At 45.8% G+C, this 125,397-nt stretch overlaps 1 protein-coding gene across 2 annotated transcripts; it reads left to right on the plus strand.

The window, feature by feature from the left end:
- The first annotated feature begins 20,570 nt into the window (after positions 1-20,570).
- Positions 20,571-120,234, plus strand: SYT17 (synaptotagmin 17). Of its 2 annotated transcripts, none has more exons than XM_023189721.1 (8): positions 20,571-20,589; positions 24,671-24,688; positions 25,340-25,488; positions 32,469-32,617; positions 35,592-36,211; positions 73,945-74,065; positions 75,601-75,756; positions 119,992-120,234. In XM_023189721.1, exons 1-8 carry the CDS (start codon positions 20,575-20,577, stop codon positions 120,186-120,188), a joined length of 1,425 nt encoding a protein of 474 aa, XP_023045489.1. In that variant the 5' UTR covers positions 20,571-20,574; the 3' UTR covers positions 120,189-120,234. The 2 variants fall into 2 exon arrangements, with proteins under 2 accessions (XP_023045489.1, XP_023045490.1); XM_023189722.1 differs by lacking the exon at positions 20,571-20,589 and adding an exon at positions 24,265-24,512 and having other exon boundaries at positions 119,992-120,219.
- The last annotated feature ends 5,163 nt before the right edge of the window (positions 120,235-125,397 follow it).

Genomic DNA, 125,397 nt, shown 5'->3' on the forward strand with positions numbered 1-125,397 from the left:
AGTGGATTTCAGAGGGGTGAGTGAAACAGGCAGAAAGTTCAAGCGCAGAGGCCCAGGGCTGGGAGCTTATCTGGTGCTCAAGGAACAGCAAGGAGGCTGGTGTGGCTGAAATGGAATGAGGGGATGGATGGTAGTAAACATGAGAACAAAGAGGTAGATGATGGAGGGCCAGGTTATGTGGAATCTTTTTGACTTTTACTTTAGCTGAGATGGAAATTTACTGGAGGGCTTTAAGTAGAGGAATAACATAGTATGACTTATGTTTCTACAGCTCATGTGGGCTTCTGGTTGAGAATAGAGTATCAGGTAGGAGTTGGTGATGGAGAAAATAGAGAGTCCAGTTAGGAAGTTACTGAAATAATCCAGGGGAGAGATTATGGGACCTCAACATCTCTCATGGGACCTCATGGGAAATGATGATAAATTGTCAGATTCTGGGTATATTTGGAATGTAAAGAGGACAAGATTTAACAGGGTTTTTCTGATTGGGTGTAAGGTACAAGAGAATCTGTATCTATATTTTTATATCTATATCTCAAGGATGGTTCCAAGGGTTCTGACTTGAGCAACTTGGAGAGGGAAGACAGAGGAAGAAGCAGGTTTAGGGGATTAAGGAACAGGTCAGAAATTTGGTCTTGGAATACAAAACTTGTTATGCTTCTTAGATAGGGGTTGGAATTTTTTTTTTTTTTTTCCTGTAAAGGGCCAGATAGCAAATATTTTGGGCTTTGCATGCCATACAGTCTCTGTCACAACTCAACCCTGCCACTGCTGCATGAAAACTCCCATAGAAAACTTGTGTTCCAATAAAACTGTATTTACAAAAACAGGTGGGAAACTGTGTTTAACCATAATTTGAAAACCTCCTTTCTTAAACATGCCGTTGGAGAAGAAGCAGCAGGTTATATATGGTGTCCTGGAGTTCAGAGAAGGCATCCGGGCTGGGAACACATTTTGGAGATTTGTGTAGATAGGCCGAAGGAAAAATGAGAAGTGGAAAGGCAGAGAACCAGCTTCATGGTTTGAGCTCCTGAGTCCAGATCCATCAGAAACTCAGATACATCAGTAAATCACGTAGATTCTAGCTGGGCAGCTACATGTCCAGCCATAACTCTATTTCCATAGGAGAAAGGAAGATGGACTTCGCATTTTCTACTAGATTACAAGGCTCTAAAAGGCAGACAGTTGGTCAAAGCAGAAGGAGAGAAAGAGAGAACAGCTTGTTGATGTTGGTGTTGGCATGACTAATGGGTGCCCTCAATCATGATAGGCCCCAGATCATCACATGAGACCTGATCATTCAGAGGAAGGGGAACTATATGGCAGAGTGGGTACCACATGCTAGACACTATGCCAGGAGCTTCCAGCTCTTTCATTTCATCTGCATCTCCAACCACCTGGGATGTCATATGTCCCAGGAAAGCAGATTACATGCCCATTTACTGATGAAGAAACCAAGGCACAGAAAACTGGTGAGCAACGTAGTCCCTATTTGAACTGAGGTCTCTGTGACTCCACATTATTTCAACTGTATCCCACCTGCCTTGGGACAGGGTCTATCTGCCTTCTGGTCCTTTTCATGTTCCCTGTGGAAGTGGGTTGAGCCCTCAGGTGTGTGCAGGGGTAAAAGCATCTATTCTAGATCCTTGCTACTCAATCTGTGGTCTGTGGACTAGCAGCATCAGCATCACATACAGCTTGTAAGCAATGCAGAAACTCCTAGCAATCCCATCGCTGGGTATATATACCCGAAGGAAAATAAATCATTCTACCGAAAAGGCACTCATATGTTCATTTCAGCACTGTTTACAGTAGCAAAGACAGGGAATCAACTCACTGCCCATCAATGGTGGATTGAAAAAGAAAATGTAGTACATATACACCAGAGAATACTATGCAGCCACAAAAAGAATAAAATAACATCCTCTGCAGCAATAAGGATGCAGCTGGGGGCCATTATCCTAAGTGAATTAATGCAGAAACAGAAAACCAAACACAGAGTGTTCTTACTTATAAGTGGAAGCTAAACATGGGGTACACATGGACATAAATATGGGAACAATAAGCACTGGTGACCCCAGAAGGGAGGAGAAGGAAGGGGGGCAGGGGTTGAAAAACAACCTCTTGGGTTCTGTGTTCACTATCTGGGCAATGGGATCATTATAAGCCTGAACATCAGCATCACACAATATACCCATGTGACAAAACTGCACATGTACACTCGAGCCTAAATTTGGAAAAAAAAAAAAGTTTTTAAAAATGCAGAATCTCAGGCCATGATCCAGACTTATTGACTCTTTCACAAGATTCCCTGAGTAAAACGCACAGTAAATTTGAAAGCTTCATGGTTCTCACACTTCAGCCAGCATTAGAATCACCTGGAGAATTTCTTGGCCCCTAGAGGCTCTGATTCAGTTCATATAAGAAGGACCTGGGATTCGCATTTCTGGCAAGGTCCCAGGCGATGCCAATGCTGCTGGTCCAGGGACCATGCTTTGAGAACCACTGGTCAACAGAGTGCCAGGTGCCAGGGATCTGGGCTGAGCAAGACAAAATCCCTGTCTCAAAGTTGCTCACAGCCTTGCGCCCTCCTCCCTGCCTCTAAAGGGAACACCACATCAGATCCAATGCTTCTTCCCTTTCCATAAGTCCCAGGAAAGTGGATTTTATATGCCGCCTCTTGTAACCACATCAGTGCTACCAATGCTTATGCCTACCCTGAAGCTCTCTTCGATTTCTGCAGGTAAATCCTACCTTTGTTCTTCCTAGCAGCGGCAGAGAGAGGGAACAGGTGGTCACCAGCTTCCTGCTAATAACCCTTCACATGTTTGCAGCCCATTATTAAGTCACCCTCACATTTTCCTTCTCGAAGATTACATAATTAGCTACCCTTTTCTGAATCATGGGGTGGAGAGGGTTTGGCTGACTGTAGCTACCAGCCTCAGACAGGAACATCTGTAATGGAAATTCTTGAACCAATGTGGAGGCTGGAGGTAGGATGGGGCAGGGGCTTCAGGGGGTTTCAAAGGCGAGACCATCAGACTCCTTCCCCTAAGCAAGATCCTTAGGAGTGATATCAGCAGACAGCATGCAAGATGAAGAGATGTTTGGTAGGAGGCAGGGACCGGCTGGAAGTCAAGCGTCACGGGTGAGTCAAACATCTTCAGGGCTTTATGGGCACCATAAGGCCCATCCTCCCGCTCTGTGCAATCTCCCATCCTGACCTGTTTGAGCCAATGGAACATCCCTTGGGATAGGGGGCCAGGGGTGTAGCCTGGCTGGTGGTGGGCATCGTCCTAGGTAGGAAGTGTGTGAACATCACCAAAATGATGTCCCAGCATGCTAAGGTCAAGTTCAAAATTTAGACCACCTGCATCATCATTTCTAGGGAAGCTCGTCAGGAAATGCAAATCCCCAAACCTCACTTCTAACTCTACTGCATCACAATCTCTGGGTGAGGAGTCTGAAAATAAGGGGTTTCAGGATACAGCACAGCTCCCAACTTTCTGTGCACAGTCAAGTTTGATGAATGGCTATCCTTCTATCTCATGTATTGTTCTGTTTTCTCAACCTTTTCTTTTTTTTTTTTTTTTTTACAGGGTCTCACTCTGTTACCCAAGCTGGAGTGCAGTGGCGCAATCTCGGCTCACTGCAGCCTCAATCTCCCAGGCTCAAGCAATCCTCCCACCTCAGCCTCCCAAGTTGCTGGGCAAACAGGTGCACACCACCACACCCAGCTAATTTTGTGTTTTTTGTAGAGACGGAATTTCATTATGTTGCTCAGGCCGGTCTCAAACTTCTGAGCTCAAGTGATCTATCTGCCTCAGCTTCCCAAAATGCTGGAATTACAGGTGTGAGCCACGAACAAAAAAAAGAAAATTGTTCAGAGTAAATAAAGCACCTAGTATAATGACTAGTAATAATAAAACCTGTCTGTGTGATGTGTTTATGTTAAAAATAAAAAAATAGTACTAGCTAGCATTTATTGAGTAAATAAATGGTGGCAGGTGCTGTGCTGAGGGATAAATCTAGATTGGCCCACTAAATCCTCACTTCCACTAAATGGTGGCTGTTAGTATCCTGTTCACTGAGGAGGAAGCTGAGCCACACAGAAAAGCATGTCCAAGGTCACACAGCTAGTAAGTGGCAGGCTGACTCCAAAGTCCAGGATTTTAACTTCCATGCTATCTCTTCTTTCTCCCTAACACTCGATCTTCTCTTCCAACTACAAAATAAAAAAAAAAAAAGAGGGGGCCAGGTATATCGGCTTATGCCTGTAATACCAACACTTTGGGAGAGTGAGGTAGGAGAATCGCTTGAGCCCAGGAGTTTGAGACCAGCCTGGGCAACATAGCAAGACCTCATCTCTGCAAAAAAAAATTAAAAAATTAGCCAGGCATGATGGCGTGTGCTTGTAGTCTGAGCTACTTGAGAGACTGATATGGGAGGATCACTTGAGCCCTGGAAATCAAGGCTATAGTGAGTTGTGGTTGTACCACTGTGCTCCAGCCTGGGTGACAGAGTGAGACCCTGTCTTGAAAAGAAAAGAAAATGAAAAGAAATAAAAATAAACTTATGCTTTTAAGTGGAAGAAACAGAGAACTACTACTCCTGAACTACATGTTAGTGTTTGAAGTATATTTTTCTCCTTTGCTTTATCTCTCACCAGCCTGGCAGGGGAGTATACCCATTCTGCAGATGAGGAAAACTGAGGCTCGCAGAGGTGAAGTGACTTACTTGAGGTCACACAGCTATCACGTAAGCAAGACTGGACTAGAAGTCAGATCTCTTTTTTGTTGTTGTTGTTGTTGTTGAGACAGCGTCTTGCTCTATCACCAGGCTAGAGTGCAGCGGCACAATCTTGGCTCACTGCAACCTCCGCCTCCCAGGTTCAAGTGATTCCCCTGCTTCAGCCTCCTGAGTAGCTAGGACTACAAGTGCACACCACCACACCGGGCTAATGTTTTGTATTTTGGTAGAGACGGGATTTTACCATGTTGGCCAGGATGGTCTCGATCTGCTAACCTCATGATCCGCTTACCTCGGCCTCCCAAAGTGCTGGGATTACAGGCATGAACCACCATGCCTGGCCCAAGTCAGATCTCTTGCTGTCAAACCACACAGCCGGTGGGGAGGATGAAGATGAAAGGAGTCTGACTTCCACATGGGGTTACTTGGTTATGTCCGCTCTTGGGATCATAGTTAACAAGAGGTTGCCATTCCTATTTCAGACTAAGCTATTTAATTAGCCTGGGGCCCTCTTACTTCCCTAGCATTCAAAAACACTGCCTGGGGTTACAGGTATAGCTAAAATAGGATCTGAATAGCATGTTTGAGAAGCTGTGTAATTAAAACTGACTTAGGAGACAAGTGCCATCAGCCTGTATGGCAGAAATAGAAAGTCACCTAACCAGAATCTGTGTTGTTCATATGGATGCCAGGGGCTGCTTTTGCAGTTCTGGTGCTTTTAAATTATAGTAGGTATTTTCAGGACTGTAGTTTGCTTTGGCACCTCTAACTACCTATCTAAGGATCCTGAAGAGAAGACCATTATTATGTGCATGTGTCTGCCATCCAGGACTGGGTGGGTGGGTGTTCAAGGGAAGAAGGTGAAAAGCCTGGTTCTTTTTAGAAGCTGGAAATAAAAATGAGCCCCTGGGTGCCTTCAGGAAGTGACTGAAGCCTCATTCCCTGTTCATCAGCTCTGAATGTCATTCTGTGTTAAGAGGGGCTGAATTCCAGAACCATCTAATCTGCCCATTGCACATCTCCGCCAGAGTGCTCCAATGTGACCTTATCGTGGCCATGTTTTTTGTTTTTTTGTTTTTTCTTTTTGTCTCCCAGCAGCTGTTCTTAGAGAACCAACTCCTTCCCTCTCTGCAGCCCTTGTGAGATCACAGCTCATGGGGCTCACATATCCCTCGTCACCTAGTCACTTAGTCCAGGCTGACTGAAGCAGAGTACAGGGTCCTCTGGACAACAGTAGGCATGAGAAGTATGGCCAGAAGTTTTCCATTAGATTTGGTATAAAAATCTCTTTTCTTGCCGGGCACAGTGGTTCTTGCCTGTAATCCCAGTGCTTCGGGAGGCTAAGGTGGAAGGATTGCTTGAGGCCAGGGGTTTGAGACCAGCCTGAGCAAGAAAGCGAGACTCCATGACTACAAAATAAAAATTTTAAATCAGCCAGGTGTGGTGGTATGCACCTATAATCCCAGCTACCTGGGAGGCTGAGGCGGGAGGATTGCCTGAGCCCAGGAGTTGGAGGCAGCAGTGAGCCATGATTGCATCACTGCACTCTAGCCTGGGCAACAGAATGAGACCCTGTCTCAAAAAAAAAAAAAAAAAAAAAAGTCTCTGGGAAGATCACCTGAGGTCAGGAGTTCGAGACCAGCCTGCCCAACATAGTGAAACCTCATCTGTACTGAAAATACAAAAATTAGCCAGGCATGGTGGTGCATGCCTATAATCCCAGTTACTTGGGGGGTGAAGGCAGGAGAATTGCTTGAACCTGGGAGGCTGAGGTTGCAGTGAGCTGAGATTGTGCCACTGCACTCTAGCCTGGGCAACAGAGCAAGATTCTGTCTCAAAACAACAACAAAAAACAAAAACGAACAAACAAAAAAACTACAGTCTTTTTTTTTTTGGAGCATAAACTGTAAGAATATAAACTTAAGATCACTAGTGGCCATTTTCCTGCCATGTAAAGCAAACCTACTGCAGGAAGAAAAAACCCCCTGATTTTCAGAGAGATGCTGTAAAGAGGTAGGACATATATTTAGAGAGAGAGTGAGCTCTTATGACTTCAGTTGCATCCCTATTTTCAGCCATGCCTGTCCCGACCTGCAGGACAGTCGAACGGACCCTGAAAGGGGGAGTGGGAATGGAGGAGACAAGAAAACACGAGAAATGGAGACAAGACAAATAGCCTGATCAAGTCTCGTTTAATGGTGGCAGTGCAATGCCTTATATAGGCTGGCAGGGGAAGAGGTTGGGCCAGGGCGGTAACGGGGGGCTGGGTTTTCTCAAATTACAATCGCGCATGCGCCATTGATTTTTTTTTCCCGCCGGGGCACGGAATTGCGCCTGCGCTGTAGGCTGCATATCTTCCTGGGTGCGAAAAAGGTTGGCGCGCGCGGGAAAAGTTGTTAATGAAGAACCCGGAAATACGCCATCTTGTCTCTGATGATACGGAGCTTAAGCAACAGAAGCGGCGGCAATTTCCAGGCCTCACGGCTCCGGACAGGTCCCCCTTTTAATTTATATATTATTGGTGGCTAGAAGATTGTCTCTCGGGAACTGCGCCTGTCTTAGGTTGGAGTAACACATCTCTTCACTGGTACCCGTCATGGGATTAGGCAGTAGCTATGACGGCCCTCCTGTCTTAGGTGAGAGATGACACTCTCTTACCCGTCATTGGCTGCCCAGTTCAGCGCACAGGGAAGGTGATTTACGGCAAAGCGTAAGTATGGACCACCGTGATCTTCTTGTTCAAGGCGATGATAATGGACCTGTATGGGTTTGGCTCGGATGGCCTCGATTTGTTGCTTAATGGATGTCATGAGCTTATTGAAGATCACAGGTCCCAAAGAGAGTAAGAGCAATAGGCAAAGCAGGGGGCCCAAGAGTGGCATAAGATAGGGAAGGAGTCCATGGAACCCAGTCCAAAACGGGTTATCAGCCATCTCTTTTCGTCGTCTTTCTAGGTCTTGTAGACGCTTGATCTTATCTCTGACGATTCCGGACTTGTTGGCATAGAAACAGCACTTTTCCTGTAGAGCTAAGCAGATACCTCCCTGTTCGGCAGTTAATAAATCTAGGCCTCTTCTATTTTGGAGCACTACTTCTGCCAGGGAATCTACTTGATCTTGTAGATCTTGTATAGTACTCGAGATGGCCTGCATATCTGAGATCAATTGGCAAGACAATTTGGTGTATTGAGTAACAGAGACCCCTAGGCTTGTAGCCCCAGTTGTTACGGCAGTAGTTATGCCTAATCCTACAAGTAAGGGGATAAATTGAATTGCCCTTTTGACTCTTCCTAAAAAGTGATCTATAACTGGAATAGGTACAGGTTCATCTCCAGGGATAATGTCTATATCTATAAGACACAGCGTCCTGTCCAGTTTACAGGCAAATAGGTATATGCTCTATTATTGCCACATATAAAAACTGAGCTGTTTGGGGCACACAGCGATTGGGAAATATTTGTTGTGATGGAACAATTATTGAATTCAATGATTCCTACATTGATGTCGTAGGTATTATTGAGAAAAGGGGAGTAGATGCAAGGGGAGTTAGAAAATTCTAGGGGCTGCACTTGAAGGGGAGGAATTATGGTGTAGGAAGTATTGGATGTATAGTTTAAGTCATTGCTGGGTATGGCAAGAGGAACGGGATCTCCTAATTGTAAACATAGCCAGCAATCATTAGCTAGACTAGAGTTGGAATTATTGAGCAGATTATGAGTAGCAGTGAGGAGGTCAAAAGTCTGGGCATCAATTTTTTCTTTCCCTCGGATTTTGGGCAGAGCCAAAGGGTGGTAGCGAATTTCTGGATGTAGAGATCTTTGCAATTCTTCAAGTTTTTTGTGCACCATAATTTCCCGGACCCTATCTTGTGGGCCCCCTCCGTCAGAGGTATGGAGAGGGGAATGAGTATTCCAGCAGACAGGCTGGCCTATTGTACCAACGCAGCCAGCCACTTCAAGGTTATGGTTATTTCCTAAAACTGTAGGGACATTACTGGCCCCTATAGTGGGGTTTCTAGTTGTAGCTAAGATAGCAGTATAGTATGTCTTATTGCCAGAGGTGCATTCTTGATAAATGGCGTAGCAGGAGCTGTGCGTAGTAGCCTTAAATGTGTCACGAGGGCAAGTTGTAACGCCCCCTCCGTCAGATATCCTAGGGGTTGACACACACCTCCATTTGAGGGAGTCACTAGGCAGGTATGCTGTGTGAGCGGAGCAGGACACAGTTGAGAGGTACTTATTTGGAGGGGAGGTCACATATCCCCCATAGCAATCACAGGGCTTACCTTGCCGTTGTTGTATATGCATAAGGGCCTCACGTGGATCACTGAAGCCGGCATGAACCTGGAATACTTGGCAAGTCAGCACTAAGGTCCAGAGGGGCCAGTAGTTGAAGTTCATCTCTGCAATAGAAGGAAAGATACTCTCAGGGAGAGAGTTACTCCCTGGATTGGCTATTGTTAGGTACCTGTCTCACCAGTCGCTCTGGCAGCCATCTGGCTGCATCATGGGTTTGGGAAAAAACACAAACTGAGCCTCTTCCCCAGATTAACACTGGGTCTGGACCATGCCATGTGTTGTCTAATGGGTCTTTCCACATAACCATGGCAAATTGTTTTTTTGATTCAGAATGCCAAAACCGATCGGCTGCTGATTTGTTCAGATCATCTAAATTTAAAAAATTCAAAATAAAAAGTGTGTGATTAAGTATGTTTCTAGGGGTGCCCTTAGTAGGGTACCATTCTCCCTTTTTTATTTTTTCAATGGTGGTCTTTAAGGATAGGTGAGCTCTTTCAACTACTCCTTGTCCCTGAGGGTTATAGGGAATTCCAGTAATGTGTTTTATTTGTAATTTAAGACAGAAGTCTTGGAAGGCTTTGGATGTATAGCCAGGACCATTGTCTGTTTTTAGTTGTTTAGGCTTTCCAATTATAGAAAAACAGTGTAGTAGATGAGCTATGACAGGTTTGGTAGCTTCACCTGTTTGTAGGGTGGCCAGTATAAATCCACTAAATATATCTATACATACATGGATATATTTTAAGTTACCGAATTCTGAATAATGAGTGACATCCATTTGCCAGATCATGTTGGGAACTAGTCCTCTTGGATTAATTCCTAAGTGAGGGACTGGTAGGTGTGTTACACAGGTCTGACATTGTTTGACTACTTGTCTTGCTTGTTCTCTAGTTATTTTAAACATTAATCTTAGAGTTCGAGCATTAAGATGATGTAAGGCATGAGTGGCTTGTGCTTGGGTTAGGTTTGTGTTTGTAGTTATGGCTATTGTTTTGGTTGCCATGTCAGCCATTTGGTTGCCCTGGGATAGGGGTCCTGGCAATCCAGAGTGAGCTCTAATATGTCCAAGAAAGAAGGGAGTTGATCTGTCATGTATTAATTGTTGGCATTGTAAAAATAACTTGGCTGTGTCTGACACATGTTTGATTTGTGCTACAGTCTCAAGTAAAGGTATTGAGTGAGCTAAGTATGCACTGTCGGTATAAATATTAAGAGCCTGATCAGGGAAGGCTGACAGAACCGCGATTAGGGCCTGCAATTCTACTACCTGAGCCGAGGTATGACTAGTTTTGAATTTAACAGTGGTGTCAGCAAAAGTGTATGCAGCAGTTCCTGTAGATGACCCATCAGTGAAAACTAGTAAGGCATTGTCTAAAGGTGTTTTACTGATGACATGAGGAAAGACAAAAGCATGTAGCTTACAAAATTGGATAAGCTTATTTGGCGGGTAATGGTTATCTAAGTTACCGGCATAAGAGGCGCAAGCAATTGGCCACGTTTCAGTATTTTGCATTAACCAATGGATTTGTGTCTTAGAATAAGGTTGTATGATTGTAGAGGGTTCAATTCCAAAATATTTTTTGCTATTGTCTCTCCCTAGAATAATTAAATCTGCTATGGCATCATAATAGGGGAGTAATACCTTTTTGGGTGATGAAGGCAAATGGACCCACATAATAGGGTTATTTTGCCAGAATAAACCAGTAGGTGTTAGTGTTGTGTTAAATATTAAAAAGGTTAATGGCTGTGAATAGTCTATGTTAGTAACAAATTGCTCAGCAATGGCCGCCTCTACTTTATTAAGTGATAAAAGAGCTTCTTTTGATAACGACCTAAGGGACTTAGGGTTGGGGTCACCTCTCAGGGTGTCGAATAAGGGTTTTAAGTCTCCCGTGGTGAGTTTTAAGTATGGCTGGAGCCAATTTATGTCTCCAAGGAGCTTTTGGAAATCATTGAGGGTTTGTAACTTATCTTTACGGATAACTGCCTTTTGATTAGTAATTTTAGGTCCATTTATTTGAAAACCTAAATATGTGTAAGGGTCTTGTAGTTGTATTTTTTCTGGAGCTATTTGTAACCCCGCTGTGGTTAGTTTTTGTTTGAGTTGAGCAAAACACTGCAAAACCTGTTCTCCTACTTGTCCTGCTATAAGAATGTCATCCATATAGTGTATAATATACATTTGTTTCCATGTCTCTCTAACTGAGTGTATGGCTGTAGCCACATATTTTTGACACAAGGTGGGACTGTTGGCCATACCTTGAGGTAACACTTTCCATTGGTATCGCTTCGTTGGTTCTCTAAAATTTATAGATGGTAAGCTAAAGGCAAATTGTTTTTGGTCGGTAGGATGAAGGGGAATTGTAAAAAAGCAATCCTTAAGGTCTATGATAATTTTAAAATATCCTTGAGGGATTGCTACCGGAGAGGGTAGTCCGGGCTGTAGAGCACCCATAAGTATCATGGTAGTATTTATTGCTCTTAGATCTTGTAGGAGCCTCCATTTTCCAGATTTCTTTTTTATGACAAATATGGGGGTGTTCCAAGGAGAGTTGCTTTCTGTAATGTGTCCTGCCTCTAATTGTTCCTGCACTAACTGTTGGGCAGCAGCAAGCTTCTCATTCGTTAGTGGCCATTGATCAACCCAAACGGGCTCATCTGACTTCCAAGTGATTGGATCAGCAAATTTTTGGGGTGCAGGCATGTCAACGGCCATGGTTAAAAATTTCCAAGCCCCCTTTTATTCAATTTTCCTATGGCTGGGATTGGCTGTAAAATGCCATCTTCTCTTTTTCCTAACCCTTTCCCAGGGTGGTAGCCCTGAGCCAACATTTGTGCAGTGACTATATCATTTGGACTACACATCGTGACCCTCATTTGGGAGAGAAGATCTCTACCCCAAAGGTTAACAGGCAAATCAGGGATAACAAATGGCTTAATGAGACCGGAATTACTTTCTTGATCTCTCCAGGTGAGATATTTGGAACTTTGTCTAGGGTTATTACTTTGCCCGATTCCTCGTAAATTTGTTAAGGTCTCTGAAGTGGGCCAACTGGCGGGCCAATCTTGTTGTTTAATAATTGTTACATCGGCCCCTGTGTCTATTAGTCCTGTAAATAATTTTCCATCTAGCCATAAGGTGAGAGAGGGTTTTTTTGATTAGTAATGGGCAGTACCCAGTATATGTCTGAGGATCCGAATCCTCCTTCTCCTCTTGAAGGCGATTGAACCTTGTTAGCTGTTTTTAGCAATGGCAACAGGAGCAACTGTGCTATTCTATTTCCTTGAGGAATGGTGATGATGTTGCTAATGGCCTTGGCCATAATTTTGATTTCCCCTGTGTAATCACTATCAATTATTCCTGGAAAGACCTGTAGGCCTTTTATAGTGGCACTGCCTCTTCCTAGGATTAATCCAAACATGTTTGAGGGTAGGGGTACATATACCCCAGTACCTAAGGCTTGGGGTCCCATTTCAGGGGTTAATACTGTGTGGGAGGTGGAACAGAGGTCCAATCCTGCACTTCCTGGGGTTGCTCTGCTAAGTTGTGAAATGGATTATTGTTGGTTGGTATAAAACTGACCGCCCCATAAGCTTGTTTCGGGGCCTGGGGCCGGCCCCTCAATCCGTTTCCCTGCTGAGGTGTTAGGGGATTTCCTTGATTGTCAGTTTTAGATTTACATTCGTTGGCCCAATGTTTTCCTCTTTTACACCTAGGGCAGAGGCCTGGAGCTTTTGCCTCTAAGGTCTTAGCTAGCTCTCCCTTACAATCCCTAGCAAAGTGTCCCATTTTTCCGCACTTGAAGCACCCTTTGCTATTCTTATTTCTACTAGCGAGAAAGTCTTTCAGTTTGTCCACTAAAGGCAGCAGCCATAGCCAAGCCCTGTTGATATGAGGGCCCTATGTCTGAACAGAGTCGGATGTAGCCTGTTAAGTCTGTTTTCTTTCTATAAGGTCTGATTGCTGCCTGACAAGCCGGGTTAGCGTTTTCGTAAGCTAGCTGTTTTACATAATCCACCCCTGCCTCGGCATCTCCAAATATTCTGCTGGCCGTGGTTAAAAGTCTATGTACAAAGTCTGCAAAGGGCTCATCAGGTCCCTGTTTGACCCCCGTGAGCGAGGCTCCTGGATCCCCCTTAACAGGGAGTTTTCTCCAGGCTTTGGTAGCCGCTGCTTGGATTTGAGAAAACAGTCCGGGATCGTACTGCATCTGAGCATCGGTTTCTGTGTAATTACCCAAGCCAGTTAGCATATCAAAATCCCAGCCATTTCCGGCTTTTTGGTTTCTCTTGGCCGTATCTCTACAATTTTCATAAAATTCTGACTTCCAAATCAGATGGTCGCCTCCGGAAAGAACTGCTCTAACTAAGGTATTCCAATCTATGGGAGTGAGCCAATTTTCGGCCACAGATTCGACTATGGCCAGGGTGTACGGGGCAGTAGCTCCGTATTGCGAGACAGCGGTTTTTAGTTCTTTTATTACAGTAAATTCAAACCCATTGTGGTGCCTCCAGGCCTGGCCCTGCGCATCTGTAGTTTCAGTTACTGGAAAAACATCTCGAGGAGAGGAATCCTCCCTATCCCTACTACCAAGCGACCTTCCTTTTGGGACATGCCGTCAGGGTCTCTGAGGGTGAGAGTGTTTCTCTATTCCTTTAGGGTATTGAACGCTCTCACTTCCTGTCCTTAATTTCTGCAATCTAGTGATTAAAGACTGATGTAGTTCTTCGCGCTTTATTTGCTCTTCAAGTTGTGCAATCTTTTCTCTAAGCTCCTCTTTTGGGTCTATTACCGCCATAACTGCGGGGGCAGAAGCCTTAATATAGGGAGGAGGATAAGTAAGAGTTTGTGGCCAGTCAGAATTATGATATTTTGCTGCCCCTTCCTCCAAATTATCCCAGTCTACTTCTGAAGGGTTAAGATTATTTTTACTTTCGTTTTTATTAGTTGTAGGTAAAACTGGCTATTTTCTGGACTTTTCCTTATTTGATGTTTCTATATTTGTTATTGAGGGGGCCCCAGCCTCCTCTTCGTCGCTCTGTAGTGATATCAAGTCTATTTCTTTACTAGGTGTGGGTTTTTCGAGGTCGGTTTGGGAACTGCCTCTTAATATTTCCTCAGTCTGAGCAACTGCTGCCATTACCTCAGGATCTTTTTCTTTTTTATCTATTATATCCTTGATTAAGTTCCAATAAGAAAATGCTGTTACCGGAACCTTCTCTGGTCCAAAAGTACTATAATAATCTTGAAAACAGTCTCCCACCCTACGCCATCTCTTTGTGTCAATGGTCCCCTCTTGCGGAAACCAAGGGCAGGTATCCTTTACAAAATAAAAAAATCTAAACAAATCATTACTTTTAACCTTTACTCCTCGTGTTTTTAAAGCCTCTTTTAACTGTCCTACATAAATCTGATGTTGGCTTAATTCTTGTCCCATAATCAGGCACTGCTACTCACCTCTGGTTCTGACGTGGCAGGCTCCCGTGGTGTCCGGAGGAGTTTTTCTTCCACTTTTAATTTCGGCCGACTTTAGTGCCTTCTTCCTCACTTTTTCCCCGTGTCCAGGCCCCACGTTGGGCACCACGTGTCCCGACCTGCAGGACAGTGGAACGGACCCTGAAAGGGGGAGTGGGAATGGAGGAGACAAGAAAACACGAGAAATGGAGACAAGACAAATAGCCTGATCAAGTCTCGTTTAATGGTGGCAGTGCAATGCCTTATATAGGCTGGCAGGGGAAGAGGTTGGGCCAGGGCGGTAACGGGGGGCTGGGTTTTCTCAAATTACAATCGCGCATACGCCATTAATTGGTATTTTTTTCCCCGGGCACGGAATTGCGCCTGCGCTGTAGGCTGCATATCTTCCTGGGCACGAAAAAGGTTGGCGCGCGCGGGAAAAGTTGTTAATGAAGAACCCGGAAATACACCATCTTGTCTCTGATGATACGGAGCTTAAGCAACAGAAGCTGCGGCAATTTCCGGGCCTCACGGCTCCGGACAATGGCCCACAGGATTTGCCCTTGGACTTTCCAGTTAATGAGCCATAAATTCTTTTCTGTCCAAGTTGGACTGAATTGGACTTCTTCCAGGAACCCTAGATAATACATATCTGAGACTCAACGTATTCAGACACAAACCCCTCCTCCTCCTCCAGCACACCTGAATCTCTCTAGCCTTCCTTGCCTTCCATGACCTCATCACCTCTCACTCTGGTTCTGCCATTGGCTCACTGCCATTATCTTGGTTCAGACTCGCATCATTTCTCACCTAGATTGTTGCAACATCTCCTCGTTGGCCTCCCTGCCTCCAGGCTTGTCTGTTCCATGTCCAAAGACAGCCAGGTAGACAGACAGATAGACATGCACACAGCCCTGCCAAAATCTTTCTGATCACAATCCTCTCTGCTTTTCCATGGGGTAACTTAGGAGGCTGCCTGACATCTGGCATCTGCTACCTGTGGAGCCACACCTGGCACCTGCCTCTCCCCAGATCCCATTCTCACCTCTAAGCTAATGCAGAGGCTACCTTCAGGGCTTTCTTACTACTTTCTGTGTCATGAAACCCTGGCCATTCATCAAAGCCTATAGAACCCTCTCAGAATAATGTTTTTAGAATCATAGAATAGAATATGTAGATTGATAATGAAATTATAATGAACACTGATATACAGTTATCAAAATATTTAAACAAATTTAAACGTGGTCATGTCTTTGCTTCTTTGTTGACACTTTAAATAGACTGATTTAGAGGTGGGCCTAATAACTATTTGTAATTTTCAAGCAGCAAAGAACATAAATGAAATTTCAAGTCATTTGCAACAACTGCAAGTGTAATGAGCTGGACTACACATGATCTTTGTTGGTGACAAAGTCCTGAGTAAGTGCTAAGCTTGTTTTGGTTTGTTGCCTGCATTCATAATGGAAGGAAACACTAAATTTCAGAAGGAGGTTGCCTGCATTCATAATGGAAGGAAACACTAAATTTCAGAAGGAGGCGACGTAACTTTTTTCCTTTCTAAGTTCATGGACCTCCCAAATAAGCACCACTCCCCATCTTTGGTTCTTTGGGATTCAGTTTAATGTCAGCCCCTCTGGGAAACTTTCTGTGATCCTTCATCACACTAGGTTGGGGCCTCTTACCTGTAACCCCACAGTCCCCTGAGCCTCCCTTTATCACACCACAGGTCACATATAATTCCATGCATTTGTCTACCTCCTAGACTGGGGCCTTCTCCATCGAGACCTGTAAAGGTGCCAGCTTTGCAGGCACAGCCTTGATCTGAGTCCAAGTTACATTGAAAAGCTGGACTTCAGGTCCCCGTGAAAGGCAGGGAGAGGCTTGCAAAGCAGTGGGATCCTGGAACTCATCTGACTCCCCTGATGAAGGACTTAAACTGATCATCCATTCTTTCATCTGATGATGGTGAAGTCATGATGAGTTGAGCCTTTATTGCTAACCAGATCTGCATTTGTATCCTGTCCCTGTCTCTTGTCACCTGTTTCCCTTGGGCAACTCACTTTGCTTCTCATCTCAAGACTTCAATTTCCTCACCCATAAACTGGGACCTTGACAGTACCCACCTTGTAAGGATCCAGTAGGGATGAAACAAAAACGAATATGAAGGGCTTAGCACTCAATCATAATAACCACTTGGTTATTGACAGTTGAAAGCGTCCATGTTAGCTGTTGTTGCAGTCCATTTGCTCATTCAACAAGCATTTATCAAACACCTATTTTGCCAGGTGCTTTGCACACATTTGAAGCATTTCGTAGTACCAGAGGCAGGTTCTATCATCCACATTTTAAATAACCTCTTCTTTTGCTGGAGAGGTGCTTAGTATTCTTGGATAGTTTCAGGTCATAAGGGATTAAGGTACTAAAAAATTCTGGGGACGGGGTCATCCCCCTCCTCCAAGACCAGGCATTATTAGGCAGCATGGTGCAGGGGCTAGGGAAAGGAATCAAGTTTAAGTTTGAATCCCAGCTCCTGGAAGCCATACACACCCTGCAGGGCAGACACATCTAACGGCAATAATTGAACTTAGCTTACCCTGCAAATGACACTATGGTTTAAGAAGAATGTGTATTCACAGTTCAGAGCTAAGGAATCCAGGAGTGGCCAACCTGGAGATTCACTCCTTATCTATGAAGGATGTCTGGGTCTCCTGCCTGTCCCTTGGAATGCAGGCTGTACAGGCAATTGAGGCCCTTTGTTTTGGGTTAAAGAGGCAAAACCCTTGGTTAAAGGGTCAAAAGGAAGTTGCCTAGATAGAGGGTGCTAAGCAAAAATGCTATATAAACTCCATGCTTTTTATATAAACAATTGAGGCTCTTTGTTTTGGGTTAAAGGGCCAAAAGGAAGTTGCTAGGTGGAGGGTGCTAAGTGAAAACGCTACATAAACTGCATGCTTTTTATATAAACAATAGAGGTTCTCCTGTCCAGCCAGCTGCCACTGGATTGTCCCTGTACGTGTTTCCCCAATAAACCCTATGTCTCGTTCACTATCTTTAGGTCTCTTTTTTGGCCTCTTGGACATGGTACCATTCCTATAGGAGTTAACCGTGGTCTGGCATGATACGCCTTGGGCAAATGATTTCATTTTTTTTTTTTTTTTTGAGATAGGGTCTTACTGTGTCACCCAGGCTGGAGTACAGTGGTGTGATCTCAGGTTACTATAGCCTCAATCTTCTGGGCTCAAGTGATTCTTCAGCCTCAGTCTCCCAAGTAGCTGGGACTACAGGTGTGAGCCACCAATGCTGGGCTAATTTTGATATTTTGTAAAGAAAATTTTTGTAGGGTTTTACCATGTTGCCAGGCTGGTCTTGAACTCCTGGCCTCAAGTGATCCACCCACTTTGGCCTCCCAAAGTGCTGGGATTACAGGCATGAGCCACCATGCCTGGCCAGCTTCACCTCTTCATGCTTCTTTTTTTCTCACCTAAAGAGTGGGATAGTACTAGTGCCTACCTCATGGTAATCAGAAAATTAAAAGATTGAAATTCATGTAAAGGGCTGAAAACAGTGCCTGCCTGGCACACAGACCTCAAAAAGGGTTAACTTTTTCAGAAAATTAAAAGATTGAAATTCATGTAAAGGGCTGAAAACAGTGCCTGGCACACAGACCTCAAAAAGGGTTAACTTTTTTTTTTTTTTTGAGATGGTGTCTCACTCTGTCACCCAGGCTGGAGTGCAGTGGCACAATCTCAGCTCACTGCAACCACCGCCTCCCAGGTTCAAGCGATTCTCCTAGCCTCAGCCTCTGGAGTAGTTGGGATTACAGGTGCCTGCCACCATGCCTGGCTAATTTTTGTATTTTTAGTAGAGACGGGGTTTCACCATGTTGGCCAGGCTGGTCTCAAACTCCTGACCTCAGGTGAAAAAGGGTTAATTATTTTTACTTACGGGAACACCTAGCAAATTCCTCCAACTCCGTCAAGTGCCCCCAAGGAGCACTCGTCCCAATAGGCATCCTCCTCTGTGAGGCCCACTCCCCATCTGGCATGCCATGCCATCAGTGCTGGAGAAAGATTGTGGATAAATACCACTAAGTGATTAGGAGCGGCCACTTTGGGTTCATTCCTGGACTTGTAGGTTCAAAGGCCAGTGCCCCGGGCTACCAGCTGTCAGGCCTTCGTAGAGGCTTTACCTCTCCGGACTCCAGTCCCTCATAAATTGGAGATAATCATAGCACCTCCCTCAGGAAGCAGAGTGAATAAGGGCAACAAAAACAATTATTCAGTGCCTACTCTGGCTGGACAGAGTGCTAGCTGATAGGAGTGATCAAGGTACTGCAGGTTGAAATGAAATAATGCTTGTGAAGTGTTGAGGCGTGTATGCCTGCAGAATCATAAGCACTCAATATGCGTTACGTGCTATATGCTACAAACTAAATATATCATACTAAAAAATGTATAGGCCTGCTAGATTTTTAGACAAAAAATATATGCATCTGAATATCCATCCTTTGTTTGTTACTTCCATATTCATTTTCTCGTTTATTCCCACAAAACAGCCCTGGAGGATAGGCAGGCTGGAGATTTTCTCCTGCTTTTACTGAGGAAAAAGAGGCACTGGGAGGTTAAAATGAAAAGGCTGATAAGCTGGTGCCCAGCAACAGGAGATGACTGGGCATATTAAAAAGAAATCCGGCCCGCACAGTGGCTCAAGCCCGTAATCCCAGCATTTTGGGAGGCCAAGGCAGGCAGATCACTTGAGGCCAGGAGTTCGAGGCCAGCCTGGCCCATATGGTGAAACCCCTTCTCTACTAAAAATACAAAATCTAGCGGGCGTGGTGACGTGCGCCTGTAGTCCCAGCTATTCGGGAGGCTGAGGCACGAGAATTCCTTGAACCTGGGAGGCACAGGTTGCAGCGAGCCAAGATTACTCCACTGCACTACAGCCTGGGTGACAGAGTGACACTCTGTGTCTAAAATAAAATAAAATAAAATAAAATAAAAAAATAAAATAAGAAATCCAGCGGAGGGCAATATTCCACCTCGAATCTCTGAGTGGAGAGCCAGAGGCCTTGGACTGGGAGGTTTGATGGAGGCCTGTGGGTCCAGGGCGCCCCAGCCAAGAGGTCAGGCAGGAGGGCGGTGGTGGACACGCCCCGGGGCGCACGCTCGCTGGCTGCCGGCAGCCGGTGGGCAGAGGAGCACACGAAGCCGGGCACGACGCTGGGTGGCGCTGCCGGGCCGCCCCGCACTAGACCTGTTGCGTCCAGGGCGCAACTCCGGCTGGTTTAGATTAAAGGGCGCTCGGCTCTCTCCGCGCGCCCCCTGAAGCCCTGGACACAGCGCCTCCGTTTGGGACGCCCTATGCCCACCTTAACTTGAGGCTCCCATCCAAGCAGCCTCTGCGATCCTCACCGCAACCGTGCTAGGCGCGTCAGGTGGGGCGGGAATAAAGTTTTTCCAACCCAGTTTGGGGAGAGGGCTGGATGGGGAGGACCCTCCCTGCTGCAGACTTCATGGCAGGCTGCACTGTGTCCCCTCCGCTCCACGGCTGCCCGGGGGGCCCTGCTTTCGGTAGGTGCCAGCCCCCTTGCCAGCAGGATGGGCTGACCTGTGTACCGCCCCCTCCCACCCCCTTCTCCTTCCCCATCCCCTCCCCCGCCTCCCGCTTGCTGGGGCCCCAGCGTCTCCGGCCCCGCCTGCGCTGGGGTCGCTGCAGTCCCCGCGGCTGCCCCGGGCTCCTTGCCCAGGCGCCCGGGCCTTATTCCAGCCTGGGGAGCGCCTCGGGGGGGGAGCACGGGACAGCGAGGGAGACCGAGGCGGGGGCCCTGGGCAACCGATCTCTCCGAACCGGGGAGGCGGCCCCGATTCCGAGAGCCGGAACGCAGGGAAAGGCAAGGACGGGGCGGCCGGCGGAGGGGCGGGCGGCGCTCATCAGCCACTCCAGTCACGTCTGGGGCCACCGGCTGCTTTTTTCTTCCTTTCCCCCTTTGCTTTCTTCCCCCTCCGCTGTTGGCGAGGGCAAAGTGGCCGTGGCGGCGCCATGCCCGGGCCGGAGTGAGTGCGCGCGGGCGAAAATGGCGTACATCCAGGTAGGGCTGAGGCTGGGGGCAAGGTCCGGGGTGCGGGTAGAGGGTGCTGCGCCCCCTCCGGCTGGGAGCGCGCGGAAGGGAGGGCCCACTGCTAGGCTCCCACAAACTTGCTTCGAGAAAAAGGATGCCCGTGCGCGGGCAACCCTTGCAGCAACAGGGGTGCGCCCCGGAAGGAGAGACTGGGGACCCCCAAACCCTGGGATGGAGGGTCCTATGTGGACTCTGCAACGCGCGCCCTTGCCTCTTGGGGAGGCAATGGGGGGTGGGGCGGACTTTTCTTCCCCCCTGCCCCTCCCTCTCCTTGGCACCCCACCCCAGGGGAGGGGCCGTGGGGAGGGCGGCCCGGGGCGAGCCAGGAGCCCGGCCCGCCAGCTGCCGTTGCCGTGGTGACGGCTCTGGCTAATTGGCCGGCAGACCGAGCCTGAGGCAGCTGTTCCGACCAGGAGGGACAAGGACGTCGTCTCTACCGGGCACTGGGTGCTGAGGGGTGGGGGACACCCGGAGGCCAGAGGCGCGCTGGTGAAGAAAAGGGAGCCTGTTACTTTAGTCCGCTGCATTGGGATCCGGGAGATGTGGACCCTCTTCACCTTGAAGAAACGTCCCCCAAGAATCCTTGGGCTGAAATAATTCTGAAATAATTTCTAAGCAGCCTTTTTTGGGGGGGAGGGGGCGGAGGGGTGGGCCGGGCTTCTTGATGAAAAGACCTTTCTCCTCTGCAAGAAGGGAAGTGACCGCAGGTCAGCGCCAAGGTCAAGCAGGCAGACTCGCAGTGAGACCGGTTGAGTCGCTTGCTTCTGGTGCTGGCGCCTCTGAGCTGGGCAGAGAAGCTTACAGACTTCCACGTCCAGGGTGCATCTTGGCTCACATCTTGTCATCTCAGCCACAGCTGGGGGTGCTGCTGGTCCTCCCATTCCCCTCTGGCTCACGTATCCCCTCATAGTGTCCTCAGACGCTTCAGCCTGCCGGGAACTCTGTGCTGTGTCACCTGGCGGAGCCTCTTCCATTCGTCTCCTGCCTTGGATTCCCTAGATTGGCTTCCCTTTCGTGGAATCGCCAGTTTCCCTTTTCAAGTTCATTGAAGGTCACATTACGGTCCACCCACTGTGTGCTGAATGTTGTCCAGGGGCTCTTCAATAGTCACCCAACAAACACTTGGGCGACCGCCTACTAAGTGCTGGCACTGGGGATGCAGTGATGAAAACAGCACAGTTCCTGCCCCTCTGAGTGCGCAATTTAGTGAGAAATGAACATGTTTACTGGCTCCCCGGGTTCTTAATGGCCGCCTTCAGCAAAGAGAAATTAAGTGACTTGCCCAAGGCCACACAGCCGCTTAGGGGTCAAGGTGGGATCTCAAGGGGGGTCGGTGCGAGATACGTTAAGCATCTCATATGACAATGAGCAGAGATGGTGGTTTTCCTTCTAGAACAAGGTGTTAAACTTTTTTTGTCCTGTGAAGTGCCAGATAGTACTTTTTTTCTCTTGGAGGCTCACATGGTCTCTGTCACAACTATTCCACTCTGACTATAACACCAAAACTGCTATAGACAGTAGTAAATGAGTGGGTGTGGCTGTGTTCCAATAAAACTTTATTTGCAGGCGCCAACATTTGAATTTTGTATACTTTACTTTGCACGAGTCAAGAGGCAGTCATCTTTTTTTTCAACCTTTTAAAAACCTACAAATCATTCTTTGCTCAAGGGCTGTAGCAAAATAGGCTGCGGGGCTGGTTTTGATCTGCAAGCCTTAGTTTGCCAACCTCTGTTTAGAATGCATGGGTTTTCTTTCTTCCTCTTTCTTGCTGGTGTGAATTGGTTCTCTTCCATCGGTGTCAAACATGGGGACCCAGGAGACCCAATGCCAGAAGGACCGCATGCCTGGGAACGTCAGGGCACCTCTTTCATCTTCTTTGGTTTCTCTCTGTTCCTTGACACTCATCTTGCACCTGGGCTTTGAGAAGGCTGGGGAGGCTGTTTTTCAGCAGGGGCATGAGGTGGCCTTGTCTCTGTTCACTTTGGTTTCATAAATGGCCTCTTTTGACCACCAAATGTCTAGGAAATGCTTCCCCATATTCCTAAAATAGTCATGGATTATCATGAAAAAGTATCACTTTATCCTAAACATTCTAAAGCACTTTTTCATGTAAGCCCTATGAGGGTATATTTTGCTGTTTTGTGCTCTGCTGTACCTGCCGGGACAATACCTGGTGCCTACTGGGTACCACTATGTCTTGACAATCACCCAATTATCATCACAGAAAGGGTGCATTTTATTTTTCAACTGGACCGCATGGAAGTATTTGCATAGTCAGTGTCCTGTCCCACCCCAATAGCACCCCTTTGAAGTATAGAGTAGCCTTTCCACTAAAGAAGAGATAACCAAGGCTCAGAGAGGCCCCCTGACTTGCGCAAGTCACATGATCAGTCAATGGTGAGACTAGGACTCTAGTACTTCTTGACTCAGCTCGTTGCGTGGCCCCTCAGCACCTTCGGGTCTTGTTCTGTGTGTGGTTTGAGTTTTGACTTTAGAGATTTTGTGATAAGTGCCTTTGACTATTTCCCAAGCTGTTGTTATTCCCTTACCACTTCGAGGATTTTGATTTTTTCACAAGCCACATACCACCTGTACTATGATGATGATGATGGTGATGATGATTATTTTAGACAGAGTCTCACTCTGTTGCCCAGGCTGGAGTGCAGTGGTGTGATCTCGGCTCACTGCAACCTCTGCTTCCCAGGTTCAAGTGAGTCTCCTGCCTCAGCCTCCCCAGCAGCTGGGATTACAGGTGCCTGCCACCATGCCTGGCTAATTTTTTGTATTTTTAGAAGAGAGGGGGTTTCACCATGTTGGCCAGGCTGGTCTCGAGCTCCCGACCTCAGGTGATCCACCTGACTTGGCCTCCCAAAATACTGTGATTATAGGCATGAGCCACTGTGCCTAGTCCTACCTATGCTATTATTAACTTAATTTTTTTTCTATAAATGGGCTCACTTTTATTTTTACTTTAATGAAATCATATGAAAAGGAAACATTATGTCACTAATATCATAGGAAATCAAAATCATGTGACATGGGCAGAAGGCAACTAGAAGAATAAACGCAATGGGAATAATGCCACATTATTGAATTCTAGGTGGACATGGCTGTCTGCAAGGCTCTGGACAAGACCTACTTTCTTTGTTTAAAAGAAAGGGGATGGGTGAGGGTAGAAATTGGTAAGTGGTAAAAAGATGTTAACATGCAGTGGTACCACATTGAGACTTTCTCCTCCTTGAAGGAGAGTTGGAAAGAAGATAATAACTTTCCCCCTCTTGATACAAAGTTCTAAGTTTGAGTCCCACTCAGTTCACCTCCAGGGCATGCCCGAGGTTGGGGTGCAGGACTTCTAACCCACCTAGTCTACTTGGCCCATTTGGAAAACCATCTTAAAGAGAAGGAGGGAGTCTGTGCCCTGAAAACCCAGGAGACGAAGATGGGGAGGTGGGGTGGGGCCACAACAGGAAGGGAGGCCCCCCTTCCTCAACAGGACCAGATTAGGGCTTCCTTTTTAGTTCCCTCTATTTGTGGGTGGTGATAGGAAACACCCCACCATTACCATTGGAGCAGAATTGGAAGGTAGGGCCTCCGGGAGGGCGGGGGAGCCAAGTAACATCCACTGTGTGCCTGCCTGCATGTTAACTAATCATGTCCTTTTGGGTTGGCTACATGGCTATTTCTGTATAGGAAGGTTTGCTCTTCTCCTGAAGTGTGGCTGTATTGGATAGCATGACTATCTATCCGCCCGCTCTGATTCATAACAGCATACGGTGCAAATCAAATCGAAATGCTAAAGTTTCCCATTTATTTGGTGTTGGTTAACCAGGAGGCTACCAGCAGCCCTGAAAATAGCAACACCTTGTTAGGAAGTCAGCTCCCTTCCCAGGATGGTAAGTGGAAATACTCAGGGCTGGTTTTTTTTTTTTTTTTTTCTTCTGTAAATTTTTTTTTGAGTTGCTGGAATATTGCTAAACTGGTCTTGTCTCTCTTTCTTTAACCCCTTCGTTCCCTTACGCCCTTGGCTTCATCGTGGATCTTAAAAGGGCAGTTGGAACCATTAAACGAGGTGGGTTCATTTGATGATTTGTTTGGTCTGGTTTCTAATCAAGAAATGCCTGACTTTCATTTTGGAGTGTTATGTGGGGCTGTGGGGATATTGAATATTCAACAATAACCTGGTGTTAATACTAGCAGAGTTTCCATTCCTTTCTAACGAAAGGAGATCCCGGTTTTGAAAAGACAACAGTTGACAAGACAAGTTTCCCTCTCCACCCCTACTTATTCTGTTTGATTATCTCTGTCTGTTTCATGTCACCGAGATTATTTTTTAATATTTTTCCCCTGCTTTCAAGAAGACAGAGTAATAATAATTGTGTTTCGAACATATTGTATAGCCTTTACAATGTTGTATAAACCACTCACATGTCAAGAAAGACGTTCACATAAACTACCAAAGAAAATACCTGCAAATGTTTTGCTTGCTACTAATGGCTCCAGCGAGTTGATGTTTGCTATCTTTGTGCCTGCAATTGGTAAATAGAAATGGAAAACATTTTGTTCTAAGTGCTCAGCAGCAAAGCCAGAACTCCTGAATGTCTATTTCTCATCCGAGATCGGCTACTTTTAATTTTGGGTGTTGTTTCTCCTCTTCCTCTTCCCCACCCTGCCCACCACCCCTCTCCCCATACCCCCGGCCCACCTCCCCCAATGGCCTCAGGGTTTTCTTTCTAGACTCTCTGATCTGCTGCTGTGCAGATGGACCTGCCGGCACTGCTGTCAGAAGTGCTACGAGTCCAGCTGTTGCCAGTCAAGTGAGGATGAAGTTGAAATTCTGGGACCTTTCCCTGCTCAGACCCCTCCCTGGCTGTAAGTAAAACTGCTTTGAACTTCTCTGAAATCAATTTCAAGACTTTTCCCTTTTTCTGAGAAAGGGGGTTGGGGGTCTGGGCCACAGGAGGGAGGATGTGGGGGCATGAAAGAGAAGCAGGCTGAGTTTCCATGGACATCTTGGCTGCAGACTGGGGATGTGTTCTGTACACCTCATTTTGCTCGGCAAGCTGGCAAGACCAGCTGGTGGTGGGGTTTTAGTTCACCTAGTGGCACATTGGGCCTTCTGAGATAGGAACTGTGTAATGCTAAGTGTGTAGGCATTTTTAGTCATGTAGAGTGTTGTTCCAAGCAGAAAAGGAGATCTGTGAACCTCTATAGTCTTCAAGGGCTGACCACATTCTGAGGGTTTCCATCCAAGTCCGCGTGACAAGATTCCCCAGCACCCAGCCCAGGGCATGCACATAGTAAAAGCTTGATAAATATCCGTTGCATGGATGGGTAGACGGAATCAACAAACAAGCGCCTTTTTGCTGCTCCGAACAAGAACTTCAGAAACGGGGAAGCAGAAAAGCACCTCCAGGCTCCATCCTGTCCTCCAACGCTGTTTATGTTCTCTCTGGCATCTTTCGTTTTATTTCTAATTCGCTCTCCTCCCGCGCCTGCATACAACATCTCCATCTGCCAGTCGCTCAGATATTTTGGGAACGCAGTTTTGAAGCTTCTCAGCCACGTGCCTGGTCCACCTCTCCGTGACTGAGAGAGGGACATGGTCAGAGAGCCCGGGTACAGTCAAGAAGGTCGGGGCTGGGAAGGATCAAGAAGTCTTCAAGTGAGCTTGTCATGGTTCGGAGAGGGGCCCAGAGAGGGAGAGAGACAGCGGCGGGAACGCACGGCTGGAGCCTGGCAGGGTGGAAGGAGGCAGTGCTGTTTCTGCTCAGTCCTTGGTCTGAGATTCCAAAAGTCTCTGGTGTCCCATCTTTCCCTCCCAAGTTGGGGGCTCATGCCTCAGGCCTCTTTTTCTCTTCTTAGAAGCAAGTATCAAATATTTCCATAGCAAAATGGCTCTGGATCCAGGCTCTGTGATCGCAACTACTATTTCTAGTTCTGTGACCTTGGGCAAATGGTTTGATCTCTCTGTACCTTCATTTCCCATCTGTGAAATGGGATGATAAAAAGAATAGTATTTCTCTCAGAGTTGTTGCCGGGAGTCAATGAATTTGGAATGTGGAAAAGTAGTTAGGAATGCTTGATACTTCGTTGGTGATTATAAATGTAATTCTGGCTGGGCGCAGTGGCTCACGCCTGTAATCCCAGCATTTTGGGAGGCTGAGGCAGGCAGATCACTTGAGCTCAGAAGTTTGAGACCAGCCTGGGCCACATAGTGAGACCCCCTCCCCCACCTCATCTCAACAAAACATCAAAAAATTAGCTGGGTGTGGTGATGTGTGCCTGTGGTCCCAGCTACTCTGGAGGCTGAGGATCGCTTGAGCCTAGGAGGTTGAGGCTGCAGTGAGCTGTGATTGTGCCACTACACTCCAGCCTGGGAAAGAATGAGACCCTATCTCAAAAATAAATAAATAAATAAATAAATAAATAAATAAATAAATAAATAAGATATGCATATAATATGCTTAGCACAGAGTAAAACTTTTATAAGCACTTATTTCTGTCAGTATTAGGTATCAATAGAGATTAATTAAAGTGATATAAACACAGTGTTAAAGAACTCTTCCATTATTCATTATTCATAAGTTGTGGCCTGAATCCTACAGGTGTGTGTAAAGTTGAGATTTTTGGTGAAAGCAACTCATTAATCAAGAGATAATTTGCAGCCGGGTGCCGTGGCTCTTATCGGTAATCCCAGTGCTTTGGGAGGCTGAGGTGGGAGGACTGCTTGAGGTCAGGAGTTTGAGACCAGCCTGCCTGGGCAACACGATGAGACCCTTATCTCTATAAAAATTTTTTAAATTAGCTGGGCATGTTGGTGCCTAGAGTTCCAGTTATTCGGGAGGCTGAGGTAGAAGGATCGCTTGAGCCTGGAAAGTCAGGGCTGCAGTGAGCTATAATCATGCCACTGCATTCCAACTTGAGCAACAGAGCAAGACTTTAAAAAAAAAAAAAAAAAAGGATTCCACTGGTCTATGTAGCAAGAGTTAGTTCAGTCCATCTGATGTCTTTAAAGCTATGCTCAGAAGAATGCCAACTCCTTGTGGGCAGGGATTTTTGCCTGTCTTGTTCACTCAGAAAAAGTTGTTGACTGACACACTATTCTTCAGGCAGAACTTGCATCCTTAAAGTGCCAATCATCAGTTGAAAAGTTAATCTGAGTTCCTTTTGTAATTTTTTCTTAAGTACAGTGTGCCAGGCGCTGTGGCATACACAGGGCTAGATAGGGTCCTATGACCATGCTCAGGGAATTTTCAATCTCATGTAGGAGGTAAGGCAGGTATATAAGTCAGGTTGCCCCCTAGAGTTGTGCATTTACACCCTGCATTCCATATATGACAGTTCTGCATAAGGCCTTGTTATGAAAGAATCAGGAATGATGGCTTCAGGCATAGCTGGATCCAGGAGCAGAAATCATGTCATCAGAGCCTTTCTCTGTTTCTCTCTCTCTCTCTCTCTCTCTCTATTTCTTCTGTATTGGTCTCATTCTTAAGCTTGTTTTCTCCATGTGGCAGGACTAGACTTGCATTCTGTTGCCGTTGCATAAAAAGTGAACAAATAAACAAACAAACAAAACAAAACCAGGAAAGGCTCTCATTAGCCTGGCTTGGGTTATGTACCAATCACTTTCACTTAGAGGAAATGGTGCTAGAATCATGCCAGTCACCTGCCCATCCAGGAAACCAGGGAAATGGTCATTTCCATCTGAAACACATGAACTAAACTACTAGACCAGGGGCTGGCAAACTTTTAAAGGACCAAATAGTAAATATATTAGCTTCATGGGCCATATGGTCTCTGTTGCAGCTACTTATTTCTACCATTGTTGTGCAAAAGCAGCTGTAGACCATAAATGAAGGGGCAGGGCTGTGTTTCATTAACACTTCATTTACAAAATCAGGCAGTGAATTTGGCTTTGTAGTTTGCAGACCCCTGTAATAGACAATTGGGGTGTTGTGACTATAGAGGAGAAAATTGACTAGAGAAGTGGGCAGACACCACAAATGGATACTACATCTAGGAAGAGCTGGGGGAATAGTGGAAAATGAGCCTGCAAGCTCAGGTTGAATTGGGTCTTGAATGCCGGAGTAAGGAATTTGGATTTTCTTTTTTTTTTGAGACGGAGTCTTGCTCTGCCGCCCAGGCTGGAGTGCAGTGGCCGGATCTCAGCTCACTGCAAGCTCCGCCTCCCGGGTTCACGCCATTCTCCTGCCTCAGCCTCCCGAGTAGCTGGGACTACAGGCGCCTGCCTCGTCGCCCGGCTAGTTTTTTTGTATTTTTTAGTAGAGACGGCGTTTCACCGTATTAGCCAGGATGGTCTCGATCTCCTGACCTCGTGATCCACCCGTCTCGGCCTCCCAAAGTGCTGGGATTACAGGCTTGAGCCACCGCGCCCGGCAGGAATTTGGATTTTCTTCTGTACCAGCGGAGACCCCTTAGAGGTATTGAAAATCACAGTCAGGTACCTGTTTGCCCCCTAGATATCCAAAGGTTGAGTGTTACAGATGCACAGCCTAGGTTCTCATGCTGAGTTGGAGGACAGTTGCATTTTGCCTTGACTGCTGCTGACCCTTTGTGTAAGCAGGGGCAAGGGGACTGGGACCCTCTGGGAAGACACTTGTTTTGGTTTTGCCACTAGTAGAGAAGTGGACTGTAACTTTCCCAGCAGGGCCAATACACCACACAACTCCAGGTGGCACCAATTCACATGGTGGCCATCATGAATGGCACCACCTAGGGTTGTGCAGTCTACAGACTGAACAGCTGTGCATGACCTTTGTGCTCCCCAGGATGAATGAGGTCTCTTCTAAACACTGGGCAGTGCTTGACACATTTTTGGCACTCAGCATAATGCAAAATGGAAAGAGAAATCTGTAAAGAGAAGATGGCTACATCATTCAGAAAGCAAATTTATAGCTTTGTATTTTCCCCAGATTTATTTACCAAGTGGGCAGCTGCATGTTAGCAAACAGACAGGAAGTAGAAACGGCAAGTGTATGGGCTTCGCAATGCTGTTCCTACTGCGACATTTGAGCCAAGAACCACGGGACTTGCCTCTGTGGACTGGCACGTGGCAGATGAGCTGGGCCTTTGTGTGTGCTCTGTGTGTGATCTTGAGGGACACAACATTAATTGTCACTTATGCTCATGTCCTGTGGGCCCCCAACTTTTCTTGGCTGGGCTAGTGAAGATTAGGAAAACTGCACAATCTGACTGGTGCCTTTTGAAGCAATGCCAGAAAGACCCTTATTGAAGAGTGAATTAAAGTCAAGTTGGTTGGTTGGTTGTCGAACAAGCACATGTTGAATCCCTACAATGTGCAGAGCTCTTACAGGTCCCACAGACATGCCTCACTTGGCGATTGGGAGTGTGTGCCATTTAGAGTTTAGCATTACTGGCTCAGCTGGGGTTCTGCCTTTTAACAGTGATGCAAATCAGTTATTCATCCTTCCCCCAACCTATATTAGTTTGTTTGGTGTTGTGATAAAGAGATACCCAAGACTGGGTAAGGTTCAAGTGATTCTCATGCCTCAACCTCCCAAGTAGATGGGATTACAGGTGCGTGCCACCATGCCAGGTTAATTTTTGTACTTTTAGTAGAGATGGGGTTTCGCCATGTCGGCCAGGTTGGTCTTGAACCCCTGACCTCAAATGATCCACCCAGCTCAGCCTCCCAAAGTGCTGGGATTACAGGCGTGAGTCATTGCGCCCGGCTCCTGATAATGCTTTTGAAGAACATTAGATCAGTCTCATCTCATGCACAGAATGTGTCTGAAGACTTCACAGCATTCAAAACTTGCATTTTTCAAGACAAGTTTTCCTGTAGGCTTTAATGTCACGTTGTGGGGGATGCAGCCTCAGAAGGCATAAATCTACAGCCATTATGGCTTAGGGGCATGTTATTAGCGGCATCAGTCTCAAAACGATGTCACCAGCTGTTTTTCTACCTCCTTTTCCATCCCTCCAGCATCCTTACCTAGCTTTATGAGTATTGGGGGGGGATCTTAAAGCCCCCCAGTTGTAATAATATCAACTAAGCTGGGCATGGAGGCGTGCAACTATAGTCCCAGCTACTCAGGAGGCTGAGGGCAGGAGGATCACTTTGAGCCTAGGAGTCTGAGTCCAGCCTGGGCAACATAGTGAAATCCTGTTTCTTTTTTTTTTTTCTTTTTTTTTTTTTTTGAGACGGAGTCTCGCTCTGTCGCCCAGGCTGGGGTGCAGTGGCCGGATCTCAGCTCACTGCAAGCTCCGCCTCCCGGGTTTACGCCATTCTCCTGTCTCAGCCTCCCTAGTAACTGGGACTACAGTCGCCTGCCACCTCGCCCGGCTAGTTTTTTGTGTTTTTTAGTAGAGACGGGATTTCACCGTGCACCGTGTTAACCAGGATGGTCTCGATCTCCTGACCTCGTGATCCGCCCGTCTCGGCCTCCCAAAGTGCTGGGATTACAGGCTTGAGCCACCGCACCTGGCCTGAAATCCTGTTTCTTAAACAAACAAAAAAATTCAATGAATTGATCGATTGATCCATCCATAAAAAATGTTTCAAAATGTATTGAGCACCTGTTTACTACACAACCAAGCACTGTTCTAAGCATTTTAGTTATTTATTTTTGAGACAGGGTCTCTTGCTCTGTCACCCAGGCTGGAGTGCATTGGCACAATCATAGCTCACTGCAGCCTCAAACTCCTGGGCTCAAGCGAGCCTCTTGCCTTAGCCTCCCAAGTGACTATGACTACAAACACAAGCCATCATGCCCGGCTAATTTTTAAAATTTTTTTGTAGAAACAGAGTTCTGCCATGTTGCCCAGGCTGGTCTCAAACTTTCGAGCTCAAGTGATCCTCCTGCCTCAGCTTCCCAAAGTGCTGGGATTACAGTTGTGGGCAACCATGCCCAGTCAACTTTTAGTAGAGATGGGGTCCTGCTGTGTTGCCCAGGCTGGTCTCAAACTCCTGGCCTCAAGGGATCCTCCTGCCTTGGCCTCCCAAAATGCTGGGTGTAATGTGTGAGCCACCATGCTCGGCCTCTATGCATTTTATATGTGGTAACTCATTCGGGGTTTACAACCACCATATAATGTGGGTACAGTCAATATTTCCACTTTACAGATGGGGAAATGGAGGTACGGGAGGGGAAAGGGACTTACCCCAGCATCCAGTCAGGGTTCAACCCCAGCGGTTCTCTTAATCACTACCCCGTATCGTCTTCCTTCTCCATCCACCCTTACCCGCTCCTTCCCAATTTCTCAGCAGTTCTTTATTGGGAGCACATTGAGTCATGGCTGCTGCTAATTTATAGCTATTTCTTGACATCAAACTTCTGTTCAGAAATTGTTGATTTTCAGGGCCATTTCTGCCACGCAAAGAACCCTTGAGTGACATTGTTATAGGATATTTTTAAAAGATCTTAAATTATAGACACAGTGACTATTGAAATACCAGGACACTTGTAACCAAAAGCAGAAGTTTGGATGCCTATAAACAAGCAGACGGTTCCCCGCAGATTAGAGATTGACAGGTCTCGGGCTTCACTGAGCCAAAGTGGCGCCCCCACGTGGCGACAGCCTAAGTTTACACAGTTCTCCCCCCAACCCCAGCTTTGAAATTATGCAAGTTCTTGACAGATTGTTCTAAATCGGGAAGTATTTCTTCATATCATTTCACATTTTGTGCAAAAAGCAAGACGTTGTTGAGAGTTTAAGGACACCACACTGTTTCAAATTTGCATTATTCCATGTTGCATAAAATGGGTCTGAGAGCGGTTTCATCGCGGGTCTTAACCCCCAAGGGGCGGAGATGCCAGTCCCTCGGGATTCCTGGACAGCTACTGAGACCTCTTCCCTTCCTATAGGATAGCCAGCCGGAGCAGTGACAAGGATGGTGACTCTGTCCACACGGCCAGCGAAGTCCCGCTGACCCCACGGACCAACTCCCCGGATGGAAGACGCTCGTCCTCAGACACATCCAAGTCCACATACAGCCTGACGCGGAGGATTTCGAGTAAGTATCTCCGCTGTGCCTCTCTGGGGGCCCTGGCTGGCTTTCCCAGACACTCCCATGGAGAGTCATGAAGGGCAGTGTCGTTGCTGGGGGAGGGCGGCGGAGTGGGTTGACAGTCCAGGGCACAGGGTGAGAGAGAGATAATGACGGTGTGACAGAGGAGGGCATCACACCTGATTGCTGATGAGTTTAATCAAAAGCAATCATTTTGATTGATTTTTGCTTTTATTAATTTTAAGTTTGATTGAACTGGCTGCATTGATTAACATTGTCAGTGTATATCATTTCAGATTCTGAAAGATGAGTGTGGCTATATTATATAGAAGGGCTTGTCAATTCTGGTGACTTTGGGAGCTAGGCGGGTTGCATCAGTGGCCAAATGCAGAGGTTACATAGAGATAAACATTGCCTGAGTGCAGTGACAAATGGCAGCTGCCGCTCTGCCTGGAGAGTTACTAGGGCAGGGTGAAGACTTCAGTCAATTGAAAAGTGAATGCCCCATTGAAAGGCGAGCAGGGCGGCTGCTGCTCAGCTTGGCCAATGGTAGCTGTATGGGATTGGGGGCCCAGTATTGTCTGATCTTTGTAAAGAGATATTGGCAATCTGGGTTTTTTTTTTTTTTTTTTATATGCAACATTCTTACTTTCGAGCCTAAACAAAATGTATGTGCAGCCATCAAACTTGGCCACCCAATTTGTCTACTCTGTTGTGTGGCATATGTGTTTGACCAAACAGCATGATTTGGGTGAGGGTGAAAAAGGAAGATAAATACCCAGAGACTCCCAACCTCCTTCTGCTCCACAAAAGTATCTCTTCTCTACGTGAACTGATGTCTGAAATTCACTAAACAGAGGGAAAAGCTTAAAATGCCTGAAACAAGTCCATTCAGGTGGAGATCATTGGTGTCCAACCTTTCCTGGGGGTAGAGGGAAAAGAAAAAAGTAGGAAAAAAAAAAAAAAAAGAGTTCAAGGGCATGAAATAGTGAAACAGAGGGAGCACTGGGTTTCTTTAGGCCTCAGTCTTCCCATCTGTAAAATGAGAGGGCTGATCTAGAACTGTGCTGTCTGGTTTAACAGTCACCAGACACACGTAGCTGTTGAGCACGTAAATGGTGTGAGACTGAATCTTACTGATGTTCTGTGAGTGCAAAATACGTACTGAACTTTCAAGACAGTGAGAAAATAAAAGGCCTGGTGCGGTGACTTGTGCCTATAATCCCAGCACTTTGGGAGACCGAGGTGGGAGGATCACCTGAGGTCAGGAGTTCGAGACCAGGCTGGCCAACATGGTGAAACCCTATCTCTACTAAAAATACAAAATTAGACAGGCATGGTAGCGCATGCCTGTAATCCCAGCTACTTGGGAGGCTGAGGCAGTAGGATCACTTGAACCCGGGAGGCGGAGGTTGCAGTGAGCCGTGATCGCACCACTGCACTCCAGCTCAGGCAACAAAAGTGAAAAGCTGTCTCCAAAAAAAAAAAGAGAGAGAGAGAATTTAAAGTATCTCACTAAAATGTTTTTATATTGGTTCCATGTTGAAATGATTATATATTGGATATAGTGGGTTAAATAAAATAAAATACTAAAATTAATTTTGCAGGCCAGGTGTAGTGGCTCATGCCTGTAATCCCAGCACTTTGGGAGGCCAAGGCAGGCAGATTGCTTGAGGCCAGGAGTTCAAGACCATCCTGGCCAACATGACGAAACCCCATCTCTACTAAAAATGCAAAAATGGGCCAGGTGTGGTCCCAGCCACTTGGGAGGCTGAGGCATGAGAATCACTTGTACCTGGAAGGTGGAGGTTGCAGTGAGCCGAGATCCGCCACTGCACTCCAGGCTGGGCGACAGAGCAAGACACTGTCTCAAAATAAACAAATAAATTACATTAAATTAAAGGCATTTTGCCCTTTTTTTGGCGTGTTTTTAAAGTCATGGCTGCCAGGATATATTAAGTTACATATGTGGCTTGCATTTCTGGCTTGCGTTATCTTTCTATGGACAGTGTGGGCCTAGATGGTTTCTGAGTCTCACGCCCAGCTCTAAACACGGGTGATTTCCATTTAGCACACATCTGTCAGAGTACCGCCCATGCCTCAGGCAAATGTCTCATAAAGACAGCTGTTAGGGCAATTAGCAAGAATGCCATGAGCTCATTGCTAGAAGAGTGGGATGCACAAAGGTTAGAATTATGAACTTGGGATCCATGAACCAGCACTCTGCTGGTTCATGGAAGGGAGAGAGGCAGCCCGTAAGCAATGAGGTTTGAATATGAACCTTGAAGAAGTATAATCATTCCCATTTATTGGTCTGTGCCTACGGGCACATTCCACGCCATGCCCTTTCCATGCCCTGGTTCAGTGAATCTTCATCACATTCTTTGAGGTAGGTGCCATTATTGACTCTGTTTTACTGATGGGAAAACAGAGTCCCAGAGAGTCAAAAGAATATGCCCGGAGTCACATGGCTCATTGTTAATGAGTACACGAGTAGTGAGTAAGTGGCTGAGAGGGAATTCTACCCAGACACTCTGGTCCCAGAGCTCACTTTCTTAAAGTGGAGATATCATAGGATAATGGTTAGAGCCAGATTCTGGGGCCAGCTAGACCAGCCTGACCCCTGACTCCTCCACTTGCAAGTGTGTGACCTTCAGAAAGTTACTTACAGCTTCTGTTTCCTCGTCTATAAAGTGGGGATAATAGTAATTATCTAAGAATTCAAGGGGATGTGAAGATTGTGATTGCACATATGAGATGATGTAATGTACTCAGTCTATTAGAGCAGTGCCTGGCACTTAGCTGCAAGAGTGCCACCATACTGTCTGTCACAGAATCAGTGAGTATTTCAGAGTGTGGAGAAAGATGGCAAGGATCGTTTTGAAGCAGAGTAAATAGTGCAAGAATCTGCTCACCTGCAAAGTTGCCCAGGTGTGCCCTGTATGTGGCTGTCTTCATTGTTATTTCTGGTGGCTCTCAGGTCTTGAGTCCAGACGTCCCAGCTCTCCGCTCATCGATATTAAACCCATCGAGTTTGGCGTTTTCAGCGCCAAGAAGGAGCCCATCCAGCCTTCGGTGCTCAGACGGACCTATACCCCCGACGACTATTTCAGGAAATTCGAACCCCATCTGTACTCCCTCGACTCCAGCAGTGACGACGTGGACTCTCTGACAGACGAGGAGATCCTGTCCAAGTACCAGCTGGGCATGCTGCACTTTAGCACTCAGTACGACCTGCTGCACAACCACCTCACCGTGCGTGTGATCGAGGCCAGAGACCTGCCACCTCCCATCTCCCATGACGGCTCGCGTCAGGACATGGCACACTCCAACCCCTACGTCAAGATCTGTCTCCTGCCAGATCAGAAGAACTCAAAGCAGACCGGGGTCAAACGCAAGACCCAGAAACCCGTGTTTGAGGAGCGCTACACCTTTGAGATCCCCTTTCTGGAGGCCCAGAGGAGGACCCTGCTCCTGACCGTGGTGGATTTTGATAAGTTCTCCCGCCACTGTGTCATTGGGAAAGTTTCCGTGCCTTTGTGTGAAGTTGACCTGGTCAAGGGCGGGCACTGGTGGAAGGCGCTGATTCCCAGTTCTCAGGTAAGGGATGGGTTTGTGGTATTTCCCCCGGGAGCTTTTTAAAAAAATGATTGTTTTTATTTTATTTTACTGTTTAAAAGGCTTTTTTGGATTTTTAAAACTTTTTATTTTGAAATAATTTTTGACTCACAAGAGGTTGCAAAAATAGCAGAGAGTTCCTGTGTCCTCTTGATCCAGCGTGATAGCGTCTTACACAACCAGGAAATAGACACTGGTAACCAACCTAGAGCTTACTCAGATTTCACTAGTTTTTATATACATCACTCCTGTGTGTGTCTTTCTGTGAAAATTTATCACATGTATAGATTCATGTAACCACCACCACTCTGGAAGCCTTTTTTAAATGATTGATGCTGAGTTATTTAATAAGGAGAATGATTGCACAGGGTATAAAGCTATCAATCATTTTGACTTTCAGAAATTGATTTGGGAGGAAAAAGTGAAGGCTGGAAAACAGGATGATGCATGGATGTTTTTCAGCCCAACTGTTAGATTGGCTTCCTTCCTCCTGTCCAGCCCAGGGAAATGTGGTTGGCTGCTCGGGAAGCCACCCACGGACCAGGCTGTGTCTCCAGTCGGCTGTTGGGCATTCCTGCGTGTTAGAGGATAACCGTCTACTCATTGTGGGTAGAAGGATGTGGGGAGCCCAAGGAAAGGAAAAGATCCAGCCACTCCTTCCTCCCTCCCTTCCCACTTCTCTCTTCGCTCCCTTCCTCCCTTCCTTCCCCGCTTCCCTCTTCCCTCCCTTTTCCCCTCCCTCACCTCCTTCCTTCCTCCCCTCCTCCTGTCTTCCCTTCCTTCTCTCCCTGTCCTGTGGGATGGCTGGTGTAGGAACAGGGACGGGAGATGGAGAAACAAGGGAGGGGGCTTTGGCTACCATGAGGTCAATAAGAGTTGCCTTCCAGGCCAGGCGCAGTGGCTCATGCCTGTAATCCCAGCACTTTGGGAGGCTGAGGCAGGAGAATCACTTGAGTCCAGGCATGTGAGACCAGCTGGGCAACACAATGAGATCCCGTCTCTACAAAAAAAAAATGTAAAAATTAGCTAGGCATGGTGGTGCACATCTGTAATTCCAGCTACTTGGGAGGCTGAGGCAGGAGGATCTCTTGAGCCCAGAGTTCGAGGCTGCAGTGAGCTATGATCGAGCCAGTGCACTCACTCCAGCTCACTCCAGGCTGGGTGACAGAGCAAGACCCTGTCTCTAAAAAAAAAAAAAGATTGCCTTTCCATGGGGAGCCATTTGGTGACACGCAGAGAAAATGGCCTTGGGTCTAATCTGCAACCTTCCTCCCACTGCCTAACTGTTGCTAGGCCCCTCTGCTCCCTCACTTCAGGTGAAATGGAGGTAGCAATACCACCTTGCAGCGAGGGCCTGGCGGGTGGTGAGCTCTCCACAGTGGCAGCCCCAGTTGTCAGGAGAGGACGACTTCTATTGTGAACCCATTCAGGGTGAGCCTGTAATGCATCGTCTTCCAGTGCACTAAGCGGTAATCACACCTGGTGAATATCTAATTGGGCAGACAAGAGGCGGGGAGTGTTCCGGTTCACTCCTGATGCTGAGCCTTCTTGTGGCAGAGGAGCTGGCGTCTCCTGAGCTGAGTTAATCTCGGGGCTGCCGTCTCCCTTCCATCTGAAGAGGGACAGCCAGGCCTGTTTTATGTCACTGCGGGAGCAGGTTTCTCCCAGGCAAGGGCTGGCTCCTCACCCTTGATAAAGCTGCAGGCTGTGCTTTAGTTTCATGGGGACCTTTGGGTGCCTCTAAGAATTAAAAGTATTCATGTGTATAGGGCTGAGTGCCATGGCTCACACCTGTAATCCCAGCACTTTGGGAGGTTGAGGTGGGAGGATGGCTTGAGCCCAAGAGTTCGAGACTAGCCTGAGAAACATAGTGACACCTTATTTCTACAAAACATTAAAAAAAAAATAGCCAGGCATGGTGGCATGTGCCTATAGTCCCAGCTACTCGGGAGGCTGAGGCAGGAGGATTTCTTGAGCCCAGGAGTTTGAGGCTGCAGTGAGCTACGATTGCGCCAATGCACTCCAGCCTGGGCAATAGAGTGAGGCCTTGTCTCTAAAAATATAAAATACCAAAAGTGTGTATAAAGTTGAAATATTGCAGGCAGGTCAACTGCTCTAACTGCTTATCTGATTTACACTCTGGTCTGTCACACTCGGGCTTCCAGCCTTGCTGGTGCTATTATCAGCCAAGTAGTGGCTGTTAATGCCTTTAATTGTGGATTTGACTCTTAAATCCTGGCTGTAAATGCCTTCTGTCTCTCATTCCTGATGATGATGAGTGTTTTCTTAGTACTGTTCAAAATAGTTTTTGGAAGCGTCATCTGGACCCTTAAGATATTTGTTTTCCTTCTCTTCTCCCCTCTTTATTATTCTTTGTTTTTTTCTTCTCTGATCTGCTCATTTCTTCATTCTGTTTTTCTTGAGATCCTATTATGTGCCCGGCATTTCTAGTTGGATTAATAAAAATGAATCCCATACCATTCCTAGCAGCAGGAAACTTCCAATCTAGTGGGAAAGAGAGTTTGGTAAACAGCAAGCCATAATGCAGTGTGCTGCACGCAGTAATAAATGGGCAATCAGCACGCATTTTGATTTTTTAAAATTATTTTGTTTTATTATTTATTTATTTATTTATTTATTTTGAGACGGAATCTCGCTCTGTCCCCCAGGCTGAAGTGCAGTGGCGCGATCTCGGCTTACTGCAAACTCTGCCTCCCCGGTTCACGCCATTCTCCTGCCCCAGCCTCCTGAGTAGCTGGGACTAAGGTGCCTGCCACAGCGCCCGGCTAATTTTTTGTATTTTTAGTAGAGACGGGGTTTCACCGTGGTCTCGATCTTCTGACCTTGTGATCCACCTCCTCGGCCTCCCAAAGTGCTGGGATTACAGGTGTGAGCCACCGCACCCGGCCTTTTTTTTTTTTTTTTTTGAGACAGAGTCTCGCTCTGTCGCCCAGGCTGGAGTTCAGTGGCCGGAGCTCAGCTCACTGCAAGCTCCGCCTCCTGGGTTCAAGCTATTCTCCTGCCTCAGCCTCCCAAGTAGCTGGGACTACAGGTGTCTGCCACCACGCCCAGCTAATTTTTTGTGTTTTTAGTAGAAACGGGGTTTCACTGTGTTAGCCAGGATGATCTGGCCGTCTGGGCCTCCCAAAGTGCTGGGATTACAGGCTTAAGCCACCGTGCCCGTCCCTGGCCTATTTTTTATTTTTAGAAACAGAGTCTGGCTCAGTGGCCCAGGCTGGAGTGCAGTGGAGCAATCACAGCTCACTGCAGCCCCAAACTCCTGGACTCAAGAGATCCTCCCACCTCAGCCTCCTGAGTAACTAGGACTACAATTGTATGCCACTGTACCTGGTTAGTTTTTTTTAAAATATATTTTGCAGAGATGGGGATTTCTCTGTGTTGCCTAGGCTGGTCTCCAACTCCTGGTCTCAAGCGATCCTCCCACCTCGGCCTCCTAAAGTTTGCTGGGGTTATCAGCATGAGCTACTGAGCCCTGCCAAGACTCATTTTGTTAAGAATGATCAAAATTGGCCTTGAAAATGGACACCATATTGAAGACTGAGGTACCATCTCTCAGTAATTCCAATATGGTAGGTCTTGACTGTTGGAGTGGATCAGGATGTATTTGCTCACATTTGGGGAGCAAATGTATTTCAGGCAGAAGTTTTAAATGATGAAATCCACTAGGAAGGTCATGCTATATGGGTATTTCACTTTGAATACCAGACTCATACTAGCGAGGCAAGAAACACACAAAGAAAGGCACTGGAGACTCTTGACAGGAAAGAATATGCTCCTATTGCCCAGCTAATGCTTACTCTGGAATTTATGCTCTTTGAGTAGAAAAGCCGGTTGTCTTACGTGCTGCCAGCAATCATACGAAAAAAAGCTCATCACTGATGATTAGAGAAATGCAAATCAACACCACAATGAGATACCATCTCACACCAGTCAGAATGGCTACTATTAAAAGGTCCAAAATAACAGATGTTGGTGAGGTTGTGGAGAAAAAGGAATGCTTATACATTGTTGGTGGGAGTGTAAATTAGTTCAGCCATTGTGGAAGACAGTGTGTTGATTCCTCAAAGACCTAAAGACAGAAATACCTTTCGACCCAGCAATCCCATTACTGGGCATATACCAAAGGAATATAAGTTGTTCTATTATAAGAACACACACATGCGTTATGTTCATTGCAGCCCTATTCACAATAGCAAAGGCATGGAATTGACCTAAATGTCCATCAGTGATAGACTGGATAAAGAAAATGTGGTACATATGTACCATGGAATACTACGCAGTCATGAAAAAGAACAAGATCATGTCCTTTGCAAGAACATGGATGGAGCTGGAGGCCACTCTCCTCAGCAAACTAACATAGGAATGGAAAACCAAATACTCTGTGTTCTCACTTATAAGTGGGAGCTAAATGCTGAGAACACATGAACACAGAGAGAGGAACAATACACACTGGAGCCTTTTGGAGGGTGGGGGGTGGGAGGAGGGAGAGGATCAGGAAAAACAACTAATGGGTACTAGACTTAATACCTGGGTGATAAAATAATCTATACAACAAACCCCCATGACACAAAATTACCTGGGTAACAAACCTGCGCTTGTACTCCTGAACTTAAAATAAAAGTTAAAAAAAAAATTAAGTTCTGCAAAAAAGAAAGAAAGAAAGAAAAAAAAAAAAAACAAGCTGGTTGTCTTTGGCTGGGTTCCCTAGAAGCAGAGCTGGAGACGGGGATTTGGATGTAGATTTGTTGCCAGGGCTGCCGTAACAGAGCACTACAAATTGAGTGGCTTAAAGCAACAAAAATGTATTGTCTCACAGGCCTGGAGGCAAGGAGTCTCAGACCAAGGCATTAGCAGAGTCATGTTCCCTCTGAAACCTGGAGGGGAAGCTCTCCTTGCTCCTTCCTCGCTTCTGGTGGTTGCAGGCAGTCCTTGGAATTCCTTGGCTGGAGCTGCATTGCTCTGATCCCTGCTCCACCACCACATGGCCATTTTTGCCCTGTGTATGTCTGTGTCTCTTCTTCTTCTTCTTCTTTTTTTTTTTGAGACGGTGTCTTGCTCTGTCACCCAGGCTGGAGTGCAGTGGCATGATCTCGGCTCACTGCAAGCTCTACCTCCCAGGTTCACGCCATTCTCCTGCCTCAGCCTCCCGAGTAGCTGGGACTACAGATGCCGGCCACCACGCCCGGCTAATTTTTTGTGTTTTTAGTAGAGACGGGGTTTCACCATGTTAGCCAGGATGGTCTCAATCTCCTGACCTCGTGATCCGCCCGCCTCGGCCTCCCAAAGTGCTGGGATTACAGGCATGAGCCATGTCTCTTCTCTTCTTATAAGGCCACCGGACACCAGTCATACTGAATTAGGACCCACCTGACTCCAGTGTGACCTCATCTTAATTTAAATAATGACATATACAATGAACCAATTTCCAAATAAGGTTCCATTCTGAGATACTGGGGGTTAGGACCTCAACCTGTCTTTTTTTTTTTTTTGAAACAGGGTTTTGCTTTGTCATCTAGGCTGGAGTGCAGTAGTGTAATCATGGCTGAATGCAGCCTTGAACTCCTGGGCTTAAGCAGTCCTCCTACCACAGCCGTTCAAGTGGCTGAAACCGTGTGGTACCACAAGTGTACACCAATACACTCAGATAATTTTTTAGTTTTTGCAGAGATGGAGTCTCATTATTTTGTCCAGGTTGGTCTCAAACCCCTGGGTTCAAGCGATCCTCCTGCCTCGGCCCCTCAGGTGCTGGGATTAAAGACGTGAGCCAGTATAGCTGGCCTGACTGCTGATTTTTGTTAGAAGCTAACATCTGCCTTCACCAAATTGGTTGGTTGGTCAGTGGAATGGGAAGGAGAGGAGGCAGTTGTGTAATGGTGTATAAGACAAAACTATTCAATTTCTTATTTTCAGCCTACTCTAATGGTGTGTGGAGTTGGGCTAACGCTTAGTGTCTAGTTAAACTTTCTTCTTGGAAAACCCATATGGAAGATGAATGGGTGGCTTGTGGGGCCAGCATATAGGCACTTCCTGGTTCAGGGCAGAACATCCCATCTGTCTTGCAATGTCCCATCTGACTGCATCTTTGATCTTAGCATTCAGGAAACTGGCAGCTAATGGAGCTATGGCATTTTGGGGTCTCAGGGATAAGGTTGGCTGGAAGATAATGAATATAAGACCATACAGTGAGTAGGACGAGGGGATTGACATAGACATGAAATTACACTGGCTATTTAGAGAAATTCTGCGCATTAGAATGGATTGAAAGCCATTGAAATCTGTGTAGGCTCAGCTCTTTTAAAAAACTATTAGCCAACATGGTGAAACCCTGTCTCTACTAAAAATACAAAAAATTAGCCAGGTATGGTGGCAGGCACCTGTAATTCCAGCTACTTGGGAGACTGAGGCAGGAGAATTGCTTGAACGCAGGAGGTGGAGGTAGCAGTGAGCTGAGATCACACCATTGTACTCTGGCTTGGGCAACAAGAGTGAAACTCCGTCTCGAAATTAAAAAAAAAAATTATTAGTTTTAATTGTGGAAAAATACACACGCCATGAAATTTACCATCTTAACCATTTTTGCCTTCACATTATTGTGCGACCATCACCACCATCCATCTCTCCAGAACTCTTGCAAAACTGAAACCCTACACCCATTAATCAATAACTCCCCATCTCCATCTCTTCCCCAGCCCCTGACAACCATCGTTCTACTTTCTATGAATTTGACAATTCTAAGTACCTCATATAAGTAGAGTCATAGATTATTTTTCTTGTGGCTGGCTTGTTTCACTCAGGATAATGTCTTCAAGGTTCATCTGTGTCATAGCATGAGTCAGAATTTCCTTCCTTTTTAAGGCTGAGCTGAATAATATTCCAGTGTGTGTGTGTGTGTGTGTGTGTGTGTCATATTTTGTCTGTTCATTCATCCATTAATGGACACGTGGGTTGCCTCCACCGTTTGGCTATTATAAATAATACTGCTATGAACATGGGTGTACAGATGGCTTTTTGACCAACTGTGTGTGTGTGTGTTTTTAAGCTGTAAAAATATCCACGATGTAGGTGGTTCATTTTCTCTTGAGTTCATATGGTTTGGGGAAGGAAGAGCAAGGACAGTGGAGAGATTAGATGCCCCGTGGCCATGCGGGAACCTTTCTGAGCATTAGGAAGGATACACAGTTGTATTCATTTGGCAAGGCTCATCCAGTATTCCTAAGGTTTGTGCATTTCATTGTATGTAAGTTTAATCTAAAAAAAAAAAAAAAACCCCGCCATAAACAAACACTGAACTCTGGTTAATGATATGCCAAAATGTGGATGGGTGCCATGGTCTGAAGGTTTCCTAAATTCATATGTTGAAATCCTAACCTCGAGGGAGCTAGTATTCAGACGCCTTTGGTGGTTAGGCTGTGAGGGCAGAGCCATCATCAATGGGATTAGCGCCCTTGTAAAGAGGCTCCAGAGAGTTGCCTTGCCCCTTCCTCCATGTGGGGCAAAACCAACAGGTCCGGTCTATAAGGAATGGTCCTCAGCAGACATGAAATCAGCTGGTGCCTTGATCTTGGACTTCCCAGCCTCCAGAAGGGTGAGAAATAAGTTTCTGTTGTTTTCAAGCCACCCAGTTGATAGGGTTTTTGTTACAGCAGCCTGAATGGACTAAGACAGTGGGAAAAAATGTACCAATGTCAGCCACTTATTTTGAAATGCATTCAAAAAAGATAGAGTGATAGATGGATAGGGATGAAGCAAATAGAGCATATTTTAAAAACAATTACAGCATTCTTAATATCAGTAACTTTTCATTTGGAATCTAAAGTATATGTCTAAGAGTGTGCACTGTACAATTCTTTTTTTTTTTTTTTTTGAGACTGAGTCTCATTCTGTTGCCAGGCTGGAGTGTAGTGGCATGATCTTGGCTCACTACAACCTCTGCCTCCTGGGTTCAAATGATTCTCCTGCCCCAGCCTCCCAAGTAGCTGGGACTACAGGCGCCTGCCACCACACCCAGCTAATTTTTTGTATTTTTAGTAGAGATGGGGTGTCACCATGTTAGCCAGGATGGTCTTAATCTCCTGACCTCGTGATCTGCCCACCTCGGCATCTCAAAGTGTTGGGATTACAGGGGTGAGCCACCGCGCCTGGCCTCACTGTACAATTCTTTAAGCCTCTCTGTATTTGGAAGTGTTAAGAGTATAAGCCACGGCAGGCACGGTGGCGCACATCTATAATTCCAGCACCTTGGGAGACAGAGGAGGGAGGATCACTTGAGGCCAGGAGTTCGAGGTCAACCTGGCCAACATGGTGAAACCCCATCTCTACTAAAAATACAAAAATTAGCTGGGTGTGGTGGCGCATGCCTGTAGTCCCAGCTACTTGGGAAGCTCAGGCACGAGAATCACTTGAACCCGAGAGGCAGAGGCTGCGGTGAGCCAAGATCACGCCACTGCACTCCAGTCTGGGTGGCAGAGCGAGACCTTGTCTCAAAAAAAAAAAAAAGAAATGTAGACTGGATGTAGTGTCTCATGCCTAAAATCCCAATACTTTGGGAAGCCAAGTGGGAGGATCGCTTGAGGCCAGGAGTTCGAGACCAGCCTGGGCAACATAAAGAGACCCCGTTTCTTTGGGAAAAAGAGAGAGACAGAGAATGTTCATACAAAAATGTTGAGGAGCAAAAGACAAGAAGTACCGGTGCCAGTTAGGAAAAGTCGCTGTGGTCTCTTAGGTGAGAGGTGGTGGTGATCTGGACCCCGTGTAAGGTGGCGGTGACAAAGGATGCAATTTGAAAGCAGAGTCCTTGATGCCCAGGAGCAGCCTTTGAGGAAACTATAAACAAGGAATGTCAAACAGTGTGGGGTCACCTGGGGGCTATGACTGGAGGCTCCCAGACCTCAGCCTCCCTGATTCTGATTTCTCACATCTTGGGTGAAAGACCGGTGAATCTGCACTTGAGCCAATGGGCTGGGAGATTCCAACGTAGTTAAACTCTGGACTTCATTCTGAGAAACACTGGGTGGCTGGTGGAAGGTGAAAGATGAAAGGTGGAAGGTGGAAAGGGTTCGGACTTTTGAGCTGGACAGACTTGCATCTAAAACTTGGCTCTACCACTTAGGGGCTAGCTGTTGTGATGGTTTCATAAGCTGGCGTGGCAAGTGCTGTGCCCGGCTGCTTGAGTGGCCGGTGTACAGGGTGCACCCAATACAGGGCTGCCACTAAGATGATATTTTATGGAGCCATTCTGGGAAGGGATAGATTCAAGTTAAAGTGCTCTTAGGGATTCATGGAGAAGAGTTCTGAGTCATGTCACGGTGCACTATCTTACATTACAAAGCCAAATCGCCCACTGAAGAGGAATATTTGATTTGGGCCTGGAAGAAGAAAATATGTTTAGTCAAAAGTGATATTTGCACACTGGAATGCTGGATATTTATGTTTCTGAACACTGCTTCAGCCTGAGATTTGCACTGTCCAAATGAAAACCTTTTAGACCTTTGATGTCTAGAATTCAGAGCATTGTGGCTTAGGAAGCAGAGTCTGTGTGTGTGGCCACTAACCAAGCTGTCTTCTCCAGTGTCTGCTGACACCTGGGAAAGTCATCTGTTATCCTAGTTGAGTTCCTTTAAAGACAAATATTTGAGGGCATGCATTTTCTTTAGGAAGTGATTCTGAGAAACACCAGAAGAGAAGGGAGAAAATGAGACCAATAAAGTGTCTCACCACTGTGGGTAACTAGAGCGTAATCCTACTGGGGAACTCAGTGCAAGGGGTGAGGGAGCTGGGGTATTTATTCACCCAGTTCCCATCTGGCATGGGTTGCAGGATGCTCCTAAAAGTCCTTAATTCCCTGGGCACCTCCAGCTTGCCTTATGGACACGAGTAGGAAGGACTTCACTGACCAGAGAGACCTAAGCAGAGATGTAGTGTTGACAGTAGGCAGTCAACGAAGCCTGTTCTGGTCGGGGCTAGGTGCTGTGGTGGGCACCTTTAGCATTGCTACACTTTCTCTTGCCACCCTCAGGGCTCAGAATGCAGCATCTTCCATGCCTTCCCTTCGCCCTGCTTGCCATCTCTCTTCTTTTCCCCTTTCCTCTGATCAGGAAGGCGCAATGCAGATGAATAAGAACATTGGCTAAGCAGAAGCCTGTAAAGAAAAAGATGCCATTCCTCCCTTCTTATAGAGGTGCCCAATCTTTGCAAGTGACTGTCTTGGCATCTCTGAGCTTTTGGGGGATGGAGGACAAGGAGAATCTATAGCTGTCTCCACTCAGCCAATGCTCCCTCTCCCCTCATCCCTTTTACATGTACATACTGGGAGTAGTAGGAAGGATTGTGAATGCTGCAGAACCGCCTCTCTGCCTCTTACAAATCCCAGAGAGAGATGTTGGGTCCCAGATGTTGCTGGCCCCTGGGTACTTCCCCTTGGTCCTCACTCTGGTCCAGGGCAGCGCATTCTGCAGTCAACAGCAAATACTCTCACTCAGCATCCTGCTGATGCACAGGAAAAGGTTTGGCCAGACCCTGGGGCAGAGTAAATACCCCACAGACATCAGCATTTCGTGTTGGTTGGTTTATTTATTTATTTACTTGTTTATTTATTTGAGACAGGGTCTCACACTGTCACTGAGGCTGGAGTGCAGTGGTGTGATCACGATCACTGCAGCCTCAAACTCCTGAGCTCAAGCGATCCTCCCGCCTCAGCCTCCCAAGGAGCTGGGACCACAGGTGTGAATCACCACGCCCAGCTAGTTAAAAAAAAATTTTTTTTTTGTAGTGATGGAGTCTTGCTATGTTGCCCCGGCTAGTCTCAAACTTCTGGCCTCAAGCGATCCTCCTTCCTTGGCCTCCCGAAGTCCTGATATTGCAAGTGTGAGCAATCATGCCCAGCCAAATAAAAGGGTTCTAGTCTTGGTATCTTTGGCACTTGGAAGGAACTCAACAGATGTCTTCTGAACTGAACAAATATTGTCGTGTAAAGAGCACGTGCTTTTGAGTTAGACGGATCTCGTTAAGAGTTCCAGCTTCACCATTTCCCAACTGTGTGAACTTGGGTCTAACTCCTAGGCTGTAAATTAAGGATAATAATTCTTACTGCATGGGGAACTGGGGGAGCATTGTGAGGATAGTGATGGTGGCAAACTCTCACATAGCACTCACTGTGCCCTGGGCATTCTGCTAAGTGCTTTTATTGTGTGAACTATTATCATCACCCGTTTTATAGATGAAGAAACCGAGGCATGCATTAAGCAATATACCCAAGCCACAGAACTGGGACTTGAACCCATGTCATCCAGCTGCAGAGACTGTACTCTGAGTCACACTACTCCACGGCACTGCCTCTTTCATTTATTTTACCTTTTTTTAAAAACAAAACAAAACAAAAGAAAACACTTTTTTTTTTTTTTTTTTAAAGAGATTGGGGAGTGGGGGCAGGTGTGGTGGCTCACACCTGTAATCCCAGCACCTTGGGAGGCTGAGGTAGGCAGGATCACCTGAAGTCAGGAGTTTGAGACCAGCCTGGCCAACATGGTGAAACCTCATCTTCACTAAAAATACAAAAACTAGCTGGGCGTGGTGGGGGGCGCCTGTAGTCCCAGTTACTCAGGAGGCTGAAGCAGGAGAATCGTTTGAACCCGGGAGGTGGAGGTTACAGTGAGCCGACATCAAGCTACTGCACTCTAGCCGGGGTGAAGGAGCGACACTCCATCTCACCCCTGTAATCCTAGCACTTTGGGAGGCCAAGGCGGGGGAATTGTGTGACTCAGGAGTTCAAAACCAGCCCAGAGAAAAAGAGTGAGGTCCTCATCTCTATAAAAAATTTAAAAATTAGCCTGATGTGGTGATGCACATCTACAGTCACAGCTACTCGGGAGGCTGAGGTGGGAGGATTGCTTGAGACGGGAGGTGAATTGAGCTATGATGGCAACACTGCACTCCGGCCTGGGTGACAGAGCTAGATCCTGTCTCAAATGAAAAAACCCACCAAAACCAAAAAGACCCCAGAAGAGATGGAGTCATGCTATATATGCTGAATAAATGATGATTGGGAACCCAGGTGCCAGAAGCTCACAGGGAGGAACCCAAGGAGGGAACGTACCAAGAAGAGGGGACATTGAGGCACAATTGAGATTGAAACCAGAAGGAATTGGCTTAGAATCTGATTTGTGTTTCAATTTATACTACTTTGGTCATAACCATGCCTCAGGCAGACAGTAGATAGAATTCATTATTGTTATTATTTTTAAAGACAGAGTCTTGCTTTGTTGCCCAGGCTGGAGTGCAATGGCATGATCTTGGCTCACTGCAACTTCTGCCTTCCAGGTTCAAGCATTTCTCCTGCCTCAGCCTCCTAAGTAGCTGGGATTACAGGCATGAGCCATCACACGCGGCTAATTTTTGTATTCTTAGTAGAGACAAGGTTTCACCATGTTGGCCAGGCTGGTCTCGAACTCCTGACCCCATGTGATCCACCTGCCTCAGCCTCCCAAAGTGCTGGGATTACAAATGTGGCCACCAGCGCAGCTGAAGAATTTTTTTTTTTAATGACTTTATTTTTTAGGGCCATTTTAGGTTCATAGGAAAATTGAGAGGAAGGGACAGAGGTTTCCCGTATACTCCCTGCCCCTACACATATGTAATCTCCTTCGTTATCAGCATCTCCCACCAGAATGGTACATTTGTTACAACTGATAAACCTACACTGACACATCATCATTACCCCAAATCCATAATTTACATTAGGATGCTCTTGGCATCGTGCATTCTATGGGTTTGGACAAATGTATAATGACATGGGTTCACCATTGTAATGTCATCCAGAATAGTTTCTCTGGGACTTTTTTTTAAGCCAAAATACTTGATGATTCGAGGTGCTCAGAGTTATGTGCTCACTGGACCCAGTACTTGGAAACTGCCTGGAGTTATAAACGCCCCCAGCCTGCCTTGTCAGCTGCCAAAAACAGCCTGGGAAACAGAGACACCTTACTGCATTTTGTATTTTGAGATCACTCACCACCTGGTACCTCACCAGCCAAGGCTCTTGACAAGGCAAATGTCAGGTTTCTTAATGAGAAATCCCTCTTTAACTTGCCCTGAGCTGCTGTCAGCCTTGACCCTCTCCGTAGAGTCCTGGCCTTTGTGTGTATGTTAAAATTGTTTCCTGCTCAGGTTCTGATGAACAGCAGTGTTTTGGCAATGTTGTGCAGCCAGAGCTGGGCCCAGGCCAAAGTTTTACCAAGCAGTCATTAACTAGAAGTCTCTTTTCTTGCAGTCCTTCATGTTTTCTTCCTACTTAAATAGAAATTGATTTTGCATTTTAGACATCAACATGCACTTTTTTGTTTGTTTTGTTTTGTTTTTTTAGAGACAGGACCTCTAAAGAAAGAGAACAGGGTCTTTTTTTTTTTTTTTTGAGACAGGGTCTCACTCTGTTGCCCAGAATGGAGTGCAGTGGTGCAGTAAGAGTTCACTGCAGCTTCTACCTCCTTGGTTCAAGCAATCCTCCTGCCTCAGCCTCCTGAATAGCTGGGACCACAGTCGTGAGCCACCATGCCTGGCTAATTTGCTCAGCCATGTTGCTCAGGCTGGTCTTGAGTTTCTAGCTCAAGCAATCCACCTGCCTTGGTCTCCCAAAGTGCAAGGATTATAGGTATGAACCACCGTGACTGGCCTCAACATTCACTTTTGATTCCTAGTTATTAAATGAACCAGAAGAGGAACCAGAGATGATTTGGACCAACTTTCCTGTTATATAGACTAGAGAACTGCAGCGCAGAGAGGTTGAGTGACTTGTCCAATGTCACATGGCTTTTGGGAAGGAGGTCTTGCTGTACTGTACCAACACTCAGTGTACTAACTTCTTTACCCCACAAGGGAGGTGATCTCATGATGGCTAAGAGCATAGACCCTGGAGTCATACAGACTTGGCTTCAAGTCTTGGCTTTGCCATCCACTAGAGGTGTAGGCTCAGGTGAGTTACTTGTCATCTCTAAGCCTCAACTTCCTTGTCTGTAAATGGGGATCATGTGGTGTGCTGGCTTCCAGAGCCAATTGTTAAGTTTTCAGGAATTTTGCAAGCTAGTTGACATCATCACATTGATAGCTGGAGACCAGCTATTGTATATGAAATTGACCAGTGTCATAAGTTAAAACCTCTGCTTCCCCCACCCCAAGAACTAAACATTTACCATCACAATACCGATCGCAGAAGTACTTACTTCAAAGGGTTATTGTGGGCAGCCAGACTTAGTACTTATGAAGCACCAAGATCAGAGAGCCTGGCACATGTTTACAGTGGTGCCATATAGTGGTCAAGAGCACAGACGTAGTGTCCTTTAATGTTCGGGTCAGAGCCAGCCCAACCACTTCCAGCAGTGTGACCTTGGGTAATTACTCAATGTCATTGATAATAATCTTTGCTAGCTCTCCCTGAGTATTACCATGGATCAAGTACTATTCTAAGGGCTTTCATTTCCACCCAGGGGCCATTACTATTCCCATTTTACAGTTAAAGAAACTCAGGCACAGAAAGTTTGAGTAACTTACCCAAGGCCATGAAGTTAGTGAATGGAGGAGGCTGTGTTCAACTGAACATGAGGAGGCTGTGTTAACTGTTGTCCTGTCTCACTGAGGCTCAGCTTTTTGGAAAATGGCAAGAATAACAATGCCAACATCAAGGGTCATAGTTAGGCTGTCATCTGATAATGCTTGTGGCATGAGGCAAGGCCTCAATTAATATGAACTTCCTACTGGTAACACTAAATAAATGTCACTGGCAGTCATTACCATGATGATTACATTGAAATCTTCCTAGCCAAGAAGTTTCAACTCAGTTTGATTAAGGAGAATAAAGTAGTATGTGTCATCCAAGCAATTCATCAACTTCATCTGGGATTGAGAAGATGAGGCTATGAGCTCTGAGTGGTCAGTGGGTGGTTGGCCCAGCTTTCTGGTGGTAAGCTCCAGAGAGAACATGAAGGGCTTTGTTCAGAGAGGAAGAAGTCTAATGTTTCCATGGACTGTCAACACTGATTGAGCACATATGTATGGCAGGTTCCAGGGCTACAGACGTGAGTAAGGGCCTGGTCCCTGCCCTTGAGACTCTCATCATAGTGTAATAAGTACGAGCATTTGTCATTTGTGTCCTGTTTCCTGACACTGTGCAAAGTGTTTTCTATATGTGGTCCCACTGCAGACTCACTCAAGCCTGTGAGACATGGTAACCATCCTCATTCTACACAGGAGGGAACTGAGGTCCTGGTCAATGAGTGACTCACCTGAGGTTACTCAGGGAATGGTGGAGTTTGGACATGAACTTAGACAGGGTGACTTCTGAGCTCAATACTTATTACCTGAAGTTGCCTTTGAAAAACAGTCATGGCCATCAATATCTGTCATAGTAGGCTGGGCACAGTGGCTCACACCTGTAAACCCTGCCCTTTGGAAGGCCAAGGCAGGAGGATGCTTGAGGCCAGGAATTCAAGACCAGCCTGGGCAACAAATCAAGACCCCTTCTCTACAAAACAAAAAATTAACAGGCATGTTGGCACACACCTATAGTCCTACTTACTTGAGAGGCTGAGGCAGGAGAATCCCCTGAGCCCAGCAGTTCAAGGCTGCAGTGAGTTATGATTGCACCACTGCACTTCCAACCTGAGTGACAGAGCAAGACCCTGTCTTAAGAAAAAAAAACTATGATATTGATATCTATGAAGGAGAAAACTAATGGGGCTATAAGAAAAAGGTCTTTACATTTCAAGCAGCAGCAAAACTGACCTTGGCAGCTTAAGGAAAATGAGGAATAAGATGATGATAGGCTCACTTATTAAATCTGGGCTGTAAGTCCTTCACATATATTAACTCATTTAATTATCTCAACAACTATATAATTGGTGTTCTTACTATCCCCATTGTACAGATAAGAAAACTGAGGCCGAGGAGTTAGGAAACTTGCCCACAGTCATCCAGTTAGTAAATGGCAGAGCCAGGACTCATGTCAGGCTCTCTGGGAGAAAGAGAGGGTGGTATTGAAAGGATAGTGGAGCAGTTTATAGAATCAAAAGAAGTGAATCACCAAGGCCTCAGGGTAGCTCTGGGACTCTCTAGACTAGGTCCCCATGGACTTCGCTCTAGAGCAGTGCCCCCCAACAAATACAACATGGGCTGCATATTAATGGGCCGTATACATGGGCCCATATACATGACCATAACTTTAAATTCCTAGGAAACACATTTTACAAACTAAAAAGAAATAGGTGAAATTTACTCCAATATTATTTTATGGAATCCAATACATCCAAAGTGTTATCATTTCCACAAGTCATCAAAGTAAGATATTATTGATGTGAAATTTTACATTCATTTTTCACACTAAATGGTCGAATCCATTGCCTCTTTTACACTCACAGGACATCTCGATTTGCACTAGCCATATTCAAGTGTGCAGCAGCCATAAGATGCAAGGGGTTCCTCTACTGACAGCAAAGCTTTAGAAGGATCAGATTAATTGACTTGGCTCCATGGACTCAGGTCACTCCCTCTTCATTTCTCTTCATTCAGGTTTTATTTCTAGGTGATAGAGAATCCGGTGGGTTGCCCCCTTGGGCAGGGTGTCCAGGGCAGGTGCGGTCAGATATGTCTAGAAGGTGTGGCTAGAAGGTGTTTGATCTTGACTTTTACTACAGCTGGTGTTGGCCTCAAGATGTGTGTAAACCCAGTATTGAGAGAAAGAAAAGAAGAGGAGAGGTGAGATTGAGGGTTTAATTTCAAAAGAGTTTCTGTCCACGCTGGTGACCCTGTGACCTTCCTTAGGGAATTAAACTGGGCAACCGAGAGGTGATGTGTGGAGGTCAGATCAGCTCATCAACATCACTAGAATAAAGGCTGCACGTTCCAGTGGGGGGTCCAGCTGGGGGACGGCTCTGACTCCCCACCACCCAGGGCTCTCTCAATGGTCCCTCACTGTTCTTGAGGCCAACAGTGGAGGTCTGCTTCAGCATCGGGTCCCACTGAGGCCCCAGCTGCTGCTGGACAGTCCAGGGGACCACATCACCTGCACATAGAGCCTATGCGAGAGAGGAAATTGGTTTCTGGGTGGCACCAAGGTGGTCATGGAGGCCTGTTTATCTGCGGCATGGAAGTACTTGCCTCCCGAGATTTGTGTGATGTGTCAGGACCCTTTGGGCCACCAGGGACACAGCCCCAACTCAGGCTTCCTTCATGGGGGACAGGGGAAGAGGTACTTAGGGAACTGAGAACCCCAGGAGTTCCCTGAGTTTCAGGCACAGCTGAATTCGGGGACTCAAACCTTGTCATCAGATAGACTCTTAACACAGTAGATTAGAATCAACCAGCTGACTCCTGTACAAATGCCCAGGGTTAGCTCCACCCAAATCACGGCAAAAGAGCTTCTGACACTGGAAGAAGTGGAGAGGGGAGGAGTGCTAAATAGATAGAAGCCACAGATACCTCCTCTGTGGCCCCCCAAAACCAAAGACTGAGAGAAGGTGCCATTTTCAATAATAGGGAGGGCTTCTAAGGGCAGCAGACATAAGAAAGGAAAGTAGCTACAAGGGATGCCCCTGCTTTTTTTATTTTTATTTTTACTTTTTATTTAAAGAAAGACCAATAGATCTATTAGATTCTTTTTTTTCTTCTTCTTCTTTTTTTTAAGACGGAGTCTCGCTCTGTCGCCCGGGCTGGAGTGCAGTGGCCGGATCTCAGCTCACTGCAAGCTCCGCTTCCCGGGTTTACGCCATTCTCCTGCCTCAGCCTCCTGAGTAGCTGGGACTACAGGCGCCCACCACCTCGCCCGGCTAGTTTTTTGTATTTTTTTAGTAGAGACAGGGTTTCACCATGTTAGCCAGGATGGTCTCGATCTCCTGACCTTGCGATCCACCCGTCTCGGCCTCCCAAAGTGCTGGGATTACAGGCTTGAGCCACCGTGCCCGGCCAGATCTATTAGATTCTTATGGTGTGCCAGTATAGTGGGTAAGGGGGTGGGCTTTAAAATCTGACAGACCCAAGTTCCAACCCTGACTTGACCACTTACACCTTCATTCATTCAACACATACTTACTGAGCACTTGCTTAGTCCAGGTACTAGTGTTCCAAGGGATACTCACCGTGTGACCTCGGGGAAGTTACTTGACTTCTCTGAACCTCAATTTTCAGTGGGGAAAGTGGGAGTAAAAGCCAAAAAGCATAGTTTTCAAGAGTTCAGGATCTGGAGTTAGCTTCTTTATGTTCATGCCTTGTAAACAGTTTTTACTCACATTTCTGACACCAAATGTATGGGTTTTTTTCTCATACCAACCATTTCTCCATTTCTCTGGACACCAACTTGGTGTCCTTCAGTTCAATTCATACTGACACTAAATATCTGGAGTTAGTGCAGACACCAAAGGTTGAGGTCTCAGTCCCATAAGATTGCCCCCACTTCAGATACCAGTCAAAATTCCCAGGGTGCCACCTGTACCTCTGACTGACCTGGCTATAAATTGGGAATTTCCACGACCCCCACCTCAAGTTCAATAATTTGCTAGAAAGGCTCATAGAACTCAGGAAAGTGCTTTACTTACTATGACTAGTTTATTATAGAGGACACAACTTAGGAACAGCCAAGTAGAAAGGATGCATAGGGCAACACATGAGGCAAGGGGTTGTGTGTGGAGCTTTCATGCCCTCAACGGGCACAGCATTCTCCCAGCACCTTGATGTATTCACTAACCTAGAAGCTTTCTGAAAACCTTCATTTAGGGTTTTTATGGAGATACCATTATATAGGCAGGATGGATTAAACCATTGGCCATTGGTGACAGAACTCAACTCCCAGCCCCTCCCCTCCCTAGAGGTCTGGGAGTGCAGTTGAAAGTTCCAACCTTTCAATCATGGTTTGATCTTTCTGAAGACCAGTCCCATCCAGTCATCTCATTAGCATACAAAAGACACTCTGATCATTCTGGGCATTCCGGACATTTTATTTTTATTTTTACTTGAGACAAGGTCTTGCTCTGTCACCTGGGCTGGAGTGCAGTGGCGCAATCATAGCTCACTGCAACCTCGACCTCCAGACTCAAGCAATCCTCCCACCTGAGCCTCCTGAATAGCTGGGACTACAGGTGTGCACCACCATGCCTTGCTAATTTTTTTATATTTTCTGTAGAGACGGGGTTGCCAGGGCTGGTCTTGAGCTTGTGGGCTCAAGCTGTCCCTCCACCTCGATCTCCATAAGTGTTCAGGGGTTTTGGAAGGTCTATGCCACGAACTGGGGACAAAGATCAAATATGTATTTTCTATTCACACCCTGGCTCTGCCACCTGCTTACAGTGTGATGTCAGCACACGCCTGGACCTTCCAGGCATGAAAGATCCCTTTACTCTCATGTATGACAAGGATAATAACAATAACTCTCCCATAGGGTTGCTGTGAAGATTAAAGGGGAAAATAAAGGAAAGCACTTGGCCAGGCGTGGTGGCTCACGCCTGTAATCCCAGCAGATTGGGAGGCCAAGAAACTTGGATCACTTGAGGTCAGGAGTTCAAGACCAGCCTGGCCAACATGGTGAAACCCTGTCTCTACCAACAATACAAAAAAATTAGCTGGGCATGGAGGCGCACGCCTGTAGTCCCAGCTACCGAGCAGGCTGAGGTAGGAGAATCATCTGAGCCTTCATCATCATCAAAGGGCCCTTTGAGAACTGAATGACATAATGTGATAAGAAGAAAGGTGTTCAGCCCCTAGTGTGGTACAGAAGTGCTCGGTCAATGTCTCTGCTGTGGTTATTATTCATTTATTTAGTCAATATGTTAGGGGGTTGCCTGTGTGTCGGCTCTGGCCTGGGTCTTGAAGATAAAGTGATAAGTGAAGGGCTCGCAGTCTAGGCTGAAGGCTACAGTTAGAACCCAGAATCCTGAGTGGTTCCCTCTGCTGCAGGGACTCAGTCACGGCTCTGTGCCCAATGCAGCACCTTTGCCTGGCACAGGGTGGAGCTTCTGCTGGTAGAATAAATAGCCACGCGTTCACTGCAAGAGGTAAGTCTCAGGCTCATAGGAAAGCACGTGGGCAGGGGCACCTGCCCTGCTGTGGGTGGGCTGGGCATGGGTTGGGGGGTTGGTGGATGGTCTGGGATGTTCTGTTTACCTGGTACATAATTTTACCCTATGGGCAATGGTGCAACATAAGATTGAGGGAAGCGGAAGCTGGGGAATGAAAAGCCTCAGACCGGGCCGTGGATCTTAGCACTTATCCTGAGGGGGATGGGAGCCATTACAAGATAAAAAATATGGGAGGACCTGGTCAGGTTTGAATTTGAGGTTGCTCTTTCAGGAGCAGAGCATGAGGTGGACCTAGAGCAGGGATTCTCCGCTTTGGCACTCATCACACCTCGGATTGGACCGTTCTGTGTTGCAGATGGCGTCCTGTGCATTGTTGGATATTTAGCAGCACCCCTGGCCCCACCCATTACATGCCAGTAACTCCCTCTCCCCAACTTGTCACCACCCAAAATATCTCCAGACATTGCCACATGTCCCCTGCAGGGCACAATCACCCCCTTGAGAACCACTGATTTGAGGATGTTTGAGAACAGGGCAGGTGACCTTAGATGTGGTGGGGGAGGGATCCAGGAGTGATTTTGGAGAGGCATGGGGGGCTTGGAAGATTTTTTGGAGTTGGAAATGACACGAGGGCAGAGGGTGAGGAAGGTCTCTAGAGCCTCACTCAGCTTTCGGGGTTGAGCGGCTTGCTGGTTAGGGGTGCTGGACAGTGAGGTAGGAGGAGCAGGCGAGGATGGGGCAGGAGTGGTGCTGATAAGCTAAGTTTGGGGTACAGGGTGTTGAGGATGGGCACCCCTGAGGAAGCTTCCAGTGGACTTAACTAAAGATCCCTGAGTGATCTCATCCGATCCCATGGCTTGAAACACCTGTGTTATCAGTATTTCTGGGGCACTTGTGAAACATTCTGATTCCCAGGTCCCTCCCCTGAAGAATCTGATCAAGCAGGCTCTGGGAGGCCCTAGGAATCTGTATTTACAAGCACCCCCAGTGGCTCTTTTGTTGAGGGCAGCTTTGGCAACACTGAACTTAGGTTTGCCGCCTGCTGGAGTGGCTGGCTGATGTCTCACTCCTACCCTGGACTGTTGATTTCGCCCCAAATTGCTCCTCCATCGGTGTTCCTCATATCCATCAGTGACACCAGCATTGATCCCAAAACCTAGGAGTCATAGCCTACACTCATCAGCAAATCAGGCCAGCCGCACCAACCCCTTCAAACCCTTCCACTCCTCCAGCCAGGTCCGGGCCACCTTCACTTCTCACCTGCAGTGTTAGGACGCCCCTTACGGGTCACCCTGCTTCATTCCTTTGCATTGCATTGCATTTCTCAACCCAGCAGCCAGGGGAATACAGTAAAATAAATGTCAGTTCATGTCTTTCTCCTGCATCTAACCTTCTAATGGCTTCCTGTCTCATTCAACATAAAATCTAAACAAGACTCAGCCCCCGTATCTCTCTCCAACTTTATTTCCCTGGTCAGTGGCCTCCTTGATTCTGCTTCGGCCACATCAACTTTGCTGGGTATCTCAAGCACACCTAGCATGGCCCTACCTCAGGGCCTTTGCACCAGCCATGTCTCTCCCTGGAATGCTCTCCCCCCAGATACCTTCATGGCTCCCTCCTTTCTTCACTCAGGTCACCATCTCAGAGAGGCCTTCCTTGACTTTTTTTTTCTTTTCTTTTGAGACAGGGTCTCACTCTGTCACCCAGGCTGGAGTACAGTGGCGTGATCTCAGCTCACTGCAACCTCTGCTTCACAGGTTAAAGTGATTCTCGTGCCTCAGCCTCCTGAGTATCTGAGACTACCAGCATGTACCACCACAGCCGCTACTTTTTGTATCTTTAGCAGAGGCAGCGTTTCACCATGTTGACCAGACTGGTCTGGAACTCCTGACTTCAAGTGATCTACCTGCCTCGGCCTCCCAAAGTGCTGGGATTATGGGCGTGAGCCATGGCACCCAGCCCCTTGATTTTCCTTTTAAAGAGCAGTCCTGTCACTTTCTATCCCTGTAGCCAGCTTTGTTTTTCTTCCTAGCACTTAACTGCTATCAGACATTACATATTAATTTCCTTATTAAGTTTCTTCCACTTTAATGTGAGCTCCAAGAGAAGGGGCATTTTTTTCTGTCTTGTTCCCTAGTGGTACATAATTCGTGTTCAATAAATATTTATAGAAGGGAAGGAAGAAAGGAAAGGAGGAAGAGAGAAAAAGAAGGCTTAGGCAGGACCGGAACTCATAAAGAACGTATGTTTGGGTTACATAGTCAATGTGATAGTAGAAATGATAGGCATCAAGAAAATTGCCAGGAAACACCATATAAAGTAAAGAAAAGGTGACTAGGAGTTGAATTCTGGGGAAAATTACACTTAAGGGCAGGAGAGAAGAAAAAAAGAACTGTGGAGACCAAGAAATAGAAGCTAGAAGGTAAGAAGAAATGCAGGAGCGGACAGTGTCCAACTGAAGAATTTCAAGAAAGATCTAGCCTTCTCCACTAGAACTTCGTGGGGTATATGGTATGCATCCTCCTTTTCCTAGGACAAAAGGAATGAGGGTCCGAGAGGTTTAGCGGCATGGGTTAGGTCACACAGTTAGTGCATGTGGGAGAGCTGGGATTGCAATAGAGATTTGTGACTCTTTGTCCTTTGTCTTAATTCACCAGTGTGTTAGTTTTCTGGGACCACTGTAACACACACTGGGTGCCTTAAAACAACAGGAATTTATTCCCTTGCAACTCTGGAGGCTCAGAGTCCAAATGCAGGGTGTCAACTGAGTTGATTCCTTGCAGAACCTCTATAGGAGAAACCACCCCAGACCTCTCCTCTGGCTTCTGATGGCTGCCAGCAATCCTGGTGCTCCTTGGCTGAGAGCCGCATCCCTCCAGCCTCCACCCCGTCCTCACCTGGCATTCTCCCCTGTGTGTCTTAGTCCATGTTTCTTCTCCCCATTTCATAAATCCAGTCTTACGAGATATAGAGCCCACCCTACTCCTGTGTGACCTCATCTTGACTCAGTTACATCTGCAAAACCCTTATTTTCAAATAAGGACTGTGAACTCCCATTGCTGCAGTTGATGTGTTTCCCCTGCCAGATCTGATGTTGAAATGTGATCCCAATGTTGGAGGTGGGACCTAATGGGAGGTATTGGGTCATGGGGGTGGATCCCTCATGACTGACTAGGTGCCATCCTCATGGTAATAAATGAGTTCTTGCTCTGTTAGTTCTGCACAAGAGCTGGTCATTTAAAAGAGCCTGGCACCTTTCCCATCGCTCTTACTTCCTCTCGTGCCCTGTGATCTCTGCACACGACAACTCCCTTTCCCCTTTCGACAAAAGTGGAAGCAGCCTGACACCTTCGCCAGAAGCAGAGGAGATGCTGGTGCCGTGCTTCTTATACAGCCTGCAGGACCACGAGCCAGTTAATCCTCTTTTCTTTATAAATTACCCAGCCTCAGCTATTCTTTTATAGCAATGCAAAATGGACTAAGGCAGTCATATTTACAGGTGTATTAGTCCATTCTCACCTTGCTATAAAGAAATACCTGAGACTGGGTAATTTATAAAGAAAAGAGATTTCATTGGCTCACGATTCTGCAGGTTGTACAGGTTGTACAGGAAGCATGACTGGGGAGGCCTCAGGAAACTTACAATCATGGCGAAAGGCAAGAGGGGAGTGAGATGTCTCACAGGGCCGGAGCAGGAGGAAGAGACAGAGAATGGGGAGGCGCCACACACTTTTAAACAACCAGATCTCCTGAGAACTCTATCATTAGAACAGCACCAAAGGGGGAAATCTACCTCCATGGTCAATCACCTCCCACCAGGCCTCACCTCCGACACTGGGGGAAGGTTATGGAAGGTCACTACCCTCAATGAACTCACAACTGTGTGGAGCAGAAAGATAGGGAACAAGGTGGCCACTCCCTCAAAAATGAAAATGGGGCCAGGCACAGTGGCTTATACCTATAATCCTTTGGGAGGCCAGGGCAAGAGGATCACTTGAGGCCAGGAGTTCAAGTCTGCAGTGAGCTGTGATCTCACCACTGCACTCCAACTTGGGTGACACAGTGAGACCCTGTCTCTAACAAAACAGGAAAAAAAAAAAAAAAAAAAAGAAGAAGAAAGAAAATGGAGCCTTACCTCACAGCACAGACCAAAATCAAGTCCTGATGGCCAGGAACTATGAATGGCCAAACTTTAAGTTTTATAAGGAAATAAAGATCTTTGTGACCTTAGTATAGCAAAGCGCCTCTTTAAAAAGTCAGAAAATAAAGTATGAACCAATGAAGGAAAAGAGGGATGCATTCTACCCCATTAAAATGATGAACTTCTGCTTATCAGGAAACATAGTAAAAAGAATTAAAAGGCGAGCCACAAACTGGGAGGATAAGTTTGCAATATACATGTATTAGTTTTCTAGGGCTGTTGTAACAAAATGCCGCAAACTGGTGGCTTAAAGAACATAAATTTAGTCTCTGCAATTATTAGAGGTGTATTAGTCCTTCACACTGCTATAAAGAACCACCTGAGACTGGGCAATCTACTAAGAAAAGAGGTTCTGTTGACTCTCAGTTCCGCATGGCTGGGGACACTTACATGTGAAATTTTGTTACATATATAATGCATAGTGATCAAGTCACCGTATTTAGGACTTCTGTCATTCTAGTACAATATATGTTTGTTAAATATAGTCACCCTACTCTACTATCAAACATTTATTATTATTACTTTTTTTTTTTTTTTTTTTGAGACGGAGTCTCGCTCTTTCGCCCAGGCTGGAGTGCAGTGGCCAGATCTTAGCTCACTGCAAGCCCTGCTTGCCAGGTGTATGCCATTCTCCTGCCTCAGCCTCCCGTGTAGCTGGGACTACAGGCGCCTGCCACCTCGCCCAGCTAGTTTTTTTTTTTTTTTTTTGTATTTTTTAGTAGAGACGGGGTTTCACCGTGTTAGCCAGGATGGTCTCTATCTCCTGACCTCGTGATCCGCCCGTCTCAGCCTCCCAAAGTGCTGGGATTACAGGCTTGAGCCACCGCGCCTGGCCATTACTTTTTAATTGAGGCAGAGTGTTGCTTGAGGCAGGAGTTACCTGAACTCCTGGCCTCAAGTGATCCTCCCACCTCCGCCTCCCGAAGTGCTTGGATTACAGGCGTGAGTCACTGTGCCCAGCCCCAAACATTGAGTTTATTCCTTCTCGCTAACTGTATGTGTGTACCCTTTAACCCACTTCTCTTCATCCTCTCACCTCTGATCTAAGTTTTTTCCTTAAGGGGTATTTCAGAATTGTCAATGCAGCTATGCAAATACAGGGTTGAGGTATTGACAAAGACTGGGGGAAAAAAGTGAAGAGAAGAAAAAAAAAAGAAAGGAAAGCATTTGATGAAATGTGTAAAGTGCTGGCATTGCAGTTGGAGTTTGCTTTTCAAAAAATCCATTTCTATTTTAATGTTGTTTGTGCAGCAGATTAAGAGACAATAGGCTTTATCCAACCCCTGAGAGCAAAGGCATAAGGGGGCGCAGAGCATCTGTGTTTGGGCTTCGTTAAAAGTTGTGTGCACACATTTGAAATCCTTTGCTGGGTGAGAGAGAGCGGAAGGACCATCGAGAAGGAGTTCAAAGCAAACCTGTCAGGAGGAGAGCTGGGCTCTTGCCTTCTCCAGAAAATGTCTTTTGTCCCAGATGATTTTCTTTTATTTCCTTTTTATTGATTAGAAATTAACTGTGTTGAAAGGCTGCAGGGAGAGAGAATTTTTGTCTGGGTAGAGAGGAGAGAGCCAAGCCACATTTGCCCAAGCCGGCTGCCGGATTCATCCGAGTAATTTACAGATGGTCTATTTTGGTTCTCCCTAGCCCACCCCACGTGGTTCGACCAAATTAAGCTCATCAGGCTCTTACAAGAAAGGAAACGAGGCCTGTTTATTTGTGACATCGCTTCCACAAGGGACAAGGTAGAAGTGGGCCTGTCACCCAGTTCCTTCTCCTGTCTTGGCTTCGATTCTCTGGGGGTTGGATAGGACAGGGGGCAGAACATCGTGCTGACAACCCCTCTCGGCCCATGGTGTGGCAGCAGCTCAGCCTGTGTGTTGGGGGCGGCACTGCTTGATTTTGGATTTGTTCCTGGTGCTGTGAATATAGTAGCGGACACGTGGGCACTTGCTTTGCCTTTATGGAGAAAAAGGTTAAGGACCAAGTACCATGAAGGAAATGAACAAGGTGGTGTGATGGAAAGTGATGGAGGCAGAGGGCTGTTTTCAACTGAGTGTTAATGGAAAGCTTAGATGAGGAGGTGACTGTTGAGTTGAGATTCCCAGGGAATAGCAGGTTCAAGCCTTGGGGCAGGTATAATCTTGTATTTTTTTTTTTTTTTTTTTTTTGAGACGGAGTCTGGCTCTGTCGCCCAGGCTGGGGTGCAGTGGTGGAATCTCAGCTCACTGCAAGCTCCACCTCCCGGGTTCATGCCATTCTCCTGCCTCAGCCTCCCATGTAGCTGGGCCTACAGGTGCCCGCCACCACGCCTGGCTAATTTTTTTTTGTATTTTTAGTAGAGACAGGGTTTCACTGTGTTAGCCAGGATGGTCTCTATCTCCTGAGCTCGTGATCTGCCCGCCTCAGCCTCCCAAAATGCTGGGTTTACAGGCGTGAGCCACCGCGCCCGGCCAATGATCTTGTATTTTTAAAGAACCGAAAGAAGGCAGAAGCGGTTGGTGAGTGAGGTCTCAGAGGCAGGCAGGGATCAAATCATTTGGATCAAATCATTTCCATCCTATAGATAAATCCTTTTAGAGACTATTAGTTCTCAACTGGGTGATTTTTGCCCTCAGTGGATATTTGACGATGTCTGCAGACATTTTGAGTTTTTGCAATCAGGAGAGGGGTGATGCCGCTGGCATCCAGTGGGTAGAGGCCAGGGATGCTGCTAAACTTCCTGTAATGCACAGGACAGCTCCCACAACACAGAATGCTCCAGCCCAAAGTGGCAATCGTGCTGAGGTTGACAAACCCTGTTGTTGACTAGGCTAAGCACTTTGAATTTTATTCTGAGTGATGGAGGGTTTTAAACAGGGAAGTGAGGCTGGGTATGGTGGCTCACGCCTGTAACCCCAGCACTTTGGGAGGCCAAGGTGGGCAGATCACTTGAGGTCAGGCGTTCGAGACCAGCCTGGCTGACATGGTGAAACTCCATCTCTACTAAAAATACAAAAAATTAGCTGGGCATGGTAGCACATACCTGTAATCTTAGCTACTCGGGAGGCTGAGGCACGAGAATCACTTGAACCCAGGAGGCAGAGGCTACAGTGAACCAAGATCACACCAGTGTACTCCAACTTGAGCCACAGAGCAAGACTCTGTCACAATAAATCAATAAATCAGTAAAATAAGAAATAAACAGGAAAGTGAGGTAATGGCATGGTTCTGTTTTCTTTTAGAAAACCAGAGTGTTGGTCTAAATTATTTCAGCTCTGACATTTCAACCTTATCTCACTAAATTTGGATAAGGAAGACTTTATAGAGTTGGAGATCCTACCAGACCAAGCAATCCATTTTCCTTGTGAGGGTTGAGCCCACTTCGTAGGACGATTTTTGTATTTGGTGCTTGGGTGTCCACTTTGCAGTGAAGAAGAATGGCTTAAGGAGAAAGCAGAAGGAAGGAAATCTTAGCTGGATCTTTCTGGGCTCTGGCTTGTAGCACCAGTTTTGGCCTCTTCAGGCCCAGAGGGGACTGAAGACAAACTCAGTGGAGATGGTAAATAGACTTTTCTTTCTTCTTAAGAGGCAGGGTCTTGCCATGCCACTCAGGCTAGAGTGCAGGGGTTCAATCACAGCTTACTGAAGTCTTGTTAGAAACAAATGCTGTTCAGTGTCACAAAGGAAGTGAGCCCTAAAACAAAGAATTTCTCAGTAAGGCAAAACTTCCTTCTGTAGGAGGGTGTTTCTCACAGGTCTAGTCATCATGAGAGCACACCAAACAAAAGAGGGAAGGGGTTTTTATCTCTAATATGGCTTGTCCCTGCTGCTCTGTCCTGCCTCCACTGGTTGGAGTTGTACTGCACAATCTAAGCGGAACCTGGTTGGCTAACTTGAAAAGTGCAGGGATGCGGTTACACTGGCGGGAAGGACAGTTTCCGCGGGAAGAGCTGTTGTGATGGGAGGAATAATTTACAGAGTGGGCACTAGATGTAGGCTCTGTAGCTAAGGACTGGCGGAAGAGTTGTTTACTGAAACCAAGACAGAGAGGTACAGAGAGCAAGGAAGTTTGGCCTTGAAAGTAGAGAACAAAGAACAAGGAAACTAAACAAGCTAAACCTTTGAAGAGGAACTTCTTCTCGCATCTGATAGCCTCGAACTCTTGGCTTCAAGCATTCCTCCTGGCTTAGCCTCCTTAATATCTGGGACCACAGATGCATGCCACCATGCTCAGCTAATTAAAAAAAAAAAAAAAAAAAAGTTTAGACATGGAAGGTGGGAAGGTTTTGCTTTGTTGCCCAGGCTGGCCTGAAACTCCTGGCCTCAATCCATCTTCCCACCTCAGCCTCCTGGGTAGATGGGATTAGAGGCTCAAGCCACTGCACCTGATGAACTCTTCTTATACCAAAAGTTCCAAGTCTTTGGTTCCTAATAAAGTTTTGTTCAGGGTACAGTTATGTATTTAAAAAATCTGAATCAGCCCAAGATTTATAGACTTAGGTCAGGATTTCTCAACTTTGGCACTAGTGATATTTTGGGCCAGACCATTCCTTGTTGAGGGGGGCTGTCTTGTACCTTGTAGGAGGTCTGGCAGCATCCCTGGTCTCCCTCTACCCGCTAGATGCCAGTAGCAGACCCCACCCTATTCCCCAGTTATGACAACTAAAACATCTCCAGATGTTGCCAAATGTCCCTGGAGGTGGCAGGAGAGAGGACAAAATTACCCCAGGTTGATGTAAGTTGGATGTCCCAGTACCTCATGGGTATCTGTAAAGATCACCATTAATTTCATGATTTTCCTAAGTGGTGCAAGTTGAGGAGCTGCTGGACTAGATCGTCCTGCTTTCTCTTCCTACTTTCTAAGCTCCTTATCAGCGGACTCCTGGTCAGCATTTTTTGTTTTGTTTTAAATTAGAGACCAAGTGTTGCTCTGTTGCCCAGGCTGGAGTGCAGTGGCACCACCAACATTCACTGCAGCCTGGAACTCCTGGGCTGGATTAGTCTTCCCACTTTGACCTCCTAAAGCACTTGGATTATAGGCATGAGCCACCGTGCTTGGCCCTTGTCAGCTTTTAGATGTAGCATCAGATACTTCTAGGGAAGAAGGGCTGAGAAGATGCCGGCTCCAGGAAGCCCCCAGGGACATTTTTGTCCTCAGATTGTTAGAGCTGACATTTATGGTGTCTGAGTGAATGACGTTGTTCTGTTATTCATACGTACAACATATTCTGGGGCAGAGACCCTGAGTGTGATGGCAACCCTCCTTTTCCTCCAGGGCCGGGTTAGGATAAGGCTTTGAGGCCCCCAAGCCCTGAAAATTAGAGCCGCTCACCATATGTCATTCAAGATAATAATAATTCTCTCTTTTTTTTTTTTTTTGAGACAGAGTCTTGCTCTGTTGCCCAGGCTAGTGTGCAGTGGTGCAATCTCGGCTTACTGAAACCTCCGCCTTCTGGGTCAAGTGATTCTCCCACTTCAGCCTCCTGAGCAGCTGGGATTACAGGCACCCGCCCCCTCGTCCAGACACTTTTTTTTATTTTTAGTAGAGATGGGGTTTCACCATGTTGGCCAGGCTGATCTCTAAATCCCGACCTCAAGTGATATGCCTGCCTCGGCCTCCCAAAGTGCTGGGATTACAGGCATGGGCCACCATGCCTGGACAAAAAGGACTGCTGCAGTAATTCTCAAATGTAAACCTCAGCAGTGTTCTGATTTCTCAATGGGTACTGCAGTGTTATTTCTGAAATATCAAATTCTTGCCAAAAATTATATTTCTCTTTTTTTAAAAAATTTACTTGTTATAGAAGTGGGGAGGGCATCATCCATTCCTAAGTGGCCAAGAGCACACACCTGTTCTAAGGGAGAAACCAGTATTGTCTTCCACACTTAACAACAACAACAAACCAGGAATGTAAATGGGTGAAGGTGGTGTTGTTTCTATGGAGAATGCTCACTAATTTATCTCAAATATCCAAATTATTAACCATCTTTGGCTACTTTATTTTATTTACTTATTTTTGAGACAGGGTCTCTCTCAGTTGCCCAGGCTCTATCATGGCTCACTGCAACCTCAAACTCCTGGCTTGTGCAATTCTCCCACCTCTGCCTCTCACGTAGCTGGGACCTCAGGCACTCACCACCACAGTGGCTAATGTTTTCTTTTCTTTTTTTTTTTTTTTTTTGTAGCAAAGTGGGGCATCTCACCATGTTGCCCAGGCTGGTCTTGAACTCCTGGCCTCAAGCAATCTTCCAGCCTTGGCCTCCCAAAGTGCTGGGATTACAGACATGAGCTACTGTACCCAGCCAAGTTTATTATTAATAATAAATTACTTGGCCCTTGTATTAGTCTGTTTTCATGCTGTTGATAAACACACACCTGAGACTGGGCAATTTACAAAAGAAGGAGGTTTAATTAGACTTACAATTCCACGTGGCTGGGGAAGCCTCACAATCATGGCAGAAGGCAAGGGGAGCAAGTCACGTCTTACATGGATGGCAGCAGGCAAACAGAGAGAACTTATGCAGGGAAACTCCTCTTTTTAAGACCATGATTTAAGATCTCATAAGACTTATTCACTATCACGGGAACAACATGGGAAAGACTTGCCCCCATGATTCAATTACCTCCCACCGGGCCCCACCCACTACATGTGAGAATTCAAGATGAGATTTGGGCAGGGACACAGCCAAACCATATCAACCTTTACATAATAATATGGATAAATTCAGGATCAGAACACAATGAAGAGTACTGGGGCTTAGTGAAGGCTTCCCTTATTCTGTTCCATCTGTATGGGGCACCCTTCCCTGCAATATTTGCTGGACCAAATCCTACTTATCAAGGCTTAATTCAAGTGCCTCCTCCTCCATGAAGACTTCCTTGACCATGCCCCTTTCAAGAATAGATTGTGCTTCAGTCTGTCTTGGGTTTCATTTATATGGCTGATTAATACTTGAGTCCTACAATTATTTCTTTTTTTATTATACTTTAAGTTCTGGGGTACATGTGCACAATGTGCAGGTTTGTTACACAGGTATACATGTGCCATGGTGGTTTGCTACATCCATCAACCCGTCATCTACATTAGATATTTCTCCTCATACTATCCCTCCCCTAGCCCCCCAACCCCTGATAGGCCCCAGTGTGTGATGTTCCCCTCCCTGTGTCCATGTATTCTCGTTGTTCAGCTCCCACTTATGAGTGAGAACATGTGGTGTTTGGTTTTCTGATCTTGTGATAGTTTGCTGAGAATGATGGTTTCCAGCTTCATCCATGTCCCTGCAAAGGACATGAACTCATCCTTTTTTATGGCTGCATAGCATTCCATGGTGTATATGTGCCACATTTTCTTTATCCAGTCTGTCGTTGATGGGCATTTGGGTTGGTTCCAAGTCCTTGCTTTTGTGAACAGTGCTGCAATAAACATACGTGTGCATGTGTCTTTATAGTAGAATGATTTATAATTCTTTGGATATATACCCAGTAATGGGATTGCTGGGTCAAATGGTATTTCTGGCTCTAGATCCCTGAGGAATCACCACATTGTCTTACACAGTGGTTGAACTAATTTACACTGCTACTAACAGTATAAAAGCATTCCTATTTCTCCACATCCTCTCCAGCATCTATTGTTTCCTGACTTTTTAATGATCGCCATTCTAACTAGCATAAGATGATATCTCATTGTGGTTTTGATTTGCATTTCTCTAATAACCAGTGATGATGAGCTTTTCTTTATATGTTTGCAATTATTTCTTAATTGAGGTGAAATTCACATAGTATAAATGTAATCATTTTAAATATACAATTCAGTGGCATTTAGTAAATTCTCAGTGGTGTGCAACCATCACCTCTGTCTAATTGCAGAACACTCCCATCACCCAGAGGAGACCCTGTATCCATTAAGCAGTCACTCCAGCTTTCCCCCTCCTCCCAGATCCTAGCAATCACTCATCTACTTTCTATCTCTATGGATTTACCTATTCTGGACATTTTGTCAATGGAATTGTACAATATGTGATTTTTTGTGTCTGGCTTCTTTCACTTTTTTGAGGTTTGTCTACCTTGTATCAATGCTTCATTGTTTTTATGAAGGAATAATCTGCCATTGCATAGATAGGTGACATCTTGTTTATCTATCTGTTGATGGACATTTAGGTTGCTTCCACTTTTGGCTATTGTGAATAGTGCTGCTGTGAACATCTGCGTACAAGTTTTCACGTGGACATGTTTCCTGTTCTCTTACGTATGCTACTAGGAATGGAACTGCTTGGTCATACTCCAACCTGTTTACCAAAGCAGCTGCACCAGTTTTCATTAGTGCCAGCAGTATACAGGGTTCTTGTTCACTACATCCTGGCCAACACTTGTTATGGTTTTGCGTGTGTGTGTTTATTATAGCCATCCTAGTGGATGGGCAGCCCCTGGAATTTTGATTTGTTTTTATATCTTCCTTGTTCTCTGCCAGTAGACGGTGAGTTGCTTGACGTCTGGGATTGCTGCTTACTCACCAGAAACCTTGTGTAAGAGTTAACCATGGGCTGAGTTTGAACCTTGTTCTTTTTGTTTATGATATATGATCTTGAGCAAGTCATGCAGCTCAAGCTCTCTAAGCTTGAATTCTTTCATCTGCAAGACGGAAGCCTCTGGAGTTGTTTTTTTTTTTTTTTTTTTTTTTGAGACGGAGTCTCGCTCTGTGGCCCAGGCTGGAGTGCAGTGGCCGGATCTCAGCTCACTGCAAGCTCCGCCTCCCGGGAGAGACGGGGTTTCACCGTGTTAGCCAGGATGGTCTCGATCTCCTGACCTTGTGATCCGCCCGTCTCGGCCTCCCAAAGTGCTGGGATTACAGGCTTGAGCCACCGCGCCCAGCCTGGAGTTGTTAAGGAAAAGAAATGCAATTCAGCTTTAGTGCCTAGGATGGTGCCTAGACTATGGTGATTTCTCCATAAAGGTTTGCTGTAACGATCATGATCGTGACATCCCCAAGTGCTTAGAACCTAGTACCTGTTACATGAGCGTTTGTTAAATGAATCAATGAATCCTTTGCTATTGCACAATTAGCCCTCTTTTTTACTTTCTATCAACTGCTCCGCTGACTCCAGACAACACTGTTACAAATTCATCACTCCCCAGATAAGGCAGACAGAAAGAGTGGCTGGATCAATGGGAATGGTTCCCTGGAAAAGTACGACCTGAAAGCCCTGACGTGCACACCATGTATCGAGGATGGGATGGGTAGAGAGTACAGCGAGCTTGTATCCGCAAAGGGAAGAAGGAATTAAAGAGCTTTGTTTTCTTAAGATGAAAAACACTCAGCCTTCTTAGAAAAAGGATAACTTCAGGAAGTGCCTCATTGAAGGTTCGATCAGTGGCCCCAGGGGAGGGAAGGAACAATTCTATCCACACTTGAAGGTTGCAGAGGGGGCTTGAGGTGCTCTTATGTATCAAGGGCCCAAAAGATGGCCTCACCTCCTCCTTCCAATTCTGTGAGGACAGCTGGGATTGGGCAGAGCCCCTGGGATCAACCACTGGGCAGCTTGCCTTCGTTCCTGTAAGCATCTCTAGAATCCATCTCTTGCTACATTCTCCTCACACTGGCCTTCTCTTTGTTCCTTTGAACACACCGACTGAGCGACACCGGTTGGTGACTCCCACCATCCCGGCCCTTGCACTTGTTGTTCCCTCTGCCCCAGGAGTCCCTATCCCTCTTTCCTCCCTCATTCCTCTTCAAACCTCGCCTCTCAGAAAAACCCTGCCCCATCCACCGACTGAAAGGGCAGCTCCCATGTGAACCCCATTCATTCTCTTACTCTGCCTAATTTGTCACGTTTTCCTTTTTCATGTTTATTTCACATAAAATAAATGTTTTTCATGGGAATATTTCCCACATAAAATAATAAAACACCCATGTATCCATCTCCCAGATGTCATAAGTCACCAGTATTTTGCCACATTTGCTTACTTCAAATAACCCCCTTTTAATCAACTTTATTGAGGTGGAACTTACTGTTTGTTGACTTTTGGCAAATGCACACGTAACTGCTACCACAATCAAGATGCAGCAAATTGCCATCACCCAAGAAAGGTTCTTCCTTTCTCTCACCCTGCTGTATTTTTCTTCCTAATACTTAACATTACCTGAAATCATCTCATTGATATATTTTTAAAAATCTGTGTACTGTCCATCTCCCCCACAGGAGAGTGTACTCTGTAAAGTCAGGGAGTGGTCTCGCTGATGTATCCCCAGTCCTGGTACATAGTAAACTGCTTTTAAAATAAAAGGAAATGTCACTGTGACTTATGAACCTGGGAGGAGCAAAGTCTGGGAGGACCTGGATGGCCTGGGCTCCTGCAGAGTCCTCAGCATTGCTCATCCTAGAGTAGATGTGTCAGCAGGGTCATGTCCTAAAGCCACTGCATCTTCCAAGCCCTTGAGAAGCAGCAGGAAACCCCTTGCAACAGTGCAAAAGGGCCTGAACTTCTTTCATTACTCAAGACACTCAGTTGACCATTCCTATTTTGAAAATCTCCATACTTGGATACCCAGGGCAGGGCAGCAGGAATGTAAAGGGGAGGAAGCGGACAGATGAGGTATGATGTGAAGGGGGCAGGTCCCATCTAAAGGAGAACTGCACAGCTCTGTGGCCAGATGTTGGATTAAAGAAAATTACTCAATGACACTTCTCTTTTATTTTATTTTTTTTGAGATGGAGTCTCGCTCTGGTACCCAGGCTGGAGTGCAGTGGGGTGATCTCGGCTCACTGCAACCTCTGCCTCCTGGGTTCAAGTGGTCTGCCTCAGCCTCCCAAGTAGCTGGGATTACAGGTGCATGCCACCACGTCTGGCTAATTTTTGTATTTTTAGTAGAGATGGGATTTCACCATGTTGGCCAGGTTGATCTCGAACTCCTGACCTCAGATGACCCGCCCACCTCGGCCTCCCAAAGTGTTGGGATTACAGGCTTGAGCTACCGCGCCCAGCCCTCAATGACGCTTCTTAAAGTGACAAGGCAGACTTTACTAAGGACCATCATGGTATGTATAGGGACCACAGTAATGGGATTTTGCAGTCACAGAGAGAGACTGGGCTCAGCCTCAAATACAGCACAAACAAGTGGGAATCCATAGCCATGGAGCAAAGTGGGGGGTCAGGAATTTTTAAAAAATTACTAAGAGGAAGCATCAGAGGAGTAAAGGGGACTCTGGCTAAATCAACCTGGCAGGATTTTTGCTGGAGACAGGCCAGGGTGATCAGACATTACCTGGGGGATGATGGAGAATGAGGAACCTGTCTGGGCACAATGGCTCATACCTGTTACCCCAGCAATTTGGGAGGATCACTTGAGGCCAGGAGTTCAAGACCAGCCTGGATAACACAGCAATACCTCATCTCTTAACAAAAAAAAAAAAAAAAAAAAAAAATTAGCCAGGTATAGTGGCACATGCCTGTAATCCCAGCTATTCAGGATGTTAAGGTAGTAGGATCCCTTGGCCCAGGAGTTTGAGGTTGCAGGGAGCTATGATCATGCCATTGCTCCAGCCTGGGTGACAAGGTGAGACTTTGTCTTAAAAAAAAAAAAAAAAAAAAAGTGGTGAGAGAGAGAGAGAGAATGAGGAACCTGACCAAACTGATTTAGCAGAGTTCTTTGCAGAAACTGGATTTGACAAGGTGGTGCACTGATGGGCCTAGGAGGTTTAGGAGCCTGACTAAAGTTTGGTCAAGTAAAGAATCTTTGTCACTTGCCTGGTGGGAATGCTGGTGTTACCAGATCTTCCTGTTTTTCAAGCAAGGCAAGAAATCCAGATTTTTTTTAAAAATGTGAAATAACTTGATTCTTGAATTATGTAATAATTAACAAGTAATTATAAGTTAAAATGTGATGGGGGGCAAACAAAACACACCTGCAGGCTGTTTGTTAGCAGCTTCTGAGTTAACATGCGAGATTGTTTCTTGTTTGTTTGGGGACTAACTCACTCGGTACAGGAATCTTTTGGTTTGACTGTTCACCCTGTCAGCAGATGTTTATTGACTATCTACTATGTGCTAGGCATTGTTCTAGAGCTGCTGGGTATTGTGCTAGGCATTTGGCATTAATTTGCTGAAATGACTGACATCAGAAAAGATAGAGATGAAAGCTAGATAGATGATAGATAAAGATAGATAATAGACATAGGTAAACAGATGATTGATAGATAATAGATGGTTAGATTATAGATAGATGAGATAGATGATAGATAGATAGATAGATAGATAGATAGATAGATAGAGAGAGATCTTACCCTTTAAAGATACATGTTGAAATATTACAAATAATATAATGACTAGGAGTTACTTCAGAGGAATATGGGGAGTTGAATGAAGGTGTAAATGAAGGGAAATTCACTATGAGATGAGAATTTTTGAAGCTGAGTGATGTTTGGGTATGAAGATGGTGGGGTATACTCTTCTGTCTGGTTTTGAAATATGACTGGAAATTTCCTACACTAAAATGCTTGTCTTAATGTCCTTATCAGTTAAAGAATAATTCTGAAGGATATACAGGTAAAATGACACTATGTCGAGGACTTAGTTTAAAATATTCAGCTAAAATATTTCACAAGTCAGGATATAGGTGAACCACCATTTGGCAAAATGTCCATAATTGTTACAATTTTGTGATGGATAAATGGAGATTTGTTATGCTAGTCTATTGTTTTGTACATGGCTGAAATTTTCTACAATACTTTTTTTTTTTTTAAAGGGACAGAGAAGTGGGAGGCCTCCTGCTTTCTAGGTATTTTTGGCAGTATGGAGTCATGCACTTAGGTGTTCATGGGAATTTTCCACAGTGTGATAGAGCTGACATCAAGGGGACGGGTACTCTTCAACAAGGGATGTCTCTGCTCTGAGTGTAGCTATGGTGAGGTTAGAAGCGTGGGATCCATTGGGGATTCCAGGTTAAGAACAGATTTCTCACTCAGATAGTTCCTCTGCAGGGCATTCTACCTCCAGGTATCCTATTGGATGGCAGAATAACAGCAGTCAGATTATCCGGAATCAAATCAGCCTCCCTGGGTCTAAGTACCAGCTCTACCACTTTCTTGCTGTGGCTTTGGACATGTTATTTAACCCTGTGAGTCTCAGTTTCCTCATCTGTTAAAGAGTTAATACTAATACCTCACAGACTCATTAGTCGTTACATGTAAAGCGCTTAGCATAGTACATGGCAGGGAAACTTTTTTTTATTATTGCTGCTTTTGTTGTTATTGTTGTTGCTGTTGAGTGATCTAAGAGTGGAAAAAACTCAGAGATAGATGGACCACAATAATTGGAGGCAGAGATGAAAAGACGTCACACACAGAGGCACCCACTGTCAACTGATGCGCCCACAGCAACCTGTTTGTGAGCTGCTGCAATCAATTTCTTGGATGGTAGGTGCAAAAGGAATAAAAGGAGAAGGCAACTTCCTGACCATTTCCTTTCTCTACAGAATGAAGTGGAGCTGGGGGAGCTGCTTCTGTCACTGAATTATCTCCCAAGTGCTGGCAGACTGAATGTTGATGTCATTCGAGCCAAGCAACTTCTTCAGACAGATGTGAGCCAAGGTTCAGGTAACGTGTGATTCCCCGCTTCTCTCACTTTATTAATGGGGCATCTGTGTTTGTGTGGGGGACCCAGTTTTCTTTTTCTGTATCCTGGATGAGCATTACTCATCTCAGGATGAGGCAAGTAAAAGATGCCATCTTAGTAACCCTATTGGGATTGGGGAGTTGACTGAGGCCAGTCGTGATAACCAGTGGAAACTTAAATCCTCTTTGAACCCAAGGAAGTGACTTGGCCTTTCCAAATGCTATTCCTGCAATGGAGACGCCATCCTGCAGGTGGCGATAGTGTGCAGAAACGATCCATTCTAATCAACGAGCGTGGAGGACACACTCTGAGGTTTTTTGCCAGTTCATTTCATGTGTGCCATAAATCTTTATGAATTCTAGCTCTGAAAAGACTTGTATTTAAAGTGTGTACATTATAGCAAAAACCATTCAAACATGACTTTCAATGGAACGGAACAGATTCCATTCCATCTGTATGTTGCTTCTCCCATGACAGCAAAGGATATTACTGTGAAAAAAGCTGTAGTCACAGGGATCTGTTCAGCTCAGTGGTGGAATTATTGTCTTCTCTAAATGCAGTAGCTAAAATAAATTACTTTTGTGATAAGGTGACAGCTAGAAGACACTTTGCACTCTCAAAAGCCACATTATAAAAACAGAGGCTTAGAAAGGGCCAGTGGAGGCAATGGTATTAAGACTGAAGAGTTTCAGACTCACCACAATGGGAGAGTCAGTATGATAAAATCATTAAGGTTATAGGAGTCAAATGATCTGGCTTGCAAATGATATGGCTTTGGGGAATTTACTTAACCACTATATGCCTCAATTTCTCAATCTCAAAAATTGACATAATAACAGTATTCATCTGTTGTTTAAACAAATATTAAATTAGATAATGTACATGAATCCCTTTGTAAACTACAAAATGATCTAAAAATGTTATAATTCTGCCATCTCTATTCTCCTGTATATGGGCTATGGGCTCACTGAAATAATGGTTTTCCACAGGCAGAAATCCAAGGCAGTCTCTGAGTCTGATTCTGTGTCCACCAGCAAGATCTTTAAAAATTGATTTCTCACCTTGAGTCCTCAGTTTTCTCATCGGTAAAACTAACACAATGCTGACACATGGGAGGAGCACAACAAATATTAGATGGCTAAAGGAAGAGGGAAAGGGATAAGCAGATAAGCAGATAGATGGGAAAATGGACGGATAATAGATGGATGGATGCTTGAGCTGTCAAATAGATGAGAAATCAATGGATGGAAAATGGATAGATAAAAATATGGTGAGATGATGAATGGATCAGCGAACTGACAGATGGATGGGAAGATGGATGGATGGATAGACAGGTGGATGAATGGATGGACTATGAGATGAATGAAAAGTTGAATGGATGGATGGATAGAAGGATGGATGGATAGAAGAATGGATGAACAAAAAGATAGAAGGATGGGAGGTTGAATGGCAGAATGACTGGACAGATTAGGTTTCATGATCTCCAACATTCTATGATGCTGTGTCTAATTTTCAGACCCCTTTGTGAAAATCCAGCTGGTGCATGGACTCAAACTTGTGAAAACCAAGAAGACATCCTTCTTAAGAGGCACAATTGATCCTTTCTACAATGAATCCTTCAGCTTCAAAGTTCCCCAAGAAGAACTGGAAAATGCCAGCCTAGTGTTTACAGGTAGGTAGCACTCCAACATCTGATGAACTCCAGGTAAGGCACGTTCAACCGACTGTCCTAGAGACAGAAGGCATCTAGAGGGAGTTACATTTAAGAACTTAATGTCTGGTGTTCAACTACCTGGGGTTGAACCCACTGAACATCTATGAACTGGGGCAGGACTCATAGAGCCCTATAATATAATTGTTAGAAATGTGGACTCGAGCCAAATTTCCTCAGACTGTCACATAATAACTGAGGTCTTTGGCAAGTTACTTAACTCCTCTGAGCTTCGGTTTCCTCATCTACAAAACGTGAACAATAATAATACTTGTGGCATAGGTTTGTTGTGAACAGTAAATGACTTATGACTCTGGAATATACTTGGTACATAGTAAGTACTCACTATGTGTTAGTTTTGATGATGATTCAAGTTCCCTGCAGTCAAGTAAAGAAGCATATGAGAAAACAGGGTCACCTAACTCAGGGAAAGGGATTTTGAAAGTCTTCCCAGAGGGTACAGTATTTAAGCAGAGGCTTCGTATACCACTGTCTGGTAGAATTTAGTCCATTTTTCCAAGATGTAACCTAATGTATTATTTCCAGAGTGTATTAGTTATTTATTGCTGCATAATCACCCCAAAATTTAGTAGCTTAAAACAACAAACATTTATATCTCATAGTCCCCGTGGGTCAGAAATCCAGGTATACAAAGCTTTGCTGTATAGTTCTATCTGAATACCTCTGACAAGGCTGCAGCCAAGGTATTGGCTGGGGCTGCAGTCTCATCTGAAGACTCAGCTGGGGGAGGATCTCTTTTCAAGGTCACTCGCAGTTTTCAGCAGGATTTAGTTCCCTGCAGGCTGTTGAACTGGGGACCTCAGTCCCTTCCTGGCTGTTGTCCAGTGACCTTCCTCAATTCCTTGCCACATGGGCTTCCCCATAGGACAACTCACAACATGGCTTTCATCAGAGTGGTCAAGTGAGGGAGCAAGAATCGTAAGGAAGAGTCTTTTTGTAATCTAATACTGGAAATGACATCCTATTACTTTCACTATATTCTATTCACTAGAATAGGTCCAGGCCACACTCGGGAGGAAGGGATTACACAAGGTATAAAGAGTGGGAGGTGGGAACCACTGGGAGTCATCTTAGAAGCTACTCACCACAACAGGAATGGAGTTAGTAGGAGTAATGGTTATTATTTCTTGTGTTCTAATTACAGTATGTACTTCCCTTTATAATTGCTAATATTCACCATAACCCACCCTGTCAAGTTGGTGTCTTCATCCTCAACTTACAGATCTAGGGACTGAGGTTTAAAACCTAAGCAACCTACACAAAGTCTCAAGCTGATAGAATCAGAATTCAAGCTCCGGTCTTGCCAGCTCCACATACCAAGGGATCTATATTTCCTCAAGAACCCAGGTAGGGCTAGCATTGGCGATCTGATATCATCCTTCGAGACATCTTTCTCCAGGGTAACTGCAAACTCTCCTCTATTTAGATCTTGTCTAGAATTCTGGGCTCCAGGTCTCCCAAGAAACCAATTCATGGCTGAAAAATCCTTGCATGCAAGATTTCCCCTATATAAACTTATTGCTCCTTCTCTCCAAGGTTGCAAATGTCTATCCTCTGAGACCCCTTCGAAGCAGGTTGGTTCTGGGCTTTCTCAAGGCCTGTCACCCATAGAGTCTGCATTGAATCAGGGGATGCCTGCCCTATGCAGATATAATGATCCTTTCTAATGCAGTCTGTGATGGCTGCTGTCCAGATGGAGTTACAAATAGGCAAGAGCCTCACTCTCTCCTAGGTTTCAGGCCAACACAGAAGACAGTCGCCTCTGACTCCTTAAATGGTGCACAGGCAGGCAATGGGAACTACTGTGTATTAAACCAAGACAGAGATAAAAAATGAAGCCTCTTTTCCCAAGAGCCTGCTGAGAATAAGGGACCTCCTATTGTTAGCTTAGTTGAGGAGAGGACCCCAGGGGAAACTGAGAGCCCACATGGAAAGCCCTGACACTTCATATTTTACTTAACACTTTATGATAAATGTACCACACACGTGTTATAATGAGTGACATCATGAAAAAGATGTGTAAGGACAGAGAATCAGAGGAGAACAGGGGTTATGTGCCTGTGCTGGGGAGCTGGTGTCTGGGTCCTGGCTTTACCACTCACCTACTTTGGTGGCCCTGAGCAAGATCTGTGGGCTTAGGTCTTCTCAGCTGTAAAATGGGGATAACAATACAGGATACTTCACAGGATTGTTGTGTGCATTCAAGATAGAATGCACATAATTCAGTGCGATCAATAAACACACGGTGCTGAGCACTGTGCCGCCCATAGTAGGCACTCTAGAACTGTTAACTGTTATTAAAGGGAAAGTTTAATGTTTTCCTTTTTTCTCCCACGCCCATGGGGCAGCCACCACCTTCTCACTCCCTCCTGCAGTTTTGTTTATTTCAGTGTTTTCTTGCTGTGGAATCCTTACCTTTTTTTTTTTTTTTTTTGAGACAGTCTCATTCTATCTCCCAGGCTGGAGTGCAGTGGCGTGATCTCGGCTCATTGCAATCTCCGCCTCCCAGGCTCGAGCAATTCTCATGCCTCAGCCTCCTCAGTACTTGGGATTATATGTGCACGCCACCATGCCCGGAAATTTTTTAAATATTTTTTGTAGAGACAGGGTTTTACCGTGTTGGCCAGACCAGTCTCAAACTCCTGACCTCAAGCAATCCACCCACCTTGGCCTCCCAAAGTGCTGGGATTACAGGCGTGAGCCACCACACCCAGCCTGATGTCTTTCTTTAATGCCTTCCCCTTTCCAGTTCCTTCTCCCTGAAGTCAAGCCTTTAATGTTCTGCCGTGTATCATTCCACACTTTTTTCCTTGTTCACACAATAATATCCACATACAGAGGGTTCTGTTCTTTTAAAACATTATGCATGAGTTCAACAAGTGTGTATTAAACAGCTTCTGTGCCAGGCAGTGCTTCCAAGTTCTGGGAACAGAGCAGTGAACAAAACAGACCTGATCCCTGCCCTGGCGGAGGTTACCAGGACATTCCATGGATACCACATTGACGCTTGCTTTGGTGTAATTAACAATGAATGTGTTCATTGCCTTCAGATCAATATGAATACAAATTAATTTAACTTTTTATTTTTAATAACTGCATTAGATACTGTTGCATGATGTAGTATGATAAAAGCTGAGGTTATTTATTCTGGAGGTAGGGGGTATGACAGAGCTTCAGGGATTGTGATGAGAACTCCAGAAAAATACATGGAATTATGGAAAATTTTGCATGTAGTTGCAGAGGTTTTTTTGAATTCCTTGAATCCCATATGGTTATCTCATAAGGCTCAAACTAGAAGGGTCATCACACCACACCCCCCCATACATCTTTTATTCAACCCACAGCACTTCAGGTGGCAACCGTCAGCTGGGGCAGTGGTCAGCTGATGCCATCAGGTGAGTCCTGTACTCTCCATTCACAGAAGACCCGCTTCTCTCCTGTAAGTTTTGGGCCACTGGCTTGGAAGTTCATGTTCCTCTGGTTAAAAGCTCCATTGAAAATATTCTTTCTGGAGGAGGAAGAATTGCCTGCCCGACCCTTAAATCAGGGATTCTCAACCCTGGCTCTACCTTAGAATTACCTGGGAGCTTTAAAATGCTATCAGTGACCGCACTGTATCCCGCAGAGACTCTAAAGCAACTGGATTAGGCTGAGGCACTGAGCATCTATAAGTAGCTATTTTTTAAAAGTACCCCAGATATTTCTATGGCTCATTCATTGTTCCGAACCACAGCTGTGAGTGGAAATTCCAGCTAGGGTGGCATTTTACATAAAGGGTACTGGCTGGAATAATATGAGAAAGGTGTCTTAAGCTGGTATGTATCTCAGCAAAGCTACAGTTCTCCTGAACTCAAATTCATAAGGTTCTAACCCGCTTTATTTGTCCACTGAGGGAAAGAGCTGTCACCTGTAGGCCGAGGATCCAAAACCCAGCCTATTACCATGTTTCCAAACACTTCATAAGAAAAGTAAGGTTGATCTGCAATTTAGCATTTGCCATGAATCCCTGGTAAAAGCCTGTAATTAGCTGGTAAGCTGGACTTTCTGAACACTTGTTTTCCTGTGTGGGATGAGGATTCGTCTGCAATTTTCAATCAGGTGGTTTCTGCAGCTGAGGTTTAAAAATAAAAAATGAAAAGAGGGGTAAAATTGCTTTTCACCTCCCAAGATAGCAACACACAGCCCAGAGGGCTTCCAGGAAATTCAGGAAGGTTTACTGAACCAAAGTAAAGTGGAGCTGGCCACTGAAGTGATTGAGTTTTTACTGGATGTTGGGAAAAAGAAGGAAAGAAAGTGTATTGGTCCGTTCTCGCATTATTACAATGAAATAACTAAGACTGGGTAATTTATAAAGAAAAGAGTTTAATTGGCTCCTGGTTCCTCAGGCTGTACAGGAAGCATGAGAGTGGCATCTGCTTGGCTTCCCAGGAGGCCTCAGGAAACGTACTATCATGGAGGAAGGCAAAGACGGAGCGTGCACCTTACATGGCCAGAGCAGCAGGAAGAGAGTGAAGGGGGAGGTGCCACACACTTTTAAACCAGCAGATCTCAGGAGAACTCACTCACTATATAGTACCAAGGGAGACGATGCTAAACCATTCATGAGGAATCCACCCTTATGATCCATCACCTCCCACCAGGCCCCACCTCCAACACTAGGGTTTACAATTTGACATGAGATTTGGGTGGAGACACAGATGCAAACCACATCAGAAAGACAGAGAAAAGAAATGCAGCTTGATGGCAAATCTTCAAAAAGTAAAAAATAGAATGACCATGTGATCTAGCAATTGCACTTGTAGGTATATACCCAAAAGAATTGAAAGCAGGGACTCAATCTGTTATTTGTACACCTACGTTCATAGCAGCCTTATTTACAACCACCAACAGGTGGAAGCAACCTGAACATTCATCGACAGATAAATGGGTAAACAAAGCAGTGCTAGCTGGGCGCAGTGGCTCACGCCTGTAATCCCAGCACTTTGGGAGGCGGAGGCGGGCGGATCACGAGGTCAGGAGATTGAGACCACGGTGAAACCCCGTCTCTACTAAAAATACAAAAAAATTAGCTGGGTGCGGTGGCGGGTGCCTGTAGTCCCAGCTACTCAGGAGGCTGAGGCAGGAGAATGGTGTGAACCCAGCGGAGCTTGCAGTGAGCCGAGATGGCGCCACTGCACTCCAGCCTGTGCGACAGAGCAAGACTCTGTCTCAAAAAAATAAATAAATAAATAAAGCAGTGCATACATACAATGGAATATTACTCAGCCTTAAATAGGAAGGAAATTCTGACTCATGCTACAACATGGATGAACCTGGAAGAAATTATGCTAAGTGAAACAAGCCAGATAGGAGAGGATAAATATTGTATCATTCCACTTCCGTGAAATATCTAGAGTAGTCAAATTCATAGACAGAAAGTAGAATAGAGATTATCAGGAGCTGGGGGAAGGAGAGGATAGAGAGCTATTATTTAATTGGTGAAGACTTTCAGTTGGGCAAGATAAAAAAAATGGTTTTGAAGGTCGGGCACAGTGGCTCACGCCTGTAATCCCAAAACTTTGGGAGGCCAAAGCAGGTGGATCACCTGAGTTTGGGAGTTTGAGATCAGCCTGGCCAATATGGTGAAACCCCATCTCTACTAAAAATACACAAATTAGCCAGGTGTGGTGGTGGGCACCTGTAATTCCAGCTACTCAGGAGGCTGAGGTAGGAGAATCACTTGAACCTGGGAGGAGGAGGTTGCAGTGAGCCGAGATCGTGCCATTGCACTTCAGCCTGGGCGACAAGAGTGAAACTCTGTCTCAAAAAAAAAAAAAAATTCTGGAGACGGACAGTTGTGATGATTACACAACACTGTGAATATACTTAATGCCACTGACCTGTATATCTAAAAATTGTTACTTTTATGTTACATGTATTTTGCTATAATTAGAAGGAAAGAAAAAATAAATAAATGAAGCTTGAGCCCAGGAGATCCTGAGCAATTCAGAGAAGTACCTGGATGCTGATGCTGGACCTGGCATACTGTTCTTTTCCCTGAGAAAAGAATGTTCTTTCATTGCCACTTTGAGGGAATAGTTAGGCGTAATAGTTAGGAACCAGACCCTTAGCTTGGGTTCATATTCGTGACTTACTTGCTGTGTAATCTTAGCGCTTTGCTTGACCTCTCTTTGCCTCAGCTTCCTCACCTGTAAAATGGGGATAATGGTACTTACTTCAGTGAATTGTTGCAAAGTCCAAATGGGTGAATAGACATAAAGGCTTAGAGCAATACTTGGCTCAGAGAAAGTCCTCTTTAAATATGAGATGAGATTATTATTGCTTGAAAGACATCCAATTTATGCAACTAGATGCTACCTTGAGCTTATCTGAAGAAAGGCTACATATATATACATACATAAATAATATAGTTTATCTACCTGTCTACATAGAGTCTGAGATTCTGTGGAAAACCCAAAGAGGGAAGGAAAAAATTATTTTGCAGAATTACCTGGGTAGGGTATTGTCTTCCCTCTCAATGTTAGAGAAAGGCCCTCTGTCTTCTGGAGGTAAAGTTTTGGAGAAATCCCTAAATTTGAAGGAACCAAATGTCACATATTGAGCCTCTAGCCTTCTCCCTCCCTTAGTTTCCCCTAAGTGGTCAGGGTTTCCTGTCCTTCTGAAAGGCACTCAAAACCCTCTGTATGCTGGGCAGAGTGGCTCACGCCTATAAGCCCAACACTGTGGTAGGCCAAGGCAGGTGACTCATCTGAGGTCAGAAGTTCAAGACTAACCTGGCCAACATGGTGTAACCCCATTTCTACTAAAAATACAAAAATTAGCTGGGCGTGGTGGCGGGTGCCTGTTATCCCAGCTACTCGGGAAGCTAAGATCGCGCCATAGCACTCCAGCCTGGGTGACAAGAGTGAAACTCCATCTCAAAAGAAAAAAAAAAGACAAAAACACTCTTGTTCCCTTGGCAAACTTGGTCAAGAGGCCCTTGGCTTAGGAAGCGTTCCCAAAGCCTGGGGCAAGGCAGGTGGAGGAGCTGCTGCTTTGTGGCCACCTGTTATGGCTGAGGTGGGAGGGAGTGGGACCAGCTTCCTGGGGTAGGAGTTGACCATGTGTCTGTCCTTACTGATTAAATTTTTGGAGCACCTACTATGTACCTGGCACCGTGCTAGATGTTATGTATTCCACAGAGAACCAGACATTCACGACCTGTGTTCTCATGGAGCTTAATTCTAGTAGAGGCAGACGGACATTAATTGAATGCCACACCAATAACGATTGAATTGTAAATTGGCCTAAGGGCTCTGAAGGAGAGATGCAGGGCACATTTCAGAGTGTCTGACCCAGTCTGAAGTGAGAGGAGCTGACACGTGAGCTGGGAGCTGAAGGACAAGGAGGTATTAAGCAGCAGACAGGATTGCAGGGGATGCAGAGAGGTCAACCGGGCTCCAGCCCCAAAAGAGAAATTGAGGCTGACGTCACATTTCAACCTGGGAGCTAAAACTGCCAGGGGTTGGCATAAAAGACCCCCACACCCTGCTGCCTGCTACAAGAATGGACTAGGGCATAGGCTGAGAGGTCTCACCAATAATAACCAGTGCAGGACAGCTATGGAACACACAGAAAAGAAACAAGGCGACGACAGACATGCCTCAATTTTTGCCAACCCTTGGTGTCTCTAGCTAAGACTAGAGAATGTGGCGTCTCTATTTTCACATGCATCTGCATCGCCCGGGGATTGGTTAAAATGCAAATTCCGACTCGGTAACTCAGGAGGCCGAGGAGGGCCTGGAATTGTGCATTGCTAACAGTTCCCAGGTGATGCCAACGCTGTGGGGCTGCAGACCACATTTTGGGAGACAAACAGACCCAGGAAGGACATCAGGGTGAATGATGATTGATTGTGCCAGTGCATTAATAAGAATTAAACCCTTGGCCCGGTACAATGGCTCACACCTCTAATCCCAGCACTTTGAGAGGCTGAAGGGGGCGGATCGTTTGAGTCCAGGAGTTTGAGACCAGTCTGGGCAGCATGGCAAAACCCCATCTCTACTAAAAATACAAAAATTGGCTGGGTGCGGTGGTGCATGCCTGTAGTCCCAGCTACTCGGGAGGCTGAGGTGGGAGGATCGCTTGAGCCTGGGAGGTGGAGGTTGCAGTGAGCCAAGACTGTGGCACTGCATTCCAGTCTAGGTGACAGAGCCAGTCCCTGTCTCTAAATAAATAAATAAATAAATAAACTCTCTAGCACTGGTCCCTATCCCTGCACATCATTTGACTCCCTAACCCTGTCTGTACATTAGTATTACTCAGGGACTTTAAAAAAATTCAGATGCCCAGTTCCCAGAACAGATAAAAGGAATCAGCCCAGGCGTCTGGGTGTTTTGGGGTTTTGGAAGGCGTCTGTATTCTTCAAAGCTCCCGGGTGGCTCTCTTGTGCAGGCTGGGTTGGCCAATCTTTGCCTCTACTGTTCCGCTTCCCTCCCACCCTGCTGTCTGTCTGGAGGCCTCCCAGGCCCCTCTGTGAGAGCGAGTGCCAAGGCACCTGGTCTGTGTTCCATAATTGCTTGGCTTTCTGCAGCTGTGGCATCAAATCGGCTAATTGAATCTGCTGGTGAGATGAGATGGGTGGGGAGGCGCGGCGGGGAATGGATGGGAGGGCTGGAGGGCAGTGTGCCAGCCTCTTGTTTGGAAAGACCCTAGGTCAAATGGGCACTGGAGGGTGTTCTTTAAAGCGGTTGGGGGCCAGGCATGGTGACTCACATGTATAATCCCAGTACTTTGGGAGGCTGAGGCAGGAGAATCACTTGAGTACAAGAGTTCAAGACCAGCCTGGGCACATAGCAAGATCCCATTTCTACAAAGAAAAAAATTAAAAATTAGCTGGGCATGGTGGTGCATGCCTGTCATCCCAGCTACTCAGGAGGCTGAGGTGGGAGGATCACTTGAGTCCAGGAGGTCAAGGCTGCAGTGAGCTAGGATCATGCCACTACACTCCAACGTGGGCAACAGAGTGACACTCTGTCTCAAAAAATAAAATTAAGTTTAAAATAAAAAGTGTTGGAGTTTGGGAAGCAGGATAGTGGAGAGGCAGAGGGTCTCCAGCAGAGAAGAGAAGAGGAAGGAATTGAGGGGTAGAGCATTCTGAGAGAGCCTGAAATTTCCTTGAGATGGAGAGATGAGTGGGCTTGTTCCAGGGCACAGATGCTTCCCTACAGCCCTACCCTGGCCACAGCCCACCCATGACATACCTTCTCCCTGCAGCCATGCAGCAGCCTCTGTCTTTTCCCCTTCTAGCCTGACTTAGTAAGCACCAGGCTCAACGCTGCCTCCTAGAGAGAGGGTTGCATGGCTATTCAGAGTATGGATTGGAGTGAGCTACAGTTTGGTTCAAATTTCACCTTTTGGTCAGTCACAGTGGTTCACACCTCATACCTACAATCCCAGCAATATGGGAGGCCTAGGCAGGAGGATTGCTTGAAGCCAGGAGTTCAAGACCAGCCTGGGCAACATAGCGAGACCTTATCTCCACAAAAAATTTTAAAAATTGCCCAGGCATGATGGTGCTTGCCTGTCGTCCCAGCTACTCAGGAAGCTGAGTTGGGAGAATCGCTTGAACCCAGGAGTCCAAGTCTGCAGTAAACTATGATCACGCCACTGAACTCCCGCCTGGGGGACAGTATGAGACCCTGTCTCAAAAAAAAAGAAAGGAAGGAAGAAAGAAAAGACAGACAGAAAGAAAGAAAGTCACCATTACCACCTCGCAAATGTGTGGACATTGGGCAAACTATTCTTTTGATGGATCTCAGGTTTCTCCTCTGTTATGAGCTTCCAATCTCAATTTTTATTTTATATATTTATTTTTACCTTTCCTCTGATGCTGAAAATCTCGCTATTTTATATAAAAAGCTTTAGAAAGCACCTTGCTCAGTTAGTGCTCAATAAATGCCAAATATGATTGATGATGATGATGATAATTGACGGACCCTGCCATAGAAGAGCAGGACCTGGAATTACACAGACTTGAGTTTGAATCTTGGCCCCATGACAAATCAGCTGTGTGGCCTCAAGCAAGTGACACTGCCTCTCTGAGCTCCGGCTTCCTTTTGTGTAAAATGTAGCAATCATTCTTATTATGGGGATTAAAGGCAAATCAGCCTGTGAACCCATCCAGAAGTAGCCACTTGGAAAATTGTATCTGCTGTTTTAATCATTGCAGTCTGTGAAAGAGTTGAAAACCTGGCGCTTTGGGGGTATTTAATAGCTCAGCCCAGCAGCCTGTGGTTATTGCCCCAGTGTCTCCCTCACCTGTTCACCATCACTTCAAAGCTGCCAGCTGGTATGATGTCTGGGAGCCAGGAATTGACACCCAATCTGTGCCAACCCAGATGCAGAACCAGGCGTTTGTGCTCCCTGAAGTTCCTTGGGATTGGCAGTATGGGGAGATAGGTCAGAGCAAGACCTGGCAGTAGGCACTTAGTGCCAGATCAGTCATGGGAAGTGAGCTGCAGAGTGAAGGCATTAAAGCCAGAGGACCACAAAAGTGAGCTCCTGGGAGCCACAGTATGGGGAGTACTATAGAGGGGAAGAACTTAAGAATGGATTTCATAAAGCTGTGTAGGTACTGGACTCATCTCCAAGCTATGCAAGTGGATATTATTCTAAACAGTCTACTAAAGACACTGAAAATCAAACTATAGCGTGGCTCACCACCTAGGTCCCTAGGGTACACATCTGAGGGACAGATAATGAATAGTATTGCAAAGCCTTTGAAAACTGAACTGACATCAAAATAACAGCAAACAGAAGGCAGGATAGAACTTGTAGCCTGAAATTTTCCATGTCAATTTCTTAAAAAGTCAACATATTCAATAGGATTTAAGCAAGACCTAGAGTCTCATAATATTAAAAATGTCCAGGATACAACCCAAAATGACTTGATTTATGAAGAATTAGTAAAATCTGGCAAATTCTTAGAGAAAGTGTAATCAACAGATGCCAACCACAAGATGGCCCAGATACTGGAATTATCAGATGAAGACTTTGAAGCAGCTGTTATAACCATGCTCCAAGAAGTAAGGGTGAACCCTCTTGAAAAGAATGATAAGGTAGCAAATGTCAGCAGATCAACAGAGAAATAGAAGATATTAGAATTATGTGGAAATTTTAGAACTGAAAAAGTACAATCACTGAAACAAAATATTTGCTGAATGGACTCAATAGCAGAATGGAGGTGACAGAGGAAGGTGTTAGTGGGCTCGAAGACAGATCCAGAGATATTATGCAACAGAGAGTGAAAAAATTGGGGAAAGAAGAGGGTGGGAAGATCTATGGAGAAATATCAAAAAGTTTAATGTTCATGTCACATGAATTCCGGAACATTTATGTCACATGAATCCCAGAAGGAAAGAAGAAAAAACAGTGGGGAGCATTGGCATGGAGGCAGGCAACTCACCCCAGACAGCCCCTGAGTTCCTTACCAGATTGCTGGGCTCCTGGCTCAACCAAACCCCTCTTGTTCTTCCCTTCTCAGAAAACATTAGCAAGTCATGAGGAAGCTGTGTGGCACCATGTTCAAAGTCAGCCAAAGCTAGCTTCTGTGTGATTGTGGGCAAGTTGCCTTACCATGCTGAACCTTGGTTTTCTTGTTTGAGCAATGGGGACAGTAATACTTCTATTTATTTGTCATGAACTGCCTGCTTTTCTCATTTAATCTTTCAACAAACGTATAAGTTATGATCTATTTTAAGATCATTTTGCAGTTGGGGAAATTCGAAGCTTAGGGACGGGAAGTACAATGAGTATAGCCAACTGCGGAGTGAGAGAACAGTTCACCCAAAACTGCCCTCACTTCAGACACCAGCTGTAAGTTCTGAGGTCTCTAGGACCCCCTCCCTTCAGACCAGTTGGTTACAATTTCAGGGCCTGTATGACCTCCCTCAGGTTCAATAATTTGCTAGAAAGACTACTAGAACTCAAGAAAGTGCTACTTATGACTATAGTTTTATTACAGCAAAAGGGTGCAAATTAAAATCAGCCAAGGGAAGAGATGCATAGGGCAGAGTCCAGGAGGGGTCAAACTCTGAGACTGTAGTCATCTGTCTGCCTTGTGAGCCACAGACAGCGTTACCTCTACTCAGTCATGGTGTGTGACAATGCACACAGGATAGCCAGCCAGGGAAGCTTGCCACACCTTTGGCATCCAGAGTTTTTACTGAGCCTCAATCACATACTGCTCAGGTGGCTGATCTTCAGTCTCTATCCCCTCCCAGAGGTCTGGGTAATACCTTTCATGATCAGTTTCTCCAGAAGTCTGGATTGATACTATTTGTGATCCTAGAGCCCCCATCATAAATCACATTGCTAGGCTAGCCAAGAGTCAAAGACCCCAGGCAAACAAAGATACTCTTCTTAGGCAGAACATTCCAGGGACCTAGAGATCAGCCCCTAGGAGCCAAAGGCAAAGGCTAGGCCTCTTTTTGGGTAAGATTACTTTTTCACTGTTTAGGTAGTAACTAGTAACCTGTGCAAAGTCATCCAGCTGGTGAGTGGTTGAGCTGAGCTTCCAACTTAAAGCTGCTTGGTTCCAAAGCCCTTTTCACTCACTCTTAACCATGACATTGATGTTCCTGTGAATCAGCTGGGGTCTTGTTAAAATGCAGTTTCTGATTCCATAAGCCTGGGGAAGCACCTGAGCATCTGTATTCTAATAAGTTCCAGGTGACACCTGTGCTGGTCTGAGACCCACACTTTTGAGTCAGAAGGTGTCGGACTTGGACACTGGACCAAATTGAGGGCTACCTAAAACAGGGGTGGGGGAAAACAGCTTTCTATAAGACGTGCCCACCAGTGTGTCATGTCAGTTTACCATTGCAATGGCAACACCTGGGAGTTACCACCCCTTTCCATGGCAGTGACCCAACAACCCAAAATTTACCATCCTTGTCCTAGAAATGTCTGCATAACCCACCCTTTAATCTACATGTAATTAAAAGTAGGTGTAAATATGATTACAAAACTGCCGTGAGCTGCCACTCAGCACACTGCCTATGGGGTACCCCTGCTCTGCAGGAGCAGTCACAGAGCTGTCACACTGCTGCTTCAATAAAGCTGTTTTCTTCTACCCTACCACCAGCTCACCCTTGAATTCTTTCCCAGGCAAAGCCAGGAACCCTTGTGGACTAAGCCCTACTTTGGAGCTCACCTGCTCTGCATTACTTTGAATAGCTAGGAGACCCTTCCTCTCTTCTCCCGTGTCACCCCAATATGGCCAGAGCAGGGTTGGGGGAACTATCAGGGAGCAGATCAAGTACAGCCTGTAGGATAAGAAGTTGGTGGTTTTTTCTAAGTGCATTGAGATATCTTTGGAGGATGTTGACCAGGGAAGTGATGTGGCTTAGATGTTTGAAAAATATCCTTCCAGCTGGTGAGAGGAGAATCATGTGAAAGATCACTGGGTTGATGGCGGCTTGGACTGGAGAGGTGGAAGAAGGATTTCAGAGAAGTCATTCACTGGACTATAATGTTGGAGGTAGGATCAGCAGAATGTGCTGATGTAAAGGACCATTCCCTATCTTGGCCAAGTTACTTATCTCTTCTAAGTCAGGATTTCTTGTCTGTAGATCTCAGTTCCCACCTCACAGGCTATTGTGGGAACAAAAGGAAATGATGTGTAAATGGGCTCAGTGCAGTGCTTGGTGTAAAGCAAGGGCTTAGTTGATCGTGGTGTTGAACCTGGATGTGGGCAGAGGCCAGAACTCTAGCCAGGCGGTCAGGAGATGGAAGCACAGACCTGACCAGTCACCCTGGGGTTCTCCTGGCAGAGCCGCCAGTAGCACTCTGACCTCAACTTCTCCTCCTGAGAGCTCCTTGAGTCTGCCAACATCCACCAGGTGGTAGAACTTGGCTGGATTGTACACATCCATTATGGGTTACAATGACAGCCTTTGAAGACCAGGCCAGCTGCCAGGGCTCCTGAGGGTTTTTATTCAACTTGAATGGCTGTTTAATGACTCTGGTGCCTTTGGATGGAACCTTGTTCCAGGCAGATCCCCATGGGGGACAACATCGGGGAGCTGAGGGTTTATCCAACCACATATGTGCCTGCAGGGTCTGGGCTACACAGGGGGTCCAGCAGAGGCCAGATTTCAGGCTTGCTTTGTGCCTCGGTAGTGGCAAGATGCAATATTATGCTCAGAAGCCAAGGCCAGCACCTGGGTAGGTTCGAGATGAAGACTTAGGCAAGAAATCAATCAGAAACCAAGAGCATGCTTTCAGACATCCCTTCTATCCATCACCTCATTCCGACTTTCCCACCCCAGAGCTGCCAGTCAGCAGAATGCTTAGCTTTTAAAATGCCAGGGCCTGGCCAGGTGCCATGGCTCATACCTATAATCCCAGCACTTTGGAAGGCCAGGGCAGGAGGATTGCTTGGGGCCAGGAGTTCAAGACCAGTCCAGACAACATAGAAAGACCCCCATCTCTGCGAAAGATAAATGAAAAAAAATCAGCTGGACATATGGTGACGTGTGGCTGTTGTCTCAGCTACTCAAGAGGCCAAAGTGGGAGGATCACTTGAGGCTGCAGTGAGCTATAATCACACCACTGCACTCCAGCCTGGACAACAGAGCAAGACCCTGTCTCAAAATTAATTAATTAATTAAACATTTAAAATAGATAGTATGACAAAAATTTAAAATGCCAGGGCCTGCAGGGTACAGCTTCTAGTGCCACCTGTCTGCCTACATTTTGAGGAAACGTGCTGTAGTGGATATAGCTTTGGCTTAGAAATCAGAAAACCAGACTCCCAGAGTTTAGTGCTGTATCATTTTGAGCAGAACCTTTTAATCTTTTTCAGCCTCTGGTTTTCTTCTATCAGATGCATATAAAATCTATCTCAGGGTTTTTCATGCAGTATTTGACGATAATAATGGCAAACACTTAAATAGTGCTTCCTGTGTGCCAGGCACTGCTCCAAGGTTTTCAAATGAATTAACTCATTTAATCTGCATAGAAATGCTATGACATAGTGTTACAAGATCATTGAGGGGGTTGCTTTTCTGGCCAGAAACCACTGACTGGTGGTGCCTTTGTCCGAGTTTTGCTCGAACCCACTGGGCGCACTTATCCTGGCAGGCTGCGCTCGGCTCATGCTACCAGGCTGGATCCCATGCCTCTGAAGAGACTGGAGCAGAGTAGCGAGGGTTATGTGAGCAGGCGAGCATTGGGTTCAGCCACTGTGCACAGTCAGGCACACCAGCTGCTGCAGTGGGGTGGGCAGTTCCAGGTGCCAGCATGGGTGCCAGCTCACTGTGAGGCTGGCTGGACCAGGCTCTCCACAAGCAGCTTCAATGGCTGGCACTGGGGAACACAGTGGTGCCCAGAAGCTTGGAGACACCAGGAACCACAAGGCCCCAAAGGGGGAGTCACAAACTTGGCTTGGGGAGCTCCTGGGCCTGGGCCCTCTGAAGGGCTGCAGCTCTCCTCGCCTTCTTTCTTCTCTCCTTGTTGCCTGTAACATGGCAAACAAGGGGTGTGTTTCAGCCCTGTTTGTGTTACAGCTCTTTTAGCCCTGCTATTTGGCAGGCCCTGAGTTCTTGTCCTGCATCCAGGAAGAACGAGGTACGCAGACAAGTGGAGGCTGAGCAAGACGAAGAGGAGCTTTATTGAGCAATACAACAGCTCAGAGGGGGCCCATAACAGGTAGCTCCTCTCCATAGCCAGGGTGTCCCAATGAGTGTTCAGCTCTCAGCACAGAGGGTAGCTCCTCTCTGCTAGGCAGGTCATCCAAGTGTCCAGCTGTCAGCAAAGTGGGTAGTTCCCCTCTGCAGCTGGTCAGCCTGTAGTCTACCCATTGTCTCTTTGTTCTCTACCCTGAGTCTGGCTGAGTCCAGGGTTTTTATGGGTGTCAGAGGGGAGGAAGTATATGCTCATTGGTCCATGGGCAGCCATGGGCGGGCCGAGGGAAAAGCACCAGAAGTTTCTGCTCTGGTCCATGGGACTGGCGGCCTGGCCCCCAGGCTTCAGGCTCTCCCTGGTTTGAAGGTGGGGCTTCACCAGGGACCAGCCCCCTTCTGCCCAGAAGCCTGTCTGTCTCCTTCTGCTCATGCCGGGCTGCTCAAGGCTCTCAGACTGTTCATGCCAAGGGGCACCTGCAAGCCAGTGGTGGGCTCTCCTCAGCCCCTCCTCGGCCTCCCTCTCATGCTTGCTGGCACCCAAAGTCTGAAGGGGGCCAAGGCATCAGGGGCTTGCCATATCAGCACTGCCCCAAGCATGTGCACCCCTGGCCAGGCTGCCACAACACCTAGGCTTGGTTCCAACTTTGCTCCAAGATAGGAGTGGGTGCCGAAAGCAGGAAGGAGCCAGGCTGCAAAGGTGGGGTGGGGGGTTGGGGTGGGGAGGGAGGGGTACCTCCCCGGGTCCCCAAGAGTGCATGGATGCCTGAATCTGCAGCTGTGGCTGAGTGGCTGCGGCTACACCCAGGGAGCTCCCTCTGTGCCATTTTGGAGGAGGCAGGGCTCCTGCTTGTGATAGATCCCACCTGCTCTGTGGAGCATGCAGCCCTGGCCACACCTCCTGGTAGCCTGGGGCGGGAGCCCAGGTCCTCGCTGGGTCGCTCTCTGCCCACTCCTCCATGCCTGACCGCACTGCTCTCCTGCTGGTGGGTGGCTCAGCCCAGTCCCATTGCAGCAGCCCCTAGGGCAGCAGGCTCCAGTGGAGGCTCCTGGGGGCAGGCACTGAGGACCATCCGCCTCCTTCCTGCACCCTCCCCATAGCTATGGCAGGGGCAGAGAGTGGTGATGCACGCCAGGGTCTGGAGTCACAGAGGCTGTGGTCCTGGGAGTGGGTCCCACCTGGTCATGCAAGGGTGGGGACAGCACAATTGGCTGCCTTGGGCATGTGGGGCACAGGGACACGGGGCACAGGGGTCCCACCACGACTGCTGCCACTCCTGCAGCCTCTCTCCTGCCACCACTGCCAGTTCCCCGCACCTCCCCCACCCCCCACCACAGCCAGAGCAACGGCAGTGGCTGCTCTGGATGGCCCTTCACTGCCATCAATAGGAGTCACTATTGCCATTTTATGGATGAAGAAAGTGAGGCAACAATAGGGTGGGAAGTAGCTTACCTAGGATCCTGGAGCCAGGATTCAAACCCTGGTCATCTGCACTAGAATCTGAGCTCTCAGTTACTGGGTTATATGTCTTAAGTGTTTATCTAGCCCCTGCTTTGTTGAGGGCTACATTAGTTGCTGAAGAAACACAGAAAGACAGAAAAAATCCATCCTTTCATGACCTGGACGTTCTAATTGGGGTAAGATAAATGATAAATAAGCAAACAGCTAAATAATAGTGGAGTGAGCCAACAGAGAAGGCCTGGAAAATTACTCTAAAATTTGGTATATAAGCTGAGAAGGTCCAGCAGTGCAAGGATGGAGGAAAGGAGCAGTCTAGGCAGAGGGAGTTGTGCAAAGGTCCTTCGGCAGGAATGAGCTTATTTTGTTCAAAGAAGAGAAAGAAAGCCAGAGTGTCCAAAACGTAGTTAACACATGGAGTGAATTAGGCAATGAGATCTGAGCAATTAGCAGAGACTATAGCAAGGAACTTAGATGATACATTTAAAAAAATTTTTTTTAATTTTTTTTTTTGAGATGGGGTCTCACTTTGTTGCCCAGGCTGGAGTGCAGTGGCACAATCTCAGCTCACTGCAGCGTTGACCTCCCTAGGCTCAAGTGATCCTCTCACCTCAGCCTCCTGAGTCGCTGGGACTATAGGTGTGTACCACTATGCCCGGCTAATTTTTGTACTTTTCTTTGTAGAGACAGGGTTTCGCCATGTTGCCCAGGCTGGTCTTGAACTCCTGGGCTCAAGTAATCTCCCCGTCTCGGCCTCCCAAAGTGCTAGGATTACAGATGTGAGCCACCACACCCAGCCTTAGATCTAAGTGTTTATTGAGCATCCACAGTGTGCCTAAGGCTGATAGGCATGAAGGAAACAGAACCGAAGAAGAGATGTGGCTCCTGGCACCATGAAGGACTGGGTGAGGTGACATGCATGCAAGGACTTAGCACACAGCAGATGCTTAGTGGGTGTAATTTTATCTCTCTTCGTATTTGTGAGTTGACATGAAAACTGCTTCCCTGGGTTTCTGCCTCCCCCTGTGCCCTGCATTAAAGCAGGACGGAATGTAGTTGGCTTATCATGGAAATTATTTTTAGAAACAGCTGTAGGCAAGGGCATTGTTCACCAAGCAAAACAAAGCAAACAGGTGGGTGAAGAGTCAGTAGGGCAGGCAGTGAGCAAAAGATCTTCCCTTCTGTCTTCATGAGCAGATGCCCTCACTGGCCACAGGAGGCTCTTTGGGACCTGTTGTTCACTTCCTGGAGGATCTTGAGTGACAGAACTGGTCCAAGAACCGGGGAGACTATCTGCTGATGTGGCCGCCAAAGTTCTCCTTAGATGTATGCTTTGGGATCTTATTCTGCTTAATTGTGTTGGGGCTGGAGAAGCGGAGGGGAGGCAGCCTTCGGGTGATTTCTGGGTGGGTTCCTCTTCCATCCTTGTGCAAGGTCACCCTTGCCCTCTTGGTGGCCTCTCTGGTAAGGAGAAGCCAGGACACTTAAGATATGCCTGGTCTGGCTGGGCACGGTGGCTCACACTTGTAATCCCAGCACTTTGGGAGTCCAAGGCAGGCGGATCACCTGAGGTCGGGAGTTTGAGACCAGCCGACCAGCCGACCAGCCTGACCAATATTCAGAAACCCCGCCTCTACTAAAAATACAAAATTAGCCGGGCCTGGTGCACATGCCTGTAATCCCATCTACTTAGGAATCACTTGAACCTGGGAGGCGGAGGTTGCGGTGAGCCGAGATCACGCCACTGCACTCCAGCCTGGGTAACAAGAGCAAAAAAACTCCATCTCAAAAAAAAAGAAAAGAAAAAAGAAAGAAAGAAAGATATGCCTGGACAACCTCGTGATAGAATAAAGTCCCTAGCCTCATTACAAGAAGTGCCTCTAAGACTCAATAAGTTTCTAAGGCACTTGAGGATTAGGGCAAGTCATACTTTTCCAAGTTATTAAGTGTGGTTTGGAAAAGAAGGCACAAAAGACATCATGGGAAGAGCTCCTAACTTGGACAAGGGGCAGGAATTTAGTGGTAGCTCTTATAATAAAAATAGCCAACATTTATTAAAGTCTTATAATCCTCCAAGTGCTGTCCCAAGTACTTTATAAGCACTGTCTCAATTGATCTCACAACCACCAAACGAGGTAGGTACTGGTGTTATCCCATTTTACAGGGAAGGAAACTGAAGCTCAGAGATCTCATATGACTCACTACAAAGCTAGAAATCACTGTATCAGTTAAGGTATGGCTAGCTGCTGTAACAGATAAGCTGCCAAAGTCTTGTGGTTTGACACCATGGAAGTTTATTTCTTTTCTTTTCTTTTCTTTATTATTATTATTTTTTGAGACAGAGTCTTGCTCTGTCCCCCAGTCCCGAATGCAGTGGCACAATCTTAGCTCACTGCAGCCTTGAACTCCTGGGTTCAAGTGATCCTCCCATCTCCATCTCCTGAGTAGCTGGGACTACAGGTGTGTGCCACCGTGCCTGCCATTTTAAAAAATTTTTTGTAGAGATGGGGGGGGGTCTCACTATTTTGCGCAAGCTGGTCTTGAACTCCTGGCCTCAGGCAATTTTCCCCTCTCAGCCTCCCAAAGTGCTGGGAATACAGGCATGAGCCACCCAGCCCGGACCAGAATCTTATTTCTTTCTTGCACAAGGTCCTTCGAGGATCCTGTCCTGAGTGACCTTCCATGTGATGATTCAGTGGCCCAGGCGCCTTCCATCTCATGGCTCTGCCATCTTCTCTGGCCTTGGAGGGTTTCATCTCTAGCTGGTGGTTGGGGAGGAGAGAGAGTTGAGGACTGCATGGAAAGTTTTCATGGACCAAGCCTAGAAGTAATGTACATCACTTCCACTTCCAATTCCACTCATATTCTATTAACCGGAACTCTGCAGGAGAGGCTATGAAATGTAGTCCAGCTACATGTTGAGGGAGAGCAGTGAACAGGCTTTGCTGACCACACAGCCATCTCTGCTCAGACACCCAAGCAGGCAAATAGAAGAGCCAGTCCATGCCCTGAACATGCTTGCTCCACGACCTCCCGGAGCACTTGTGGCCTCTGAGTTTACGGTCAGGGTCAACAGTGGGGGAATCTCACGCCACTAAATTCCGGGCTGGCAAGAGCCTGGAAAACCTTTTGGCTGGAGAGCCCGGGTCACCTGCTGACTTATGAAAGCAGTTAAACCAGTGGTTCTCAACCTGGGGTGACATTGTCCCCTCAGAGGACATTTGGCAATGTCTGGAGGCATTTTTATTGTCACAGCTCAGGGACACTCCTGGCCTCTTGTCAGTAGTGGCCAGGGATACTGCTAGATATCCCACAGTGCACACACAGACCCTCACAACAGAAAATCATCCAGCCCCAAATACCTATGGTACCAAAGTTAAGAGCCCCTGAGCTAGAATGACGGGATTCTGTGCGTCCTCTGAGGTTTTCGGGGTTGGGTGGTGATCTCCCCCAGGCGCTGAGAAGGGCAGGTTTGCATGGGCTCAGAGCCAGTCAGCACCTGTTCTGCACTGGTTTGAGGCTTGTTTACTCTCCTTGTGGCATTTTAACCTCTCATCATTCCCAGTGGCTTCTTTTTAACTGCCTGAGTGTGAAGAACTCAGAACCAGAGCATGCTGAGTGAGTCCACGCTGATCTGTGCAGATTTTTCAAATGGCTTCCCTGTCTCCACCCATAAAAGCTTAGGCAAACAGAAATACCTTGCTCTGCAAACAAGCCCCGTCTCCCAGGTGGCAGGGGCTGGGCAGATGGACTGCAGCTCAGCCCAGCTTGAGAGGGTGCGAGGAGCCCTTTTGGGAAGATGAGCAGAACATGTCACCTCAATGTGGTGACGTGAAGGGGTTACATGGGAAGGAGCATTACTGATGGCTTTTTAGTACTGCTATTACAAAAGATATAATTTTTCCATACCTCATGTATATGTGTATATATAGATATGCATACTATTATTTAGATATAATTCATATATTATTTGTTTATTTATTTATTTTGAGACAGAGTCTCACTCTGTCACCCAGGCTGGAGTGCAGTGGTGTGATCTTGGCTCACTGCAACCTCTACCTCCCGAGTTCAAGAGATTCTCCTGCCTCAGCCTCCCAAGTAGCTGGGATTACAGGCACCCACCACCATGCCCAGCTAATTTTTGTATTTTTAGTAGAGACAAGGGTTCACCATGTTGGCCAGGCTGGTCTTGAACTCCTGACCTCAGGTGATCCACCCGCCTTGGCCTCCCAAAGTGTATGGATTGCAGGCATGAGCCACTGTATCTGTCCTATAGCGCATATATTTTATATGTATATATTGTATGTACTATTTCTATAAATATTATTAGCCATCAATATATTAATAATGAATATTAATAAATTGATTCCAATTAATATTTGCATATGAATATGTAAAATTGAATATCACTTATATATTATTCAAATATCTAGAAACTACACATGCTTATGGTGTAACCATAAATAGGGAGGAATAAAACAAAAAGTAAAAGTCCCTAATTTCCCCTACTTAGAGCTAACTACTTTAACATCTAGGCTGTTTCCAGGAATGTATGCACTAATGTGTGTATATATGTATACATGTGTGTGTGCATGGTATGTATACATGTGTGTGAGTGTATATGTGCACTTCTGTGTATGTGTATGTCTATATCGCTACTCTCTTTTGTTAGCATCCAAAATATATATGCTTTTCTGCCACTTGCTCTTCTCACTTTATACATCTTAGACAGTTTTCCAAATTAGCATCTATTTATTCATTTAACAAATATGCATGAGTTCCTCTTACGAGCCAGGCACTGCGGCTATGACAGTGAGCAAATTAGACAAAAATCCCGGGTTCAGCAGGCTAATGCTTTAATGTGGGAAGACAGGCAATAAACAAAACAAATAACTGAATTTTGCAGTTGAGAGGTGATGTTAAATCCAAATGAGAAAACAGAAGCAGAGAAAGGGGGTCATGATGGATGGCATGAGGGTGACAGTTATTAAAGGGTGGCCAGGGGGAAGGTGACTTTTGATCCTAGCCTTTCAGGAGATCAGAGATATGCCATGTGGATGTTTGTGGGAAGAGCATTCCAGCCAGAGGGAACAGCAGCACAAAGGCGCTGGCAGGAGAAACAGCAAAGACATCAAGTGATTGAGGTGGAGAAGTATAAAACCCTCTCATTATTATGGCCGCATGATATCCCATACAGTCGATTAGTTGAAGAGTAATCTATTTGGTAGGTCTTCTGTTGGGAAACATTGAGGTTAATCATTTCTTCTGTGCTTAGAAACATTGTTAGAGTGAGCATCCTTGCATATATCTCTGCTGATGTGTTCAAATGTACTGTGACCTAAATCCTAGCAGCGGGATGGCTGGGTCAAAGCATGTATGTTGGTCAATTTTGATAGATATTGTCAGATTTGCAATTTTTTTTTTTAAATGGCACATCCTTGCCCCAAGCAAACCTCCTGCCCCAGCCTCCCGAAATGCTGCTGGGATTACAGGCGTGAGCCACTGCGCCCAGCCAGTGGTACAATTTTTACTTTGTTGTGTCTTCTTGAAGCATCCAATTGAAACAGATGCCTTGGGCAAATGTTTTAGCTCAGGGAGGTCCCGACCCCTTGCCCCTCAAAAGATTCTTATAAGAATAACATAAGCAAGCTTTGGAAATTGTTAAGTTCTGAACAACCACGAGGTGACACGTTTTATCATCCCTCTTTACCTTTAAAAAGCATCTTGATTTTTAATTATGTAATAATCTCAGATTTGACTTTAGTCTTTATTTTACAGTTGGCATAGGCAAAGCAGTTCTATATTGGTCACTGCCTTCCAAAATCCAGTGTGTGGATTATTATTATTTTTGCAATGAGTGAAAAAGTGATAAACGGACTTCATCAAGATTGAAAACCTTTGCTCTTAAAAGACATAGTCAAGAAAATAAAAAGCCAAGCCACACCCTGAGAGAAATTTTTGGCAAAGCACATATCCAACAAAGAGCCCATATCCAGAATATATAAAGAGCTCTTGTAACTCAATAAGACAGTCCACACCCCAATAAAAATGGGCAAAAGGTTTGAAAAGACACACTGCACAAAAAGAGAATACATGGATGGCAAAGAAGCGCACGAAAAGATGCTGCTCTTCATCAGCCAACAGCAAATTAAAACCACAATACATTACCACTGCACACCCACTAGTACAGTTAAGTTTAAAAGATGGAAAACAAGAAGCGTTGGTGAGAATATGAAGCAACTGGAACTCTCATGCATTTTTGGTGGAATGCAAGATGCTACAGCCACTTTGAAAACAGTTATGAACGTGGCCTATAGGGGTAAATATATATTTAATATCCAACCCATGAATTATTCTCCTAGGTATTTACCCAAGAGAAATAAAAACATATGTCTACAAAAAAAGCCATGTATACAGATGTTCCCAGAAGCATTATTTGTAATCACCAAAAAAGTGGAAATAATCCAAATGTCCATCAACTGACGAAAGCATAAACAAATTGTGAGACATTCATACATTAGAATACTACTGGGCTGGGCGTGGAGGCCACACCTGTAATCCCCACACTTTGGGAGGCTGAGGTGGATGAATCACTTGAGGTCAGGAGTTTGAGACCAGCCTGGGTAACATGGCGAAACCCCATCTCTATTAAGAATACAAAAAATTAGCTAGGCATGGTCGTGGACACCTGTAATCCCAGGTACTTTGGAGGCTGAGGCAGGAGAATCACTTGAATCCAGGAGGCAGAGGTTGCAGTGAGCTGAGATCGCACCACTGGACTCCAGCCTGGGTGACAGAGCAAGATTGTCTCAAAAAAAAAAAAAAAAAAAAGAATATTACTCAGCAGTGAAAAGAAAGGACATATTAGTACACATACACGTGGCTAAATCTCAAAAACATTATGCTAAGTGAATGCAAATGACTATATACTGTATGAATCCATTTTTATGGACTTCTACTAAAGGCAAAAGTATGGTGAAAGAGGCTGGGTGCGGTGGCTCACGCCTGTAATCCCAGCACTTTGGGAGGCCAAGGCGGGTGGATCACGAGGTCAGGAGATCGAGACCATCCTGGCTAACACGGTGAAACCCCGTCTCTACTAAAATTACAAAAAATTAGCCGGGCATGGTGGCAGGCACCTGTAGTCCCAGCTATTCGGGAAGCTGAGGCAGGAGAATGGTGTGAACCTGGGAGGCGGAGCTTGCAGTGAGCTGAGATCGCGCCACTGCACTCCAGCCTCCAGCCTGGGCAACAGAGCAAGACTCCGTCTCAAAAATAAATAATAAACAAACAAACAAACAAACAAACAAATAAACTATAGTGAAAGAAAGCAGCAGACAAGGTACTACTACCTGTGTCCAGCCAACTCGAGCCAGGGAGGGGATGGAGTAGAAAGGGACAAGAAGAAGGAACTTTCTTTGGGGAAAGAGCTATATTTTGATTATCGCTGGTGGTACTCACACAATAACAGGCAGTGATTAAAATTTATCAAATTAGATACTTGGAAATGGATGGATTTTATTCTGTGTAAGTAAGACTCTAATAAGACCGTGGGGATATTTTTAAAAAATGAAACACGTGGTTGTGGTTTTAATTTGCATTTTCTGATGACTCTTGGTGTGGAACATCTTTCCAAGTGCTTTTCACCTGGAGGGTGGAAGGCATTAAAGGCAGGAGAGGGCTCTGAGCAGGATCCAGTGTGCTCATTGGTACAAAGGACCATTGAACCTTTGTTTGGTGTTTTGGGTGGACAAACTATGAAGGTTCCAGACTCTTTGGTTCAGGCCCTGGTTGGTATTTCTGGCCATGCGTAGTCTGTTATTGGAGTCATTGGGATAACCTGGAGTCACTGGAGGCTCCATGCTTTCATCCAGGTCGTCTTGTCTTGCTCACTCCCTTGTCCCCAGCAGATTACTCTTCTTGCTCTAGGATCCAACAGCCTCATACCAGCCTGCGAACTGAGCAGTCACCCAGCTCATGGTATCAATCTTTGGATACCCTCACCTGGAAATGAGTATTTCCATGGCAAAAATAGAGGCAATAGAGGCAATAAAAGTAGGACGATTGAGTTGTTCGTGTATCTGGTTGCTTTTATTTTAAAGGTTTTGGTTTAACATTTTATTAAAAAATTTTTTTAGGACTGGGCGCAGTGGCTCACGCCTGAAATCCCAGCACTTTGGGAGGCCGAGGCAGACAGATCGCGAGGTCAGGAGATCGAGACCACGGTGAAACCCTGTCTCTACTAAAAATATGAAAAATTAGCCGGGCGCGGTGTTGGGCGGCTGTTCTCCCAGTTACTAGGGAGGCTGAGGCAGGAAAATGGCGTGAACCCGGCAGGCGGAGCTTGCAGTGAGCCGAGATCGTGCCACTGCACTCCAGCCTGGGCGACAGAGCGAGACTCTGTCTCAAAAAAAAAAAAAAAGAAAGAAAAAAATTTTTTTTAACATATTGAAAGAATTGTCCCATGAACACCCATATTCCTACCCATCAGATTCTGTAATGAACATTTTGCTGTTTGCTTCATCACACATCTGTCCAACTGCCTCTCAACTCATATTTTTATCAAGCATTTCAAAGTCAGCTGCTGATGTTACTCCCATTTCAATGGGGGGCAGGCTCTCGAGGTAATTTCAAAAAGATGTCTCAAACACGGTTTTGTATGTGTGTGTCTGTGTGTGTGTGTGTGTGTTTGGAGACAGGGTCTCACTCTATTGCCCAGGCTGGAGACAGGAGAATCTCTTGAACCCGGGAGGCGGAGGTTGCAGTGAGCCGAGGTGGCGCCGGTGTTCTCCAGCCCGGGCAACAAGAGGGAAACTCCGTCTCAAGAAGAAGAAGAAAAAAAGAATTGAAAGAGAGTCCAGAGGTGTTAGTCTAGGGCCAGGGTAGACACACTTTTTCTCTGTCTTCTTTTCTTTTATTTCTTTTCTTAAGAAGCAGGGTTTGCTTCATTGCCCAGGTTGGAGTGCAGTGAACATTTCGCTGTTTGCTTCATCACACATCTATCCAACTCTCTCTCTCAACTCATATTTTTATCAAGCATTTCAAAGTCAGTTAGTGATGTTACTCCCATTTCAATGTGAGGCAGCCTCTTGAGGTAATTTCAAAAAGATGTCTCAAACACGGTTGTGTGTGTGTGTGTGTGTGTCTGTGTGTGTGTGTGTGTCTCTGTGTGTGTGCGTGTGTGTGTGTGTGGCTCACTGCAGCCTCAACCTCCCAGACTCAAGCGATCCTTCCCAAATAGCTGGGACTCCACGGGCATGCCACTGCATCCAGCTAATTTTTAATTCTTTTTTGTAAAGGTCTTGCTATTTTCCCAGGGCTGGTCCTGAATTCCTGGGCTCAAGTGATCCTCTTGCCTCAGCCTCCCACAGTGCTGGGATTACAGGCGTGAGCCACCATGCCTGGCCCCATTAGTTTTTTTTTTAAGGTGATTTTTTGTTGAAGTCCAACACACATACAGAAAGGTGCACCAATTCATGAATTTATACAAAATTAACACTCCCGTGTGACTTACTCAGATTAAGAACCAGAAACATTCTCAGAAATTCCCTCATAGGCCATGCCAGTTACTTCCCCCTCCCCCAGGGCAGCCACCATCCTGACCTTTCCTGCCATACATTCATTTTGCCTCTTTTTGACCTTTATGTAAATGGGATCATACCCTTCCTTTCATTCAGCATTATCTTTGTGAAATTTGTGTCATTGTGTGTAGTTGTCATTTTTCTATTCACATTTTGGGGATAATAGTATTTCAGAGTGTCACTGTACCACAACTTACCTATCCATTCTAGTAACAGGGTGATTTTTAAAACATGCTAGAATTTGCCCATCAAAGCAAGTGGCATTTCTTTCAGAGCATAATTTGGGATGCCGCCTTTGCCAAGAGCTGAGGTTAGGAATTGGCACTTACTCAGAAAAGGTCATCAGGACCCGAATTCAAATCCTGTTCTACCACTGGACCACAGGCTGGGTCCCAGGTGGGCCTCCTCCTGTCACTGGGACTTGACACCTTGTCTTGCACGAGGATTCCAGACACATGCCACATTGACCCACAGTGTAGGTCAAGGAATAGACTCTGTTGGGGAATAAGGAAAAGGCCTATAGGACAGGCACTGGTAAGAAAGGAAGAGGCTTGAATTCCCTGTCCGTAACCACCATCCTTTGGAGAGCTGCTGCAGGTCTGTGGTGCGCGTCTGAGTTCTAGGGCCAGGACTTTGTGCCCACCATCCCGCCATTTTATAGCGCAAGTGTGAGCAGGCAGCCTTGTCAGTGGGGGCAGGTGGGTTAGCACCGGTGACCAGAGACCTTAGGGCCCATGGGAAATGACAGCTTCCTCTTCCCAGGGGAGGAAGACCCCAGGGTGGGAGGAAAGCTGGTCCCAGACAGTTCGTGGTCCAGATGTTTCACCTAAGCTCCCAGAGACTTTTGGACAATTCTGCTCATTGTACTTACACCCTGAGCCTCTGTCAATTTATCTGGAAAATGGGAGCAACTCACAAGCTTGTTTCTAGGCTGCTGTGAGGGAGGAATGGGATTGAGCATACACAGGGCCACAGGGCCTCTACATGTGGCCTACTGCTCTTTAAGGGATGTTATCGCTATTCAAAACACGTTTGAGCTGAGTGCAGTGGCTCACACCTGTAATCCCAGCACTTTGGGAGGCCGAGGCAGGTGGATCATTTGAGGTCAGGAGTTTGAGAGCAGCCTGGCTAACATGGCAAAACCCCATCTGTACTAAAAATACAAAAATTAGCTGGATGTGCTCGCTTGAACCCAGGAGGTGGAAGTTACAGAGAGCTGAGATCGTGCCACTGCACTCCAGCCTGGGCGACGGAGCAAGACTGTCTCAAAACAACACAAAACAAAAAACCCATGTTTGAGACATCTTTTTGAAATTACCTCAAGAGCCTGCCCCACATTGAAAGAAAACATAAATGTGGCAGAATTCTTCATCCTTTGAAATGAAACATGCATGTTTTTGTCTGTTTGTTTGTTTGTTTGTTTTGAGACAGGGTCTCACTCTGTCACCCAGGCTGGAGTGCAGTGGCGCCATCTGGGCTCACCGCAACCTCTGCCTCCCAGGCTCAAGCAATTCTCCCACCTCAGCCTCCTAAGTTGCCGGGACTACAGGTGCACACAACCACGCCCGGCTAATTTTTGTATTTTTAGTAGAGACAGGGTTTCACCAGGCTGGTCTTGAACTCTTGAGGCCAAGCGATCCACCTGCCTTGGCCTCCCAAAGTGCTGGGATTCCAGGAGTGAGCCACCGTGTCTGGCTGAGACATGTATTGTTATTATTTTTTTTAAATAACTTGAGGTCGTGGAAAGCTGAATCGTTCATCTATATTAAGCTCAGCAGCACCTTTAAAAAATTAGAAATGAAGCATCATGCTAAAGAAATGAGATTGATTTCTTTGGGTGTTTTGAAGAGGATTCTTGCAAACTTAATGTTTGCATGAGGCACTTACGCTAAGCCAGTAAATCTCAAACCTGGCTACACATTAGGGTCACTGGAAAACTTTAAAAAGCTGGGATGGATGTTTGGGTGCCACCTCCAGAAACTGTGTCAACTGGCCAGCAAGATCCCCTCCCCCACCACGATAGTCTAAAGAGCTCCCTAGATGGTTATGTGTAGTCCTGCTTTAAACTCCAGCGTGCATCACAATCACTCAGAGATTTGTTAAAACAGACTGCTGAGACTCTGCCCAAGAGTTTCTGATTTGGTAGAGCAGAGTGGGCTTGAGAATTCGCATTTCTAACAGGTTTCCAGGCGATGCTGCTACTGCTGGTGTGGAGACCACACTTCGGAAACCACTGCTTTAGACAGACCAGAGGTCAGCAAACTACAGCCCTCTCCCTGATTTTGTAAATAAAGTTTTATTGGAATACAGCCATGTGCATTAATCAACATACTGTTTGTGGCTGCTTTCTGCTAGTGTAGCAAAGTTGAATGCTTCCAATAGAGGCCATAGGTGGCCCTCAAAACCTACAATATTTACTGTCTGACCCTTTATAGAAAAAAGTGTGTTGGCCTGGTGTGGTAGCTCATGCTTGTAATCCCAAGATTTTGGGGGGCCGAGGTGGGAGGATAGCATGAGCTCAGGAGTTCAAGATAAGCCTGAGCAACAAAGTGAGATCCTGAATCTACCAAAAAAAAATTTTTTTTTTTAAATAGTTTTTAATTAGCCAGGTGTGGTTGTATGTGCCTGTAGGCCCAGCTCCTTGGGAGGCTGAGGCAGGCAGGTCCCAGAAAGAATACGAGAGCAAGAAGAACTTTAACAACTTAGTCCCATCCCAGAGACTGGGACCTCTAGATTGAGCCTGGGAGTTGGAGATTTGCAGTGAGTTATGATCATGTCACTGCACTCCAGCCTGGGCAATGGAGCAAGACCCTGCTTCTTTTTATTTATTTATTTATTCATTTATTTATTTATTTTTATTTTATGTTCTAGGGTACATGTGCACAGTGTGTAGGTTTGTTACATATGTATACAGGTGCCATGTTTGTGTGCTGCACCCACCAACTTGTCATTTACATTAGGTATATCTCCTAATGCTATCCCTCCCCCCTCCCCCACCCTACGACAGGCCTTGGTGTGTGATATTCCCCTTCCTATGTCCAAGCGATCTCATTGTTCAATTCCCACCTATGAGTGAGAACATGCGGTGTTTGGTTTTCTCTTCTTGTGATAGTTTGCTAAGAATGATGGTTTCCAGCTGCATCCATGTCCCTACAAAGGACACGAACTCATCCTTTTTTATGGCTGCATAGTATTCCATGGTGTATATGTGCCACATTTTCTTAATCCAGTCTGGACTCTGCTTCTTAAGAAAAGAAAAGAAAGAGAAAAAGTATGTCTACCCCAGCCCTAGAGTAACACCTCTGGACTCCCCCCTTTTTTTTTTTTCTTCTTGAGACAGAGTTTCACTCTTGTTGCCCAGGCTGGAGTATAGTGGCGTGATCTTGGCTCAGTGCAACCTCTGCCTCCTGGGTTCACGAGATCCTCCTGTCTCAGCCTCCCAAGTAACTAGGATGACAGGCGCCCACCACCATGCCTGGCTAATTTTTTGTATTTTTAGTAGAGATGGGGTTTCACCATGTTGGTCAGGCTGGTCTTAAACTCCTGACCTCAGGTGATCCATCTGCCTTGGCCTCCCAAAGTGGTGGGATTACAAGGGTGAACCACCACACCCAGCCCTCTTTCAAGTCTGTATTTGTTCTTCCCAGGGAAGAAGTGACTTACACAATTGAGAACATCATGAGTGCGCATCTAGAGGTCCCAGTCTTGGTGGGATGGGACTAAGTTGTTAAAGTCTTCTTGCTCCCCTCTTCTTTCTGGGAAATGCCTGCCCACCATAGGCACCATCCTCTGCAACTCCCTCAGTGAGCCTGCAGAGACAAAACCTGCACAGTTATGATCAGAGAGTTTTAAATCAAGAAGAGGAAATAGTAGGATCAGGCCCCTTTCTTCAACCCAGCTAAGCCACCGGTCAACTCATATTTTCAGTCTGCATCTAACCTGACTGCACATGAGATCCACTTGGGGAGCATTTGAAAGCCGCTGCCACCCAGGCCCCCCAAATTAATCAACAGAATCTCTTGGGGGTAAAGCTGGGCCCTGAGGGGGGAAGGTCTGATTTATCATCCCCGAAAGACGAAATGAAATTGGAAGATAACAACATAACATTCTAATGATGTCACCACACTTGCTTGGGTGCTCATGGTGAACCTGGAGGAATTTGATTCCAGACCTTCTCTGCTAGCCTTACCTCATCCCCAAAGCTCATGACATAGATGAAATATTGTAACTAGCTTGCAGATAGTTTGCAGTGTACATTTCATGACACAGATGAAATATTGTAACTAGATCTGTAGACAGTTTGCAGTGTACATTTCCCCCCGAGCAATGCCAGCATCTCTGAAACAAATGTAGAGAGGACCCCTAGTCAGATGTATATATTTTGGTTGTTCATGTCAAAACAAGCACATTGCTTTATAGTGACACCTTTAAGTGCTTCCTTCTAGTCGGTGTGATTCACACATTAATCTGAAAGTGATTCTTCAACCTATATGTCATCTTCAGTGCAGGCTCCACGTGGCTCGGTCTCCACACTGAGGCATAAAGAAAGGGGTCCCACAGCCCCAAAGGAATTTTAAAAGAAATTTCAACCTTGACTTTCAGCTCTTGAGGAAGGAGAAAGAGATCTAATTCATAAGCCAAAGCAACATTTCTCAGAGGTTTCTCCTCCACTCCCCCGTTTCTCTCCCCTTAAATTTGCTCTAATTTTTTTTCTATGCTGAGCTCCCAAGCTCTGTCTAGCTCAGTGGAGGTGACTTTCCTCCCACCTGCTCCTGAGTCTCTCAGCTCCTTAACCCTGTGGATCTGCCATAGTCTTTTGAGTCTCCATGGCTTTCCTTTGGTTGGGAGAGGGGAGGCTTCGGTTTTAATGAAGGGAACTCCCATCCTTGCTGCTTTCCCCTTAAGGCAGAGGTTTTCTACCTCCACACTTCTATTGATATTTGGGGCCGGATTGCTATTCACTGTAGGGCCTGTCCTGTGCTTTGTAGAATGGTGAGCAGCATCCCTGGGATCTACCCGCTAGAGGCCAGCAGCACCCCTCCTTCCAAGACATGACAATAAAAAACGCCTCCAGATTGTGCAGCAAAATTGGCCCCTGCTGAAAACAACGGCATTAAAAAATTCAGGCCAGGCACAGTGGCTCATACCTGTAATCCAACACTTTGGAAGGCTGAGGAGAGTAAGATTGCTTGAAGCCAGGAGTCCAAGATCAGCCTGGACAACATAGCGAGACCCCATGTCTAAAAAAAAAAAAATTAATTAGCTGGGCGTGGTGAGGTGCCCCTGTAGTTCCAGCTACTCAGGAACCTGAGCCAGGAGGATCACTTGAGCCCAGGAGGTTGAGGCTGCAGTGAGCTATAATCATGCCACGCCACTGCACTCCACTGCACTCTGTTAAAATAAAAATTAAATAATTCGTTCTAAGCCGATATTGCCTGCGGACCAGGTCAAAGAGGGCTTCTACCTTGGGCCTCATGCTGTAAATGGGAGGAGAAAAAAAATTCATGGAGTGAGGAGTCCAGGCATCAGGGAGCCCACATCTTCCTTTCTAGATCACTGGGAAATACTGGGATCCCAGAATTTCCCACCCAGACAGCCCAAGCCTATTTCCAGGGCCTGCTCAGGACTGGTCTAGGTCCGTCCTCAGGACGATGCTCTACGCTGTCAGTGTGTGCCCTCTAGGCTCAAGGCAATAATAAAATAGCGGTAATAATAGTACAAACCTCATAGATTTGTGATGTGCATTAAATTTGTGTATTGAAATCCACAGGACAGGGCTGGTCTCTGATAAGCACTATAGAACTGTTGGATACTATAATTGTATTTTTCATATCAGGAGTCTTTTTTTTTCTTATTATTATACTTTAAGTTCTAGGGTACATGTGCATAACGTGCAGGTTTGTTACATATGTATACCTGTGCCATGTTGGTGTGCTGCACCCATCAACTCGTCAGCACCCATCAATTCATCATTTATATCAGGTATAACTCCCCAGTGCAATCTCTCCCCCCTCCCCCCTCCCCATGATAGGCCCCAGTGTGTGATGTTCCCCTTCCTGAGTCCAAGTGAACTCATTGTTCAGTTCCCACCTATGAGTGAGAACATGCGGTGTTTGGTTTTCTCTTCTTGTGATAGTTTGCTAAGAATGATGGTTTCCAGCTACATCCATGTCCCTACAAAGGACGCAAACTCATCCTTTTTTATGGCTGCATAGTATTCCATGGTGTATATGTGCCACATTTTCTTAATCCAGTCTGTCACAGATGGACATTTGGGTTGATTCCAAGTCTTTGCTATTGTGAATAGTGCCGCAATAAACATACGTGTGCATGTGTCTTTGTAGTAGAATAATTTATAATCCTTTGGGTATATACCCAGTAGTGGGATGGCTGGGTCATATGGTACATCTAGTTCTAGATCCTTGAGGAATTGCCATACTGTTTTCCATAATGGTTGAACTAGTTTACAGCCCCACCAACAGTGTAAAAGTGTTCCTATTTCTCCACATCCTCTCCAACACCTGTTGTTTCCTGATTTTTTAATGATTGCCATTCTAACTGGTGTGAGATGGTATCTCATTGTGGTTTTGATTTGCATTTCTCTGATGGCGAGTGATGATGAGCATTTTTTCATGTGTCTGTTGGCTGTATGAATGTCTTCTTTTGAGAAATGTCTGTTCATATCCTTTCCCCACTTTTTGATGGGGTTGTTTTTTTCTTGTATATTTGTTTGAGTTCTTTGTAGATTCTGGAAATTAGCCCCTTGTCAGATGAGTAGATTGCAAAAATTTTCTCCCATTCTGTAGGTTGCCTGTTCACTCTGATGGTAGTTTCTTTTGCTGTGCAGAAGCTCTTTAGTTTAATTAGATCCCATTTGTCAATATAGGACGTCTTCCTTCCTTACCTGCTGCTTGACCAAACAGGCAGCCGCTCATTCAAACGTCGGAGCCAATCCCGACTGTGCTGGACCCTAAGAGAGATGGCGAGAAGGGCCCCAACATGGGGCCTTTATGAGGATTTTTATGGGACTTTCCAGGGCCATTCTGACTGTTAGCCTTTTCCCTTATATGCTGGTTGAGGTTTTAACCCCTCTTCAAACACACACGCACATACCATGGATCTCTATTACCCAATCTGGCCCTTGTCACATGGGAGGGTTAAGGGAAGTAGGAAATGGGTGAGACTATTATAATTATTATTATTATTATTGTTGTTGTTGTTGTTATTATTATTATTGTTATTATTATTATTATTATTATTATTATTATTATTTGAGGCAGGGTCTTACTCTTTCGACCAGGCTGGAGTGCAGTGGCGTGATCATGCCTCATTGCAACCTCCACCTCCCGGGCTCAAGCAGTCCTCCCGCCTCAGGCTCCCAAGTAGCTGGGACCACAGGCATGCACCAACATGCCCAGCTACTTTTAAAAATTTTTTATAGAGAAAGAGTCTCACTGTGTTGCCCAGGCTGGTCTTGAATTCCTGGACTCAAACGATCCTCCCATGTTGACCTCTGAAAGTGCTGGCATTACAGGGATAAGCCACTGTGTTTGGCCTCTTCTTTTTGAGATGAAGGAAGAAATTATGCTGAACTTTGAGTTTCAATTTCTACTGTGCCTCATGCTGGCTGGGTGGCTTTGGACACTCAACCTCTTAACTTCCCTGAGCCTCAAATTCCCCATCTGCAAAATGGCAATAAAAATAGGGCTGTGATATGGATTTAAGTTTTAAAAAGAAAAACAATAACATATATAAAGTGCTTTTCTCAGTTCCTAGTACACAGACCTCAGGATTTGCCATTACTGATTTTTTTATTATTATAATAAAGTTAACTGAATTGTCATTATGACTGTTGGAAGGAAAAACATGAAAAAAAAATTCTGTCCCAGCAGCTGCTGTGAATCATGAAGTGAGCCAGAAAAGCTTGAAAAACATCACCCTTCCTTCATGGATGAAACTTCTTAGAACGCATGAAATGTCATAGCTAAAAAAGAACTCAAAATCTATGTATACCCGCCCATTGTATAAAGGGGGAAACTGAGGCCCGGGGAAGGGATATGATGTACCTTGTTTAAAAAAAAAAAAAGAAAACCTGAAAAAGCTTCTAGGTTCCTGAAAGAAGAAAAAACAAAGACAGTGCTCTAGTGAGAAGAGGTTTTGCAAAAGTTGAAAAGAGAATGAGGACCACCTGTGTTGCAGTGTTTCGGCGCTGCCTGTAGGAAGAAGGACAATGGGGAAGAAACAGGCCCGTGTAGACTGTATTATGTCTCCTCCAACAGTTAAGATAACTCATGAACAACCTGATGATGAATTGTGGGTACCCCTTGATGATGAGGAAGTAGGCAGGACTAGTAAACAGCCCAGGGTGGGTCTTGCTGGCTTTGTACATTTTTTCCTTTCAGAAATAGGGGAACATCTTAACCTAGCATCAAAGAGGTAGATCGCAGGGCACAGTGATGAGGTTTTGGGGTGCCAGCCATAATCTGGGGGTGTCCCTGCACTGTGCTGTCAGACTCAGAGTTGCATATATGGGAGCAGTGAGAACCTAGGGTGCAGATGAGAGTCCTTCATTACCTTGTGAACCAAATGCAAAATGAGAAGCTGTTGAGTCTGCTCCCATCGGTAAAGATGGTTTTTCTTCCTTTTAATTTGCAGTATTTATTACACCCACATTCTAAGTCATCCAGCTTCCCTTCCAGAACCGTCTGCCTTGGCAAACTAAATTAGCGACCAAAGAATTTAGCTCCTGTGGTAAAGAACAAATTCGTTTTTACAGCAAATATCAACAGGTGAAAGCCTCAACTTGTCCCTGACTCATTCAGGCTACTTAGGTTTTGACTGGCGCTGATCTCTCTTCACCCTCTAGACCTCACTCTCCTCAGCTGTAAAATGAGCCAGTGAAAGCAACTGCCTTAAAGCACTTCTAAAATGTGGGAGGTTGGGGGCGGGAAGGGTGGCAATTGTATCCCCAGGGTACATCTGGCAATGTCTAGAGATACTTTTGGCAGTCACAAGGGAGATAGAGGAGGCCAGGCATGGTGGCTCATGCCTGTAACCCCAGCACATCAGGAGGCTGAGGCAGGCGAATCACCTGAGGTCAGGTATTCGAGACCAGCCTGTCCAACAGGGTGAAACCCTGTCTCTACTAAAAAAATACAAAAATTAGCCAGGCATGGTGGTGCATATCTATAGTCCTAGCTACTCAGGAGGCTGAGGCAGGAGAATCGCTTGAACCTGGGAGGCAGAGGTTGCAGTGAGCCGAGATGGCACCACTGCACTCCAGCCTGGGCAACAGAGCAAGACTCTGTCTCAAAAATAAAATAAAATAAAATAAAATTAATTAAAATAAAATAAGAAACAGGGGAGATGGAGGAATTGCTACTGATATTTAGCGTGGGATGATAGGTGCTACCAAACATTTTAGAGTGCTCAGGACAGCACCGCACAACACAGAATGATCTGGCCCATAATGTCAGCAGTATCAAGGGTGAGAAACCCTGCTCTGGAGGCTTGATGTGATGATTAAATAAGTCAATCCACTGACGTGCTTAGCCCTGGCCCTAACACACAGTAGGTGCTTAATAAACTGATCTTTATCCCAGGCTCCTTCAAAGCCTGACCTTTGAGCCCTGGTGGGTCCCTCCCACCACACTTTTGTTTCCTGGTTGTGTTTCCCAAAACTTGAACTGCTGTGGTCCGGTGGAAATAGATATGTTGATAACTCTTTACAGGTAAGTTGTGTCTCAAATTCCTAAAAGTGGAATAGGCAGGGTGTGTCCGTGCATTGTCTGAGGAAGGGAACTGGACTTCCAGGTACTTGCCTGTCCCCAGAGGGTAGCCTTAGGATGCTGAAGATTCAGCAAAATCTGAATAGAAAACATTAGAGCAAGGTACTGTGCAAGGTGTCACTCTATAATCATTGGGAGAGAACTAAAAGCAGTTTGTGAGAGTAGTTTCCACTAACTGATCACTTCCCCCTTAAGCTTTCAACGAGGCTTAACATTTTTAACCGTGAATGATACCAAAATTCCCATACTTCCTTTGGTCCATTCAGCAGAACATTCTAATGGATTCATGATCATAATTATAAAAATAAATGATCACACTGAGCATAGCCCCCAGCCCTGTGAAGGAGGAAAATGTTATTTGCCTCTTCACCAAATGGTTTCATTCTATTGTAGTTTTTTCAGTTCTTGTGTCTATCTGGTACTCACAATCCACTATATTAAGTTACTCCAGATGGGAAAACCAGATGACTGAGTTCATTTGAATTATGTCTAAATCCATGAGCATTAAATAGGTTCTTAGAGAAAGCCCCCCTTCATGGATTTTGTGCATAGAATTGTGACATCAATTCTGACTGTTTTGATGGTTTTTTTTTTTTTTTTCTACACTCCAGATTGTACAGGTTGTTGAGAGATTGCTTCCAGATGACTAGGGTACACTTAGAGTGTGTGCATTTTGTAAACCAAAAAGTATCTGAGACACGTTGCAATCAGTTTAGGAGTTTTTTTTGCCAAGGCTAAGGACCTGTGCATGAAACAGCCTCAGGAGGTCCTGAGAACATGTGTCCAAGGTGCCCAGGCTACAGCTTGGTTTTGTACATAAGACATCAATCAATACATGTAAGAGGTACGTTGGTTCACTCCAGAAAGATGGGACAGCTGGAAGCAGGACTGGGGAGTGTGTGGGGTGACTTCCAGGTCTTAGGTGGATTCAAAGACTGGTAATTGGTTATTATCTAAAGACCTGAAATCAATGTCTAAATTACAATAAAGGGTGTAGACACCCAGGTTTTATCATGCAGATAAAGACTCTAGGTAGCAGGCTTCAGAGAGAATAGATTGTAAATGTTTCTTATCAGACTTAAAGAGTCTCTTCTGGTTGGGCGCAATGGCTCACATCTGTAATCCTGGCACTTTGAGAGGCCAGCGCGGGAAGATCACTTGAGCTCAGGAGTTAGAGACCAGCCTGAGCAACATGGTGAAACCCCATCTCTACCGAAAGTACCAAAAAAAAAAAAAAAAAAAAAAAATCCAGGCATAGTGGTGTGCACCTGTGGTCCCAGTTACTTGGGAAGCTGAGGTAGAAGGATCACTTGAGCCTGGGAGGCAGAGGTTGCAGTGACCTGAGATCATGCCACTGCACCTGGGTAACAGAGTGAGACCTTTCTCAAAAAAAAAAAAACAAAAAAAGAATTAGTTCTATCAGTCTTAAGATCTGTCTTGATGTTAATGGTGGCATGTCTGACTTCCCCTTCCCATCACAGCCTGAACTACCTTTTCAGGTCACCTTTGGAATGCCCTTGGCCAGGAGGAGAGGTCCATTCAGATGGTTAGGGGGCTTAGAATTGTATTTTTGGCTTACAATATCCAGAAATACATTAGTGACTACATTAAGAGGAGTCCCCCATAACCATCAGTAGGAATATTTGGTGGCAGTACTTTACAACTAAATTTTTAGTTATGGATACTTCCAAAGAGAAGGAATTTAGGAATGTGGTTATAAGGAATTGGTTTCATTCACAGGTTATTAAATACTGCAAATTTTATCACCAATTAGCTATGTGACTTGGTTTCCTTACCTATAACATGGAGAGGGCTGGGTTATCTGACCCACTGTCCCTAAGCCCCTTTCTGGATTCTACATGTTTAGTCTTTAAAAGAGAAATCTGTAGAAACAGGGTCTTGCTATGTTGCCCAAGCTGGTCTCAAACTCTTGGGTTCAAGCGATCCTCCCACCTTGACCTTCCAAAGTGCTGGAATTACAGGTGTGAACCTGGCCCCTGACATGTCTAGTTTTAATTCTCTATTTTCTCCAACACACTTCTTAGAATTTACAGAGCAATCTTGATATTCTCCCAGGCAACTTTTCTAATAGAAGTCATGAGTTATCTTCAGCTTCACTTTATTATAATTTGCATAAAAAAATTTTTTTTAAGACTGTTAAGATTGCCATGACTTTACCAAGTGATTTGCAAGTTCCAGTGCCTGCTAATTAACTCAGATGGTCATGGCAGGAACTGCCTCGCATCAGAAAGGCTGAATCACTCAAGCGCTCCCATCTTTCAAGGGCCAAGTGATTCACCAGCCAAGTTACTCTACAAATTGGGATGAGGAGCGTAGGATATTAGACTTCCTTTTAGTTTTCGTCCCTTCTGGCGACTTAGATGTGGATTCTCTAATGGTGACTTATTTTTCCTTTGTTTTCTTTCCAAACTAATATGTACTTGTTGTAAGAAGTTCAAACTGTACATACTTATATGATACAGAAAGTGGAAATTTTCCTCTATTTCCCCCTTCCCAGAGAGAGCCACTCTGAACGGTGGTGAACATCCAGATATTGTTTTCTTTATGTATATTAACATTCTTTTTAACAAAAAGATTGTGCTTACATATACTGTTTTGTAATGTGCTTTTGTCTCCTAGCAATATGTCTTGGAGATTTTTCTATTTCATATACATAAGTCTGTCTCATTTTTAATGGCAACATGGATTTCCGTGGTATTATTACCTCAGAAGTTACTTAATTTGTTTCCTCCAGTCTTATTCTAAGTAACTCCCAAAGACAAACTTAATGACTTGAGCTCAAGTAGGCTACTAGGAGGTGACCTCAGGAAGCTTGAATAAGGGAATGGCAAATGAGACAGGAGAAGGAGGAAAACGAATCAAGGACGTTTGACGAGTGGATATCTGCAGTATGGGAGTCTTCAAAATCACCCTCAGGTTCAATGATTCACCACATAACTTGGAACCATGCTCATGGTTACAGTTTATTACAGAAAGAGCATACAGATTAAAATCAGCAAAGTGAAAGACTGCTGCTATGGTCTGAATGTTTTGTTCCCCTCAAACTCTTATGTTGGATCCTAATCCCCATGTGGGAGGTGATTAGACCAGGAAGGCTCTGCCCTCATGAATGTGGTTGGTGCCCTTACAAGAGAAACCCAAGAGAACTGCCTTGCTGCTTCTATTGCATGAGAAGGCACCACCTGTGAAGGAGAGCAAGCCCTCACCAGACACCAAATCTTCTGGGACCTTGATCTTGGACTTCTTAGCTTCTGGAACCATTAGGAAATCAATTCCTGTTGTTTATAAGTCTCCCTGTTTATGGTAATTTGTTATAGCAGCCCAGCAGACTAAGAAAGGGGAAAGAGTCCTTTTTGTCACAAGAAAGAGTCCAAGAGAGACCAGGTGCGAGCTTCCAGTTGTTCTCCTCAATGTGAGGAGTGCCTGATTCTCCTTGCAAGGATGTGTGACAACAGACTCAGGGTATTGCCACCCAAGGAAGCTCACCCGAGCGTTGGTTTCCAGCATAGTTAGAGGAGGTCGGTCATATAGTCATGGCTGACTATCTGGGTAGCTGAGCCTAGTCTCCAGCTCCTGCAGAGGTCAAGCTAATGTTGAGTGGCCCAAGGTCCTCACCATAAATCACAGTTAGCATAGACAAGCTGGCGTGGCTCAGGCAGGAAGCTGCAGGTGCTTGAGGTAGGACACTATCCACAGAAAACATGAGTAGCCTCCAAGATGGGCTGAGGGGTAGGCAGGGCACCACCAGCCCCAGCTACACTCCCTCAGGGACAGTCTTGCCATTTCCAGTTTTTCTTTCTTATAAACAATGCCCTGGGGCAGGGGTCAGCAAACTTTTCTATAAGGAGCCAGATAGTCTTTTTTTTTTTTTATCCCCTTTTGGCAGTTTTTTTTTAATTGACATAAAATTCACATAACTTAAAACTCACCCTTTTGGTGTATATCATTCAGTGCTTTTTAGTATATTTTCAAGGTTGTGCAACCAACACCACTATCTAATTCCAGAACATTTTTATCACCCCAAAAAGGAGCTCTGTGCCAATTAGCTATCACTCCCCATTCCCTCTTTCCTCTATCCTTGATAACCACTAATGGTAATTTCTGTATCTAAAGATCTGCCTATTCTGGACATTTCATATAAATGGATCATAATGTATGACCTTAAAAACTTGGTACATAGGCCAGCCATGTTGGCTCGTGCCTATAATCCCAGCATTTTGGAAGGTTGAGGTGGGTGGATCACCTGAGGACAGGAGTTCGAGACCACGCTGGTCAATGTGGCAAAACCCCGTCTCTTCCAAAAAATACAAAAATTAGCTGGGTGTGGTGATGGGTGCCTGTAATCCCAGCTACTTGGGAGTCTGAGGCAGGAGAATCACTTGAACCCAGGAGGTGGAGGTTGCAGTGAGCCAAGATCGTGCCACTGCACCCCAGCCTAGGTGACAAGAGTGAAATTCCAACTCAAAAAGAAAAGAAAAAAAAAGACTTGTACATAAATGTTTACAGTAGCCTTATCCATAATAATAGTCAAAAGGTAGAAACAACCCAAATATTCATCATCTGATGAATAGATAAGCAAACATGGCATATCCATACAATGGAATGTTAGCTGACCTTAAAAAGTAACACTATAACATGGATGAACCAGACAGATAGCAGATATGTGAGGCTTTGAGGGCCACATGGCCTCCAAATTATTCAGCTGCTGTGGTTGGTCTGAATAGTTGTCCCCCACCCTGCCAAATTTATATGTTGAAATCCTAACCCACAAAGTGATGGCATTAGGATGTGAGACCTTTGGGAGATGATTAGGTCATGAAGGTTGGAGCCCTCATACTTGGGATTAGTGCCCTTATAAAAGATGCCCCAGAGAACTAGTCTGTCCCTTCCACCATGTGGGGACTCAGTGAGAAGATACCACCTATGAAGAAGCAGCTTCTCACTAGACACCGAATTTGCTAGTGTCTTGATCTTGAACTTCCCAGCCTCCAGAACTGTGAGCAATAAGTTTTTGTTGTTTATAAGCTACCCAGTTTATGATATTTTGTTACAGCAGCCTGAATGGACATCAACTCTGCCCTTTTTGCACAAAAGCAGCATTATGTAAACAAATGGGTTTGACTGTGTTCCAATAAAACTTTATTTACAAAAACAGGTAGTAGTCTACATTTGACTTGGAGGCTCTAGTTTGCCTACTCCTGCTATATAAAATATCCTTGTATGTGTATTTTTGTCCAGTTGTGCAGAAAATTCTATGGGATCAATTCCTAGAAGTGAAATACTGAGTCATGAGTTATGATGTATTTATTTTGAACAGATATTGTGAACCACCCCAAAATTTGATCCAACTTGCTTTTCCACCAGCAGCACATGAGAGTACTTGAGACTGAGATTTCCCTTTTTTTTTTTTTTTTTTTTTTTTTGAGACAAGCAAGGTCACTTTGCTACCCAGGCTAGATCCAGGGCAGTGGCACCATCACTGCAGCCTTGACCTCCCCAGGTTCAGGTGATCCTCCCACCTCAGCCTCCCGAGTAGCTGGGACTACAGGCACGCACCACTACATCTGGCTGATTTTTTTGTATTTTTTAGTAAAGACGGGGTTTCTCCATGTTGCCCAGACTAGTCTCAGACTCCTGGGCTCACGCGATCCACCTGCCTCAGCCTCCCAAAGTGCTGGGATTACAGATGTGAGCCACCGTGCCCAGTCAGAATTTCCTCTTAAATCCCTTTCACAAAGAAGTAGAACCCATACCCATTTACAAGGGAAGTTTCTGCATTGTCTTGAACTTTGGAGAGGAAGAAGAAGATAGAACATTTTGCCCCCAAAGAAGAAAACCAAATGGGGCCTAAAGTGGCCTCATAATAGTATCTTATTTTAGATTTGAGGCTCACGGGGAAGGGGACTTTGGTAACTTGTCCTCGTTTGGTGAGATCAAACCTTACACTGGCCACTGAGTGTCATTCCAAAAAGCCTTGAGTGTTACCTATTCATTTTTTTTTTTCAAAGGCCAAGAGCTCCTTATCAATTTCATTTATTAAGCAAAGCTTCCATTCCTATTATTTCTCTTTGTAAGTAATTTGCATGTAAATGAGGTCCACCTATGCATACTGAACATGTTACCAAATGTACAAAATGTATACATGGTCCATTTTTTCTCCACAGAGCTGACAGGTACCCATCCCTCTTGATGAAGATGACGTAGTATTTCACGTAGCCTGGTTTTCCCTAGGTCTTTTTGGCTTTTGGACGATGGACGGAGTTTTTGTTTTTATTTTTCCATTTTTCTTTTTCTCCCTCATTTTCACCATTTGGAATTCGTGGTGTGAAATCCACAGGGGAGAACAGAGGCTTGTTAGCATTCAAGCTCTGTTTTTGGATGCATATTTTAGTTGGTTTATATGATATTCGGCATCCCTCCTGGGATCTAGCCCGCCTTTGCTCGGCTCACGCTGAGTGAATCTGTGATATTTCCCATTCTGTAGCCCTTCCTTTATAACACAGGCATAGCCTGCTTTCCCATTAGTGAGATGGCATGCTTGGACTACCCACACACAGATACAGAATTAGGCGGAACTTGGCCAGGAAGCTAAATCAAGTTAACCATCTCATTAGGCTTGAAAGACACAAATTAAGCTTAAGTTGGGATTAACAGAGAAGCCTTTCAAAGAGACATGCAGCACAACAAGGGGTGGAAGAAATTGCTATAGCCATTACTCTCAGCAAACTTCCACCATTTGATGGAACAGAGGAGACATGAAGTCTCTTTTATAAAAGGTCAACAGACAGAAATTTAGGATCGAAATAGCAGTGTAACATTTATTGAGCTCTTACCACTTGCTTGGCACTGTGTGCTGAGAGCTTTACACATATTTCATAGAAATTGCGCATTGACCTATGAGAGAAGCACTACTAAAATTCCTGTTTAACTAACAAAGAAACTGAGGCTCAGAGAGGTCACTTCGCCTGCCTCGGAGTCCCAGAGTTTGGTCAAATGATAGAGCCAGGATTCGCCCCCAGGATATTTGGCCCCATGGACCATGGCTTAACCTAGTGGTTCCCATTTGGGATGCACTGGCCTCCCCAGGGAATATCTGGTTATGTCTGAAGACATTTTGGGTTGTCACAGCTGTAGAGAGAGCTGCTATCAGCATCTAGTAGGTAGGTACCAGGGATGCTACTAAACATCCTACAATGCACAGGACAGTTACAGCAAAGGATTATCCTGCCCATAATGTCAACAGTTCCGTGATTGAGAAACCCTTGTTTAATCGCTCGACTGGACTACATTGACAGGCTCACTGTTCCACTAGAACTATCCACTAACAGAGCTCTATATGCAGTGTGGTGATGCCGTGGGACATACGTTTAAGCTATCTGGCAGAAGGAATAGCCAATGCCAAGGCTGAGAGGTAAGAATCTGGCTGGCATGGGATGGCAGGAAGCCAGGTGCAGCTGTTGCAGAGACTTGCAGGAGGATGAGATGAGGGAGTTGGAGTTCTCACCAAGAAAAGGAAAAAGACAACGTGCCCTAAATGATGACCGCCATGTTTGCACTTGACGAATGTGTAGACTAATGGCCTCTGTCTTCTCTCTGCCTTTCTGTTCTGTTCCCCTCCTTCCTCTTGCCTCCCTCCTGCCCTCGACCCTCTGGCTCCCTAGTTTTTGGCCACAACATGAAGAGCAGCAATGACTTCATCGGGAGGATCGTCATTGGCCAGTACTCTTCAGGGCCCTCTGAGTCCAACCACTGGAGGCGCATGCTCAACACGCACCGCACAGCTGTGGAGCAGTGGCACAGCCTGAGGTCTCGAGCTGAGTGTGACCGCGTGTCTCCTGCCTCCCTGGAGGTGACCTGAGGGCTGCAGGGAAGGCAGCTTTCATTCGTTTAAAAAAAAAAAAAAAGACAGAAAAAAATGTGTCACATACTATTACATCCACACCTGCATACACACTCGCAACATGTCTACACACGTCCACACACACAGACACACAGACTCCCCAAGTCCTCTCAGAACTGAGAGGAAGCAGACTATTGGTCACAAAATAGCCGCCCTCAGTCAGTGAGGCCTGGGAACTTTCCGGAAGCCCCATCCGTAGTAGATCACAAGCTCAGTAGGCTCTGCCACGGGACTTATTGGCACTGCCTGTTCTTGTCAATACTCCTGCCCCAAAATGCACTTTCGACCCTCAGGCCAGAGAAAGGACCTCCCAAAGGGTGCCAACCTCCATCAAGACTGTATTTACCAAGAGTTTGGCCAGTGTGTGGGAGACCTGACCACTCCCCACTCCCAAAACACACGCCCACTGGTTAACTTCTGAACAGGCTGCTGTTCCCTGGGGTTCTTCAAACCTGATACTTTTCTCTAAAGGTGTAAGTATCCTTGTCTTCTCCTTAGTAAATGTGATAACTAGATTATGGACCATTTGGAGAAACCAAATGGCAACCAAAACTATTCCAGTGTCAGAAGCCTCTCCTGGCTTAATGGAATTGTCCTTGTGTTAGCTCATCCCAGGGAACTCCCTGTGGGTATATATGTGTATGTCTTCGTGCGTGTGCCCTCACAGGCGAAGACGTGTGTGCCTATGTGTCCTCTTGGAGAGCATGGCGACGGGCCGGGACCTCAGCCCTGAGCGCTGCCTTCTCTCTGCCTCTCCTGGCCAGTGAGAGTCCAACCAGTGTCCTCCTGTCTGTCAGAGACCCCACCTTGGATAACAGTAATGTGCGTGTCAAGTAAATAGGATATGATAGAGCAAAAGTAACATTTTTTGACTGAATCATGGTGATTGTGACCCACAAAAGACATACAAAGGACCTGATACACGGATTAAAATGGCCATCACACCCCATCCATGATGATCTTCTTCCTTAATCATACTCTGAGGATACTTCTGTGTTTGTCTGTGAACCAATGTCATGTCTCTCGTGCTAAGGAACTAGTGTAGTTAGAATAGGTCTTCTCTCTCTCTCTCTCTCTCTCTCTCTCTCTTTCCTCTTTCTCTGTTGGATGCTTCTGTATCTTTTTCCACAGCATAATGTCTGGTGTGATGGGGAGCTATTTATTGAAATTAAAGATTATTTATTTGTGCCATGCATTCGAGTTATCTTTTTCTTCATGAATGCAGGACATAGAAGGTGGGAGGGCATTGCAGCTAGTACTGCTGTGTAACAAACCATACTGAACAAGTCAAAACAATGATTCTTTTTTTTTTTTGAGACAGTCTCACTCTGTTGTCCAGGCTGGAGTGCAGTGGTGCAGTCTCTGCTCACTGCAACCTCTGCCTCCTGCATTCAAGCAATTCTCCTGCCTCAGCCTCCCAAGTGACTGGGATTATAGGTGTGCACCACCACGCCTGGCTAATTTTTGTATTTTTAGTAGAGACAGGGTTCCACCATGTTGGCCAGGCTGGAACTGAACTCCTGGCCTCGGGTGATCCACCTACCTCAGCCTCCAAAAGTGCTGGAATTACAGGCATGAGCCACTGCACCCAGCCTCAAAACAATGATATTTATTATACTCACAGATTTTGGGGATCAAGAATGTTGAGTATTTGCAATACGTCTGTTTGACTTGAGTGGTGTACTAACGCCAATTATTCCAGCTTTGCTCTTCTCTATAAAACTTTTCACTTCCTCAGGGCAAGATTCACAGTTTATTTAGCTTTTTATTGGGCAGGCCCTGCTAAGGGCTTGACCCAGGTAACTGCTCCAAGCGCCAAAATGACTTCACCCCTCGGGCTACATTGGGTATTGCAGAGAGAACCTCATGGTGTCGCCCATTCTGGAGTGGAAGTGTTGTGGCGGTCAAGGGGGAGAAGCAGGAAGGTTGGGTTGGGTTGATGTATTTATCCATTTTGCATTGCTGTAAAGGAGTACCTGAGACTAGGTAACTTATAAAGAGGTTTATTTGGCTCATGGTTCTGCAGGCTGTATAGGAAGCACAGTGCTGGCATCTGTGTGGCGTCTGTTGAGGCCTCAGGAAGCTTACAATCATGGTAGAGGGCAAAGGGCGAACAGGTGTGTCACTTGGCAAAAGAAGAAGTGAGAGTGAAAGGAGGAGGTGCCAGGCTCATTTAAACAACCAGCTCTAATAGAGTGAGAACTCACTCGTCACCAAGCCATTCATGAGGGATCCACCCCCATTACCCAAATACCTCCCACCAGGCCCCACCTCCAACATTGGAGATCACATTTCAACATGAGATTGGAGGGGAAGAAACATCCAAACGATATCAGTTAAGTTTTCAGAAAAGAAAAGGAGAAGTGTTTTCCTTCTCTATGACATGGCTTCATTACTGTGATTTACAGAAGAAGATAAAAGCGTAAAAGAACAAACAAAATGAGTGAATATAGGTACATAATAAGCATTTAGAACTAGAGGTGGAGTCATTGGTGATGAGGCCCAAGAGCTCTGGGCCCAAGAAACCATAGTTCAAATCCCGGGCCCACCACTCCTTAACTGTGTACTGGGGCACAAACCATGTAAGTCTTCTAAGCCTCAATTTCCTCATTGTCCTAGGGTGCCTCAAAAACAGACCTTGACATGAGGACTTGGGTGCAGACCACCCCGGCAAGCATAAGTGAAGAATAAGGGAAAGGAGAAAAGCAAAAGGCTTCATGAATTAGTACTGTGAGCTCAGTCATGCTGAGGACCCCTGTAGAAAACACTAAAGAATGATCATTATGCAGAAGCTGGAGTATTTAATTACTGGCCCTTGTCCCTCCTCGTGGCTTAAAGGCTGCCCTGAAAGCATTAAACGTTTGGCACTTCAGGATTGTCCGGCATGGTCTGTATAAGCTCCCATAACACCAGAGAAATCTCTGGGCAGAGGAAGAGGCACACGTGCTTGATGAGGTCAGCTGTGTATGTGCACAACACAGCTCTCTACAGCCACAGGGGAGCCAGGTGGACTGAGGGATATGAGGCAGGGCATCCCCAGCATTTGCCACCTTCATTAGTAATAACAAGAGGGCTGACTAGCACCACACGAGGTGCCAAACATCACATTTAAGCCTCATGCAGCAACCTTCAGGGGTGTAGAGGAGATGTTAATCTCCTTCTACAAAACGGGGAGGCCAGGAATTTTTTTGTTTTGTTTTGTTTTTGAGGCAAGGACTTGCTCCATCTCCCAGGTTGGAGTGCAGTGGTGGGATCCCGGCTCACAGCACTGGTCTCAAGCGATCCTCCCACCTCAGCTCCCCCAGTAGCTGGGATCATAGACCTGGCTAACTTCTTAATTTTTTTGTAGAGATGAGCTCTCATTATGTTGTACAGGCTGGCCTTGAATTCCTGGGCTCAAGTGATCCTTCTGCCTCGGCCTCCCATAAGTGCTGAAATTACAGGCATGAGCCACTGCGCCCAGCTGAAATTCAAGACTTAGTAAGTTTAAGTGTCAAGTAACTGCAATAGAGACAAAAAGCCAGCCCAGGGCCAGCTGCCTACCCTGTTACGAGTTGATGATTTGCTGGATTCCTAACCTCAGAATGTGGCCTTATTTGGAGAGAGGGTCTTTACAGAGGTGATCAGGTTGAAGTGAGGTCATGAGGTGAGCCCTCATCTGATATGACTGGAGTCCTTATCAGAAGAGGAAATTTGGCCAGGCACGGTGGCTCATGCCTGTAATCCCAGCACTTTGGGAGGCCGAGGCAGGAAGATCACTTGAGATCAGGAGTTCGAGACCAGCCTGGCCAACATGGTGAAACCCCGCCTCCACTAAAAATACAAAAAATTAGCCAGGCATGGTGGCACATGTTTGTAATCTCAGCTACTTGGGAGGCTGAGGCAGGAGAATCACATGAACCCAGGAGGCTAAGGTTGCGGTAAGCTGAGATCGTGACAGCCTGGGCAACAGAGTGATACTCTGTCTCAAAAAAAGAAGGAAAAAACAAGAGGAAATTTGAATGCAGAGACAGACACAGAAGGAAGAAGATGTGAAGAGACAGGGAGAAGAAAGCCATCTACAAGCCAAGGAGAGAGGACTGGAACAAATCTTCCCTCACAGCCCTCAGAAGGAACCCACCCTGTTGACACCTTAATCTCAGACTTCCAGCCTCCAGAACTGTGAGACAATAAATTTCTGTTGTTTAAGCCCCAGTCTGTGGCACTTTATTAAGTCAGTGTAAGCTAAACACTCCGCTGGGCTGTGTCATCTAAAAATAGGATAACCATTCTGCTTTTTGGTCTTATTTTGAGACAGGATCTCACTATGTTCCCAATCTGGTCTCGAACTCCTGGGCTCAATCGATCCTCCTGCCTCAGCTCCCCAAGTAGCCGGAACCACAGGCACGCACCACCGTGTCTGGAAATAGGGTGACAGTTGTTACCCCTTAGGGTTGATTAGCTGGGAAAATGCCTGCGGAGGATTTGTTTGTTTAGTTGTTTTTGTTTTGTTTTTTGTTTTTTGCCTGTGAAGTGTTACCATAAGCCTTGGCACACTGCGTGATGGCGATGATTGCTAGCACACATCAGGCAGTGTTTGCTGGATGATCAGAGGTAACAGTGGTGGACAGATCAGAGCCTTTCACATCTCCAGGAATAGAGCTCGTCAGGAGATGAGACGGATGTGTTGAAAGGTGAAGGAAGGACTGAGTTTCTGTAGAAACCTGCGGCCAAGGTGCCCTGTTGTGGGCTGCCCACTCGTTTTTATTGGCTTCCTCCCCCTCTTCAGGTAGGAAGTGGGAAAAGAGATACACAGTCCACTTAAACACCCTCTTTGGAATGGGAACTTGAGTTCAAAGAAAAAAAGCTGGGTTGGGGATTTTTAAACTCACTTCTACTTTCCCAGGACCATCCAAGAGTCTGCTCATCTTCTTGGGTGAGGCAACATCCCCCTCTCCCTCCTTGGCAGTGACTCCGAGCTCATGGCTGACTCCAGGGCACCCCAGGATTCCAGCCCACACCTTGGACTTGGCAGAAGCTAATGACCCCTGCCCAGCTCTGCTCACATAGGATGGGTCCCAGCGTGCTGGGAGTAGCTGTTTCCTGGGCACTGATATTTCACTCCTAGAAAGCTGGAAATCACTGCAAGAAAATTCCTCTCCTCTCCTCTCCTCTCCTCTCCTCTCCT

Source organism: Piliocolobus tephrosceles, chromosome 17, assembly GCF_002776525.5.
Source record: "Piliocolobus tephrosceles isolate RC106 chromosome 17, ASM277652v3, whole genome shotgun sequence".
Lineage (NCBI taxonomy): Eukaryota > Metazoa > Chordata > Mammalia > Primates > Cercopithecidae > Piliocolobus > Piliocolobus tephrosceles.

Excerpts from the sequence above, each read along its gene's own strand:
- SYT17 (XM_023189721.1), top strand. Across the intron at positions 36,212-73,944 it reads CGCTGATTCCCAGTTCTCAG|AATGAAGTGGAGCTGGGGGA; the intron begins GTAAGGGATGGG and ends CTTTCTCTACAG. Across the intron at positions 74,066-75,600 it reads AGATGTGAGCCAAGGTTCAG|ACCCCTTTGTGAAAATCCAG; the intron begins GTAACGTGTGAT and ends TCTAATTTTCAG.